Source organism: Anabrus simplex, chromosome 9 (assembly GCF_040414725.1).
Source record: "Anabrus simplex isolate iqAnaSimp1 chromosome 9, ASM4041472v1, whole genome shotgun sequence".
Taxonomy (NCBI): Eukaryota; Metazoa; Arthropoda; class Insecta; order Orthoptera; family Tettigoniidae; genus Anabrus; species Anabrus simplex.
Window position 1 is genome coordinate 145,368,648 of NC_090273.1, and position 144,179 is coordinate 145,512,826.

General features: G+C 40.3%; 1 protein-coding gene across 1 annotated transcript; it reads right to left on the reverse strand.

The window, feature by feature from the left end:
- Positions 1-6,393: 6,393 nt before the first annotated feature.
- LOC136881106 (bone morphogenetic protein 2) lies at positions 6,394-110,183 on the reverse strand. Its single transcript, XM_067153743.2, has 5 exons — positions 109,809-110,183; positions 55,236-55,389; positions 50,016-50,161; positions 47,085-47,424; positions 6,394-9,340 (listed from the first exon to the last, which is right to left on the reverse strand). The coding sequence occupies exons 1-5, from the start codon at positions 109,956-109,958 to the stop codon at positions 8,847-8,849; spliced, it is 1,284 nt and encodes a 427-aa protein (XP_067009844.2). The 5' UTR covers positions 109,959-110,183; the 3' UTR covers positions 6,394-8,846.
- Between the last annotated feature and the right edge of the window lie 33,996 nt (positions 110,184-144,179).

Sequence of the window (144,179 nt, forward strand, 5' to 3'; positions counted from 1 at the left end):
ATAGTAGAAAGTGGAAAGAAAAGACTTACTGGGATTTAAAACTATTATTATTATTATTATTATTATTATTATTATTATTATTAAAGAAGAACATTTTGCAAAGTCAATACCGACTCTTACTTTGAGCATATGCAGGCACTGTCAATGAAGAATCTAATCAGGATTGCCATTGGCAGTTGCTCTTTCACCTTTCCTGTCTAATCTTCCTCCGTCGATTCTTGTTCTTGCTCAGCATTGATGATATACTTTCAAAGGATAGAACAAAGTTGGTTTTTTTTTGGCTATAGTGCCTGTACACCTTTCATTAGGACACGAGTCCTCTCTCTATTTTAACGATTACAATGGTCTAAGTGTTAGGCTTCTAATTCTTATCAACATTAATTCAGTGGACTAATGTAATGAAAACAGCTTCTTAACCTTGTAGTGAAAACTTATCCTTTGGGCATTTCGACCTGTCTGTCGAAGAATAGGGAAAAACACTTACGATACGGGGATTACTCATTTCGAGGTACGATAGGATTCATGATGTCCTATTAGTACAGTATTTTTTTCTATTTCTCACGAATTGTAATTCTGGGAAGGACAAGGAAGTTTCAGATCATAGTAGTACATTTATTTGGTATGGGACAGAAATAAAGAAGGAAGAACGTAAATATCACCACTTTTTAATGATACATAGAATATCTATTTCTTTGACAGCATTTGATTTGAATCCAAAGTACAGTACATTGCAAGAATGATTTCGAGTTCGTGCTCTGAAGAGCAAATCAATAAAGAAATTAGTCTTGTAGATGTTTTATTTGTTATATAATACGGTGGAGCTGTTCGAAGTAACATAACTACTCCGAGCATGTTGCAAATGATATATTCCCCCTGTCATTGCTACTAGCTACTGGTCTACAATACATAGGAGAGAGATTACTATCGCCACGGAGTTGGCGCGCGTTCTGTATGCACGATTTATTACTTCCAGCATAGTAACAAGTGGTTGTAAAATTTGCACACACACACACACACACACACACACACACATGCTTTAAAAAAAAAGACTGCCTCAAAGGAATGTTAAATGATTTCTAAAATAAGATAAAATGGACTTGTTTCGCCTTCACGTTACCAAATAAACCTAAGGATAGAGATGGAAACTCGTAAATAACACAGATTATACAGTCACATCACGTCCACTACCGGTCGTTTTCTGGTACATTTATAGACATCGTGGACTTCACTATAATTATTATTACCCTATCTATCATTATTTTTGCAATAACATCATTTGTGCTTATGTATATATGTATAGCATTATATGTCAATGACCACTAATAGAGAGATCATAAGATACACATATTTATGTACCTCAAACAAGGAAGAAATAAAAGTATGTATATATTCATACAAGATGAATATGTATAAGTAGTTAGATATTTTAGGATATCTTCCCACGATATATCACTGCTTAATGCAGGTTATTGATCCCTGTCAGCACTATTATAGAAGGCTGATGACAGAATCAGTCATTGGTGATAAATTAACATCTCAACGAATAGAAATGCTGGCTTTTTTCATATTTCTTATAACTAAGCTCTTACACAGAGACGAATACATTTCCTTGTGAAGTGGCATAGTCCTTTAATATATTTCCTCTGTTCTACTTTCCTTGCTTTAAATTTCAGATTCTGAATTGTCCGTTAATTTGAAAATTAAGGAATTATTATTATTATTATTATTATTATTATTATTATTATTATTATTATTATCATCATCATCATCATCATCATTTGTGCGTGCTCTACACATGCAGACTTAAGGAAAGCATTGCAGAATTCCTGGCGTCCTTAGGCTCTGGACATAGGTATTTAGAATATACAGTATGCGTTGACATTCCTGAATCAGTCCGGAGAAATTCCAGTCTTGGATCCAAGTGGGTGTGAAGAATACTTGAGAAGTCAGACCTGGCCTTAACATTTCTGAAATACGAAATGTGCAATGTATTGTTGTAAATTTTTATGTTTCATGGCTATTCTTGGACTGCACATGATCATTATTCAATAGAATAATAATAATAATAATAATAATAATAATAATAATAATAATAATAATAATAATAATAATAATAATAATAATAATAATAATAATAATAATAATAATAACGTCTAACCTAACTGCTTACGGCCCTAATAAATAAGAGAATGTCAGAATTTAAGTCCGCAGGACTTTATTACTGTGTCAGAAGCCAACAGTAGGATATTGCTACCTTTAAAATTATCCTCAAATGCCAATGACCTCAGCCGTGATACAGCACGCTATCTTGTGAACAGGAGGCCAAGGATTAATCGACTGCGCCACTCTTCTTAGCTCAGTAGAAGACAGAAGGTGCAAGGGATTCCGTGAACTGGTCTATCTTGAACTTCCCGCTGGCTCCATTTAACCACAGAAATATGAGTTTCGATGTAGCAAATTCTTCAAAATCTCTGAATAGCAGTAGTTCCACACTTCACATAAATTTTTTTTTTCTCATTTCATACTTATTATTAGAAATAGCATTTACATGTCTTACTCGAAGAACGTTCGAGACCTAAATAAACGAAATGGTTCTTAGTATTTGATGCTATTAAATCGTATTTCCAGTTGATGTGTTATTAAATAATAATTGAACAAGTAACCTGTCAGTTCTAAGCCTTTGCAGCTATCCGAAATCATGCATTTAGTAAGGAAAATGTCATATTTTCAAACTACGCTTGTCAGAATAATATGACCAACAGCGATAGGATTTAAACCACTACATTCTTACTGCTTGATTTATGTAGTCGACTGGAGTTCTCACTGTCTACCGCAGAGGACATTTCACCTTCAAAGGATGTTTATAAGCCCCTACTCTACTCTACTGATTTGCCACGACTTACCTCAAGCCCAGCTTCGCGCTGGCATTATCAGTCTTCTGCATTATTTGCTTATGGTTACCATCACATTCCTTATAGCGAATGTCGTATTTGCTCCTAAGCAACCTAGGCAACTGGCTAGGTAGGAAAACGTGTGGGGCGATAGTTAATTTGTTGTTTTTTATAATTTATTTATGTAGGCTTATGTCATTTGCTTTAGGGAGAAATTAATTTGACCCTGGTACATTTATTGTTAACAATACTGGAACACATCGTTGAAGAAATAAGATCGCAGTCGGATAGTGTTTATTTTTCTTTTCTTTTGCTACATTATATGACTGTTCTTAAAAGTAATTTTAAACGAGAACTATAAGGATTTTGCTACTGATATGAGCAATGACGTTTGAAAGTGTATTATTATTATTATTATTATTATTATTATTATTATTATTATTATTATTATTATTATTATTATTATTATAGCCCACCACGTGGCTATGATCGTTAAGGCCTGCCACGGTGGTTAGACGATTCGAGTTCGGTTGGTGGAAAGAAGTTCACCATGAGGTTATTGGCCGGCAGTGTCACGGCAGAGAGGTGGTGTATATAATTTATAATCATTACCTTGTGTGTCAAAAGCCTGGGTTCAGTTCTAAACATTTCATATGGAGTGAGGACATATGACATATGACGTTGTTCATGGTGATTCATCCGTCGGATGGCCTTGCGCAGATTCCTTGGTGTTATTCTATAGGAGTAGACTGCGTGCAACACCGGGTTTCACCCTCTCCCTACCTTATTCTAATCATCATCTCACATCCAGACTCCCCCCTCTGGGGTGGGGGTAGAATAACACGGTATCCCCTGCCTGTCGTAAGAGACGACTAAAAGGGCCCCCAAGAGCTCTTAACTTGGGAGCCTGGGTTGGTGACCACGGGGTCCTTAGCTAAGTCCTGGCATTGCTTCCACTTACTTATGCCAAGCTTCTGACTTTCATCTATCCTATCCGATCTCACTGATGATTTCCGACCCCGACGGTATTACGTTGGAGGCTAGGGAGACTTTCATTTTCACGCCCTTCATGCCCCTTATCTTTCTTTGGTAAATGCCTTCATTTTTAGAAGTGTTGGATTCCTTCCATTGTTTCCCTTCGGTTAGTATTGGAATAGTGTTAGAATAATGGACTCTGTTTTGGAGGGTAAGAGAAGGGTAGGGAGACCAAGACGGCGATGGTTAGACTCAGTTTCTAACGATTTAAAGATAAGAGGCGTGGAACTAAACGACAATGTCCTACGGACAGGTTAATATTTGTGTATTAATTTGAGTTAGTGTGTATTTTTTTGCTTCATTTTTCATCATCATCGTCATGTGGCAATTAACCTTTATTTTAGCAGATAATTTATTATCATTCGTTGTAGTTAGCTGCAGCCCTTCTTCTGCCCTTGTAGGCCAATAAGGTTATAATACTATGGACCCGATACCACCCTCAGCAAATGCCAGCGCACTTCAGGGGGCAGTTTGTTGTGTGCGCAATACCAGCCAAGAGAAATGAGCGCCCGTCTTACCATCTGTCGAAACGTCAGAAGCTGTAACAATAGGGGGGGGGGGGGATGAATTGGCGTATGGCTTTTAGTGCCGGGAGTGTCCAAGGTCATGGTCTGCTCGCCAGATGCAGGTCTTTTGATTTGACACCTATAGGCGACCTGCGCGTCGTGATGAAGATGAAATGATGATGAAGACGACACATCCACCCAGCCTCCGTATCAGCGAAATTACCAGTGATGGTTAAAATTCCCGATCCTGCTGGGAATTGAACCCGGCACCCCTGTGACCAAAGGCCAGCACGCTAATCATTTAGCCATGAAGCCGGAAACAATAGGGGACATCACAGTGAACTGGCGAGAAGACATATACAAATGGTTTTTTTTAACCTATTTGTTTCACGTCGCACTACACAGATAGGTCTTATGGCCACGATGGGATAGGAATGGGCCACGACCACTTCCTTCCCACTCCTAGGCCTTTCCTATCCCATCGTCGCCATAAGACCTATCTGTGTCGGTGTGACGTAAAGCAAATTGTAAAATAGATGTATCGGTACGTAAAAGAACCTCTGAACGACAAAATTTCGGTAAAGCGGCGTCTGTGAAAACTGTGAAAGTAGTTGGTGTAGAAATCTTTTATAAATATATCTTAATTGCAGGAGAGCACTGCTACCTAAATTTCGTGTTGTTTTCAAGATATGTATGATAATGTACGTTTAAATAAACTAGCAGCCAGACATCTGTTCAAACCGAAGGAGTTGGCTATGCGGTTCGGGCCGTGTAGCTGCGAGTTTACATTCGAAACCAACGTAAAGACAGTAGTTCCGACCGAGAACGCAGTTGACCGCACACTTAGTATACTACCATCCTGAGTGAATACACGTACTATATACTTGAAATGTTCCACCTGACATGCAATTTTCTCAAGTTTCTTTAGTCTTGCAAATTAATATTTACATTCTAGGCGTACTGAAACATTATCATAATTATACAAAAGAACGAGGAATGCTAGTTTCAGGTTGCTTTCTGCAATTAATTTAGAAAGAATGCGTAGGATATTATTGATGAATAAAACTGGACTTGCATTTTATTATAATAATCATTTATATTAGTGTGGGTGCTGACCGCTTCTGCCACTACTATTACTACTACTTGTAATCGTTACTTTACACAAAATGTAATTTATTTCTTGAAATAAAATTGTAATTGTTACATTTTGGTAATCATTACATTGTAGTAATCTATAATTATACTGTACGTCGCATCGAGAGTCTCGGAATCCATCACTCACAAGGCGTCGCGCCAAGGGTATAATACCGAGGATACGACGTCCACTCGTTCATTTACTAGCAGTTTGTTGTGGTTACTGGTTGAGATTTAGATAATCGTGTATACGTGGTCGAGAATGGAACTGGAATGAACATGTGACGGTGGAGGGGAGGGATTTCTATTCCCCTATTTAAATAAATATTTTAAGTTTATTATCTTCAAAATAATGGAAACACGAATGTGATATGCAAACATTGCTTGGGAGCAATTATTTTAAAATTTTGTTTAGTCTCACTTAGTGATGATAACCACTTAATGTCTCTATGCTTTAAATAAGCACAAAATGGAGTGATGTTTTTTCCTACTTGCCAACTTTGGTATTATTCCATCCCCATGTGAAAATAAATGTCAGTGATTTCCTGAAGGCTCACATTCTGTGAAGTAATTGTAATTTTACTCGTTACTTGTTGAAAAATTAATGAGTAATTGTAATTAAGTAAAATGTTTCTCATGTAACTGTAATTCAGCCCTATTACTTTTATTTTGTACTATTCCCTTCATTGTTTATTTTAAGACATAATAAATGTTACTCTTAAGTTTATGACGTCTTGATTGATAATCCTACAAAACTGCAATCCTACAATTTGGTCCAATCCAAACAATTCCCTTGTGAGTATAAGTGGTAAATAACTGAGAGTGCCTGCAGGTAGAAGTTTCTACATTTTATTTGTTTAGCGTATGCTAACGCATTTGAGGACATGTTCGGCTCGCATGGTGCCTGCCTGGGTGTGAGAAGGGGATGGATGGTATTACTCACCTGGCCACACTATCTATCATAACATCATCATGCGTGATACCAGTTGGCCTCACGAGACTAGACCATGTCAAGACTTTTAATGTTTTACAGAACGAAGTGTCGAATCCAGATCTCCTCTGATCGGTAGTTCTTCGTCTTGAATTCTGTTTTCTCGCATATATGGATGATATAGGATTTGAGGCTGGCTTGTTTCTACTTTTTCATTTCGGTCTGTTCACTTTTATCTTTCCTGCTCAACCACTCTTACCGATTTTTGTCCTCCCAGATCAACGCGGCTAGGTTTCGAGCTTTTCAGTGGCACTCAATAGACTTGCACAGGCTATATTTTTCCTTCAGTACTTCGAGTTTTCATGAATCCAGAGTTTACATCTTTTCGTCTCGAGGAAATGGAGGCCTCGAACTACGCTTCGATTACTTATCATTCTCTCCTATTCGATTACTTATCATTCTCTCCTATTACAGTTAGCTTCTTTCTACCAGAGTTCTGGCCTAAGCGAGAATGTTTGTTGATCATTTAGTGAAGTGAATATTCAGTCCATATTTTATTATCGCCATTACACCTCTTCTTAACATCACCCACGCTTTAAACTAAGGTAGCTTAATACGCCAGTCTAAAAATGGAATTTCTTAGCTTAATAAACCAGTCTATAAACGGAATCTCTTACCATTTGGCCATGACTAACAAAGTACACCTGAAAAATTACGATCCGTTTAATAATAATAATGGCGTGTGGCCTGGTGCAGGTCTTTCGACTTGACGTCTTGTAGGTGACCTGCGCTTCTCTGAGGATAGGTGGATAGATAATGCCTTTATTGGTGGCGAACTTAGGGTTCAAGGCCCTCTTTTACACTATCTGTGATGAATTCTAATGCTGAAGATGACACACACACGCACACGCACGCACACCTCTGAACCATCGGAAGTAACCAGTGAAGGTTAAAATCCCCGATCCAGCCTGAAATCGAACCAGGGACGCCTGGGACCTAAGACCAGCACGCTAAACATTTAGCTATGGAGATCCTTGTCAATAATAACGAAGTAAAAGAACGTTTATATCGTATCAGTTTTAATATAATCATCCTCGTATTTCTTTGAGGTACACATTGGAAGTAATCTTATAATTTCAAACGACGATTGCAGGAACTTTATAATCTTCTATCAAGCTTCTATCAATACCATTCATTTATTTGTTGCACCATTTCCCACTATTCAGTGAGGGTCTTGAAATCAGTTTCAAATGACTAAGAAGTTAAACATTTACATTTCAAAAATGTGAACAATCACAAGAAACAAGTGCTTACCAACACCTATTCAGTGCGCAAAAATACTGATGCAAAACGTTATCGATATTACGTAAACAATATGATAGCTAGTGTCTGCAGCATCTCATTATTATCCGTGTTCAAAAACATCTTACTTTGGCAAGTATGGCCCTTAAAATGTCTGCGACATATCTGTGTCGGTGCGACGTAAAGCAATAGCAAAAAAAAAAAAAATGTCTGCCCCTGCGACAGTTTTCTATGGATTTTTCATTTGAGACCAATGAGCAGTAACACACTGGGTGCCAATAGAATTTTATAAATCGTCTTCATAATTTTAACAATTCTAACGCGAGTTTAAAACTGTGATCTCAATATTGATCACATTTTGAAACTTTTATTAAAACAATTGGTTGAGTTTTTAAAAAGGACTTGCTGATGCCGATTGAAATCGTAACTCTTCAATTCAAATATGGAGTAGTATCCCTGATACTGCAGCTGATAATATCGATATATTGCCCCTTAAAAGACCAATCATCTTCACTTCCTGAGATGCTGAGGGATGTGATTATATCACTGAATTCCGCAGCTGTTTTGAAGGACACAGGTCATTATGCAGGTTCTTTCGGACGTCTCACCTTCTAGCCACTCTATCGAAGTGGAGATGGATGACGGTTTTACATCGTCTGACGTAAACGTTTCATCGAACACTATGATTTCAGCCTAATTTCAAGCAGTTAGAAACCTTAAGATAGAATTTTACTCTAACCAAATATAGGACATAATCGTTCTAAGATTCTAATAATATATTCATACAACTAAGGAAGTGAATGTTATTCTAGTTGAATCAGCAGTATCAGCAGATGCACAGAGATCACGTCTTGTTCGGTGAATCTGTGGTGACAGAACTAATACCCCACTGGAATTGAAAGGTTAAAGACTTCGAAATGCAGACATTTTTGAAGATTTGTCTTTAACCTCTTTCAGTTGTTTCAGCATGTGGAAATCTCTCCAATGCTTTGCAATGTATTTTTGACAGCACTTTTTAAGATCACAGTTATTCACAACGGAGCACTGCTAGTGGCAACCACAACTGTCAGCTACCATATCCTCGAATACCTTCATGATAACGTTCGAGTTCTCATCCAGATAGAGAAGTGTCAAGTTCTTGAGACTGCTGGGGACGCAGCATGGTTTGCTGACATCGGCCACTAGTCCCAGATGGTGAACAATGCTCTGAACGGTAGCATGATTTGTAGGATATCTGCTGAGCTCCAGAGGATAGTCGCAGCGTCCTTTGCAGTAATAGGCCGAATACCCTGCAGGGGCCACGATCCAGTCGGACCAACCGATGTGCTCGAAGTCTACGTACATCTCCCGTCGTGTGCACATTTCTCTTTCAGATTCTTCTTGTGTGGAACTAGCGCTTTCATTTTGAGTGGCGTTAATTTTTGAAGTGCCGTGTAAAGAACGCTTCCTCCGTCGTGAGTTATCTTCTTCGGATTCGTAAGAATCTTCAACCTCGTTCCTATGGGCGGCGTTGTCTCCGTACCTGAAGTATCCTTCGTAACCTAGGAACGAACAAAGAAAGTGCATGTGCAGTTATTTAAACAAGACAGAACATATGACATCAACCAAGCAACCAAGGGCACTATAGAGATTGAAGGTAGAAGAATTATAAAAGTAAGTTAGTATAAGGATTTGAGCTCAAGCAGATTAGTAACCTAGAGAATAGCAATATGAATGATAAATCCAGTACTATGGTCCAGAGCAAAAACAAAGACAATCATATGAATACATAACTGAAATTATACTATTATGTAGGCTGACCATACACTAATTTTCCAAAACCAGGACCTAACTGAAAATACTCATCTTCCAGGCGATATTCAATGTATACGGGTCCAGATTGCAAAGCTTAACAATTCTATACAGAACAACTGGTATTAAAAATTATATGAATGTTAATTAAATTTTGTGTTAAAATAATTTTACATTTAACCAGAGTCTTCTAGGAAAAGCAAACAAAAAAAACAACCCTGTTTATTGTTAAAACATAGTATTTTTATTAATGATGTATTTCAAATATTTCTTTTGTTTTTAGAATAGAGCTGCTCAACTTTTAACAAGTTCTTAAGTCTCCATTAATATTACTGAGGTTTTAAACATTATTCGGAATGTTACTGCACTGTCTTTATTCCTTCGTTGCTTTAATATACCACTCGTATTTATCAAGTGATTAACACGTCCATGTAGATTTTGCGTGCGCATTGTGTCATTGTTAACTAAAATCTCAGTGGCCGTGTTGCTGATCGATTACAATTATTTTGAGTTTAACGCAGCATCGTTGTTATAAAGGATATTTTTCTCTTTTTTAATTTCTTCCAACCCACGTACAACGGCAACAGTAGTAGTAATTACTAATCTCTTCTTGATGCGCATGATTAATTCCTTTATTATGTTTTCCCGGGCTAATTCACAAACTGACTGGGACAGGACCTTCAGACCTTCATTGTACTATTATGTGATTCAGAAATATAAACAGTACACAGGATGCAGAAAGAAAAACTACGAGAAACGACAATGAACTGAAGATCACCGAGAAAATAAACTTCGTGAGTGTCAGAAGGTATGTTGTAAACTACGATGGTGTATGAGAAGAATGAGTAATATATAATTGCCCAAAGTTGTGATAATTGGCTCCCTTATGGAAAAGTATGAAGTGGTGGAGTATGAGAAAGCATCCCTGAGAAGGATAAAGGGGTACAATTAATTAAACTGTAATGTAATGTTTCTTTCAAACTGTTTATCGCGGTTGAGCCCTGCCATTGCGGAAGACCATATAAAACTGATCAGCGACAGCCTGTAATAACTATTCTAATATCTCATTCTAATTAATATGGGACTAAGCAAAAGTTACAGGTTTAAAGTATTAGAACAGGGTTACTTAATATTTATGGTTATACCTTCGTGCCTGCAGTTTTGAATCATAGAAACTATCAGAAATGTACCCAATGACAACTATACTTGTTCATTATATAAATTAACTAGCAAGATACCCGTGCTTCGCTACGGCTTTAAATTGAAAGTTATTATTCAAAGTTTTACATTTGGAGAGTCCACTGTCCGCTGAGCCTGTAAAATACGTCCTCAGTTCGTACGTCAAACAATTTTGGGGGAATGATTGTTTATTTTCTGATCTAACACTCATTTGAGCCCCATACGGAAGAATTTGAATGTTTAACTCTTTATAGGTCTTTGGGATATTATCTTCCCACCTCGTATATACATAACGGGTTTAGGGAGATTATCTTCCCAGTTGTTTCAGAGCATGCAGTTCCACTTGCTTGTGTAAGAGGGCGGCACAGTTTCATTTCAAACTTAATAACCTGATCGCTACTGCGACCTAAATCACTAGGTGGGAAGTATATATCCCAGTGGTTCCTAGCGCGCGTACAGTGGCAGTCACTTTGTGTTCAGCTGCAATGAAACTGTGTTTGTAAGAAGAAGGTGCGGAATACTCAAGACGGACGATTTCTAAAGGTTAGTATATACTTCTGAGATGCAGTTTATCATGTTTTATTCAAGGAGCAAATCTATTTGTGGCATGAATGTCATAATGATCCATCCGTTGTATCATTCGGAATACTACTAACAGAATCAATGATATTTTCATAGTTTCACTGCAACTTAGTAAGATGCTATTTCAAAATTATTTACATATTTTTCAAAATTACTATAATTCCTTATTCTGAAACTGTTTCAAGTTTCCCCTTATGACGACAGACAAAGATGTTGTTGTCATTTGCACTTAGTCAGTACTTGGATTTTATGTAAGATCTAGGCCTAATTTTGCTTGGACTGTATTTGTGTTATTTAGTTCTTCTAATAAGTGGTTTCAAACCATAAACATAGGTAAAGCATGTTTCCTCTAATAGTAGCTTGGTAATAATAATAATAATAATAATAATAATAATAATAATAATAATAATAATTTTAATACAGTATTATATTGGAACTATTTGTAGGCTGATTACTACTGCTGTGAATATGGAAGCAAAGATTGAAGTCTGTCTGGATAAAATATCGGAAAAACAAGCTGTGGACTCGGAGGAAGGTGGAAACTCTGATGCTGAAGATCGTGTCCAGTACTCTGGTAAGAAAAAACAATGTTCAACCCACGCAACCTATTATGATTGGAATTCCTATACATAGTGTCTCATAGGTTTATGTTATCTTTTATTGGCAGGTCAAGAAGTCAAGAAGATGGTGGCTCAAGGTTTTTATTACTTCCTGGATATTATGATTGTCAATTCATACATAGTGTACAAAGCAGAAATGAAAGGGAAGACAAAAGGTACGTCACACCTGAAGTTAAGGTCACAACTAGTAAATGAACTGATACAGTCATTTTCGAGCAAGAAACGCTATGGCTCCCCAGCGAACGGGCATGGAAGGAAGAGAAACAGGTCTGATGGACAAGCAACGATCGAAAATACGGTGAGATTATCAGATATCGGCAGCCATCTACCTGAGCTAATAAAAACATATCGTCGCTTTGCAGTGTAGTATCGAGTAAAAGGAGTAACATGAAATGTAATGTTGCATTATGTAAATCATGCTTTGAACCATTTCACATATCATAGACAGTATTTTCAAATTTTTCTACAACCGAAGTAAATTAGGTTTGAGAGATTTCATATAAATTTTTAATCCATAGGCCATGTAGTATGTAATGTTATTGTATTATATTGATGTCAATAAAGTAATTAATACGTAATGAGCGCATTATCATAAATATTTTTAAGTGGGAAATTATTATCCCACTGCCCACACACAGACATTACCTATCTGGAACGGTCAGTGGGATAATAATTTCCCACCCCATATTTTATGAAATAAGATGTAAATCCATAAACTAGTTGTACATCCATAGTCTTACATACATTTCATGTACAAATTAACCATAAAATATATTTTTTTAATACCCCCAGTCTTTTGCCCTATAAAGGGTTAAAACCCTATCTTCTTGGATGTAAAATGAACAACCTGTGAAATTTAGATTTTGTACGTCGAACAGTAAACGAGGAATGAATACTTTATTAAGGATTGAATGTTTTAAAATATTTATTAACATCTAGGGTATAGAAGACCACCCTCCGTACCTGAAACGGTTTCGGAAGAACGGATATTGTGTTTTTGAATGCCACCTACCACCTAAACCACTTAGGGGGTACATATTTTTAAGTATACGATAATTTACACCTAGGACATAAAAGAAGACCCTTCTCGTATAATTACAACTTTGTATGTCAAACGGCTTTGGAGGGGATGGATAATTTTGTTTACGGAGCTAACCTCATTTAACACTTTTTGGGAGGTGGAACGTTAAAAATGTTTCCTATTTCACACCTAGGATTTAAAATATATACCGCTATTTGGAATGCATATATTTGTCATCATTCCTCACCTCCCCCCCCCCCCTAGCCAGACACCCCTTAGGGGTCTATTGTATTAAGTCCACTTCTTATTTGTATCCTCATAAAAATAATTCAACTCCTTTTACACCCCCTTAAGTTGATTCCCCCTCCCTTCCATGCCACAAAATACGTGTGCCTTTATTTTTAAAGGAGATTCCAAATACCAATTTTCTCGTCCGTTAACATCCTTCGCTTTCGAGATATAAGTATCCTCAAAAAATTCAACTCACTTTTCAATTCAGTTATTTCCCTCCCCTTAATTGGATTTTCCGGAAATATAAGAATACGTGTTTATTTTTAAAGGAGATTCCAAATACAAATTTTCATGTCTGTAACATCTTCAGTTTTTGAGATATAAGTCTCATCATAAAAAGAATTCAACCCCTTTTCCAGTCCTTTTTACAACTCCCACCTCCTTGAGTGCTTTCTGAAACAAAAAATACGTGTTGCTTTATGTAAGATATTATAAACACCAATTGTCACGTCTGTAATGTGTTAAGATATTCTGTATATACGCTTATTTTAAACATTCGCCCCTTTTAACACGTCCCCTAAGTGGATTCTCAGGAAACAAATTATGCGTGTTCCTTTGCTTTTACAGGAGATTCCAAATACCAATTTTCACGTCTGTAACATCTTCAGTATTTGATATACAGTATAAGTATCCTAAAAAAAATTCGATACTTTCTTCACTTCTTTTCACCCACCCAACCCCATTAAGTGGATTTTCCGAAAACAAAACAAAAATTCGTGTTTATTTATTTTTAAAGAAGATTCCAAATACAAATTTTCATGTCTGTAACATCTTCAGTATCCTCATAAAAATAATTCAACCCCTTTTTCAGTCCTGTTTACAACCCCCTTAAGTGAATTTTTCGAAAACAAAAAACACGTAGTTTTTATTTTTAAAGACGATTCCAATTACAAATTTTCATGTCTGTAACATCTTCAATTCTTGAGATATAAGTATCCTCATAAAAAATAATTCAACCCATTATTCAATCCTTTTTACAGCCTCCTTCAGTGAATTTTCCGAAAACAAAAAATGCGTGTTTCTTTATTTTTAAAGGAGATTGCACATACCGGCTTTCACGTCTGTAATGTCTTCAGTTTTGGAGATACCAGTATCCTAATAAAAATGATTCCATCCCTCTTCTCAGTCATTTTACACTCCCCCGCCACCCTTAATTGTTTTTCCTAAAACAAAGAATGCATGTTAATTTATTTTTAAAAGAGATTAAAATACCAATTTTCACATCTGTAATATGTTAAGTTTTTGAGATATACTCTAGATATGCTCATTTAAAAATTCACCCCCTTTAACACTTCCTCTTAAATGAATGTTCAGAAAAGAAATTGTGCGATTCCAAATACCAGTTTTTACGTCTGTAACATGTTATATTTTTAAGATATATTGTAGATATACTCACTTTAAAATTCACCCCCTTTGTCACTCCTGTTTACCCCCTCTTAAGTAGATATTCCAAAAAAAGTCTTTCTTTATTGTAAAAGGAGATTCCAAATGCCAATTTTTATGACTGTAACATCTTAAGTTTTTGAGATTTAAGTAATCTCATAAAAGGTACTCAACCCCTTTTTCACCTTTTGTTCACCCCCCCCCCCCCCCCTTAAGAGAATTTTTCGAAAACAAAAAATACATATTTCCTTATTTTTAAACAAGATTCCAAATACCAATTTTCACGCCTTTAAATTTTTAAGCTTTTTGTGATATAGATACATACATTTTAAAATTCACCCCTCTTTTCACCCCCTTAGCGACGGAATATCCAAATATCCTCTCTTAGTCAGGAACTACATTGCAATATAAATGTATCTTCAAAATTTCATTTCTTTATGTCCAGTAGTTTTGGCTCGGCAATAATGAATCAGTCAGTCAGTCAGTCAGTCAGTCAGGACATGTTATTTTATATATATATCCTGTCCGACTCGTTGGCTGAATGGTCAGCGTACTGGCCTTCGGTTCAGAGGGTCCCGGGTTCGATTCCCGGCCGTGCCGGGGATTTTAACCTTCATTGGTTAATTCTAGTGGTTCGGGGGCTGGGTGTTTGTGCTGTCCCCAACATCCCTGCAACTCACACATCACACACAACATTATCCTCCACCACAATAACACGCAGTTACCTACACATGGCAGATGCCGCCCACCCTCATCGTTGGGTCTGCCTTACAAGGGCTGCACTCGGCTAGAAATAGCCACACGAAATTATTATTATTATTATTATTATTATTATTATTATTATTATTATTATTATTATTATTATAATATATCCTGCATTGAACATAACAATTTTTCACAAAATGATTCTGTAATTAAATAATTTAATGATAGGTGGCATTCACATCTGGAATGATGACTTTTATAGTTGAAAAAATTCACGGTTTCGGAGACGCCGAAGTGCCAAAATGTTATCCCGCAGGAACTCTCCAAAGTGCTAGTAAATCTACCGACACGAGGGTGAAGTATTTGAGCACTTCAAATACCGCCGGACTGAGCCAGGATTGAACCCGCCGACTTGAGCTCAGGAGGCTACCGTTCTTCCACCGTAGCCACGCGCTCAAAATGCATGTGTGAGACATGCGTGGAATTGAAGAAAATATATTACCATGTGTCGTCATATTTTTTCTAGAATTAGAGTGGTCCTTACTTCATGTTCGTTGGAACTATCATACTTTGTCTCTCCTCCACCGAATTATTATTACATCTTCCCCGTCATCTTACCTTTTATCGTGTTTCCGTTACTTCTCGAATGTTCATAACAGAGATACAAGGGCGCATACATCATACCTGCTCGTCATTCCACGCCATTGATCTGCCACATGTAACAACTCATTTTCTGTGTCTCTCGCACGAGAATGGAAGTGTTTACCAGACGACGTCAGAGGAATACCAACAGCAGTGTCATTAAAAGGACCGTTAAGAGGTACAGTAGGATGCGATTGAATTGTGTAGTTCTAGTCTCTCATTGATCGAGTTATTACAATATTATTATTACTATTATTATTATTATTATTATTATTATTATTATTATTATTATTATTATTATGTTATTATTAGTTATTTGACAGTCGTATAGCTATGTATGTCTCACTGGAGTAGAATTTTATTTCAGTTATAACATATTTTTAGTCCGGAGCTTGCATCCGGGAGATAGTAGGTTCGAATCCCACTATCGGCAGCCCTGAAGATGGTTTTCCGTGGTTTCCCATTTTCACACCAGGCAAATGCTGGGGCTGTACCTTAATTAAGGCCACGGCCGCTTCCTTCCAACTCCTAGGCCTTTCCTATCCCATCGTCGCCATAAGACCTATCTGTGTCGGTGCGACGTAAAGCCCTTAGCAAATTTTTAGTCCGCCTCTGTAGTGTAGTGGTTAGCGTGGTTAGCGTGATTAGCTGCCACCCCCCGGAGACCCGGGCTCGATTTCTGGCTCTGCCGCGAAATTCAAAAAGTGGTATGAGGGCTGGAACGGGGTCCATGCAGCCTCGGGAGGTCATCTGAGAAGAGATGGGTTCCTTAGCCATCCTCAAAGTTGTTTTCCGTGGTTTTCCACTTTTCCTCCAGGCAAATGCCGGGATGGTACCAAGTTTAAGGCCACAGTTGCTTCCTTCCCTCTTCCTTGTCTATCCCTTCCAAATCTCCCCATCCTCACAAGGCCCCTGTTCAGCATAGCAGATGAGGCCGCCTGGGTAAGGTACTAGTTCTCCTTCCCCGTTGTATACCCAGACCCATTGTCCCACGCTCCAGAACACTGCCCTAGGCGGTGGAGGAGGGATCCCTGGTCGAGTGCGAGGGGAAAACCAACCCTGATGGTTAAAAGCCTTAAGAAAGAAAGAAAGAAAGAAAGAAAGAAAGAAAGAAAGAAAGAAAACATATTTTTATTATGTTAGAGTAGCTTTACTCATTTAGTTTTAATTAAGATAGCGTTGATCAGGATTCTAATGTACAATAATTGGTTTAGTGTAAGAGAAGGCCTAATGGCCTTAACTACGAAAATAAAGAAATTTATCTGTCTATTATCGACTCAGCCTGGCATTTCATTGGCGAGGATGATAAACAAGTATTTTTGTGGATTTATGAAAGGATATTCAGAGCGAGATGCCATTATTTATTTATTTATTTATTTATTTAATTATTTATCGTATGGTTTACAATCACATCACAATAAAAGTATTTTAAATTATTTTCACGTCTGAACTCATTAAGTCATAATGTGCTCACAGCCAAATTTAATCAAGATACACTAGAACGGCACTTTGGTATTCTACGCTCATTAAGCTGTGGCGACCATCCTTTAACAATAGATTTTCTGAATTTACATATGTCGCAGTCTATTTATATCCCAACCATACTTGCCCTGTCATCGGGTAGTAATTGTGAGCCCAAATTTGAAATTTGAACTGACATTGACATCATTCGTCAATGAAATGAGAACACTGGCTAAGAAGACCGGAGACACAAATAAGGCTGTAGTAGAAAATGCACAAAATAAAATAAGGCAAGCACTAGACTTCACTGAGAACATGGACGACCTCTTACCGGACTGGGAGAACAATTTAGGTCTAATTAACAGTCATAGCTGCAGTCTTGCAAAGGAGTGTTTGATTTAATATCTAGGAGGATATATAGTACGCAATGTATCCAAGGTCACAGAATGTCATAAATGTGTCGGCCTGCTTCACGGAAAGCCTACAGAAGAAATACTTGCCGCAGCCCTCACATTTATTTGGGACTATAGCAATAAATACAACAATGAGAGCACTTTCCTCACCCATCCTTCAAGAGCAGTTTATAATGTGTTCGTGCAAGTTGAAAGTGTAGTGGAACAAAAGCTCTCCTGTGAACATAGTCTATGGGGCAATATATTTTACGAGTATTGGAACAGTTTGCACAGTATCACTATTAATTCGAAAGAATTAGGATGCTGTGATGACCATGTTGCGGCCATTATCCCTAAACTTGTGTTACATTATATGAAATGCGATTTTATTTTGTAACAAGACAGATGAGAAAGGAACCGAAATCTTCTAAGACCACAAAGTCTACCCGGAAGCTATCTAAACTATCTGACAACTGATTTTTGGAATGGTAAGCAAAAGCATAATATTTTGCATGCAATAATTGTCTTTTATTCGTATGCTGACTTGTAAGCTCAAGCTCAAATACTGCTGGGAGAGCGGCCTAGCGGAGGAACCGATAAACTAGGGGAGGTTTTTTTTTTTTTTTTTGCTTTACGTCGCATCGACACAGATAGGTCTTATGGCGACGATGGGACAGGGAAGGGCTAGGAGTGGGAAGGAAGCGTCCGTGGCCGTAATTTAGGTACAGTCCCAGCATTTGCCTGGTGTGAAAATGGAAAATCACGGAAAACCATCTTCAGGGCTGCCGACAGTGGGGTTCGAACCCACTATCTCCCGAATACTGGATACTGGCCGCACTTAAGTGACTGCAGCTATCGAGCTCGGTAAACTAGGGGAGTGATCACACTTCTTCCTTCTACTCGCTATGCTACTACTACTAAAATGTTTTCACTCCTCCTCGGAAGGGGGAGAGGCGGGCCGTCTCTCAGGCCGGGAGATTTGTTACGGTGAAGGAGTTGCTCGGAGAAGGTGAGCGGCTTGACGGCCGTGGCCAATACTAGGAACTGTCCCGGCATTCGTCTTAGTGCAGGAGAATGGAAAACCATTCTCAGCACAGTCGGCGGTTGGGGCCATCCCCTACAAACATGCCTTATATACTCATACCCAGAGTAGATCTCTCTATTCCAGAAAAGGAAATATATCAGGAGCTACACGCAGCAGACTCCCAGGTGGTGAATGTATTCCGAGCATAGATGGCCGCACCAAGACACCGTCATCACATGTCCTGGTGCAAGTCACAGGAGACTCTTCGCCTCCGGAGCAACGATACGAAGCAAGACCTACGGTGTGGTGCCACCTCCGTCGCCCATCCTAGACCAGCTACAAGCAGACCCAGAATACATACCCATCCTCCACGAGCCCCATCCTGGACAACACCCCTGACATCAACACCTACCTTCCCTACTACTTCCACCATTACAACCATCACAACTTCCGCCAGCACTCCTTCTCTAACCTTAATCACCACCAGCACAACCTGGCATCCCTCCCCGGTCATGTCAGCAAGCCTCCCGATATCCTCGCCACCCCCACCCCAGCAAACCCCTACCACCCCGCAGGAAACGACCAATATGGCTCCGCCAGACAACGCCGCCGACCTTCCAACGCTGACCCAGCAACCATCATCTCCCCAGTCTACCTACAGCTGTGTACTACGAGGAATCACACCCAACATCGAAGAAAGGGAAATAATGCAGGAACTTCGAGCTGCAGGTGTCCCCGTCAGGCGTGCCATACGGATACGAAGCAACTATGATCCCACGTACAGACGTGCACATTAATGGTGTCCCGACATAAAGAATCAACACTGCCCCACTCCAGTACTGAAAAGAACGGGAGAGAGTGAAGGGGTAGTGTTGAAGGCCAATCCAGTACAAAACACGGGGGAAGGGAGTGAAAGGGGTAGTGTCGAAGGCACAATGACTCACCTTCTCGCTTAACCCATTGCTGCATGGACTGCATGCAGACAGCCCGCTACAAGACTTCGTTGTGATCGAAATGGGCACAGTGGCGGATGTTTTGAAGTACAGCATTAGGTTACCTACTCGTCCGCCTCCGCGGTGTACGGGGCAACGCGTCCGGCCGCTCCGGGTTCGATTCCCGGCTGGGTCAGAGGGTTTTAATTGTGAATGATTATATCTGCGTGTTTGTGTCGTCCTTAACGTTTCCCACATTCAACACTCAACACTTCCGCAATTCCGATTACATGCAGGTTCATATATTGTGCCAGTAGGGGCAAAAAACTCTATAGGTCGACGCCCCGAACAAATAGCATTTTAACATAAAAAAATTAAAACGTAACCTACTCTGATAATTACAGTATTGAGAGGTAAAGGAGGTTTTTAACCGAAAAGTATTTTATACCTGTTAGAATATTTTGTAGCTGCGTTATATCGGGTCTACCAATCCTTCTTCACCTCGTTCTTGCCATATTTCTATTCATCTCCAAACTGTCTTAAGATTGCATGGTATTGCTTGGGCTATTGCTTGGGGGACCATGTGAGCCTCCCACATCCCAATAATACGTCCTCTATTCACATGTGATAGGATAGGAGCCATCTTATTACAATGTTACAGTATAACGCCGGAATACACACACTGTGTATTCAGCACTACCTGTTCACTCCCTTCGCCTCCTTTTCAGTACTGGAGTGGCCTTCAGCACTATCCCTTCACTCTCTCCCCTCCTTTTCAGTACTGGAGTGGGGCAGTGTTGATAGTTTATGTCGGGACACCATTAATGTGCGTGCGTGTACATGGTGCGGCTACAGCTACCCTCAGCCCAGCACGTCCAAACAGCTCATCAGCTCCGGCGCCCAAGTATTCGACCAACAACACAGAGTGGAACCCTCACATACCCACCCCCACCCAGCCACCATCCTCCAGACACTGCACATCGCCGGCCACCCCCGACTCCAATCCCCCCCTATCCATAAGTCTATCCATCCCTTCCTCCCACAGGTTCCAATCCCCCACCCCCACCCACATTGGATCTCCTTCGCCTCCTTATAACCTCTCTTCATAACTGCACAACCACCCTCCTTATACCTACTCCCAGGCATTCCCATCCAAATCTACCCAACCAACATCTTCTCTTCTCAGCCTGGTTATATCTGACAAAATGTATGTACCAATATATGTACATAAATCTGTAAACATAATTGTATCTGTAACACTTCGCAAATAAAAGCACGGAACAGACTACACTCCTTAGCCAAGAGGCCAAATCTTCACATCTTCTAAATACACATTATCCCTTACCCATCTCCTAACTCCATCAATTCTTCACAACCCCGTCACCTCTCCTGGCCAGAGAGAGGGCTTCACCCTCTCGGTGGCCCGCCCCTTCCCGAAGGGGAATGAAAACATCCCCCTAGGTCCTAGGTTGGAGCCAGCCGTGAGGTCCAGCCCTGTCCCGTCTCCTGAATCCAGAGGCATAGAGTCACGGTTGAGCCGTGGCCAACCCACCTCTGCTCGGTTGGCTGGTCAGAGTGCAGAGCTGTTGAACTAGCCGTGGCCACTTATGGACCGAGACCCACTCTGCATCTACCGACCGTACCATTATTATAAATAGATGTCGAAGGGAAAAAGCACGTTATATTAGCTTTACGACCACAACTAAATATTTTGATAATAATAATAATTCACATAGCCGGGTTGAGTGGCTCAGACGGTTGAGGCGCTGGCCTTCTGGCTCCAACTTGACAGGTTCGATCATGGCTCAGTCTGGTGGTATTTGAAGGTGCTCAAATACGTCAGCTTCGTTTCGGTAGATTTACCGGCACGTTAAAGAACTCCTGCGGGACTAAATTCCGTCACCTCGGCGTCTCCGAAAACCGTAAAGCCAATAACATTATTATTATTAATCATTCACATCTGTCTCTTTCATTCACCAACCATTATTTTCCCCTGCGGGTCGGGGTGGCGGAATAACATCCGCAGTATCCTCTGCCTGTGGTAAGAGGTGACTAGAAGGGGCTCCAAGGGCTCTTAAATTATTTAAGAAAGGGCTAGATAAACAACTGATAAACAATCTGCCACCATGGTGACTGCCATAATTGCACATCAGTAGTGATTGATTGACTCTTCGATCGACTGATTGATTGAGCTAGGGTTGGCGACCGTGCGGCCATTAGCTGAGTCCAAGCATTGTTTCCACTCACTTCTGGCAGGCTCCTTGCTTTTATCTACCCTAACCGACTTTCCTTAGTCAACTCTTAGGTTTCCAAGGCCTAGGGAGTCTTTCATTTTCACGCCTTCCGTGGCCCTTGTCTTTCTTTGCCCAATACCTTCATTTTTCAAAGTGCGGGACACCTTCCATCTTTTCCCTCTGATTAGTTTTAATAGAGGATGGCTAGCCAGTTGCACTTCCTCTTAAAACAGTAATCACCATCATCACCTTCACCTTCATTGTGTTCAACCCTTATTGATTTGTATTGACCATTTCCACATTTTCTTGGCTGGGGAAAGAACCACTATCACAAATCACCATCATCATCATCGCTCTGGAGTTTTTTTGAAGTCATTTAGCAGCAGAATTTCAAATATAGCGAATAGCGACTTAGCCATATTTTAGATGAAATCCTGACGAATTTTAATTTATTAGTTGATAAATTTGGTGAGCCAAATAGTCAATATTATACAGCATTGCGCTTCGTGTAACCGCGTGGGCGCGTGATGCAATGTATTAATCTATGCATTTTAAGTAACGGCATCTGGGGGGTTGAAAGTTATTCACGTCCGTAGGTAAAACCTCAAATTATCCCACACGTGACCCCCGGGTGGTGCTAAACGAGTAACAGCGTTAAAGGTGATATACAATATGCCCAGAAACATAATAAATAACGGTTCTTTTCAGAACCATCAAACTAGAGGTGAGAAACACCCAGTCCGCATTATGCAACTTAATATTGAAGGCATAAGTTCTACCAAATGCGAGTATCTGCAAAAACAACTGCATGACCTTAACAATGATGTTTCCAACATTCAAGAAACCCATACCGAAGATGAACAGGATCTCCAGCGCAGGGGACGAATATCCGGTTATACACTGGTCGAAGCTATCCACCATTGACAATATGGAATAGCCACTTATGTGAAGTCAAGTTTAGATGGAGTGCAAGTAATTGGTTGCACTGAAGATGGCTACATTTACAATGTAGCAATTCAGATAAATTATTTAAAAATTGTCAATCTATAGAAGCCTCCGTGCGTGAATTGGGCTCCTACAGTACTGCCGGCTTTTGATCACCCTTGTATATGCACTGGAGACTTCAACAGCCATCACACAAACTGGCGGTATGACACCGTGGATGCGGATGGGGATTATCTACGTCTATGGACAGAAACTAACAATATGCATTTGGTTTTTGATGTAAAAGACAAGGGAAACTTCCACTCCGTACGCTGGAACAAGGATTACAACCCAGACTTGACATTCGTGTCTAAAGATCAACTAGACCAACCACTCAACACCACTCGCACTGTTCTGTCTAACTTCCCAAACAGTCAACACCGACCTGTTATGGTGGAAATCGGTTTGAAAATTCCCCTTGTAAACTCAACTAAACTGGAACTTTCAACGAGCCAACTGGGATGAATTCACAAAAGACCTTTACTGAATTCTAGCCGCGGAGACGAATTTGTTGAACTAGGTATCAAAACTGCTAAGTCCAACATTCTTAGGGGTTACAGAAAGGAATATGTACCTGGATGGAATGAAGATAGTGAGGTTTTATACAAGAATACCAAAGTTCTGGAAATTAAACAGTGGGCTGACAGCTACTCCACTCTTTAAATAAGAATAGACGAGAGAAATGGGAAGCTACACTCAAAGAAATGAACTTCGCAAAGTCAAGCAGCAAAGCTTGGAGAATCTTGAATGGGCTAACTGGCAAGCAACACCCCCAAAAGCCGCATCCTAAACTAAGTCCTGACATTATTGCCAACAGAATCGTATAGACCTCATAAGGACAAAGAGGGACAAGAATCATACCAGAATAGTAAAATGTAACCTTTCTAAACTCAAGCGCAGTGCCCAGAGAAACGAGCCGCTTTCCAGACCCTTTTCCACAGTGGAAGTAGAAAATGCAATTAAACAACTGAAAATCGGCAAGGCTGCTGGTCCCGACAATATCTATAATGAATTTATTAAGAACATGGGCCCGCATTGAATATACTGGCTCACTTCTCTCTTCACTTACATACTCCAAGAGAACAGATTACCCAGACAATTCAAAGTGTCAAAAGTTATAGCCATTCTCAAACCTGGCAACCCTGAGGACAGCCCCGAAAGTTATCGACCCATAGCACTGCTTCGTTGCATATTCAAGCTTGCTGAACGAATCCTCCTAACCAGAATAGCTCCGTTCATTGAAGCTGTTACCCCCTCCTGAACAAGCTTGATTCAGACATGGACGCTGCTGCACCGATCAAATTCTTGCCCTAACTACACATATCGAAGCTGGTTTTCAAGGACAACTAAAATCAACAGCTGTTTTCATCGACTTGACAGGTGCATATGGCACCGTTTGGCGACAGGGACTGATCTACAAACTACTGCAATTTGCACCAAGTCGAGAGATCGTGAATCTAATATCTAGCATGCTTAGTGAGAAACAATTCGAATTATTTCTAGGCAATACTAAAAGCCACAAAGAAAACTAAATAACGGTCTACCACAGGGATCTGTTTTAGCACCAATGATATTCAATTTGTACATTCATGATTTACCAACCAAAACATCGACTAAGTTCATATATGCTGATGACATCGCACTGGTAGCACAGAACAATAACTTTGAAGACAAATTCTTACGGAGGACCTCAAGAAGATGTCAACTTTCTTTAAGACCTGGAGATTGATCTCCAGCACAACAAAAACTGAAGTCTCTTGTTTCCATCTAGTGAATCGTGCTTCACACTACAAACCAAGAGTTCTGTTCAATGGACGAAAGCTGAAGTACAATCCTTTCCCAAAATATATTGGAATCACTTTAGATAGAACCCTGAACTTCAAAGAGAACATCACTAAGCTTTCTCATAAAATCGCCGCAAGAAATAACTTACTGCATAAGCTCTGTGGTACCTCCTGGTGAGCCTCTGCTGTCTACGCTTAACTGGCATCAGCCTTGTCTACTCGGCTGCTAAGTACTGTGCTTCTGTCTGGTTGGAAAGTGTACATGTGAAGAAGATGGACACAAAATCGAACGATACAATGCGTTGCATTACTGGAACCATCACATCAACTCCAAGTCACTGGTTACCTGTGCTGAGTCACATCCCTCCACCTCACTTAAGGCAGAAGCAAGCTCTACTAAGGGAAGCCAAGAAAATCTTTGCATCGCCCTCTTTGCCACTGCATCAAGAATTCTGTCATCCGTCACTGCGGCGACTGCAATCAAGAATACCAGCAAGTGTCACTGCAGGGCAACTCATTGCTGATGGATTTGACCTAAATGAAAGCTGGAAGCATGAGTGGGCCACAAAAACATTGGGAACAAGTGTTCACCATCTCGATCCCACAAAGAAGCCAAACGGTTTTGACCTACCGAGGAATCTCTGGTGCCGTACCAACAGGTTAAGGACTGGACATGGTTGTTGCAATTACTTCAGGTACAAGTGGGGTTGGATCAGTTCACCAATGTGTGATTGTAACCTGGAAGAACAAACGATTGAGCACCTGGTCCAACACTGTCCTCTTCATTCGTACCCTGGCACTCCTGACGATTTGTTCGCTTTTACACCCGGTTTAAGTGAATTGCCTTTTGTATATATATATATATTGTATAAAATCATCATACGATTACCTAAAATAAATAACGGCTTCTGAGAGTGCATGGCTCAGTCATACGTGTGGAGCGTTAGTTAATACAGTATTATTTTCGGAAAGATTATCAGATACCGTCCGTCGTACCCGCTCACTTCCTGTAAGGGAATGGAGATAGGTAATTTTAATTTCCCTGTGATGAGATTGATGAGCTGATGACAACATTAGAATTAGTTTTCACTCGATTATTTCGAATGCATTCACTATTCAATTACCCCAGTCTTTCTAATGGACTTTCAAATTAGTAATCGAAAATTAATCGAATGGAAAATATAATCGAACAGCCGAAAAAATAATCGAATGGAAAAAATAATCGAATAATTGAACAAATGAAATAATCGAAGAAACGATTGTTTTGTATTTGATTATCCCATCAAATGAATCTCTAAATATTGAAACTCAATGAGTGAATTAACAGTCGTAATCTTTAATATCTGTAAAATAAACTTCCTTATTTAAGTACGTACCGTCTCCTGGCCGCATAATGGAACTAAGCCACAGTTTTACCAACTGACAAGCTGCCTCTGTGGATCAGCGGTCGAGTGTCGGCCTCCGGATACCAAGATATCAGGTCGAAGCCCGGCAGAGGTAGTCGGATTTTTGAAGGGCGGGAAAGAGTCCATTCGTCACTCCATGTCGTACGATGTCGGCATGTAAAAGATCTTTGGTGACACATTCGGTGTTTACCCGACAAAATTCATTAAAATCTCAGCCATAGACGCGCAAGAGAGATCCGGTTTACTCTGTCTGCCATCTGGTAGGCCTGGAGTAAAAGAAAGCCGGATGGCGTCAGATTGAAATGTCTGCACACGGTAGCTGAGGCCATACGATTATTATTATTTATTACCAATTAACAACTTCCTTTAACTAGCAACAGGCAATATAACTATAATTTTATGTCATCCGGCTCCATGGGTACATGGTTAACATGCTGGCCTTTGGTCGAAGGGGTCCAGGGGGTCCCGGGTTCGATTCCCAGCCGGGATTTTAACTTTCATTTGTTAATTCCTATGGCTCGGGGACTTAGTGCTTGTGCCGTCTTCACATTAGACTTCATGGATTGGAAAAAAGGCGTATTTTTATTTTTCGTAAGAGTTCATCTATTCGCTTATTTCAAAGGATTATCTATCCGCCACACTTAAGTCGAAAAATGTATTCCTTACGCTTCCGATTGTTCTGTGCGATATAACTTAATGATATTTGAAACCCATTCGATTATTTGATTATTCATTCGATTATTTCAATAACCGGATAGAAGTTATTCGATTATTAAAATTATTCTATTATCCCGTCACTAGTAGGTTGGGCATTTATTCATTCGTGAGTTTTGAGACTGACCGAGGTAGAGAAACCTACTCTTACTAATCCTCTTTTTGGAATTCGTGAATTTTGACACTCGTGAGTTTTGAGACTCGTGAGTTCAGAGACGACATGGGAATAGCTGATGATGACATAGAATGACTTTTATGTGCACTGTAGAAATATACCGATAGTTCTATTTTGCGATAAGGTAAAATGATTTGTACCAAAAAAATAAGAATTTGGCATCCCGCAAATAATTTCTACAAACCTATTTCACAACACGTTTAGTATATTAATATATATCAAGTATTAGGGTTTTAATGCTCTTGTACCGTAAATAATTGAAGCTGAAAAATGCCATAGCTCATACGGTAAAAATGTATGGGGGTAAAATTTAGGAAATAGCATTTTCTACAACCACTTAAAATGGGAAACCAATATATAGAAGCTGTCGATGAGTACATCTATCTTGGACACAAGATAAAACTTGGAAAAGACAACCAACGTGCAGAAATTCCTCGCAGAATAGCTATGAGTTGGACTGCATTCCGAAAACTCCTCACCAACAAGGATGTTCCAATTAACCTGAAGACCAAGGTTTAAAATACGTGCGTGCTGCCAGTTACAACTTACGGTCTGGAAACGATGACTCTGACGAAGGAAAGTGCTCGCAAGCTTCAGCGAACACAACGAGCCATGGAGCGACAGATGCTAGGGATCAGCCTTAGGGATAAGATCCGTTCAGAGGACATCAGGAGAAGAACTAATGTAACAGACATCCTAGAGATAGTAGCAAGACTAAAATGGCAATGGGTACGACACGTAGCCCGACAAGACTACAACAGGTGGACCTCTAGGATTGTTCACTGGAGACCATGGGGACACAAGGGAGGCATTGGAAGACCCCTGAAGAGATGGCTCGACGACATAAAGCTGTTGGCTGGAACACGCTGGTTCCAAGTGGCTCAAGACCGAAGACGATGGAAGCACATGGAAGAGGCCTATATCCAGCAGTGGATTGAAATAGGCTAGAAAAGAAGAAGAAGAAGAAGAAGACAACCACGTTTTATAGAGGTCCCGAAATTAGTAACAGACAAACAAAGAAAAAAGCAAACTGACGGACAGACAAACAAACATTGAACTGAGCGTAATTTTCACTTCTGTATAGGCCTGCCTATTCTGAGATAATGATAAAATATGACGCGAATATTTTAATTATGTTTATATAAAGTGGATCATTTAGAGAATTTAAGATAGGCAATATTGTGTGTGCTTCGATAATTAGATCAAGATAAACTGCCCTATTTAATATGCTATGTGCCATGAAGCCTGTATGATTGATGACCGATAACTATTATTAATTCAATTTGCAACCTCACGTATAGAATGTTCCCACCTACATATATTGAGGAAGTGTGACCTGGCTGTCCGTCCCGGATACGGGAATTCCCTAGCAGGCGCAGATGAGTACACTGATAGGCTTTCTCACGTTTTTTTAAAAGGCTATTATCTACAGGTTGTTTCTTTCTAGCAGGTTTATGTTGTAGCAGTAATTTAAAATTTGTTGACCTTATGCATGCGAGCTTTTAAAGTACAGGGTCGACAGTTCGACCTATGGCTTATTGACGTAAATGATAGTGTATACAATTGAATTTAATGGTGTTTATGTCTTGTACTTGTTAGTTATTTCCGTAATCTTATACCGAAATAGCGGGAAGAGTGAATAACCTTGCCAAATCCGGGAGATAATATGAACGTTCATGCATAGAATGATACTTTATTCAAATTGCATTTCTACCGCAGTGAGACCTCAGATATTCCCACACCTTTATCTAGTAAACTGTTGGTCATTGCTCTTCACACGTTCTCTTCCATAAGAAGGGACAAAATTAATAGCGTAACATTAACTCAGTTCCTGCATGTTAGGTCATGTGCCGAGAATCTACGAGTATCTGGCTACACATTTTCTTGCGCCCCAAACAAATGGTTCAGTAATCATAGCGAGGTGAATGTGGGAAATACTCTGAAATAAAGAATACAGTATGACAACATTACTTCCTTCTCTCATAGGTTCAGTAGTGCGAACATTGGAGAGCTGTTCAACAAGTTCTTCCACGATTTTTTCGACTTTCAATTTGGTTAAGTTCATTATTTAGCCATGGTATTAGTTGTTTGCGAAGGCACAGAGTAAATTGCAGAATGTAAGGAAGTCATACCAACTTTAGCTAGTTATATCATTATGCATATACGAATAGATAAATAGCCGACTGCGTAGCTCAGGTGGTAGAACGCTGGCCTCCTGAGTTCAAGTTGATGGGTTCGATCCCGGCTAAATAAAGTCGTATTTAAAGGTAGTTAAATATTCTGTGTCAATAGATATATCGGAACATTAAAAAGTCACATGGAACAAAATTTCGGCACCTCGGCGTCTCCGGCAACTGTAGAGTGGGACGTCAAATTATTCTTTTTCTTTCTTCGTTTCGGCCTGCTGTGGACCACGTTATTTGAACCGTTTGCATCCTTGAGCTTTAATTCTTCCCCAGTACTCACGCATTCTCGTTCTGTGAGCCTCCTTTCTTTCATCAGTCCACTTCTTGCCTGTTTTCAACTTTGGCCTTTCTTGGAACCTCTTGTATTCCTGGAGCTTTTTGTGGAGAGGAGCACGTTTCTGGATCTCTTCGAGTGTGATTCCTATTTCTTGAAGGTCTTTTTCAACTTATTATTATTATTATTATTATTATTATTATTATTATTATTATTATTATTATTATTATTATTATTATTACAGTATAGACGTACATAGATACAGACACCCACTTAGGACAAAGCAAGTTCTCTGTCTTAAAATGTTCATATCGGCAATACACGAAAATAATAAATTCCATTCGTTTTATTTTTAAGAGAATATTACAGTCCTCCACCTACGTTCTAAAGATCGATCGAGTTAGATGAGCAGTTTGGGCCGTGTAGCTACTGACTTGCATTCGGTAGATGGTGGGTTCGAAGCTCACTTCCGGCAGCCCAGAATATGGTTTTCCATGGTTTCCCATTTTCACATCTGGCAATTACCCGAGTGTACTTTAATTAAAGGTACGGTCGCTTTCTTTCCAATTCCATAGTCGACATAAAGCCTGAGTTGGTGCAACGTTAAACCACTAGGGGGCGGGGAATTACGGGGTTGCCTAGCGGAAGCAGCAAATGCAACCTGGAAGGTTGTGCGTTTGATTTCCTGGCAGAAAATAGAGACATTTAGAAAGAAGATTTCCGGTTGTGGTTCATTCGGCTAGCACCAGGTTGATATCCCAAGGCATCAAGTTAACCACTCCATTCCACTTTGTGCCGGATTCCAGTGCCAATGTCTTATCATAAAATACGGTTAAAAGGGGAGTGGGGATGGCGTCCACAGATCCTCTAGTTTAGTCTGTTATTGCTTCTACTTACTCGTGTCAGGTTCCTCGCCTTCGTATTTCCTATCTGACTTCCCTTGGTCAACTGTTGTTCTCTTAAGGCCATCACGGCATTAGGCTTGCAAAGCCTAAGGAATCTTTTAGTTTCCTCGCCCTTCATGGCCCTTCACTTTCTTCTGCCGCTACTGTACCTTTACCGTTCGAAGTGTTGGATCTCGTCCTTTTTTCTTCTGGTTAGTATTGATTAAGGATAGTTGCCATTTTTAGGGTGTTTATAGTCGCTTTTTCACCAAGGTCTTATCGCGACACTTACATGTGATTACAGAGAAATAGTAATTATAAGGAAAATATAACTAAGTATAATGTAATTAGATTTTGGAGTGAAAGCCAGTGTCCTTGAGAAAGTTGATGACATGATGACTCAGTGCTGGAGAAGCCAGTCAGTGTCGCTTCCATTTCCTTAGGTATGTTGTGGTGTTGGTGCCAGTGGTGATACAGTTGATATTCTGAGATGATATGCTTGATAGTAAGAGGTGGGAGGTTGTTTCTTTTTCTAGGAGATAGTCGATATCTGGTGAGGTTTTGGAGAGAATATATTGTCGCAGATATTTTAATTTTTTGGAGGTTGCTAGTGGAAGTTCTAAGCCAGTTCATTTTCAATTGCTCGTATAGTTTGATTTTGATATAAACGATGATATCAGAATGTGGAGTGGCAATTTGAGGGTCGTTGATTGAAAGACTAGTAGCCTCTTTTGCTGCTTGATCAACTGATTCGTTGCCTGTGAGATGGTATCCACATAAAAATAGCACTTTTTCCTACATAATTGATCTTGCGGTACAGCATTTGAATTTCTTTTAACAAGGAGGTGTGTTGTTGATGGATTTTGTATTGAAGTTTGTATTGCACTTCTGTAATCAGAGAATAATATGAATGAGCTGTTATAGCTCGCTTTTGAAATAAGGGCCTCTTTAAGAGCATACAGGTCACTTGTAAACGCTGTGAAAAGATCTGGTACTCTGTATAGCATACTGTAGTCTTTATAGTTCATCGCACATTTCTCTCATAGAATTTTGACCCGCCAGTATAAATTGCACTATATGATGAGTATCTATTGCAAATTTCATGAAATAACTGTTGGGATTTCGCTGTATCAGTTTGAGCTTTAAGATTGTTGTTCAATTCCCAGTTGATTGGAGGAAAATGAGCCTTCCATGGAGGGGTATCTTTTTTCTTTTTCTTTTTTCGCTATTGGCTTTACGTCGCACCGACACAGATATGTCTTATGGCGACAATGGGACAGGAAAGGGCTAGGACTGGGAAGGAAGCGGTAACTGTAAAATTCTTTTTTTAGTAGTAAATGTTCCTCGTCGAATTTGTGGGAAGGTATCCTCAAGTGCCACATTTGGAGCGGTACGCTGGTACGTTCTACTATTTGATTTCAAATTCAAATTTAAGAATGACTGATAATCCTGACGTTGCATTCTTTCTTTCCTATTCCCTGCTAACCGCTCGAGTAGCCTACTGAAAAACTTAGTGAGTCACTCATTCATTCTGGAGTAAATTAGCAAGTCTCTGAAGTATGAACACTAGTCGAGATCAACTTGATAAGGCATCAAGGTTGTAACGCGAAAAATTTGAGGAATACATATAGGGAATGGACGAATTATCAGTTACCGTTGAAGAAAACACTGTATTTTCTTAATTACGATGCATATAATACAGCCAGTCTCTCACACACACCGAGATTATTCATGGGTAACCGCGGGTAATCCGCATATTAATTTGCCGTTCATTATGAATACATTTATATTCAGCCCTACTTTGTAACGTGTTTAACTTTGAAGTTTTTTGTTCGATACGATTAGATTTGCGATCGTGAGTGATCTTCCCGGATGTGTTTGTGCTCCTTATTAATTACTACTGATATCTTGTAAAACATATAATTATAGTCCAGTTCGCTCTTTATTGCGTTCACGTGGAAGTCCCAAGCCTGTGGAAAACTGCAATTGACCTAAGTCAGTGCCTTCCTTCCCCGTTTATTAAATACTTGATATTGCAGGGCATGTTACATAATTGCCTCTGTCACATTTTTGCCTGTTCTGGAGATGAATGTGTCTGATACGGGAGGGGTCTGGGTCCTGTCGAAAGATCCGGGACGATATCTCAAACCATGATCGCCTTCCCCTCCCTCACTTCATGTCAACGATCTCCCCCTTTTCCGCCCTGGGCTGGCCACAGGTTTAACGCGTCTTAACACGGGTAGCCAGTTTAGACAATATAATTACTATCATTTTCTTAGTGCCTATGACTTTCTAGGGATTTGTATTAATATTAAAGCTTATAAATGTTTTTTTCCTGTCAAGAGACTACTCACGATCGCTTAGTTTATTACCCATTAAGGTACCTATTTAAACATAGTCTTTAAAATTATTCAACGTCAGTTTAAAATACGTGGTTTTACTCCAATTTTTCATAATCAGAAATGATTTATAGGATGCAAAGCAGGTAATCATTAACCTAAAACAAACTCGTTAGCTGAGCCTTGTTAGGTATCATCGTAAAACAGGGAGAAAGTAAAAATGCTGCCGAGGACGAGAACCTTTCTTATTACGAACATAAAGTTATGTCATTTAGGGCATTATAGGTATAAAATATATACACGTACCACTACCATCTGTCCATAGTGTCTCCTGTGTCAATTCTCCAGGTAAATTCCGTCCACCAAACATTCTTTTTGAAGATTTCCAGGTCAGATTGAGTTATTTTTAACTCTTTGTAACTACAGTATTATCTTACGGCTCTCTACCTGTGAGGTCTTTTCTAGATAACCAGACCGACTGCAATGTAACTTCGGAAGACAATCCATTAATACATCATAAACTTAATGGTCATATTAATTCTGTCGTAAAAATAATATTTACATACTTATGAAATAGTAATAAAATTGCTGCATTTTTTTTTTTTACAATTTGCTTTTACGTCGCACCGACACAGATAGGTCTTATGGCGACGATGGGATAGGGAAGGGCTAGGAGTGTGAAGGAAGCGGCCGTGGCCTTAATTAAGGAACAGCCCCAGCATTTGTCTGGTGTGAAAATGGAAAACCACAGAAAACCATCTTCAGGGCTGTCGACAGTGAGGTTCTAACCTACTATCTCCCGGATGCAAGCCTCCTAACCGCACGGCCAGCTTGCCCGGTGATGCATTTTTAAATGGAAAGTGGTGCATGGATGGAATTGATTGCAATGCAACTTGATAGTTGATCAGTTGAAAATGAAAACCTGCAGCCTGTTTTCCAGTCATGACCGAGTCAGGGATGGGATGAATGAAGCAGATATAGGCTATTAGTACGATGGGGTCGCCACTCCCAAAGTGATTTATTAATGACTGATAGATGCTATGAAATGAGAATGGAGAGTGTTGCTGGAATGAAAGATGACAGAAAAACCGGTGTACCCAGAGAAAAACCTGTCCCGCTTCCGCTTTGTCTAGCACAAATCTCACATGGAGTGACCGGGATTTGAACCACGGTATCCAGCGACGAGAGGCCGACGCGCTGCCGTCTGAGCCACGGAGGCTCCGCAGTTTATCAGTTAGGACATCAAAATATTGCTGTCATTGTTACATAGACTGGTGATTATGAACAGAAATCCGACAGTTTCCTTGTTTGTTCTAGTCAAATTTTATTTTAATAGCATGTACGTTTATACACAGGGTGAACAATACTTATGAAATATCACTTATAACTCAAAATTGTAGTTTTATTGAACATTTTGAATATAGAAGTTATTAATGATATATTTCTTGGAGAGCCCGCCTGGTGGCCATGATCGTTAAGTCGCTGAAGTCTAAACGGTCTGACACCGAGGTTAGCCTGTTCGAGTCCCGTTGGTCGAAAAAATGTTCACCATCAGAATGTTGGCAATCTCTAGATAGCGTGCCAAAAGCCTGGATTAAATTCCAAACCTTTCCGCAGTGCTCATATGGAGTGAGGACATATGACGCTGTTGATGGTGATTCGTCCCTCGGATTGGGGACTGTTATGTTCTGAACACTCTACTAAATATACTTATCCAGTACTTAACATTATTTTATTAGGAAATGCATTTGTCACAGCATTGCGTAACTATTCACTACAAAGAATGTTCCAATGAGAAGAACAGCTGTTCTCTCCAGAGAGTATACATCTCTGTGTTGTTACGCTGTTGTTACTAGCGCACTCACTGTATTATTATTTTTAAATGCACTATAGTCTCCCCCACTTAGAAATGTGTTATACACTGAATTTTAAATAAACACTTTGAAGCTGTGAACTTATCAGATAAGGAATATAGACGAATTAAAAAAAGGGAAAACCAGATAATCTATTGAATTTTGAAAAAGGTACTTCACTTCTCACAGAACAGTTGAGCTGAGTTGGTTCACAAAACAAAATCATGGAACCGCACAGGCAGTCGAGTATGTCTTGATGATCTACGGACACGTACATTTGTTGGAACATCGGGATTCTGTCGTGGTGTCACTGCCGTATCTGGGGTTGATGGATTTTCTACTGGAACAGCTGGATCTTGGCGTGGTGCTGTTAAATCAGAATTAACCGAGACATGGCATTCTGGAGCTCTAGGTACGTCGTATGACTGGGCTGGTTCAAATGTAACTGATTTAGGTTGAATCAGTGTCCCACGCATATGGTCAATATGGCGTTTCAGTGTCCTTCCTGATTCGTCCAAAATAACTAGGTAGTGTCGCTGACCATACTTCTTTACAACCTTTCCAAATTTCCAAGTGTACTTGTTATTGCAAAAGAAGCGCACATGGACTCTCTCCCCCACATGAAACGATCGTCCTGGTTTGGCTACCGATAATGAAGGTTGAGGTCGGGTAGGGAAGAAAGCATCAAGGCGAATCCTCATTTTTCGGTTCAGGTATAGCTCTGCTGGTGACTTTCCACATGCAAGGGGTGTAGCATGGTATCGAAACAGAATCTTTTGTATTTTCTCGTGTATTGGGAAATTATCATCAGAGGCAGTACGGAGACGATTCTTCAATATTTTGATCATGTCGTTCTGCTAAGCCATTAGTGGCTGGGTGACCAGGTGCAATGAATTTTTGAAAAATTCCATTTGTTGAACAATAGGTTCGAAATTCATTGCTTTGAAAAATGGTTGCATTATCTGAGACAATGCTTGCTGGAAATCCATGAGAAGCAAATATACGGTTTAGCAACAAGATTGTGGAGGTACTTGTTGGCGAATCTCGTAAAATTTGCACTTCTGCCCATTTCGATTTGGCGTCCACACAAATCAGAAAGTTGCAGTTCTCAAAGGGTCCTGCATAATCAATATGCACTCTTTCCCAGTTCTCTTTTGGTTCGTCCCATGGATGCACTGGTGATTTTGGTGGATTTGCTCTTGTCAATGCACATGTTTGACATCCTTTTACTAGGCGTTCAATGTCTGGATCAATTCCAGGCCAATAGACGTAGCGACGGGCCAGCTGTTTCATCTTCATGATGCCCAAATGAGTTTCGTGAAGTTCATTTAAAACCTGATCTCTTAGTCTGGAAGGGATAACAACTCTATCTTGTCTAAACAGCACACCATCATTCAGAGTATATTCTGAAACCATCCGTTCATTCTGTAAATCAAAAACAAGTTTACTCAGTTCATGATCTTTACGTGTTTCATCCTGGATGGTGCGAAATGTGATTCGTTCGCTTGAAATTTGAAAAATTAGGTGCGTAAATAACTGGTTAACTTCATCCCCAATGGAGATATCTGTTGAAGAATGGACTTGCTGTAGGGAAGCCCGCGATAAACAGTCAATTTGGTTATCTGCACCCTTCTTAAATTGAACTGTGTAATCGAATCCCGACAAGAACGAAGCATATCGTAGTAGACGAGCAGATGTCATCTATGGTAGAGCTTTGTTTTGCTGAAAAATACGAGTTAGCGGTTCATTGTCAGTCACTAGTGTGAAGTGCCTGCCAAAAACATAGGCGTAAAAGTGGTTGACAGCAAACATTATTGCCAAAGCCTCCCTGTCTAGTTGGCTATAGTTCTGTTCTGATACAGTCAGTGATCGTGATGCATACGCAATCGGCCTTTCTTCTCCATCAATTAGATGGCTAAGGACAGCGGCAACACCTGTTGGACTTGCATCTGATGTCAGAACTATTGGTAATTTTGGATCATAGGGCGTTAAGACCCTATCGCTACACAACTCTGCTTTTAACTTGAGGAATGCGGTTTCACATTCCGAAGTCCATATGTAACGTTGGCCTTTGCGGAGCAGGAGCCGTAATGGATATGACATGGTGGAGAAATCTGGTATAAACCTGGAGTAGTATGTGATTAGTCCCAAAAATCTGCGTAGTTCATCAACGCTTGTAGGATGAGGCATGTCATTAACAGCTCTAACTTTTTCTGGGGACTTACTATTGGTATTATGCTGGATAACATGGCCCAAATATTCAATTCTCTCTTCAAAGAAAGAACACTTAGCTCGGTTGATATGCAGATCAAAATCAGATAATCTCTTCAGACATAACCGCAAATTGTGTGTGCACTCCTCCAGAGTTGATCCATGTACGATTAAGTCGTCAAAATAGGCTTCTGTTTTTGGAAGTCCCCTGAGGATTTGTGAAATGATTCGGTTAAATTCGGATGGCGCTGTTTTAATTCCGAAACTTAGAAGATTCATTCTATATGTTCCACGATGTGTAGATATAGTCTGGATTGTAGCACTTTCATCAACTACCAAGTGTAGAAATGCTTTGAACAAGTCCAGTTTACAAAAATATTTGGAATCACGTAGGCTGTTCAACACATTATCAATTCGCCTTATGGGGTAATTTGCAGCAACAAGTTTCTCATTTACACCACATTTGTAATCAACACATAATCTAACTCCTCCATCTGGCTTGGGAATGACGACCAACGGTGACCCCCAATCACTTGATGATACAGGAGATATGACCCCAGCTGCTTCTAGTGAGTCCAGCTCCCTTTCAACTCGTTCACGAAGTGCATAGGGAACATCCAGTTCTCGTGTAAATACTGGTTTAGCTCCCTCACGTAACTGTAACTTTACTTCAAATTTTGGAACACGTCCAATTCTCTCTTCAAATACATCAGGAAATTCATTAATTATGTCATCAACTGAAAAGATAGCGTTAACTGGATATGACATGAGTGGAGTTTCCTTGGTAGCATCTATTTCCTTTAATTCAATACCAAGTCTCCTAATCTACAACCTTCCAAGTAATGCCGAGTAGCCCTTAGGGACAATATATATATCATCTTGGATTTCCTTGTCTTTATATACAGCTGAGATTGTAACCTTTCCCATAGGTGTGATAATATTGCCTGAATATGAACGAAAGGCAATTCCAGATGGTTGTAAGGGTAAACCTAGATCCAATTCATTAAATGCATCTTCAGGAAGCAAAGTAAAACATGCACCAGAGTCAACTTCAAAACACTGTGTCTTATTGTTTAGTGATACAGTAACCATATATTTATCAGAGTCGGGAGTAACTTCAAATAATTCTACATGTGACGGAGAGAAGGTAGGTTCTGCTTTACTCACACCGTATGAATGATCCTGGGCATCACATGGGATAACTGAAATTGATTTAGTTGAGCTGGAACTATCTGCTTTTGATTTGGAATTTCGCATTAGGCTGGTGATACACCCCTTGGCGAGATGACCTTCTCTTCCACAAGAATCATATCTAATATCATACCTATTAACTCGGCATTCTGACACACGATGATTCGGCTTAGCACATCGGAAACAGAGGTTATCAATTCCTAATCTTCTGAAATCAGGTCTGATTCTTCCACTAGAGAGAGAACGTTGACCATATCGGATACTTTGATTCGGTGAACGTGTGTTGCATGAATGGTCAGGGCTCAACGAATGGTTACTCTTGCTATAACTGGGGCTCTGAGAACGATAACGCAAACTGTGATCCCGTCGAGATCGGTGATCTGAGCCAGCAGTAACCTTATATGTATCGCTGTTGTCTAATTCAGATGCCGATGAAAAGGCTTGTCTGGTAAATTCCCTACTTTCTATTCTAGACGTTTCCAATAATGTTGCCTTAGCTAGGATTTCATCAAAAGTGGTGATATTATATTGCAGTAGCTGTTCGCGTAACCAATTGTCTCGTAAACCTCTTATGAACTGGGCTCTTAGAAATACATCACAAATTGAAACTGTACGTTGACATTGGCATTTGACTGTGAATTCGCACTCAGCTAAATTACGTTGAAGAGTTGCGACAAAATCGGCGATAGACTGTCCCTCTTTCTGATAGACATTTAAAAAATAATGCTGAGAAATAATGGCACTTTTCTTGGGAACAAGCATTTGGCTGAACAGTTTAACCAGATCTGTATATGTCTGAGTTCTGATCGATTTTTCTGGGCCTAGAAATGCAGATAGACTGTTGTAATCCACAGAACCTATAGAGACGCATAGTAGCTGCGCTTTCTTTTCATCATCTGTGATATTTTTCATTGCTACGTAATTCTCAAACCTCTCCATATAGCATGCAAATTTTTCCTTCCTAGAATCAAGATTTTCAAATGGTTGTATGCTTGAACAGTTACCTGAATGCGACATTTCTCTTCCTGATTCTCTTTGGAATGTTGTTATAAACTGAGTAAGCAGGGTTTGTTGTTGTCGGTTGAAAGCATCTAATAGTTTAGCAAATTGTTCTGAATCCATTCTTCTGAGTGTAACGTAATTGTGTCAAAACAGCGGTAAATATTTTCGGTGGTCGATTGATAGTACTGTGCAGGATATTAGCAATACTTATTTATACTTTCACCTCGTCGCCAACTGTTATGTTCTGAACACTCTACTAAATATACTTATCCAGTACTTAACATTATTTTATTAGGAAATGCATTTGTCACAGCATTGCGAAACTATTCACTACAAAGAATGTTCCAATGAGAAGAACAGCTGTTCTCTCCAGAGAGTATACATCTCTGTGTTGTTACGCTGTTGTTACTAGCGCACTCACTGTATTATTATTTTTAAATACACTATAGGGACGTTAAGCCTTGAGCAGACCCCTTGGTGCTATTCGACAGGAGTAGGCTATGTGCCAGCACCGGGTTTCACCCTCTCCGTACTATCATATATATCACGTCATTCATTTCATCTCATTAACTCCTCTGATGAGGTTGACGTCAGGAAGGTCATCCGGTCATAAAAACCCGGCACGACAGATTCATCTCACCTCATACCCGACCCCGTAGGGAAACGGGACAAGGGTTGGACAAAGAACAACAGAGGTAATGAATTATGTTGCCTAGCAACAATGAGTTTATTTTATTTACAAACAAATCTTTCTTCATTGACATTTTACTCATCATGGTGAATCTCACTGAAAGAGAAAGAATACAAATCTTAATGATGGTTGTTTACTGGCGATAGGAGGACACAAGAAGAAGTGTGCGTGATGTATTTAATGAGGTGAATCCAAGTAAACATGTAACTCAAACCACGGTGTCAAAAATTTTAAAGAAGTACAATGACACGGGAAGTGTGAAGAATACGACTAGATCCGGAAGGCCAACATCTGCTACGAGTGAAGAAAATGCCCTTGACAATTTATTTGTCCACGAAAATCACACACATCAACAAGGCAAGTGGCAAAGGATTACAACGCAAGTCAAGCATCTGTTTGTAATTTATTGAAATCAGTGAGATGGTACCCATATAAGGTACAATTATTATAGGAGTTAACTGAAGATGCTTTCTACCGAAGTAGTGCTTTTTGTGAAAATATAATGGAGCTGTCAAACCAAAATACAAATTTTGTAGAACACATAATATTTTCAGACAAGGCCACTTTCTGTCTTAATGGTACAGTGAATCGTCATAACTGCCGTAATTAGGTCCCGCAAAACCAAAATTGGATGTTGCAACAGTACACACAGCATCCACAGAAGGTTAATGTGCGGGCAGGTTTGCTTTGTAATAACATGATAAGACGATTTTTCACAGAAGGAAATTTAACTTCAGACATTTATCTCCGCCTGTTACAAACTAGTTTCATTCCAGCTTGTCAAGATTTATGTCCACGCTCGAGAAAGAAATCTGGTATCAAGATGGTGCCCCGGCTTTTTGGAAGATGTGTGACCGAATTTTAAAATGCAACGTTCCTGGTAAATGAGTGGCCACCTAGATCTCCATACTTCAGTTCCTTAGATTATTATTTGTGGGACTACTTGAAATCCAGAGTGTATCGTAACCAACAAAACCGTTATTAGATCTAAAACAAAGGATCAGAGACGAGGTACGTCAGATAAGTCCAAATACTGAGCGAAGGGCAACAGCCTCGTGAAGATTCACCCTGCTCGTCTCTTGACTCCCAGGTTTCATAAAAGTTCGGTTTGAACAGATCTGCGGGAAAATGAAGCAAAACTCACTGATCACTGTGATTAATATCGTGGAGGTTGAGGACCGATGGGCTGAAGTGCTACTAACGAATGGCACATATTTAAAAGTTACACATTAATACTTTTCTTTGAAAGTTATTCGAGACTTGACTTGTCTGAATACTTGGACGAACTCACCCAACATTTCTGCTACATTTTCCTAAATATAACACCCAGAATATTTCAACAGCCATCATTCTATATAAGGAAGAGGTAATTGGTGACAAAATTTCCTGGCCGCTATCCCCTGTGGTTGGGGGCGGTTCAATATATCCACGGAATTCTCTGTCAGTGGTAAGAGACGAAAAAGGGGATCCAGTGGTGAAAAAGTATTAGTTCCGAGTAGTAATGGTGGTAGGAAGACTTACTGTATGTGTAGCCTCGTGCGAATCCCTTGAATGACCTCACTCGACATTTTTACTTCATTTTCCTGCATAGAATGCCAGGAATGATATTTTAGCGACTATCATTCTCCGCAAAGAGAAGTTAATTGTTGCCAACATTTTTAGCTAATTAATTCAAAAATATTTCGTCAGCGCTGAATAAATACAAAATTGCTGTGTTGGCTTCGATGGTAAAGTGTTCTAGGTAACGCTTGTCGTGATGCACGCTAAACCATGCATCTCGTTAAACCTATGACGGTGAAATTGAGAGTGCTTCAGAATGTCCATTTAATACTTCGTTTATATGGATAGGGTTTGGTGGATGGCAAGAGCTTTAATAACAGACTGTAATTAGTAAAGAACGGACGTTAGGCCCCAAAATCTGAAAATTAGGTAGGATAATGCAGGCATTATCATAGCTAATAAAGGTAAATACTATAGCTAAATGTAATAAATGTAAATTGTGATTAAGATCTTTTCAAAATTAGTACGGTACTTCTCTATTACACGTCTTTACATTTTTATTTTAACACAAATATAATGTTAATTGGTAACGCGACTTTCACTTTCTTTCAGTCCTCTTCGTTAGTTCCTGGAAGGAATGAGTGAGCGAGTCAGACTGGGAAGGTACAAGCCGACCTGTGGGCGTTGTTTATTTCGTCTGGTGTCTCAGGACATTATCTGGTGGGCAAAACTTAAACACTCGTATTCTAGCCGTATCCAGAAGATTCTAGAACTTCATCACCAAGTATATAAAAGCAGGCTCGCTTCGAAGAGAGTGTTGGGTGTTAAGTAGTCAGTTACGAATCGTCGGTGAGAGTTCAGTGTGTGTGTGGAGTGGTCACGTGAGTTAATTTTTCATGTTATTGGTCTTATCTGCAGTCGAACCAAGTGGGTGTAGTGATAACTAGGGAGCGGATTTTTATGTAATTACATATTTTTTGGCGTAAGTTTTAACGCAAGTTACGAAGTTAATTATTCCTACTGTGCATCCCCGAGTGTAAAAACTGAATCTTATTTCACATAAAAACACATATTTTCACATTTTTAAAATGTAAATACATATTTTAAGAAAATCTATAATAAGCACATAAATCGGCAATATTTGTTGATCAATAAAATTTAAAATGCTTCTGTGTTATAAAACAATGCTCATATTTTCATTTTACGATTACGGTATTGTTTCTAACAGTGTATTTAACATAATGTATCTGAATGTTTCGGCTATTTATGGACTTCCCTCCATAAGTTCTAAAACTTGCTGGTCACTGGCAACGTCGTTACATTTAGACAGCGATTTGATTTGCTGCACAAGATGTTTCCTTGCAAGATGTCATTCCAACTCTTTATGAGTCAGGCAATCACGGTGAGATGAGGTGACGTAATTCCATTACGACATGGGAGACTCGGAAGAATATTGTCCCACCATTAGGTAGTGGAATTTCATCACTCCTAAGAGTAAGGTTAGCTGTTCGGGTCCATATATCATTCCCGTAGTCGTGTGATTTTGTATGGATTTACTGTATAAGAAATATTTCCTTCAGTGTCCGCTGCTATTCTTTTTATTGAAACAGTGATTCACCGTAAATGCGTGTGTCGTAACCTGCAAAATAATGCCAAAAGAGAAGTCGAGTACAAGGTCGCGTCTTCAACAATATGTAGTGGAATTTAAAAGCATTTTTACTACCGATGGAAAAGTATTATTTTGCCAACCATGTGGTAAAACAGTACGTGAAGATCAACGTTCTCAAGTAATCCAGCATTTGTCTGGAAATAAGCATACTGCGGCTGCTTCGCGTGTTCGTTCGCGACAATTACTCATAGCTGAACCAGCTACTTCAAATGCAGGCCCATCTAAATATTCCCAGTATTATTTAGATGTGTGCAGAGCATTTGTTTGCGCCGACATTCCTCTGGGTAAAATAAATAATCCGGGACTGAGAAATTTCCTAACAAAGTACATTAATTTTTAGCCTCCAGACGAATCCACATTAAGGAAAAACTATCTCCCAAAATGTTACGAAGAAACTTTACAGAGAATTCGGGCAGTATGTGATAGCGAAAAACTGTGGGTGAGCATTGACGAAACCACTGATTCAAGTGGCAGAAAAGTAGGAAATGATGTAGTTGGTGTGTTGAAGAATGACAAAACTGCTTCTTATTTGCTAGCGTGTAAAGAAATGCTTGCTGCAAACCATGTCACTGTAGCTAGGTTATTCAATGAAGCCATGCACTTACTTTGGCCAAAAGGTATAAAATACGACCATGTATTGCTTTTCCTTACTGACAGTGCAGCTTACATGAAAAAGGCAGCCGAAGGCCTTTCTGTGAGCTTTCCGAAAATGATACACGTAACTTGCGTTGTTCATGCTCTACACAGGTTATGTGAAACTCTGCGGGCTCAGTATCCTCAAGTGGATAAATTAGTGTCTAATGGCAAAAGAGTCTTCGTAAAAGCACCCTCATGAATCGATCTCTTTAAAGAGAAAAACCCGGATCTTGCGCTTCCTCCTCTGCCTATTGTTACGCGGTGGGGTTCCTGGCTTAGCGCTGTGGTATACTACGCAGACAATTTCGAAAGTTTTGCATCCGTTGTGAACGTGCTAGATAAAAACGACACGTCGTCAATTGAGATTCTTCAAGAGATACTAAAAGACAGCTCTTTGAAAAATGATTTGGCGTTTATATCTGCCAATCTAAGCTTCTTGTGTAAAACTATAGACATACTTTAAAAATCCACTAACCTGTTGTCCGAAACAGTGAAGGAAGTGCGCGCTGTTGAAAATAAATTAGATTCACTCCCGGCTTCGCAGGTACAGGGACTGTTAAAGGTCAAATATTAAAATTTGTTGTCCGACTCGTTGGCTGAACGGTCAGCGTACTGGCCTTCGGTTCAGAGGGTCTCGGGTTCGATTCCCCGCCGGGTCGGGGATTTGAACCTTAATTGGTTAATTCCAATGGCAGGGGGCTGGGTGTATGTGTTGTCTTCATCATCATTTCATCCTCATCAAGACGCGCAGGTCGCCTACGGGAGTCAAATAGAAAGACCTGCACCTGGCGAGCCGAACCCGTCCTGGGATATCCCGGCACTAAAAGCCATACGTCATTTCATTTCATCAAACTTTGTTCAGGAAAAACAGAGGATTTCAAACAATGTGCCAAATTTCTACTGTATTAGAGGGTGCTCATATTGGCGAAATTGATGGTGTTATTGTTGGTGACATTCCTCTCTTTAACTATGCTCGTGTGACTTCCTGTGATGTGGAGCGATCGTTTTCGCAGTATAAGGCGTTCTTTAGAGATAATTGGCATGTATTTGTGATGAACAATTTGGAGATGACCTTTGTTGTTCACTGCATTTCTGAGACTACTTCCAGCAACTAATATTCCAGCGTGTGATGGGTGAGTACGAACTGGTACTTTTTCAAAGATGATAGGTTGCTTTTGCCATATTAAAACAAAACATTACGTTTAAAAAATAACCATTCATAATATCTACTCTGGCATATCAAAAATTAATATACCATACAGCACGTTTCCATACACAGACACCATTTTGCCTTAAGGAGCACGTTTGGTAGCACCATATTCGAATACAAAACATTATACTTATTTACTTCTTGAGCGCGAGTAGTTATGTGATATTTAAAGGAAAATAATTTCAATTTTTTATCATATATTTTAAAGTTTTTCAGCACATAAATAATAAATATTTTTCACATTTTTAGCACATAAAAATCCGCTCCCTAGTGATAAACAACGGGCGTGCGTTAGAACCTGGTTGCATAGATCTGCTGTGCGAAATAGGAATGTCCCCTTTGCTCGCTTGCTCCAGTAGGCTCGAATGCTAACGTCACAAACCGGCATGTTGAGCTGATAAGGAGACCTTGCCAGCGTGTCTCCGCCGATTTTATCCAGTTTCAATATAAGTGCAGGACATGGCGAGAACATTCACGGTTCAAACTGCAAGACGCAACACCTACCCAGTTTCGAGAAATTAGATTTTGAATACTGTATTTCGAGATTGCTTCATAACACTAGCAGCACGCGGTACGTTCCCACAGTGAACAGACAGCGCAACGAGCAGGGCGAGCTTGCCGCTTCACAAGTTCGAGATCCACGGATTGAATCTCACCTCCATAAAGCTTTTGTTGGTGTGTTTTAATGTTTAAATTCCTGCGTTAATTTCATTACAAATATATTAAAGATCTGCCCAATAATATGTGCTTAACAATACTGGTTGACTAACATGCGTATCGCCATCTGTTTCTCCTTGGGAAATTGGATTTTATGTACTGAATATATGATCACCTTATTGTTAAACGTTAAATGTTTTCAGAACTACGTGTGTACAGTTATAACTAATCATTACGGGTTTGGTATTGGTGCCTTTGAAATGTGGTGCTGGCAAAGAATGTCAAGAATACCATAGACACAAAGAAGGACGAATGTGTCAATCAAGAATTAATACTGTATTTCGAGATTACTTCATAATGCTAGCAGCACCAGTACGTTCCCACAGTGAACAGACAGCGCAACGAGCAGGAGAAGCTTCCCGCTTCACAAGTTCTAGATCCGTGGATTGAATCTCACCTCCGTAAAGCTTTTGTAGGTGTGTTTTAATGTTAAGTTCCTGCGTTGATTGAGCAACCAACGCGAAATCGGGAGATGTGGGTTCGAATCCTACTGGTGTCCGGTTGGCCATTTTTGTTCTGTACTTAACATCACTTCAACACGTATCAAATGTACGTAATACGATCTAATAGGTTGAAAGTCGGTTTCGATTCGAATAGCTCTTTCTTTGCCGTGCTTCTAGGGGATATTGCAGTTCTTCGGTCACATCACAAGACAACAGGGGGCAACTCGGAAAAAGCTGTAGTTTAGGGAACAGTCAATGGTTAAATACCAAGAGGAACAGCACCAAGAAGATGGGTTGACCATGTGACGGAGGTCATCCACATGTCTGTAAGGAAGATCATACGAGAGACAGAAAATCGACAACAGTGGAAGCAACAACATGTATGAAGTCACGATGATCAGTCATGAACAAAACTATTAGAGAGGGGGGGAGATAACAATATAATTCCCAGTGAATATTGAATTTTCACGACCGCATTGTAATTGAAACCGACTTTCAACTTATTAGGTCGTGTTACGTACATTCAGTACGTGTTGAAGAGCTGTTAAGTACAAAACAAAAATGGCCAACCTGACACCAGTGGGATCCGAACCCACAACCTCCCGATTTCGCGTCGGTTGCTCAATCAACGCAGGAACGCCCGGTTAGGGGCGCGCAGCTGTGAGCTTGCGTTCGGAAGATAATGGGTTCGGACTCCACTGTCGGTAACCCTTAGGAGGGTTTCCCGTGGTTTCCCATTTTTACGCCAGGCTGTACCTCAATTAAGGCTACAGGCGTTTCCTTCCCACTCGTAGCCCTTTTCTATCCCATCCTCACCATAAGACCTGCCTGTGTGTCGGCGCGGAGTAAAGCAGATTGTAAAAGAATAAAAAAGATAGTTTCCGGCGGTTTTTCCATTCTGAAACCAGACAAATGCTCCGGCTGTACCTTTAAGCCATGATCACTACCTACCTAGCCAAACCCAGTGTTGAACCACTAGAAAAGGAAACGAATATTGCGAAGTGCATGGTACAATTCACGTATTACTGCGAAGGGTGGGAAAGACTACGAGCCTTAGCCAAAACGAATGTTACCTCAGTCATCTTTCACCAGAAGGTCTCGCAAGATGTCTTAGCAGTACATTTTCCATCCAGAGTTTTGTGCATAGTACTACACCTACCAGTTTGGTATTGATGCTCAGTACTTGTTGTAGAATCTTCTTTGGAATGGGTCAATGGTTTCTTCGGTTCGTCGTCAAATAAAACGAGAATGGGCTGTTTGCTGTTATGATGTTCATTGCGACGGGCAAAGCGCACATTCACTTCTTCACCAAAGAGCGTGCTGGCTGTGACGATCAGACCGAGGTTAGGTGCTGCTCCTGACGTCCAAGATAAGACCGCCTGCTTGACATTGAATACCTGCCAGCCTGAGGCGTGTGCCCCCACATAATGGACGTTAAGTAGGCGGTGCTCGTCGGGGGCATCTAGACGACTCGAATCCAGTACTTGGTATACGCGGATCTGCGAACCAATAAGAGAGCAAATTTAGACAATAATAATAATAATAATAATAATAATAATAATAATAATAATAATAATAATAATAATAATAGTCTGAAACCCATCCAAACATGACGGTCAATGGGGTAAATATTTATTGAAGTATTTTAATATATAAGTTTTTGTAGAATTACTTTCTGGCAGTATTGTAACTTTCAGGACGTCAAACGTTCGCACTCTGGACATTGCAACATACGCCATGGCTGAAAACTGGCCGAGGTAAATTGAACTCTGTATGATCCAGTGTTTCCCCTTGAGTTTTATTGACCGTGATACAAAATGCCACGCGAATTGTCATTCGCTTCAGCCGTTCTCTCAAATTCGCGGTAACAAATAGCCTAGTGTTTTGAGTATATAGAAGACTAGCTGATGTACCCGTGGTTCGCTGCTGAATTCTACATTGTATACAGAATTCTAGGTTAGCTAGTGTACACGTAGTGAGTAAGATTGTATTAAATTGCAAAGCTCTTAACATTACCCTAGAAACGCGACGGGGAAGTCACCAAACTTTTTTTTTAATGTGAAGACTGGGTCACCTTTCTGTCTGTACTTATAAAATACTAATATGAGACTTGATTTTTATACCAGTCAGGACAAATTATAGCCCATATCGTGTTCAGCTAAAGTTTTGTCTGTCTGCTACAGCTTTGTTTGTTTGTTTGTCCAACCCTTGTCCCGTTTCCCTACGAGGTCGGGTATGAGGTGAGATGAATCTGTCGTGGCGGGTTTTTATGACCGGATGCCCTTCCTGACGTCAACCTCATCAGAGGAGTTAATGAGATGAAATGACTGACGTGATATGTGATAGTAGGGAGAGGGTGAACCCCGGTGCCGGCAGATAGCCTACTCTTGTTGAATAGCACCAAGGGGTCTGCTCAAGACTTAACGTCCCCATCCGACGGACGAATCACAATCAACAGCGTCATATGCCCTCACTCCATATGAGCACTGCGGAGAGGTTTGGAACTTAATCCAGGCTTTTGGCACGCAATCTAGTGATTAGGAATTGTATACCACCACCTCCCCTACCCTGCCGGCCAACATTCCGATGGTGAAAATGTTTTCGACCAACGGGACTCGAACCGGCTAACCTCGGTGTCAGACCGTTTAGACTTCAGCGCCTTAACGATGATGCCCACCAGGCGGGCTTGTCTGTCTGTTACAGCACTGCTGGAAAATGATTGGCGGATTTTCACGAAATTTGGTATTTAAGTTTAGGATAAGGACGAGTACAAACTTAGCTACAGTTTGCTCAGCCAGAGTGGGGGTTTCAGATCAGGCTTTAAACATGAATATTAATGTATCTCTTTTACGGTTGGTTTTATAGGAAAATTGTCATCATCATCATCATCATCATCATCATCATCATCTGTTTACCCTCCAGGTTCGGTTTTTTCCTCGGACTCAGCGAGGGATCCCACCTCTACCGCCTCAAGGGCAGTGTTCTGGAGCTTCAGACTCTTGGTCGGGGGATACAACTGGGGAGAATGACCTGGCGGCCTCACCTGCTATGCTGAACAGGGGCCTTGCGGGGGATGGGGACGATTGGAAGGGATAGACAAGGAAGAGGGAAGGAAGCGGCCGTGACCTTAAGTTAGGTACCATCCCCTCATTTGCCTGGAGGAGAAGTGGGAAACCACGGAAAACCACTTCCAGGATGGCTGAGGTGGGAATCGAACCCACCTCTACTCAGTTGACCTCCCGAGGCTGAGTGGACCCCGTTCCAGCCCTCGTACCACTTTTCAAATTTCGTGGCAGAGCCGGGAATCGAACCCAGACCTCCGGGGGTGGCAGCTAATCACGCGAACCACTACACCACAGAGGCGGACTAGGAAAATTGTTCAAGACAAAATTGGTTAAGAATATTATTTAAACACTTTTTTGCTCCCTTTTATCGTTAAAGCCCTGGTTTGTGGAAGTTTCATTCGAACAGTCAAAAGCTAACACTGTGGAGAATTGCCATGCTATGGATATCATCCTGGCAACGTTTAAAGGTTTTGTACATATGTCTGTAGTCTATTTTGTTAATATTAACATGATACTTGGCTTTTACATTGGAAGGAAGAGACGAAATCGAGAGCAGCAATAATGCACCAAAGATGAAACTGCTAAGGGCCACTGAGCGCCAGGAAGCGAGTACTTCACGACTCAGTCGAATGCCCATCCGGAGCAACTTGTGGGGTGGACAAAAACGTAATCCTGCACGTGCCAAGTGATGCCTATGGACGACGGGTACAACAACTAGTTAATGTATATTTTTCACATATTTCCGTTTTAAAGGCCTCAATATAAATAAATGAATACGAGTTCACTGACTATCCTACATGTTTTAGATAGGAAATTACGTCATCCCTTTTCCAATCCTTGCCTTCTACTTCGAATTTCGAAGTATTTTTGGTAGATTTTTCAAAATTTTGCATAATTTTTAATGGTTTCTCCGTACATTTATTAAATATTGCATTTATATTATAAATCCAAGTATTTATGGGTCCATAACTACGTTAATTAATGAAACAATGTACATAATAATTGGTCGTTCCATGTTTACTCACTAAATAGTTTGGTGATGAGAAGACAGAGGAGGGACGCGTACGTGCCGATGATCGCATTCTGTAAAGGTGAAGTTCTGCTTCCAGAATCTTTTCATTCTCACTCAGACCTGAGATGTTAAAAAAGAAGAACTGCGTTTTCGAGTTATCTGTAAAAGAAAAAAGGAACATAATAGCAAGAGAAAACAGTAACATCTAATACCTACTTCTGTTAATTATTAATCCCTCTACTAGTATCAGTAGTTGGTACTTGTTTCTATGTGTATGTGCTTTATGAATCAAATGCTATATACACAGCCAATCAGTGGCGGCACTTGAATTTTGGTGTTGGGGGTTCACACATGTAATTTCAAGGATGTAGAATATTGGTAAAGCGTTTCCCTACTCGAGATAAAATGAACATAAAAACAGGCTTTAAGGATAACATAAACTCCCACCTAAGCCAAAAATGGAATTCGATGACTTTGCTGCTGAATATTTGTAGCGAAACTGAAGTTCAGGCTTGAATACTCTACATCTCCAAGATCGGTTCTGAGAAACAATCTGAGAAACATTCTGAGAAACAAGCGGAATTCCAAAAGCATTGATTTGTAGTTTTTCTAATGGAAGACTTAAACATTTTGTTTCTAGAGAACACTATCGCTGTTTTCCACCATTAAAGAGCACGTTTCAGGCTTTTGCCGTTACAGACGTATTCATATTAACGCCGGTTTTAACGAATGAACCACAGGAAAGCAATCTTAAAGCTACTACTGAGAACAATTTTCTTAGCAATACTTCGACTAAACCCACCCACCCTTTTAAGTGTTAATAAAGCAGAGACGAACTTTCGTTTTGTTCCGCTGGTTTGGAAGAAAAGGATAGTGGGAGTATGAGAAAGAAAGAAAGAAAGAAATAAAGAAAGAGTGTGTGACAGAGAAGGAAATTCTACATTTACCTTGTACCACGCCTGCTGCTGTTCTAGCAGCTTTTGCTGGTTCACTCGTCAGAATGAACCACCCGGCTGGACTGGCCAGAGCTCTCTTATGTTCTAAGTGAAGAAAGCCGAATAACCACCAATACCCTAACTGATTTTACCCTTAGGATAAGAATGATTAAGAAAATAAGCGGCTTCTTTGTGGCAGAGGTTCAGTGAACCATTGAGCCTAATGAAAAGCCGTGCCTGCAGACAAGTCACATTCAGTGATCACCTGCTTCAATTGTAATGGCCAACGCGTAACCCATGAAGCCTTCTGCATACATATCACTGTCGCGGGTAAAAGGAGAGAGTTATCTTAGTTAGGAAATTGATGGTTGTCAGCTTTTGGGCCAAGTGACAGTACTTCTGAAACAGTGCAGTTTATGAATTATTCGCGTCTTGTTATGGCGAAGGTGCATCGCGGGTGGACAAATGGAATCATTGTTCGAAATCGGCGTGCGAAATGCGGAGCACCACGTCCCATTGATCTGCGTAGTGAACGACGGCTATGAAGTACGTTAAGGCCGACCGACGCGCTGCAGTGGAGCAGCTCATCCTCAGAATGAACACGGGGCCAAAAGGACAGTTCAGCGAACCCTTCTTAATACAGATTTATTAAAAAAGGATGACGGAAATTATCACCTGCTTCCGAGCCTGTGTAACTGCCCTTCGTGATACGCACGGCGATTTATGTCAATATTAGCTGATAAAATAATGTGACTCGATTTACAGTATATTAACAACGGAGTTCCCATAGACAATTCAAGCCACAAGAATCTGTTACAATAAACTGTTTCTGTCTTGTGGTGGAGATTGCTGTTTCAAGGGGAAATGTAACTAGATATTTATCCCATCCTAATTCGAATTGAATGTAAAGGAAGAAGATGATGAAGATGAAGAAGAAGAAGTGGTCATTGAAAAACTTTGTAGTTTGCGTAGTCGCCGCCGGTAGGCTTGTGATATTTTATAGTTTGTTACAAAATAGTGACCTCGCAGCAAGAGAAAGCGTTTTGTGTGATGTAATTTGCACGAATAGGAGCTGCTGTAAAAGCGCAGATACCCTTTCAAACGCAATTTAACACGCGCCCACCGCATAGAACTGCTCATCACATTGGGTGCAACATTTCGAATCCACTGGATGTTTGTGCCTACGGAATGTCAGCCTACCAGGATCGTCCGTCCTGGAAAGCATGATTCCCCGATGTTGTTCTGGTCTCCGCGATCACCTGATTTTATGATTTATTTTTGTAGAAATAAGCCAAGAATGTTGTATGTACTTCCCCATTATCGCAACAACTGGACGATCCGAAAAACCGCATCTCTGGTACAGTGGAAGAGAACCGAGGATATGCTCGGCCGTGTCAAGGAAGAAAGGGATTATCGGTGTGCTCATATTCATCGCTTGTACTGTCCATATGAAACATAATAACAGCAACAATTTTCATGTCAGTTGATTCACTGGCACGTAAATGAACTCGTATGGGACAAAATTCTGGCACATCGGAGTCTCTGAAAACCGTAAAAGTAGCAAATCCAGTAACATTTTAATAACAGTAACGGTGCCTATGGCGGTGAGAACGTAATGCACACGGACGGACATGAAACTTATGAACAATAAACTTATGCAGATCTCTATCATTGAGTACCATTGCGGATCGTGTACGTCTGTCCAATAAAGAATAAATCAGCTTTACTTTTGCACCATCCTTTCTGAATAACCCTGTATATGGGGCTACGAAGCAAACGAATGGTCACTGCGCTTGTAATGGCGAGTGTGCATTGGCGGAAAAGTCTTGAATTTACACGACAAGATCGGAAACAGACCTCTGCTGAATGGCGATGGGTTGGGTTCCCTTCTCCGATGAGTCCCATTTTCTGCTTCATCGAACGTGTGGACGTTGGCGAGAAATAGCATAGAACTATTACCCAGCAACCGTTACTGGAAGAACACAAGCTGGCAGCGACAGCATTATGGTCTTAGAAGGAACATTTCGTGGCTTTGTCTGGCACCACTCATCCATGTCGAAACCACTCCCGATCTATTTTGATATGAATCCATCTTTGCACATTTCATAAACTCTTGCTTGGGGTGGATGAGTTCTTCCAACAAGGCAGTGAGACGTCACACGGTTAGGAATGTCCGACAGCGGTTGAAAGAGCACGACGAAGACTCCCAGTACTTCCATTTCCCCCATTTCCCCCATTTCCCCAGACTTCATCCCTATAGAGAATTTGTGGGACCACTTAGATCGCTGTGTTCGCTCTCTGGAATCTCCAGCATCTGTGGCATGCACTACATGCAGCGTGGCTCTAGATACTATAAACCCACCAGCATCTTCTCCGAGTCATTCCCAACCCGTGTAACTGCCCTTCGTGCTACGCACGGCGATTTATGTAAATATTAGCTGATACAATAATGTGATTCGATTTATATTAACAACGGAATTCCCATGAACAATTCAAGCCACGCGAATTTGTTACAATAAAATGTTTCTGTCTTGTGGTGGAGTTTGCTGTTTTAAGGGGAAACGTTACTTGATCCTAATTCGAATCGGATGCAAAGGAAGAAGAAGTGGTCATTGGAAAATGAGGGTATCAGTAGAAGAAAGAAAATGGCCACAAAGGGAGTTAAATTGAGAAACTACTTTCACCCCCTGTGTAATAAAGTCCAACGACCGCTTGAATAAAGATTAACAGTGATGTGTTCGATACTAGTGAGCTACAATGGAGCAAACGCACATATGTACTTCCTCCACGAATACACTGAGTGGCGGAGCGTGATTATCGCGAGAGTTGCCGAATGTTTCCGATGAATAGCGAAGTAACGTAAATAACGAACGACCAGGCGAGTTGGTCGTACGATTAGGGGGGCGCGGCTGTGAGCTTGCATCCGGGAGATAGTGGGTTCGAACCCCACTGTCGGCAGCACTGAAGATGGTTTTCCGTGGTTTTCCATTTTCACACCAGGCAAATGCTGGGGCTGTACCTTAATTAAGGCCAAGGCTGCTTCCTTCCCAATCCTAGGACTTTCCTATCCCTTCGTCGCCATAAGACCTATCTGTGTCGGTGCGACGTAAAGGCAATTGCAAAAGAAAAGTAATAATAACGAACGCTCGGGTCATAGGAGAACGAGCGGTATTGATTGAATGCTCCTCTAGTAGTAGTAGTAGTAGTAGGTAAAGTACTAATTAAGCGTCCAGATGAATGTTGATGATGGTAGACAGCTTATGCTAAGATAATGCAGGATTTATTTGTATGTCTACCCGTCAGTCCCATTTCTTGGTACGAGGTAGGGGATGAGAGAAGGAAATTCTACGTTCTACATGCCATATTATTTACGGCCGGATCAACGTCGTCGATATGCAAGGGCAACACTGGATGAGGTGACTGGAGGTGTGTAGTTATTCTGTACATGCAGAGGGTTAATTTTATTCTGATCTTATCAATATTATCAAAACTTTGTCCGGCTCCATGACTAAATGGTTAGCGTGCTGGCCTTTGGTCACAGGGGTCCCGAGTTCGATTACAGGCAGGGTCGGGAATTTTAATCATCATTGGTTAATTTCCCTGACATGGGGCTGGATGTATGTGTTGTCTTCTTCATCATTTCATCGTCATCACGACTCGTAGGTCGCCTACGGGCGTCAAATCGAAAGACCTGCACCTGGCGAGCCAAACATGTCCTCGGACACTCCCGGCACTAAAAGCCACTATGCCATTTTTTGGGTCAAAACTTGAACATCCTTAACAATTTTCATTAACTTTGATATTTAGCATTTTCTTGTGCCCAATATAATCCACGGTAAAGCACGTAAATTATAAACCGACAGAAGAAAAAGCATTAATAGGAGCAGGGTCAAGAGGTTTAAAATATGCGATAAATAAATTAATATTCTAATAATACAAGACAAGCTGGTTATGATTCGGGTAGGGAAGTTCAAAATATCCGATAATAAAGAAATAGTCTAAAAAGAACAAGACAAGCTGAATATGAGCAGGATCAAGAAGTTCAAAATATCCGATAAATAAATAAATACATAAATAAATAAAAAATATATAAATAAATAAATAAATAAATAAATAAATAAATACATGCATACATATTCTAAAACAACAGGGCATGGACAAAAAAGTAGGCGCCTAACATTTGTTACGCTCTGCTGAAAAAACATTTTCAACAAAACGTTGGAATTCAGTGATTGCGTCTTATGACGTGTTAATTTTCAGTTTTTATAATGAGACATTAATTGAATACATTGACTGACCTCTTTCTATGAAACTCCGAACAACCTTGGCGTTGTATGGTGTTCTGCCGTGCGTGACGCCACCTGGGTCCGCGATGGTGTTGTACAGCTCTATCATGAATTGTGGTGCTACCTCTGCATGGTGGTCACCCTCCGGTGCGGCAAAACCAAACACCTAAACACATCACAATACAGCTGAAAACTTCATTTCCTCACTATATCTACAAAATAATGTCACTATCATAATTATGTGGACCGATTTCTATTAGTTGCATGAACTGCGAATCTCCTATTTACGAAGTAATACGCGGTATATGAATTCGTTTCGGTGCGTAATTGTTTAATATGGACTAAGGATGAGCTATTTACTCTAATTAATACTATCTGATGATGCAGGTCATTAAACGTTTTTAATGTCCAATGTAGTGACAGTACAACACAACGATATTGATGATTGGAAATATCAAAGGAAATATGAAAGACGTTTTTAAGGCTATATTGCTTTAATTTCATGAATGTATTGATGTTTCGATCTATCGAGCGGAGTAGCCGCGCATGTTAACGCACCACGACTATGGAGCCAAGCTCCGAATTCGGAAGATGAGTGGATTCGACCTCCACCGTCGACTGTCCTAAGAATGGTTTTCTGTGGTTTCCCATTTTCACATTCAGACGAATGCCGGGACAGTTCCTATGCATAGGCCACATCCGATTCCTTCCACCTCCTAAACCAGTGGTTTCCAACCTGGGGACGTTCGCCCCCAAGTGGGCGATTTGGGTTATCAGGGGGGCAATAAATAACTGGGGGGGGGCGATTTGGGGGGATGAGTATTCAAAGGGGGAAAATTAAAATAGTACTGTGCAGTAGAAGTTCCCGGGTAGCACGAGTCACAGGTTATTTTCAGCCGACCAATTCACTGCACTCACCCCTCTCCACAGTCCCCACCTGTTGTTGCTCAGCGCGGCCGACTGGAGAATCAACCCGTTCCCCCTCCGGCCATCACAACACACTTGCCATTGACCTACATTCGTCTTCAGTTTCAACTAGCCTTTTTGTGCCTCACCATGAGTTTTTGTGCGTGTATTTTCTGTTTCCATGCGTTTGTTTTGAAGTGTAGAAGTTCATGCTCAATGGATTAAAAAAGAAGTGTCGTCAATACTCAGCTGAGTATTTAAAATGAGGTTTTATCGCGTTCCCGCAAAATGTGCAGTTTCCACATTGTCTTTTGAGCGATAACACATTTACTAGTAAAGGAGCCATGAAGCCTTCCTGAATGAAAGATAATTTATCAAGTGATAAAGTGAGTAAAGAACTTAGTTATTTTCAACACCTCAAAGCTAAAGCTGATAAACGGCCTGATGTGAGTGAATTATTTAAAAAAAAAAAAAACGAGCAACCGATCTCGACAACGGCATACTTGCTTCTTACGAGGTGTCTTTATTGATCGCTGAATGTGGTAAACCTCACATAGTTGGCGAAACTCTTGTTTCACCGGCTACCAAAAAAATGTTGAAATCATGCTAGGCGAGGGCCCTAATAATAAGTCAATCGGTTCCTTTGAGCAACAATACTCGTTCTAGGCGAATTGACGAAATGGCCACTGACGTTGAATCCAAACTCACCCATAGGTTGAAAAACTAAATTTACATTGCAGATTGATGAATCAACTGTGATTGATTACAAAACACTTTTATTAGCATATGTGAGGTTTATCATTGAACAAAAGGAAATTTCCGAGGAAATGTTGTTTGCTAGAACTTTGATCACTGATACGAAGGGATCATAGATTTTTGAAGTGGTGCAAGATTATTTTGAGGAAAAAGAGATTTCCCTAACAAACGTGAGCGCTTGCGCAACAGACGGTGCTCCTGCCATGTCAGGTCGTCATGCTGGGTTTCTGGCTCACCTTAAGAAAGAAGTGCCAGAGGTCATTACTATTCACTGTGTCATTCATCATCAACACTTAGCTGCGAAAAAATTGAGTGATGTCCTGCATGAAACCCTACAACTGGTTATTACTGGTGTCAACAATATCAAAGCTAATTCCCTCAATGACCGTCTGTTCGGACAATTTTGCCATGAAAATGGTGACGAATTCGAACGCTTGCTTCTACATACGACCGTGAGGTGGGTTTCCAAAGGAAACTGTTTGCGCCGTTTCTTCGAATTATTTGATACGGTTACTGAGTTTCTCGACACGTCTGATACTGTTTTAAGTGAGAATTTGAAGCAACGCACTTTGGAACTTGCGTGCTTTACAGATATTTTGCAAAAAAATAACGAAGTCAGTATAAGGCTGCAAGGAAGCAAGATGAACCTTATTAAGGCCAAAGGAATTATTTCATCATTCATCGCCAAGTTTGATATTCACAACGTAAATATTGGCCGTAAAGAGTTGATTCAGTTTCCGACCCTTAAAAGGTATTCATTGTCAGATAACGAGAGCTCCCAGAACACAAAGTCCTAATTTTTACTGATCAACTTGACCAGTTAAAAACTGACATGGAATCAAGATTTGAAGGTTTGACCAAGTTACAAATTCCAGATTGGATTCTAGATCTCGTTTGAAGCTGTGGATAAGCTTGATAACTCTTTGCCGACGGAGTTTCTGGATCTGAAGTATGACTGTGAAGCGAACATTATTTCCAAAGAGAGCGGTTGAGTTAGCCTGAGTGAAGCTTATGGACACTTATCCACAACTGTGGGGAAAACCTGAACCACTTCTCATCTCGTTCCCGTCAACATACTTAGTTGAAAAAGGATTTAGTTCTGTTGTCCAGCTCCTCACAAAACAAAGTTGGACATATGCCTCAAAGAAGACTTGCACCTGAACTTGGCGAACATAAAGCCGGATATTCAAGCTTTAACTGAAATCCACCAAGCATAAAGCAGCCATGGAGAAGGTAAAATAAAACAATAACGAGGTTTTCAAACTTTCATTTATTTTTTTCAAATTGTAACTGTCACCTTTTTCAATTTCTCCAGATTCCAATTTAAGAATGAAAACATGTAATCCTGTTTTTTAAATATACGTCAATGATCTTAGTTTATTATTTCACTTCTTTGTTCTTGAAAATCTTTGTAAAAATGCACATTTTACTTTTTCTATTTTTTAAGAGTGACCGGATAAAACTCGTTTGGTTGTTTTTATAAACGGTAATAAATTGTTTAAAAAAATAAAACTGCTTTTTTATTTACACTTTACTTCAAATTAAAATTAGGCATACAATGAAAATGAAAAGGGGGCGATAGTGTTAGTGAACCTCCAGAAAGGGGAGATGGGCCACAAAAGGTTGGGAACCATTGCCCTAAACCAATTTCATTCACCATCATTTAATGTTCATTAGCTTCTCAACTGAGGTTGGTGTTAGGAAGGCCACCCGGCCGTAAAATTATGCCAGATACTTCCTTCTCATCTCATACATTAATATTTCGATCTGTTGTTTTAAATACGGTGTAGATCTGTGTAGGCTGGAATGAGCCTGTACAAGGAATATTGAGATAAATGCACCATAAAAGCAAGCGTGAAAATTTCAATAATATTAATTTGTCAATATCATGCTCGGGCTATGTGGTAAAGCATGACTTTACATCCCCCCAGCAACATTTGTGAACTCGTGCCAGAATGCATTTCTATCAAGTTGACAGGATCAGTACGAAGCACAGAGTTCATCCATGAAAAAGAACATAAGACTCTACAATTTATTGTGAGTAGTTTCTCTTTTTATCTCTCTGTCTTTCTTTTTAATTCCACTGGCCTCTCGAGCAAGGAAAGCATCTCTACAATAGTATGGAGTTCCTTGTCTGGCAGGAACTGCAGTTCACTTGCCGGTTATTTTAATACAAGTGGATTATAGTAGTTACCACGTAGTGGTGGAACTAGTAATTGTGTTAAGCAATTCACTGTGTAGGGGATCTAGTGGACATAAACTAATAAACGTACCAACCCTGTCTGTAGTTTAATTAGAGAGTGTTGGCCTGCGGATTTCAAAACCACTGGGTAAAACCTGTCAGAGAACGTCGGATTATATCAACAACAGTAGAGTTTTGTTCTCTTTGCCGTCTCTTTGAGAAACGGAACGTCGAAACTGACATCCAGGCAACCTAAATAATATTGAATAAAATAAGTTGCACATAGTAGCTGAAGTCATGCCATTATTATTATTATTATTATTATTATTATTATTATTATTATTATTATTATTATTATTATTAGTAATAGTAGTAGTAGTAGTAGTAGTAGTAGTAGTAGTAATAATTAGTCGGTGTCTGCTTGCTATATTATTTACATCATCTTAGAACATATACTTCGTCGCCATAAGTCCTATCTGTGTCGGTGCGACGTAAAACAAATAGCAAAAATATATATAATTTTCATTGTTGCTGTAGATTCACTTAAAATTGTAAGAAATACGTTCGGTTACCCTGTGCCTGTGTATGATACAGTAAAGGGAGTTAATTTTGGCCTTCGTCCGCAGCTGAGTGCAGTCTGCGCCGGGTCAATTCTATGCCGGCTGCCTGTAAAAAGATAAGACAGTTCCTCCACTCATGGCCGCACACGGACAGTCGTTTGCAGCTACGGGATTCTCAGAAAGACTGACTTGGTGGTTTTCCTAACTAAATTCAACATAGGTCATTACCAAGACGTCAGTAGGAATGTAGCGATTGAAAGCAATGTTTTCATATAAAATACTCGATCAAATGAAAAACCGCACACTTTCTCACTTTCAACGAACAGTACTACGGTGCCGATCTAACAGTCCAAAGTTCCAGAGCTGGAACAACCAGGTCGCAGACTGCCATGAACACTCCTCTGTCATTATTCCGTTAAATATGCACATTACTCATTCCAATCAGTGCCTCAGAGTAGGGGTTGAATAGCTCGAATGCTATGATGCTATTTTTTTTCTATTTGCTTAACGTCGCACCGACACAGATATGTCTTATGGCAACGATGGGTTAGGAAAGGCCTAGGAAGTGGAAGGAAGCGGCCGTGGCCTTAATTAAGGCACAGTCCCGGCACTTGCCTGGTGTGAAAATGGGAAACCACGGAAAACCATTTTCAGGGCTGCCGACAGTGGGGCTCGAACCCACTATCTCCCGATTACTGGATACTGGTGAATGCTATGATGAACCAGTGTGTTACGTTCCTGCAGTATCAGAAAATGTATGAACCAGAGGAATGGCATGCTAAAGAAGAAAGTTTCCCAACTCCCCAGCTATTTCCCGCCAATGTTCAGTCAGGCTGTTATATTAAAGTATTTGGTTATACTCGGTACGCAGTAGTAATCCCATCTATCGGAGTTGAGCGGCACCATAAGAAACGAAGAACATCACAACAAACAGTGGTCAATGTAAAGTATTATTGTTGATCAGTGTTAAGCGCTTTGGATATTGTAGGCCTTCTGAAATACCACTCTTATCATAATCGGTACAGTAAAACTGAATGAAACATAAATGATCGGAAATTGTATTGTCTAAAACTTTTGTTATGTAGTACCGTACTTTTCTATAGCACCAATAACATAGGTACCGGTATTTAAAATTAAATTTTTTGCGCCTTCCCCTAAACTACCATTTCATCTCGGGGAAGCTAAAAATTATTTACAGCCTAGACAGTAGTTTCTTATCCCCGATTCTGTATAGCGGTTTTCATTAAATTCTGTTAACACATTTTCTCGTGGCTCGGCGTTGATATGGACTTAGCAACAAAAATACAAATTCATTAATATCTGTGTTATCAGAGCCGGTACGGTAAAAATGTATAAGACATAAATGACTGGATAGGACCGCTAATAATATAAATATTGGATAATTAAATTTAAAGCCTTCCCCTAAACTACCATTTCACTCAGTGTGAATAAAATACTTTATAGCCTAGATTGTAGCGGCTTATCCCCCGACTTTACATACCGATTTTCATTAAATTCTCTTCAGCCGTTTTCTCTTGATGCATGTACATAGGCCCTACATACATACATACATACATACATACATACATACATACATACATACAGACAGACAGACAGACAGACAGACAGACAGACAGACAGACAGACAGACAGACAGACAGACAGACAGAAATTACGGAAAAGTAAAAAGTACATTTTTTTGTTACTATGGACATGACCGATACAGAAATACCATTCTTTTCAAATTCTGAGCAATGCACAGACAAAACTCTTATTTCATATATATAGATTACATTTCAGGCCTTCCCCTAAACCACCATTTCACTCAGTGCGAATAACATTTTTGATAGCCTAGATTATAGCGACCTATTCCCCGACTTTGCATACCAATTTTCGTAAAGATACGACCACTAATAAAATACATATTTGACCATTAAATTTTAGCCTTTCCCCTAAACTACCATTTTTCTCCGCGTGAATAGCCCATATTGTAGTGAATTATTTCACATCTTTGTCTAGCTATTTTCATTAAGACACGACCACTAATAACATAAATATTTGAGAATTAAATTTCAGGCCTTCCCCTAAACTACCATTTCACTCAGCGTGATTAAAATAATTTATAGCCTAGATTGTAGCGGTTCATCACCCGACTTTACATTTCGATTTTCATTAAATTCTCTTCAGCCGTTTTCTCGTGATGCGTGTACATACATACATACATACATACATACATACATACATACATACAGACAGACAGACAGACAGACAGACAGAAATTACGGAAAAGTAAAAAATGCATTTTCTTGTTACTGTGGACATGACCGATACATAAATACCATTCTTTTCAAATTCTGAGCAATGTATAGACAAAACTCTTATTTTATATATATATAGATGTATACGATAACAAGGTTAGGCCTATATTTGTAGAACAGGAGATTTTTAGAAAAATTCTTTGCGAATCATTCCTACATAGGAATACGTTACGAAAATCTATTTTTAACTTAAAGAATAGGAAATCAAAAACAATGGAATTCTTAAGCGACTGAGCAAGTTGACCATGCGGTTAGGATCGCGCAGTTGTGAGCTTGCATTCGGGGGAGATAGTGGTTCGAATCTCACTGTCGGCAGTCATGAAAATGGTTTTCCGTGGTTTCCCATTTTCACACCAGGCAAAGGCCGGGACTGTACCTTAATTAAGGCCAAAGCCGCCATCTTCCCAATCCTATCTCTTTCCCATCTTTCCGTCGCTGAAAACCTTCGATGTGTTAGTGCGACGTCACACAAGTAGAAAAAAGCGAATATGTAATATTCTGACGAAGGAAGAATTTTTTAGGAATATTAGATACCGCAATAATAACTATATTGGATTTGCCCGACTCCTTGGCTGAATGCTCAGCGTCGAGGCTTTTGGTTGAGAATCCCTGTTTTGATCCCCGGCTGGGTTGGGGGTATTAATTGAGCCTGGTTAATTCCTTGATTAGGTGTTAGTGTTTGCCCCTTTACAGTCGTATACACACAACACACCACACTCCCAACCAGCACGGAAACACACCATTATGAATACATCCCAGCACATAGGGTTGGCGTCAGGAGAGGTATCGCCGTAAAACAGGAAAACAGCATCGAATCCATATGTGTGACACACTTTGCACCCAGAACACCACCAGGATGTGGCAAAACGAGTAGAAAAAGAATGATACTGGTTTTGCGTTCTACAAAATACATTTACTGTTTTCTGAGACGACGAGTTGCCAGCATTTTGGCCAGCAAGAGTTCTTTATGTTTAACATTAAATCTACCAACACGAGGCTAGTATGTTTGAGCTCCTTCAAATTTCACCGAATCGAGCTAGGATCGAACCTATTAACATTAGCACCGGGCGAGTTGGCCGTGCGCGTAGAGGCGCGTGGCTGTGAGCTTGCATGCGGGAGATAGTAGGTTCGAATCCCACTATCGGCAGCCCTGAAGATGGTTTTTCGTGGTTTCCCATTTTCACACCAGGCAAATGCTGGGGCTGTACCTTAATTAAGGCTACGGCCGCTTCCTTCCAACTCCTAGGCCTTTCCTATCCCATCGTCGCCATAAGACCTATCTGTGTCGGTGCGACGTAAAGCCCCGAGCAAAAAATTAACATTAGCTAAGAAGGCCAGCGCTCTACCACCTTACTCAGCACGACGGAAATTTTAGAACATAGCCTATTCATAAAATAATCTCTGCATCACTTCTACAGGGAACAGATGTTTAAAAAACACTCTATAAAACATATGAAGGGTGAAACTGAAACCCTACAGAATGTATATGATTCAAGAATATACACTTATGTCCATAAAAAACCAGAACATTTTGAAAGACTAGAGATAGGAAGTTCATATCCACAGGACATGTGCATGAGTATGTTATGAAGAAATGATTAACAATTGAACCATGTCGGCCCTCAGGTTCAAGGTCTACATCGATATCTCGGCACACCACCACCGACTGGTAAAATGTGCCTGCGAGATAGTAGGTTCGAACCCCACTGTCGGCAGCCCTGAAAATGGTTTTCCGTGGTTTCCCATTTTCACACCAAGCAAATGCTGGGGCTGTACCTTAATTAAGGCACGGCCGCTTCCTTCCCACTCCTAGCCCTTTCCTGTCCCATCGTCGCCGTAAGACCTATCTGTGTCGGTGCGACGTAAAACAACTAGAAAAAAAATGTGCCTGCGGCTGTCGTTGTTGCTATGAACCGAAGGTAGTGGATCAGTGTGACATGAGCAGACGTGCAGGATGCCTCGGAGACGTATGCGAGAACCATACCGTCAAATGAGTGCGTTTGGCATGAGAGAACATGATGCATCCATCCGGGAAATTGCTGCTCGTGTGGGACGAAGTGTGTCGGCAGTGCAACGGGTGTGTACAGAACGGTTCACAGAAGGCCGTAGAACACGACGAGATGGATCTGGCCGCACCACCTAGACCACCCCCCGAGAAGATTGACGCCTCCTCCGAATGGAATTGTAGAACAGATCTGCGTGTTCCTCGGGTTTGGCGCAAGAGTGTAACACATCGTACACTATCAGGAGTTACAGTCCGTCGCCGTTTATTACGGTCTGGGTTACCGGCGCGTCGTCCACTTCTCCGTCTACCTTTGAGTAATATACATAAACGTGCTAGACTGCAGTAGTATATAGAACGACATCGCTGGTGAAAGGAATGGCAGTAGATAGTGTTTTCGGACGAATCCAGGTTCTGTTTGTTTGAAAATGATGGCCGCATTTTGTTTCGCGGCAAACAAGTGGAGAGGCATCACATTGACTGTATTCGCACAAGACATACAGCGCCAACTCAAGGCCTGATGGTGTGGGGTGCTACTGGGTACAACCACAAATCACAGTTGGTGCGTGTTCAGGGCACTGTCATCAGTTTGACAGTTTGGCGACCCGTAGCCATACACTTTCTGCACGAAACCCCAGACGCCACATTTCAGCAGGACAATGCGCGGCCATATGTTGCTGCACGAACACGTGTCAGGATGTCAGACTGTTGCCCTGGCCCGCCCGATCACGGGACGTTTCGCCAATAGAATATGTGTGGAATGGGTGCGGCACTGTGACCCAGTGACAACCACCAAAGATGAACTGTGGAACCAGGTGAATGCAGCATGGATGGTTATACCCCGGACGCCATTCGCGCTTTATATGCGTCGATGCCATCACGCATGGAACAAGTCATCAGTGTCCATGGAGGACCCAGTGCCTACTAGGCAACGAGACACGTGTTGAACGTAGGAGACTGAAATGCTAATCGTTTCTGCAGAACATACTAAGGAACATGTTCTGTGAATATGAACTTCCTATCTCTAGTCTTTCAATGCGTTCTGTTTTTTATAAACATAAGTGTATGAAAATATTCAAAAATACTTGGTCGCCAATAGCAACTTGGTGACCGAAAATAATGTGTCCTGCACTAGGGGAAAAATTGCTTAGATAATAGTATTTCACCCTCGGATTGGCTTTTCGGCCTTCGCCCGCAGCTGAGTCCAGCCCACGCTCGAGCAGGACCAGGGCAGTCACCGGCTTCGTAAATGATACATTTTTCCTCCCTTCTCTACTGACACAACTTTGTTCAATAATATCCTGCACACGATACTATTTTTATTTCGTATTATGCAATAACCTGTGTTATATGGACTGTTCGAAGTGGTTCGTCTATAGCAGCGTTCTAAACTGGAGCGTGGTAGGTGAGGTGGGGGGACCGCGGGCCGGCGAGACAACTTACTCTGAAGAACACGTGATCTCATAAATAGAGAATTTAATATATATACGTCATTTAATAATTATAAAATATTGGCTCTTCACGAAAGATGGCAGTGGATGGACCGAGCGAGTTGGCCGTGCGATTAGGGTCGCGTAGCTGTGAGCTTGCATTCTGGAGACGGTGGGTTCCAATCCCACTGTCGGCAGTCCTGAAAATGGTTTTCCGTGGTTTTTCATTTTCAGACCAGATACCTGCTGGAGTTGTACCTTAATCAAGGCCATGGCCGCTTCTTTCCCAACCTTCCATCGTCAAAAAAACTTCACCGTGTTAGTGTGACGTTAACAACTAGCACTAGCAACAAAAAAAATGCTCATTATTCGACTCCGAGAGTTGTTATGAAAAATAGTTGATATTTAAAGGGCAAAATATTCAAGATCCCAAATTGACTTCGACGTCGGGCGTTACGAAAATTGCACCAAAACAGTTATTTTTCTAAGGTTATCAACCCTGAGGTTGGTTGGCAGCAGTTCTCCAAGTGTAACGGTCTTGTGCCAAACGTTTAAGCTCCACAGAAGATTGGCAGCCCTGCTCTTCCATTAGTGTCACGGCCGATGTCAACTGACAAATTATGACCATCTGAGATATTGTCTTTTCGTCTGAAAAGCACTGCCGCATAGTATTCGATACGTAGTCATATCTATGTCAATTCAACCCAGTAGGCTATCCCGGAAAATCATAACTTGTCATCTTACGAGGGCTGTAAATAAAGTCGTGGCAATATTAATAGAACGCAGTATTTAATGAAATAATAAGTAAAATTTAATGCATTACATTCCTTCACCCGCAAAGTCTATCACCCTTTGCCAATTGTCGACAGGCCGTTGGAGACCGCTGGCAAGGCGTTCTCTCTTGATGATAGTGACGGAGCGCCCTAGTGCGCGGGGTACAGATGCCATGTCAGGAAATCGGCGGCTTCGGAGGGTTTCCTTCAACTTCGGAAACAGGTCGAAGTCTGGTGAGTTCGGAGGGTGTTCTAAAACCTCCCAGTTCCACCGTTGCATTAAGAACTTGACATTGTTTGCGACATGATAACGTAACACGATAGTCCGGCTCCATGGCTAAATAGTTAGCAAGCTGGCCTTTGGTCCAGGGGGTTCCGGGTTCAGTTCACGCCAGGATCGGAGATTTTAACCTTAGTTGGTTAATTCCGATGGCTCGGGGCTGGGGGTGTGTGTATTGTCTTAAGCATTAGAAATCATCCTAGGTAGGGCCCCATACTCACAGACGTGCAGGTCGCCTGTACGGGGTCACTAGGCCTCTCCGGAGCCACACGCCAAAAAACGTAACATGATAGGGCGATCGCCTCGCAATACACGTGGACGTTTGCGCTGCATAGCCGAGCGCAGATGTGTCTCAGAAATCGGCAATAGCAGTCACTGTTGACAGTTTGTCACCCAGGCACAGCATCCGTAAGAATAACACCGTCGTAGCCGTATGTCACGATCAGCATAAGCTTCACCCGACTGGTTTCATGTCGAAATTACTGCGGACGTAGCCAACCTAGGTGACGCCATTATTTCGATTGACGCGTTAATTCAGGCTCGTAGGTTCGTGCCCACGTCACATCAATGACGACAATACGCAGCACAAATGCTTCTCCTTCGTTGCGGTATCTGTCCTGGTGGATGCCAGCCAGTGCATACTGGTGCCATTTCTGTACGTCGGTGGGCTTATGTGAATCGAACGGGACGCAATTTTCCTCATATTAAGACATTTCGTCAGTATTGCCACACCGTTTGATGACTGAGACCAGCCTCTACGGATAATTCCCGGACAGTCCATCGATGGTCTACGGAAACGAGACCACTCACGATGTCAATCCGATCTTGAGCACCTGTGCAGTGCTAATTCGCAGTCTCATTCCGACCTGCACGAAATTCCTTGACCCATCGTGCAACCGTCATATATGGTAATGCATTCTCACCACAGGCTTTTCGTAATCCCTGATAACATTCTGATGCATTTTTGCCACGGACAAACTCTACTTTAATCCACAAACGTTGATCATCTTTTGAAAACATGCTTTAGAGCGGTGAAATCGACACTTTTCACCTCAACGCCACACAGCAACAACACTCCCAACGGGATGCCCGTCACACATCGACAACAGCGCCACCTGACCGCTCCCAAGCCCGATCTCCTGCGAGTGTCTGGACTACGTTGCCACTGCTTTATTTACAGCCCTCGTATTTACTATCCGGTTCCATGGCTGAATGGTTAGCGTGCTGGATTTTGGTACACAGGGTCCCGGTTTCGATTCCGGGCCGGGACGGGGATTTTAAATTTCATTGGTTAATTCCAATGATTCAGAAGCTGGGTGTGTGTGCAGTCTTCATCATTAGATTTATTATCACAGGTAGGCCCCATCTTGTCCGGCCCCGCGGTGTAGGGGGCAACGCGTCCGTCACCCGGCGGCCCCGGGTTCGATTCCCGGCCGGGTCAGGGGTTTTTAATTGTAAATGATTAATATCCCTGGCCTGAAGACTGGGTGTTTGTGTCGTCCTTAACGTTCCTTTCCTGACATTCAACACTCTACACTTCCGCAATTCCAATTACACGCAGTTCATATCATACGGTGCAAGTAGGGGCAAACGATAGGTCGACGCGCCGAACAAATAGCATTAAAAAAAAAGAAAGGCTCCAATTCGAAGACCTGCAGCAGGCCTCTTCGGAGGCCACACGCCATTATCTTATTTACTTACGCCAGAGGATTCTAATATTAGCTTCTTTGGCCAGAAATTATCTGGGACTTCTCTTTTTTCAGTTTAAAGAAAGTGTAATGGAAAGAACATTGATTTGTTAAGCAAAGAAAGAGGGAAGGGGATTTTTTTAAAAATGGTGTCGTCTTGGTCAGAAAGGAAAAGATGTCCGTAAATGAATATTCGCCAGCAAACTTTTCGATTAAGGAGCACATCAGTACAGCTCGAATGAGAAAGAAGGTCTGATAATTGCAACCAGCGTATCCTCTCTGCGATGCATTCGCGGAATAAGCCAAGATATCGAAATTTTCCCACGTCTTTGGCTTCTACTAGTTTCTTAACCCATATCATCCTACTGTCGACGTTTGTCAATATAAACATTTACGACCCCTATATTCAAAAGTAGAAATAATTTATGAGATACTAAATTGATTAGTGCAAAGTTGGTATCTACTGCACATGGGAGGGAAGTATTGTCTAACTCCACGCCTATTTGATCAGCTGTTCTTTGAAGTACTGTTGTGTGTGACTGAACTACAATTTTGCACCCATCTCGGTAAATTATATTTCGTTATTAATAAACTGTACGTTATATTTCTTTATAAATAAAGTGATTTTTTTATCATTTTTGTACGTTGCATAGCTTAATGTATTATTTAACATGTTTTTCATTTATCCTTGTTTTATTAGAAGTATGAGGTTGTAAGAAAAGCGAAGTGCCGCGTCGACATTACGTCGGCAATGAGCACGGAAGGGACAACTATATTAGTGGCACCTGCCTTTATTTTGTTTCCTAAGATTGACTGTGGGACGGAGTATTAACCTCCTTGAAGACACGGATGACTTTATTGAAGGTACTACATTCACAGAATCACCCGAGAATGCTCCCAACAATGATAGCGATAATAATGACGATGAACTGTGTGGCGATCTGAACAGACTCTAAGCACATCAGCTTCGGGCGGTAGCAGAGTTAGTCTGTTCGAAGCTCTCAAGAAGGTGGTGGTGTGAAAATTAGGCAAGGTACTGTCGACGCCAATGAGGTAGAGATCTCAGTAAATGTCAGTGATAAATGTCTCCCACACATTATACATCTACTGATGGTAGAGGAATAAACGACTTAAACATGTATGGGAAGAAGGTGATATTGTTAACAATTCAACAAAAGAATTCATTCTGCCGAGCTATCTCAATAATGACTACTCTCCTATTCAGTTGACCGAGCTCGATAGCTGCAGTCGCTTAAGTGCGGCCAGTATCCAGTATTCGGGAGATAGTAGGTTCGAACCCCACTGTCGGCAGCCCTGAAGATGGTTTTCCGTGGTTTCCCATTTTCACACCAGGCAAATGCTGGGGCTGTACGTTAATTAAGGCCACGGCCGCTTCCTTCCCATTCCTAGGCCTTTCCTGTCCCATCGTCGCCGTAAGACCTATCTGTGTCGGCGCGACGTAAAGCAACTAGCAAAAAAAAAAAAACCTATTCAGTTGTTTGGATGTCAAACGTCTTGACTTTATTTTCCAATGCACAATCATGTATTCTGTTGAGAAAGGTAATAATTCATCATTTACATTGGAAAAATGAACTCAGGATATTCTTTACTGTATTATTTCTGTCGGGTTATATTATATTGCCTTGGACAAAAATGTACTGGAAAACTGCTGAAGATGCACATCATGAGACTGTAAGTAGGGCAGTGTCTCGTTATCAATTCCAGGAGATTCTGAGGTATGTACATTTTTGTGGTAATTCCAAAGTAGATTGAAATGACCGTTGCGGCAAAATTCGCCCCGTCTGAAACATAATAAATGAGCAGTGGCTGCGCTATTGCCCTGGTGACACATATCTATCAGTGATGCCATAGTTTGGTAGGCACTGTACAAAGCAACTTATACATGAAAAAACAGTTCGTTTTGGCTTCAAAGTGTGGGCATTGTCTACTCGTTTAGGATATCTACACCAAGGAGAACCTTCCCAGAGACTGACTACTGGCAATACCATACCATACCAGAGAGGGTGGATCCGTCATAATGGGCCTAATTTGTGAACTACCTGAAGGCGTTCATTCCAGCCTGGTTAATGACAGCTATTTTACCATCTCCTCACGTGTTAGACTACTTGGCCATGATTACTGTATATCATTACATATAGGAGGAACTCTATTTTAGTACTATTATAATTTGTTTTTTTCTGAATTGATATACACTAGTGTCCAAAAGTTAAGCATAATCACTAAACGAGGCCATACCGCCTGATAGGAATGTCAGACGGATTGCTAAACAAACGGAAGCTGACTCACACACCATATGTCACACAACTTCTCAAAAAAAAAAAAAAGTGTCCGAAAGGTTCTGATAGCTAAGGTACACCTTTGACAACAACTAACAAAACTTGGCAATGTCTTCCACAACAAAATATGCTGTTAATAGGGTGTATGGTTACCCCTAACGGCATGCTCTCTTATCAGATGGTCCAAGAGCTCTTGTGGCAGTCGATCTCATTCCTCCGAAAGGGCAATGCGAAGGTCTTGGAAGGTCCTTGGTGGAGGCTGACGGGATGAAATTCATCTCCCCAGTGCATCCCAGGCATGTTCTATAGGATTCAGATCCGCAGACCTCGCTGGCCAGTCCATGCTTTCGTCGAGCGGTTAAGGTCAGATATTGGTCCTGCTGTGGGGTGGTTACTTTGGTCGATGACTAACTGGCCTACGACTAACATCTGTGTCTCGAAATCGTCTCCAAGGCCAGAAAATAACACTTTGTGGCACATTCAAGGATACGGTGACTTCTGTCTTATCATCAGAAGACCGACGGCTTCCAGGCGACCGAGTATTCTACCCTGCAAAACGGGGTCCAAATGGCGTCGGTGTGCCATTATGTTGTCACGTTCACACTCCGCACACTATAACAGTGCATACACGACTGAGGGAATATGGGGCGCAGGCACTGGCTGTGTTTACCTTGCGGTTACACCGCTAGTCAAAGCAGGGAACACTCCTTTCCCATACAGAACGAACGCGGAAGGTTGGTAGGTGCATTGTCGTGCGATTTGCAGTTTATTTCCTGTTGCCCTGCTTACTCGTGACTTATGCTTAACTTTTGGACACTAGTGTAGATTTGATGCTGTTGTTATGAAACTTAAAATTCATCTTTGAAATATACACTTACTGGTGTCCTGAATGTTATAGTAGTTTATTGGAAAGTATGAAAATTATGGTGCTCTCTAAAGAACCAGAGAAACAAGGAAATGCCATTTGGTCCTTGTTTCAATGACGGTGAAATCCTGACATTCACCTCCCTGCGGTAGAGAGGGGGCAACGACTGCATATAAAAATAATATTTTATATGCAAACGGCTAACGAATGAAGGGACCGATTATCTCCTGGTACAAGGAGATAAGGGTGAAATTGACAACTGTTCCAGGCACAGCACGCAGGACGTGTTCATACCATTGTATTTCCCGTGTCTTCTCAGTGATGGGTGCAATGCTTATTTGTCCATGAGTAAGTAAATGGCGACATGAAGACTCTGAACTTAAGACCACACGATGCCCAAGACCGTTCAAAATGGCGAGCCAAGATTAGAATAAATTGTTCCCACAGGTGGAGGAGCCAGTTTGGTCAACAGCATTAGGATGCAGAAGGCAACTGGAAACTACTGCATTAAAGATCCTGAGAGATATTCCAATAAATTCACATGGCATGGCTGCAACGTCATGATCAGAGCTGGCCGTGTGGATCATCTACCTCCGTTTGGAGACGACGTCTTAAGAAGAAGAAGAAGAAGAAGAAGAAGAAGAAGGAGGAGAAGAAGAAGCATTAGTGACAGTTGCTATGGTTATAATAAACAAGTCATTTATATTTTTTGAAGATTATAGTTTCCTTATACAGTGAATATTTTAAAATTATGACATTTTATACTTTTTATGTATTTTATCTATACCATGAAGAACTTGGCATATTAACCTTTTTGTTTTCGTTCTGTATAACATACAACATTAACTTTATGTGGAATACATAACGTCTCCTGGCAAAGAAAAGGACAATGAAATTGACAAAGATTCGAAGAAGAAAAATACTCGTATTTTTAGATGTGCTACCTGGAATGTACAAGTTATCTTACACAAAGATGACCAGCTGGACAACATTCCCGCAAAAAAAGTATTTTAATTGCAGCAATTTCAGAAACAAAAAGAAAGCTTCAGTTATCAAAATAGACAGTAAATTATTTACAGTTTTACAGTGGGGTTGACAGATACTAGAGCGCAGGCGGGTGTACTGCTCATAGCATACAAAATATTAAGATCAACAATTGATAGCTACACTTTTTGGAACGAAAGGATTATCCAATTAAGACTAAAACTATCTAGGGGTTATCTTACAGTTATAGGGATATACGCTTCAGTGGAGGGCAATTCAACAGAAAGTGATGGGTTCTATAACGATCTGCAAAAGATAGTAAAATTAACAAACAAGATATGCTACTATTACTGGGAGATTTCAGTGCTAGAGTTGGTTATGAGAAAATTCAGCGTCACATCGGAATCCATGGAGAAACAATCCGTAATAACAATGGAACAAAATTAATACTGTCTTCAATCAGTTAGAGATCATGAACACAATGTTCCCACACAAGGACAGCCACAAGTACACGTGGTCTACACGATATCAGAAATCGATTATAGATTATATAATTTGTAATGGCAAATTGGCTGATTTCATCTTGGATACAAAAGTCTATCGAGGCCCTGAATTGGAAACTGATCACTATTTATTAGTAGCACCTATTCGTCTGAGGCCTAGATGATATAAAAGAAAGAAACAAACAACACAAGAAATTAAAACTTCTCACAAGGTTAACCTATTAAGAGACTTCAGTATAAAATGGCTGTACCAGAACAGACTTAATAATCTTACACAGATGAGACCAGTTAGTGACAAAATGGAAATGGAGTGGTCTAATTTGTGTTCAGTTGTAAAGCAGTCTGCTTTTGAGGGTTTGGAAGTTAAGAAAAAATAGCAGAGAAGAAAGGGTTTAAGAATCTGGGATGAAGAAATTGAAAAAGTTATTTCAGACAAAAGAAATGCTTATAAATTTTCTCTGTCAACTGGTACATTAGAAGATAAAATAGAATATCACCACAAGAGAGCAATAGCAAAAAAGGGAAGTGCGGAAAAAGCACAAAAAGTGTTGGTAAAACTTTGTTTCACACCTGGAGACTAATATAACAAGACCACGATCACAGACCTATAAAATATTCAAGAAACTGAATAATGATGTAAAAGAAGACATACACACTAATGCAATACCTCTAACGGAGTGGCTCATTTATTTTCGGAACCTGTGGAGGGGTTCAAATATTGAGCCATATCTTCTGACAACTTCTCTTAACAAGTCTTCGAAGAACTGGCGCTAGTAATTAGAAAACTTAGAAATGGAAAAGCATCTGTAGAAGACTTAGTAAATCCAAATCTATGTACCACGAGTCACTGCTGCGCCATCAAATGGCTACTAACTTTTCACCACACTGAAATTCTTAGAAAATTCCAAAGAGATGCTTAGAGAGAGAAACAGCAGAACGGTCACCGCTTACATCACTGAATCTCAAAAAGCTCTTGAATTTCGCCTTCGAGACTAACATGTCTAAATACAGTCGAAAAATGTGCTCTGTCAGAAACGTCTGTACTTTCATACAAAATAACGGAAATAAAGTTTGCTTTCTTAACCTCGTCTTTAATTTCGCTGGTCGCAAAAGTAGCCATGGCGTCTATAATATCATTTTGAATGTCAAATGAAAGTCCTGAGACCACTGTAGATGTTTCAAGTTGTGCTGAAATGTCATCTTTTTTAACAATTAATGCTAGTAACTCCCTGTAATTACCTCTGTTATCAGATTCTTCAGTTTCTCGATGACCTCTGAAAGGTAATCCTTTCTTTGAAAGAAAACACACAGTAGCTATTAAAGTGCCGACAATATATGTTATTTTCTACCAGCTCATTATGCTCGTTAACATTCTTTCTGTAAGCTGTACTCTATTCTGGACCTTCGGAACTGAATCATGTCGTTAACAGCGTTGATGTGTGCTTGAGACACTTCATGGCGTCTCTTTAAAACTCTGAAACTATATAAATTGTCCAAACCGTCTTTATTTCAAGCATTCTTTCCTGAGGAAAATAGGATACATGGCCAACAGTACAGTTTATTCATTTTTGCACAACCATGTAACCAGTCCAGATCTATGTACCACGAGTTATGAAAATATCGTACTGTTCTTTTCAATTCCTTGAATACATTTTTAAGAGAAGGCATGGGTCTAGCTGTTTCAATTTTTTTCTTCAAAAGTTCTTAACGAATATGGCGTGTTTATTAAGCTTTCTATTATACATGAATATTCTGGGCCCCCAACTCACTTATTTTCGAGGTTGAAGTAACAGCACTCATTTTAATGTTTAATACATTGTGCAGTACTATAGGCTATCCTTTCCTAAGAAGTAAATATAAATGCACACTTTTACAAGAAAAGTCACATCGTATTATAATAGAAAACAATAACATAAAAATGCACTGTTGAGCGCGGCGGAGCGAAAGGACGGAGCAGCTCAGCACCGACGTTATGAGCTTTTGTTTCCACTTTCCACAGTGGTAACACGACCGGAGAACGTAGCAGAATACATCTCAGTGTCGGAGGGAGAGGGGTCTTGCTTGGCGCAGGCGCAGTAATACTCGCCTAGCTGTTAGAAGAGATTCAAAGCGTAACCACTGCATGGAGTGGTAACAGCCTCTCGCTCAACCTTGATGGTGGCAAACTACCCCAGTAGAATTCTCGCGACACGTCCAGGTGAAGAAACAAAAATATTAAATATTAATTTTAAAGAATATTCGATTTTTTATTTTCAAACTGTTACCATTGGTAACAGTGGCTACTAGCACGTTTCGCCACTGCCAAGTGTACGCAGGGGTTTCCAATTTGTAAGACCTCGAGGGCCACATTGGAAACCTTAGGCATGATCGCGGGCCGCACTTTAATAATAGGCCAATTTTCTTAAAATTCCGCCAGTAGAACAAAGGCACCGTTATGAAATAATATGCATAGTTCATTTTAAATTAAGGTTTAATTGTTTTAATTGCTTAAAACACTATTATACCCAGGACAATTGAATTTGGAAGAAGAGCACCCGACAGTGTCAGTTCATTTGAATTAATATTTGACAAATGACAAAAAGTAAAAAAAGAAAAAATACGGAAGGACAAACAGAAATTAATAATGTAGTCAAATCAAAACTTACAATTTAGTGGAATTAGTGTGAAGGGAACAATGATATACAGTTGTAAATCCCAGCACTGTACATCCAGGAGCACTTCCCTGAACATTTCTTCGAGCGAGAAGAATTGAGAAGAATTGAAACCGCTTCTTACACCAATGGCAATAAAAAGCATTTCTTGGTCTTCATTGCATGCTACGTTGCATGAAAATGTCCGCAGTGAGGTTGGCATGGTGTTCGAGAATTCGAATGGATCCCATGGCCATTTTGATAATGGCATTTGTGAGGGCTTATTTTCCGCCGAAGTTTGGATTTAAACCTTTTAAATAAAAATGATCTATTTAACTCATGTGAATGCTTAAAAACAGGAAATAATATCAAAGAATGAATTAGTTCTGACTTGGGTCTATGAAGGGTACACAAATTAATACATTGTTGAAATAGTTATGAAATATTTTTTTGGTAATTTTTTTCACATTAATTCCTCAAGTGTGTTTTTAAAGTCCTCGTGAGCCGCAAAATATGGCTTCGCGGGCCGCCATTTGGAAACCGCTGGTCTAGCGAGCTAGCTCTTGTGTCACTACCTAGACTGATGGCAAAATAAAAACGACAAATTTCATCATTCATCGCGTAGTTCATCCACATGGTAGCTGGGCTGAGTGCGCTCAGACGGTTGAGGCGCTGGCCTTCTGACCCCAACTTGGCAGGTTCGATCCTGACTCAGTCTAGTGGTATTTGAAGGTGCTCAAGTACGTCAACCTCGTGTCGGTGGATTTACTGGCACGTAAAAGAACTCCTGCGGGCCAACATTCAGGCACCTCGGCGTCTCCGAAAAACGTAAAAGTAGTGAGTGGGACGTAAAACCAGTACTAATATTATAAACTCGACGTGGTAAAGGACTTCGGTGCATTCAGTGACCATCCAGCGTTCTAACACGTCTATGCAGGATGATTCATTCATCTGCAGTATTCAACAGGAAAACTTAGGGCGACACTAGCAAGAGAAAATGTAAAGAAAGGCATTCTTCCTTTCAACTCATTTGTGGCACTGCACCATGCAGGTAAGCACGTTATCGCACATTCAGTCACCTGATGTTAACAGTGACTAGCAATCTTACCAAGCCAGTTGGCCGTGCGGTTAGGGTCACGAAGCTGTGAGCTTGAACCCCGCTGTCGGCAGCCCTGAAGATGGTTTCCCGTGGTTTCCCATTTTCATACCATGAAAATAATTGGGCTGTACCTTAATTACGGCCACGGTCGTTTCCTTCCAACTCCTAGCCCTTTCCTATCCCATCGTTACGATAAGTTCTATCTGCGTCGGTGCAATGTAAAGCAAATTTTTAAAAATCCCAGAAAACTAACAATCTTCAATAACATTTATAACATTCGGAAGTGAAACATACATGTGAATTTATTGATGCTGCAAGGCTTTATCGTACTTTATGTAGGCCCTAACGGTTCACAATGAAGATCCGCATTAACAAGCTTAAACTGAACTGTATGAAAAGTAACCTTCCTCGCAGCTCAAATCCATCATTGCAAATCAAACGACCTGCATTCGAATGCCAAGCTTTCATACTAATTAATTAATGCATTTATTTATTTATTTACATGTTAGGACCCAGACTTTGAAACTATATATTCAAGTACAGTATACTCAAAACATGCTTGGGAAACTTATCTCCTTATTAAATATGCTGCTAGGTACTTAAAGTAATTTCATAATCAATTCGTAATGGATTGTAACGTAGAATACGATTTTCTGGAGGACAGACTTGGTCCAAAGCAACAGCTGTATAACGCATGCAGTGACCATGTTACCACAAACCATTAAGATAAAAATAAACGTAATTGGAATTGTAGGTGACCACAAGTATTAAGAATGCCATATTATTATGTGCTACTAGGCTGATATAATATTAAATGATCGCTTTTTCAAATAAGATAGTGCTGAAATTCACAAACTGAGTGAGAACTAGAAGTTGACTGATGAAGTGTACTGTATATTCTGAGAATATCTTCTTTTACAGTAGGTTTGTCGCAATTCAGAGTGTGAAAAATAAAATTATTTGTAAGGAACAATCAAATGAAAACGGGTCACCTCCCAAGAACGATTGTAGAATATTTCGTTCCTCAAAAGAAAGCGCCGGAGCTGTTAAGACATTTATCTAATTGGAGTCAATCCCATTCTTGAAAAAGCTATTGCCGGGCTCAGTGGCTCAGACGGTTGAGGCGCTGGCCTTCTGAACCCCACTTGGCAGGTTCGATTCTGACTCAGCCCGGTGGTGTTTGAAGGTGCTCAAGTACGTCAGCCTCGTGTCGGTGGATCTACTGGCACATAAAAGAACTCCTGCGGGACAACATTCCGGCACCTCGGCGTCTCCGAAAACAGAAAACGTAGGTTTTTTTTTGCTAGGGGCTTTACGTCGCACCGACACAGATAGGTCTTATGGCGACGATGGGATAGGAAAGGCCTAGGAGTTGGAAGGAAGCGGCCGTGGCCTTAATTAAGGTACAGCCCCAGCATTTGCCTGGTGTGAAAATGGGAAACCGCGGAAAACCATTTTCAGGGCTGCCGATAGTGGGATTCGAACCTACTATCTCCCGGATGCCAGCTCACAGCCGCGCGCCTCTACGCGCACGGCCAACTCGCCCGGTGAAAACGTAGTTAGTGGGACGTAAAGTCAATAGCATTATTATTTATAAAAAGCTGTCGGGCAGTCAGCGGAACCACATCTGTATCCAGTCACATAGTCTTTATTGTCTGATGTAAACCGATGTTCCGTTGTGCCGAAAAAAAAATCATGTGAATGATGATGATGATGATGATGATGATGATGATTATTATTATTATTATTATTATTATTATTATTATTGTTACCGTGTTTTAGCGGTAGGTAGAGGTGAAAGAAGGTGCGGGTGTGAACGGGTCTCAAGCTACGAAATTATAGTGCATGTAAAATTAACAAGGTTATATTTTCTTTTCAAAATAAAGAAATAACAATCATGGTAGGTACAGAGTAGCAAGGCAATAAAATGTAGTTACAATATTTACCGGATTTGGGCTTCGCGCCCTTACTTCACAATTCTTGGGCAATCAGCCCAACCTTACTTCAAAATAAGTTTTAACAGAGGGGCAGAAAACCTCATTCATGCTCAGGAGCACTTGCTCCAAATTACACCAAAAAAGCCTCCTCGAGGCATACAACACTCAATTTTCAAGAAAGAGCCGCTCGCTCTGAAACTTTAAGCCTCTCAAAGGCCACACCAAACTCCACCTTCAAGTTGTCCTCTAAAGACATATACACAGGGGTAAAATACCCAACCTACTGAGGTCTATTAAATGAGAAGAATGTTAATTACATGACCTCTAAAATAGCAATTTGAGAGGAGGCGATCTGCACTCCTAATGCATTTGTTTTAAAACCCAATCTGGCTCTAGGCCACTAATGCAAGGGCTAATCCCATACTACAGAGGTGACTTTAGAAAAGAACAATTTGCTTTACGTTAACGAAGAATATGTAGAGAAAAATAAGTTCACCTCAAAACAATATGATTGGGAGCTCGAGAGGGTTAAGCACTCTCTATCCCGATATGCAGTTTAAAGATAGAATAGATACATTTTAAGGAAGGTTACATTATGGAAAAACTTCGGACCCGCCCCGAGAGTTAAACTGCTGAGCTAGCAAAGAAAGAAGTTATTAAGTGGCCATTACCTTATTGTTGACTGCCGCCGAAGAAAGAGGCGCTTCCCGCCCCCTGCTATGTACTTTACACACTGAAAGATGGTACAGAAGTGGCGCAGAGACCCAAAAATCAGCAGTTTATATACTCTCGCGGAAAGTTCGAGGCGTTTTAGGGAAGAGAACACCCGCCCACAATCACTTTATTGGCTAGGGTACAGCAACATATTCAAGTTGGGGGAAGATACAACAGATTGGTCAGAAATTAATTAAAGAAATTCGGGATTGGCTAAATACAAAACAAGGGGAAAGAGAGGGGTATACAGCCAACTTAAACAATAACAGAAAGAAATTTAACAAGAAACAAACTTTTGCAATAAAAATTTCTCCAAAAAACAGTTCTTTCACTTTGCACTAGGGTGCACCATTGTAGTTTTTCAGTAGTGTCCTCTAGAAGAGAAAGTTCACACTTCTTACTTCAGGCAAAACAAAAATACGTCGAAAATGACACAGTTCAAAAACTCCAAAATTTCCACGTAGTGACATCTTCTGAGAAACTTGAAAATTAATACCGTAGATAAAGTTCAGACTTCCTCCAGCAGAGGAGTTTCAATCTGGCGCAAATTTTAAATTAGCGGCGTGGAGGTGTACCGCCCGGTACAATTATTATTATTATTATTATTATTATTATTATTATTATTATTATTATTATTATTATTATTATTATGCCTTTGCTGGCGAGACCTGGTGTTTACTGTGCACTAAGTCTTCTGCTATGGGCTAGAGCAATTTTGTTACCTTAATTTATCTAAGTCTTATCCTTGGCTTTGACAATGTGAAAGTGACTGAGGTATGAACGATGCTAGTAATGCCATTCCTTCTCAGCCAGTCCCTGCTATGAATGGTGTGAAAATGTAACTGATAGGACCGGTTGATGCATACATTTCAATGCACTTGGCAGACTGATATGTAACAGCAACTTCCGGCTCAGTGAGAAAAGCGACGGGAAACTACCTCACTTCCCCAGTACGCCTCTTCAGTGATGCCTAGGCCATCTATAACAGCTAATGGTATAGCTGTTGAGGATCTAACCAGCCTTCGGGCTGAGGACCGTACTTACATATATTATTATTATTATTATTATTATTATTATTAATTTCTCCTTTCCCTACATTCCAGTGGGGTCGCGGTTGCCATCTATGTCGCACATGTTGACTTGGCCCTGTTTTACGGACTTTGCTTTTGCTAATTGTTTTGCGTCGCACCGACACAGATAGGTCTTATGGCGACGATGGGATAGGAAAGACCTAGGAATGGGAAGAAAGCGACCGTGGCCTTAATTAAGGAACAGCCTCAGCATTTGCCTGGTGTGAAAATGGGAAACCACGGAAAACCATCTTCAGGGCTGCCGAAAGTGAGGTTCGAACTCACTGTCTCCCGGATGCAAGCTCACAGCTGCGCGCTCCTGACCGCACGGACAACTTGCCCGGTTTTACGGACTTCGACCTTACGTAGTGAAGTATTCACTATTGAGTGATTCTGTGGTGCGTGGTGTTGTGTATTCTGAGACAAACACGAACATCCAGTCCCCGAATCAGAGGAATTAACCAGACACGGCTAAAATCCTCGACCCGGCCGGCAATTGAACGTGGGGCCATTGAACAAAAACAGTGTTTTGTAACTCATAGCTCCGCAGTTAAGGAAGTGTGGTATAAAGATTACGATGATTGACGCTTACCATTCAACCAGTGAAACAGTTATTTACAAAGAAAATGAACGTTAAGCCCCGCTCACACCTAGCGGGAGGGAGACGCAGCGCGAAAGTGGGAAAATATTTTTTTACTGTGTAGTAGATGCGGTGACTCACTTACACCTACTGGAGGGGAAACGCGCCGCTGAGGAGAGGAAGTTTCTTTGCGAGAATATTTCTTCCGCTCTTCCCACCGGAATTTAACTTCGGTACCGTTCGTAAAATATTAGGGTGTTTTCGCAATCACGTGGAGTCCATGCGATACATGGGATTTGGTTCCTCTGCGGATATTCACATTCCTGAGGGACTTTTGAACTGGACTGTGTTAAAAATGGATTGCGAAAAGCGTATTCAGTTAGTTCTGAAGTACACTTTTCTATATGGCAAATGTCATAAGTTATATAGCAATGCCATCAGAAAATCACTGGAACAGCAGTTTGAATTTATTTTCATGGCTCAACAACAATTGAAACAATATAGAAAATTCACCATTTACATTTCAGAAGAATTAGTATCGTGAACCCAAAATCTCAGATTTTTCCCTTGTTCTTCCCTGTCAGCATCTTCATACGACAGAACAAGAACAAACGATCCATTAGTTGCGTTTGGCTGGGCCAACGCTTCAACACAAAACTGACTTGACAGCTTTAGACAAACAGCCGTCCAAAGGGCGAGGCGCGCTTCCGGTAGGTATGAGCGCATACCGGAGAAATTCTTCTCAGAACTTCCTCTCTCCGCGCCTCCCTACCTGTAGTGTGAGGCGGGTCTTTAAGAAGGTACATACATACACACAACATACTGTAAATTCATGGCTGATTAATTCATCATTTTCGAAAGGCAGTCGATTACTCACGAACTACTATCAATAAGATTAGTCTTTTCCTGCTGCTCTTTTAAATGCGCCGTCTCAAGTTATAGGAAATGTCAATTCTTGATTTACTTGTAGATCTACAGTTACTTCCCAGGGGGAAGAAATTCAATCTTCGTATATATTAAGGACATTATCTTCTTCTTCCTCGTCTTCTTCTTATTATTCTTCGCGTTTTCCGCTATTCTAATCTTGGCTCGCCATTTTGAACGGTCTTGGGCATCGTGTGGTCTTAAGTTCAGAGTCTTCACATAGCCATTTACTTACTCATGGACGTCCACGTGGTCGTTGCTCATTAATTTCAAAGGTGTGGGTGAAATTGACAACTGTTCCAGGCACAGCACGCAGGACGTGTCCATACCATTGTATTTCCCGTGTCTTCTCAGTGATGGGTGCAATGCTTATTTGCTGGCGGATGGTGTCGTTTTTGACATGATGCAGGAGTGTGATGCACATCGACCAACGGAGCATACGCATTTCCATGGTGTGTAATTGGCGCTCTGTATCTTTGTCAGTTGTTCGACATTCAGCACCGTATAAAGCAACAGGACATACTATCATGCGGTATATTTTGGACTATAGATGTAGTGTTATCGTTATGTCGCAGAGTACTCCGGTGACTTCCCTCCATTTCATCCATGCTGCCTTTATCCTACTTCACACTTCATAACGGTCTTCGTTAAGGTTTCCCAATCCACTTGAACTGAGCCGTTGCTTGGGATGGTTTCCAGGTATTCGGTCGTCTTTCTCTTCAGACTAAGACCGTGTTGGGAGAGACGGCTGTTCCAGTCTTCAACTTGAAGCTGCAATCCACTTGTCTGGAAATAATGCTGCATCAATACTACCGCTACATACTAGTCATACTTAGGTTGGTTAAGTTATGTCCCAATTTTGCTAACTATCGGTGTTCATTAGACTGTGTGCACGCTGTATTTTAACGTTTCTTATTGATTGAGTAGCTGTGCTTCATAGAATTATACACACTTCGAAGGAATCGTTAGTTTTATGGTTTTTGAAGTACTGAAAGCACAGTAACGTTGAGCGATGAGGTCGCAGAGTGTCTTAACCTGCCAGCTTGTTAATATTTTACTCGAACCACTCGCAATGTCCACGTCTGCTCCTGGGCAGGTCGACCAAACTATCTGGAACTGTAGGCCGTGATCAAGATTCACGGTTGAGAAGAAGATCAGATTTTACTGCAATCAATATAGTGACATGAGACATTCAGAATTAATGTGAAGAACATGAAGGGCACTAGGTTATGAGCAAAACGCTTGTTGGAGCAATGCGAGTGGGGAGTTATTCAGAGATTCACACGCTGTGATATTTATAATAGAAGTAGGGAGGTGAGAGATCGTTTCGGCAGCATTTAATAATTCACATGAGAAATTTGACGTCGGCTCATCATTTATCACTGAGTACTCGTTCATGAAGTAATCGGTATATGTATATATAGGGTGTTAGAGGTATACGTGCAGATATTAAGCTAGTCCGCAAAGAAAAAGTACATCTCACAATATATGCTATGTACTTTTTACCTTGTCCTATTAGTTTTCCCATAACTGAGCTAAATACTTCAGGACCTAATGTGTTTTGAACGGCCGTAGCAGGATACGCCGATTATGTCCTTCTGTCCACGCGTAGTGGAAGTACAGTAGCAGAGTATAGAGCTTGTTGAACCTGTTTCTTATCGCAGGCCAGCACATGTTGTTGTGCATTTCGCCTAAAGACTTGGCAAGTAGGGGAGGTTGACTCACGAGCCAGGCCACTTGCTGTACTCGAAAACCGGTCTAGCGTATTCTGTGTGAAAAGTACACGGAATCCTTACAGTGACGTCGAAGAACCGTATCAGCGCATGCATGCAAATCAAGTCTTGTGTAGTTGTGTGTGATTTATAAGACGCCAATGCCATTATACAGTGATCCAAGCTGACAAAATGAAAGGAAATAGTTAATAAGAATGAAAAATGGGAACAACATTTCTGTGCTGTTACTGAGGCAGTCTACGATGAAGTTCTGCCAATAGACAATGCGAGTTGTCTATGCTTATTCATAAATTTATCAGGTAAATGAAAGGACGGTGGACACTGAAAGAAAAGGCTGTAAGTATTCTGTGACATTGTTATTAATGAGACAGATTTCAAAAACCATAGTTGCATCCATGCGTGAACATTACTCGGAGGAAAAAGAGCTACTGTGGAATTGCCGCCGGGCATTTGTAATAGAAGGCTTGTTCTTCCTTTTCTTAATTTGTTTACCCTCCAGGGTTGGTTTTCCCTGCGACTCAGCAAGAGATCCCACCTCTACCGCCTCAAGGGCAGTGTCCTGAAGCGTGAGACATTGGGTCGGGGGATACAACTGGAGAGAATGACCAGTAACTCGCCCAGGCGGCCTCATATGCTATGCTGAACAGGGGCCTTGCGGGGGGATGGGAAGATTGGAAGGGATAGACAAGGAAGAGGGAAGGAAGCGGCCGTGGCCTTAAGTTAGGTACCATCCCAGCATTTGCCTGGAGAAGTGGGGAAACTACGGGAAACCACTTTCAGGATGGCTGAGGTGGGAATCGAACCACCTATACTCATTTGACCTCCCGAGTCTCAGTGGACCCCGTTCCAGCCCTCGTACCAATTTCAAATTTCGTGGCAGAGCTGGAAATCGAACCCGGGCCTTCGGGGGGTGGCATCTAATCACACTAACCACTACACCACAGAGCCGGACAGAAGGCTTATTACTGGACAGTAAGTGCCGATAGGTAAAATGATGAATGTAATTGACCCGTCTAATTAGAACTTCCGTAATAATAATGAAACTACTACTACTACTACTACTACTACTACTACTACTACTACTACTAATAATAATAATAATAATAATAATAATAATAATAATAATGTCTTTACGTTCCACTAACCAATTTTCATGGTTTTCGGAGACGCTGAAGTGCCAGCATTTTTTACTGCAGTATTTCTTAATGCAAGTAAATCTACAGACACGACACTGGCGTATTTGAGCACGTTCAATTACCACGGAACTGAGCCGCCATCGAACCTGCCAAGGTGGGATCAGAATACCAGCGCTATATCGTCCGAACTACTCAGACCGGCATTAGAGCTTAGAGTAAGTTGGTCGTGCGGTTAGAGGCGTGCAGCTGTGAACTTGCATTCTGGTGATAGTGGGTTAGAATTCCACTGTCGCCAGTCGGGAAGATAATTTTCCGTAGTTACCCATTTTCACATCAGTGAAATGCTGGGACTGTACCTTTATTAAGGCCTCGCGCGCTTCCTTCCCATTTATATCCATTTTCTCTCCTATCGTCGCCGTAAGACCTATTTGTGTCGGTGCGACGTAAAACAATTTGTAATTACATGTTTCAGTAATTTCGGAGACATATTTGCAATTATAAGTTTAATAATAATTCAGACTTGTTAAAAGTTCACTATTTTCTTCAGTGTTTTCTGACAGATTACGAGCTACGAAGTTTGAGTGGGGCGATTAACTTTTGCTTTTTGCTATTTGCTTTACGTCGCACTGACACAGATAGGTCTTATGGCGACGATTGGATAGGAAAGGCCTCGGAATGGGAAGGAAGCGGTCGTGGCCTTAATTAAGGTACAGCCCAAGCATTTGCCTGGTGTGAAAATGGGAAACCACGGAAACCATCTTCAGGGCTGCTGACAGTGGGGCTCGAACCCACTATATCACAATTACTGGATACTGGCCGCACTTAAGTGACTGCAGCTAACGATTAACTTTTATTGTCATAATAGTTAGTAATAATGGCTAAAACAGTTATTATTATAATATTGCTAGTGGCTTTACGACGGATGCAAGCAGACAGCCGCGCGATCCTAATCGCACGGCCAACTCGCCCAGTAATAATAATAATAATAGTAATAATAATAATAAATGTTTACGTGCCAATGGAGACGCGCGGTGTCGGAATTTTGCCCACAGGTATTCTTTAACGTGCCTGTAGATCTACTGATCAGAAGCGGACGTATTTGAACACCTTCAAATACCAGCGGACTGAGCCAGGATGGAGCCTGCTAAGTTCATGAAACCAGTGCTTGAACCGTCTGAGCAACTCAGCCAGGTAACGTTTATTTTGATACGTTTAAGAGGCACTGCAAAAACAGCAGTAAGCTGGAATGCTTTAATTTACCATTAAACATGTTCTATTCATTTGGAAGCACGAAAGGAAGGTTCGCTACGTTTAATTAATTTATTTTTATAACATGTCCCTTATTGGTATGAAGCAAAATGTTCGATGTGCTTTGACAATTCAATTCCGATCCTACTCATTTGGAAATCCTATCCCATGCATTCTTTCCGCATTGACGTAAGAAACTTTATTTACGTACACGTCAACACGGGGTGTTTCTGCATACGGCGAGTTGGTTTCCCAAAAATCCATGATATTGAAATCACATTGTGGGGGAATATTCCACGTAAGCAGTTCGACAAAAGCACTAGACCTGTCACGTGCCGGTTCGGTTGTCTGCTGTTCCTAGCGACGGGGATGTTGTTGGACGGGTTCCCGCCCCCTACATGAAACCGGACTAGAGGTATTGTCTGTCTGACCTTGACCTGAATAACAGCTGTCAGAGAGGCGAATTATGATCCGTACTAGTACGCGAGTTACTTCGTACTAGTAGTAGCATCAGTAGTAGTAGTAGTAGTATTTGAATAGTGCCAGTGTATGAATACCACGAATACCATGATATGCTGCTAGTGTATCGTGTGGCAGAACAGAACACGGTTCGCCCTCGTCCAGGCGGCCTCACCTGCTATGCTATGCCTCGCGGGGGGATGGGAAGATTGGAACGGATAGACAAGGAAGAGAGAAGGAAGCGGCCGTGGTCTTAAGTTAGGAGAAGTGGGGAACCACGGAAAACCACTTCTAGGATATGTGAGGTGGGAATCGAAGCCACCTCTACTCAATTGACCTCCTGAGGCTGAGTGGACCCGTTCCAGCCCTCGTACGACTTTTCATATTTCGTGGCAGAGCCGGGAATCGAACCAGGGCCTCCGGGGGTGGCAGCTATTCACACTAAGCACCAAACCACAGGGGCGGACAGAAGGCTTATTACTGGACAGTAAGTGCCGATTGGTAACATTATGACTGTAATTGACCCGTCTAATGAGAACTTCCGTAATAATAATGTTTCTACTACTACTACTACTACTACTACTAATAATAATAATAATAATAATAATGTCTTTACATTCCACCAACTAATTTTCACGGTTTTCGGAGACGCTGAAGTGCCAGAATATGGTACCGCAGTATGTTTAATGCAAATAACTCTACAGACACGAGACCGGCGTATTTAAGCACCTTCAAAAACCACCGATCAGAGCCGCCGTCGAACCTGCCAAGGTGGGATCAGAAGACCTGCGATCTATCGTCCAAGCTACTCAGACCGGCATTAGAGCTTAGAGTAAGTTCGTTGTGCGTTCGGGGGCGCGTAGCTGTGAGCTTGCATTCTGGAGATAGTGGGTTCAAACTCCACTGTCGGCAGCCGGGAAGATGTTTTTCAGTGGTTTCCCATTTTCACACCAGTGAAATGCTGGAACTGTACCTTTATTAAGTCCTCGAACGCTTCCTTCCCACTTATATCCCTTTTCTCTCCCATCGTCACTGTAAGACCCATTTGTGTCGGTGCGACGTAAAACAATTTGTAAGTACATGTTTTGGTAATTTCGGAGCGCAATTATAAGATTAAAAATAATTCCGACTTGTTGACAGTTCACTATTTTCTTTTGTGTTTTCTGACAGATTACAAGCTACGAAGTTTGATTGGGGCGATTAACTTTATTTTTTTTAATAGATAGTAATAATAGACTAACACAGTTATAATAATAATTGTACCGGTTGGTACACCTCCACGCCGCACATTTGAATTTTCTGCCTTAAAGTACTCCTTTACAGGAGAAACTCTGAACTTTAACAACTGTATCAACTCATAAATTTTCTCAGAAGATGTCACCACTGTAATTTTGTCATTACGAAGTTGTCAGTACTGTGTGGAGTTCAACTTGTTTTGTTTTCTGTTGATCAAGAAGTGTGGACATTCTCTGATAGATATATCTACAAAAAACTTTGACCATGCACCGTGGTGCGAAGTGGAAGAACTTATTTGAAGAAATTTTGTATTCATAAGTTTGTTCTTTACTAAATTTCGTTCTTTCATTTGTGGGTTGGCAATATAAATCTTTTCTTTCCACCAGTTTTGAAGTTAGCCAAGCAATTATTTCTGTAATTAATTTTTGACCAATCGTGTCTTTCTTCTCCAATTTTGATGTGTAACTTTTAGCCAGCCAATAAACGACTGTGGGTGTGTCTTAATTATTCATGAAAGGTCTCGAATCTTCACCGTGAGTATAAAAACTGCTGATTTTTCTGTCTCTCCGCCACTCGAACAACATCTAGCGTACTGTATGGAAGTATAGCAGGAGGAGGGAAGCGCCTCTTTCATCCGGCAGCAGCTCTTCAACAAGGTAATGGCCACTTAACCATCTTTATTTCTTGCTAGCTCAGCAGTTTAACCCGCGGGGAATGTCCGAAACATTTATTATGTAACCTACCTTGAAAACATGTAAATTGCCATCACTTTTGTAAAACTTCATATATCTTTAACTGTAAATCGGTGATAGAGAGTGCTTTACCCTCTCTAGCTCCCCTTCAGTTTTGTCTTCAGGTGACTACGTTTTGGTAACCTTTTCTTCCTTAATGTATTAAATTTTCTTATACGAGTCACCTCCATAGTTTGGGAATAGCCCCTGGTTCATCGGCCTAGAGCCTCTTTGGTTTTAAAAGATTTCATTAGGAGTGCAAGTACTCGCCTCCATTCTACTTGGTTTTGCGGGCCATTAACTTAACCTATTATTTCTCTACTAAGGCCCATTAGGTTGGGTACAAGGTACCCCTGTTTCTCTGTAAGTGTGCCTTGAGGGCAGTTAATAGTAAAGTCACTTGTGGCCTTTGATAGGCTTGAAATATTGAGAGCGTGTCAGCTCTTTCTTGTATTTGGATATGTGCCTCTAGGAGGCCTGACAGTGCTAGGTGGGAGCAAGTGCTCCACGTAATGAGGGGATTTCTGCCCTTTGGTAATATGTGGTTGTGAGCTGAGTGCTCAGAAATTGTAAAAATTAGGGCTTGTGGCTCAGATTGTTAAAATATCTCTAAATCTTGGCTTTCCTGGTATTGTACCTGATTTGACTTGTTGTTACTTGTTAAAATCTGAACTGTTATGTGATAAGTGTTTTTCTATTTATGAAAATATAACCTTTAATGCAATTTTAATCCATATCTCAGCTTTGTAGTTAGACCCATTCCAGCCCGCACCTTCTTTCACCTCTGCATTCCACGGGTAACTCCATAACAACAATAATGAAATTAATAATAGTAATAATAATAATATTAATATTGCTAGTGGCTTTACGTCGCACCGTCAAAATTAGGTCTTGTGGCGACGATGGGATAGGAAAAGACGGAGTTGGAAGGAAGCGTCCGTGGCCTAATCAAGGTACAGCTAGTGTGCCTAGTGTGAAAATGGTAAACCACGGAGAAGCATCTTCAGGGCTGCTGACAGCGGGATTCGAACCCACTATCTCCTGGATGCAAGATCAGAGCAGCACACTCGTAACCGCACTGTCAACTTACCCGTTGGTAATAATAATAATAATAATAATAATAATAATAATAATAATAATAATAATAATAATAATGTGTTTACGTCCCAGTGGAGATGCGCGGTGTCGGAATGTTGCTCACAGGTATTCTTTAACGTGCCTGTAAATCTACCGATCAGAAGCGGACGTATTTGGACACCTTCAAATACCACCGGACTGAGCCAGGATCGAGCCTGCTAAGTTCATGGAACCAGTGCTTGAACCGTCTGAGCCACTCAGCCTGGCAACGTTTATTTTGATACGTTTAATACGCACTGTAAAACCAGCAGTAAGCTAGAATGCTTTAATTTACTATTACACATGTTCTTTTCGTTTGGAAGCACGAAAGGAAGGCACGTTGAATTGATTTATTTTTATAACATGTCCCTTATTGGCATGGAGCTAAACGTTCGATGTGTTTTGACAATTCAATTCCGATCCTACTCACTTGGACATCCTATCCCATGCATTCTTTCGTTGACGTAAGAAACTTTATTTGCGTACACGTCAACACGCTTTTGCCTAGCAGACTAACCGTTCATACTTAAGATTTTGCGTTTGGGCTGTATTTTGCATTATAACAACATGAAGAAATGAAGTCCGAGTGTTTCTGCATACGGCGAGTTGGTCTCCCAAAAATCCATGAAAATGAAATCACATTGTGGGAGAATATTCAACGTGAGCAGTTCGACGAAAGCATTAGACGTGTCACGTGCCGGTTCGGTTTTCTGCTGTTTCTAGCGACGGGGATATGGTTGGACGTGTTCCCGCCCCCTACAGGAAACCGGACTAGAGGTATGAGCTGCTTGCATGACCTTCACCTAAATAACAGCTGTCAGAGAGGCGAATTATCGTCCGTACTAGTACGCGAGTAATTTGTAGTAGTAGTAGTAGTAGTAGTAGTAGTATTTGAACAATGCCAGTGTTTGAATACCACGAATACCATGATATTTTGCTAGTTATCCTGCGGGAGAACAGAATACGAGTCGCGCTCCATGAATCCATTGGGAAAGGCTTCCCAACAGACGGTTGCCGAATCCAGCAACGATACTTGCTGTACTGCAGCATATTCGCTATACAGGTTGTGTTACATCACGCTTTGAAAAGCGAGGGCCTGAACAGCCACATGTAATCCTAGACGCGGAAGGAGACATCCTGACAATAGTAAACGATGATCCCGGGCGCCGAACGCGTAGTATAACAGGTGCCGTTGGTGTACCAACTTGGACCATACGTAGGACACTGAGTAAGGAGCGTGTGCAACCTGACCATATTCAACGGGTGTAGTGTCTTTCACCAGCTGATTACCATTTTTTTACAAGTTGATGTACGTCGCCACGTCGCAGATAGGTCTTACGGTGACAACGGGACAGGAAAGGGCTAGGATCGGGAAGAAACAACCGTGGCCTTAATTAAGGTACAGCTCCAGCATTTGCCTGGTGTGAACATGGAAAACCATCTTTAGGGCTGCCGACAGAGCGGTTCGAACCCAATACATCCCACTCATGGGTTGTGGAACATCCCCATTCATTGGGACAAGGCAATTTCTAACACCAGTTCTGAATTAACACCGGGATGGATGTAGTAGGAGGTCGGTTACGTGGACTAATAATATTTTTATTAATGTTTCCTTGCTCCTGTAGATATAGTACGTTACTGGAGCTTTCAGAGGACGTGTCGCTTCGTTTACGCAGAACCAGGTAGATTTTACACGATGGTGTAGACATTTAATCAACGATGGACAGGACGATGTGGAACTATCGATTGGCCAGGCAGATCTCCAGACCTTATTCCAATGGATTTTTATGCCTGGGGGACATGATACACAAAGTATATCGAACTGAAGTAAAAACTTCGAATGACCTCAGTGAACGTGTTGTTGAAGCAGCAGAGGATATTTTGAACAAGCCTCGTTTCTTGGCTCGAATGCGGCGCAACTGGATTCGGAGAAGTGAAGTCTGCAGTGAAGCAGAATTGGAACAATTGCTACGAGTTTTACTTTTGTATGTCAGATGTTACGACATTTCTACAGCGTAATGACTTGGGAGTACAGTACAGAATCGATCTAGTATTTTGATTCTCGATAGTTCGATATTCTCATATATCTGAGCAGAGAAATTGGTGTACCGGTAACAAAAGTTATAAATCGAGAGTTACAGTGCGTGAGTGCCTTGTACGTGGCGAAAGCTGAACACAACACGAGGAAGACGTGCTTGTTAAAACGCTGGAGACTGACCTCGATCACAGTTCGGCAGTTCCTCAATTCTACCCTGCACGTGGTTTGGGTTCATTACGTGTGTTCGAGTAGTTTATATTTTGTTTCTTTTTCATTACGGGTTAAAACAGAAAACACTTAGCGTTTTCAAGAGCCGATTATCTTAAAACAGCAATCGTCATCATTATCACGTTTAAAAAATTCAATATGCTTGTTTTATATTCATCACTACTGAAATACTAAATACAAGTTAACATTTAACTTAAGAAGGTTGCGTAGAGTGTTTTGTTAATTTGCAAAAGAGAGTTTAAAATTTATTTTAGTTTAAGGCAGTCTGTATGTTTTTGTTTTCTAGACTGTTGTACTGTAATGTTTATACAGGCGTTTTCGTGTACATTCGTAAATCCGTGCTTTTCCATTCGAGATAGTCTTGTTACCGTCCACCTGGAATTACGGTGCCCCTACTCTATATTAGTTCATTCATTTCTACAACAGAGTGTTACTATTACGATTGTAGTTCCTACGACCACGCCACTCTTATGTCTGTGTCACTAATGTGCACCTTGTTCGGCTCTGTCCTGCTTGATGATGTGGCTCTCGTTACCTTCTTCCTCTTCTTCTAGTGGAGCCTTATGTCTTAACAGGTATACTGTAATCTACCGACATCAGCTTAACACGCAGTAGCGTAATCTGCTGCGATTTGTTATTAGCGCCATCATAGTAAAATGTACGATGTGGTTGTGACGGAATCTTCTTAGATACGTTCGACATCTGTGAATTGTGTGTAATTTGATAACTTATCTTGTACTCATGAAAGCGACCATCAGTCTGGCGTTCAGGTTAATAGCTACATGTCTCTAACGTGTAACCTTGTTTATGTTTCTCAGATTTGTTGATGTATACGTTTGATATTTGTACACAATACGAGGTTACAGCTGACTCATCCCCACGAGCTTTACCTGGTTCTCGTCTTTCGCATAGTAATCTGTAATGAATTATTACGACCGATGTTGACTCACGTGACGTACATTTCATCTTGCTTCTTCCTAAACCACGCATATTTTACTATTTTCTTCCACGTATTTCAGCTCTTAATGACCTGATAATAATAATAATAATAATAATAATAATAATAATAATAATAATGTTAAGTGCTTAACGTCCCACTGACTACTTTTACGGTTTTCTGACACGCTGAAGTGCCCGAATTTAGTCCCGCAGGAGTACTTTTTGTGTACCAATAAATCTACCAACACGAGACTGACGTACATTATTTGAGCACCTTCAAATACAACCGGACTGGGCCAGGTTCCTTCCTGGGAAGTTGGAGTCAAAAGGCCGTCACCTCAACCGTCTGAGCCACTCTGCCCGGCAGGAGGTATGAAATGTAGGTACGTTTAATTTATTTAGTTGTATAACAAGTCCATTATTCGCTGGGCCGATGACCTTCGATGTTAGGCCTCTCCAAACAACAAGCATCATCATCATCATCATCATCATCATTCGTTTGAAACAAAACGTTCGATGTGCTTCGATAATTCAATTCCGATGCTACTCATTTGGACATTCTATCCCATGCATGTTTTCTTTGGCGTGAGGAACTGTCTTCTTTCTCCTACCTTTACACAATTCACAACGGGAACTGTACCGTATTTCACGTTCTTGCGCGCCTATCCCAACCAATAATTATATCACACGCTCGTACAACTCCTGCACCGACACAGGTTTTCAGGTCGTTTCCATACTCACTAGACCACGGGCTGATTACCACATATATCCCAATCCCCTAAAGAACGTGACAGCAAATGAACCAGTATTAACGCTGACAAATCGATACATCTTCGGCGCCCGAAACTGATGGCCAGGGTTGTCTGAAACCCCTAAGACGGAAACTAAATACTAACAAAAAACAAAACCAGTCTGGCGAGAATGTAACGTAACATGGCATAGACTAGTAGCAGCCTACAGGTGTTATCGGAGTTCAGTTGCTCTTAAACATAAAACTAGTTTGACAACTTTGTTACGTAACATCTCGTGCATTGCATAGGTAGCGTTCAGCTGTTACAGTAGTACATTTGTTCGTAAACATTAACAGAAACCAGTTTGGCACAGATGGCGCGTGGTTTGCCTGTTATCAAGGAAAGGTATTCATTCACAAGAACAAGGCATACTACCTATTCTAACAACATCGTATCCCTTTGCTCTCGAAAATGAACTTCCGACGATTACTAAAATTTTGATATATAGTGGTTCGTTGCATCGTTCTCTATTGCTACAAGAAATATCTGCACGTATACCCCTAATACCCCGTATATCATAAAAGTAAAATATTACAGGCGGAAAAATTGGTATTTTTTGTCTTTTAAAAATAAAGAAACGAGTGTTTTATTTCGGGAAATCCATTTAGGGAGGGGTTAAAAGGACTGAAAATTGGGTTGAATTCTATTTATTAGAATATTGTTATCTCAAACACTGAAGATGTTACAGATGTGAAAATTGATATTGGAGTTTCCTTTAAAGATTAAAAATGCATATATTTTATTTTTGGAAAATCTACTTAAAAGCGGGGTGGAAAATTGAAAAATTAATTGAATAATTTGTATGAGGGTACTTATATCTCAAAAACTAAATATGTTGCAAACGTGAAAATTGGTTGTTTGAATCTCCTTTAAAGAAAAGAAACATGTATGATTTTGTGTTCGGAAAATCCCCTTACTGTAAGGGGGGTGAAAAAATGGATAAAATTGGTGGAGTTATTTGTAAGAGGATGCTTATATCTAAAGAAAACTAAAGCTGTTACAGACGTGAAAATTGGTATTATAATCTCCTTTTTAAAAAGGAAACACGCATTTTTTGGGGAGAATCAACTTTGAGGACGGTGAAAGTGGCGTTGATTTTTTTTTAGGATACATATACAGTATCTCAAGAACTAACGTTGTTACAGTCGTAATAATTGGTATTTGGAAGCTGTCCTATAGATAAAGAAACATGTATTTTTTTGTTTTCGGAAGTTTCACTTAAGGGGAACAGCGAAAAGAAGTGAAAAATTTAATTTAATTTTTTATGGGATTACTTATCTTAAAAACAGAAGGTTACAGGTGTGATAATTGGTATTTGGAATCTCCTTTAAAAATGAAGATATGCGCATTTTAGGGGGCGGCAAATCAACTTAACGGGGGGGGGGCGGTGAAATAGGAGTTGAATTCTTTTTATGAGGATACTTATATCTCAAAAACTGAAGATGTTACAGACATAAAAATAGGTATTTGCCATCTTAGTTAAAAAAAAATTTAACTTGAGGGACGACTTTCGCACATGTACAGCTCTATGTCACATGGTCATCTTAGCCCCAAAAGGTAATGCCACAAACGTGGTTTACAAAGAGTTTTCTGGGGTAAATGAAACTAATTTTTCCGGTGAGTTTTTGTACTTTAGGGATTTTCAGATAATGTCTTACTACAGTATCGAGGAATGATTACTTTTATCAAATTACGAAATCCTCGCGAACGAAGCCACGGGTAAATGCTAGTAATAATTGTACCGGGAGGTACACCCGCCCCGTTCGTTCAAATGAAGCGCCTTGAAGAATACCATCTACAACTAAATCGTGCAACGACTAGTACTAGAAGTTTGGACATTTCCCTACAGATGTCTGTACTATAAATTTTTTGTTATGCCCTCTGGTGAGAAGATAGGCTACTAAAATTATTAAGTATTTTTTTATTTTAAGGCTTACTACAGTGAGTGGATTATTCTTTGTTTTTGGTATGTTAAAGTTGACAACACTTCGATCTCTTCCCGCCAACTTAAGATGTTGGCCAATAGAAAATTTTGTATATTTATTTTTGACCCAATCAGACTATGTCTGCTATTTAATTACCCCATAAGATTTGGGGGGTGTCAGGCCTTAGCCAAGAGCTCTCTAGAACCTTCCTTTCGGGTATTTTCGACCAGGTCGCCTTATTGATCGTTCCAACCGACAGAGTGGCTCAAGGTAATGGCAGTCCTGGTTTTACTAAGTGATAGTCTTTGGAAGCTAGCTCGAGGGGAAGGTTTTCGATCTTTATGTAACTTTAATTTTCTGACAGGTAAATTCCAGGAGTAACTATCAAACAAGTCAAAAGAACTTCGCCGAAATCAGGGAATAGAGAGTGTGATACCCTCTCGGGTTCCATATTAACTTGATTTTGACGTGACTATGATTTTGTAACCTTTTTAGTTTGTAATCCTTGTAATTTAAATATTCTCTCCATCTAGTCACCTCAGTAGTATAGGCTTAGCGTCTGTAACTTCGGGCCATAAGTCCAAATAGGGTTTTAAACTTTCATTTCGATTTTCATGGAGCGCAGATGTCCGTCTCCATTTTGATTTTTGGGCCAGTAACTTAACCTGTTCTTTCTCACAAAGGCCTGGTAGAATGCCTACTCGATACCCCTGTGTCATTTCTTTTATGTAAAGATGTAGACTGTTGAGCACGTAAGACAGTGCATACTGCTTGAGTTGTAAAATGTAGGTTGTGCATTTGATAGGCCTGGAAATTTCTGGAAATAGATTCTTAAGTTTCATAGAGCAAAGACGTTCTTTCTAGTAATGTAACTGTTGAATGGTGCCTTTGAAAGGCTGTAATGTCATAAGGTTCGGGGAGTAGTCTCCTAGATTAACTTGTAGAGCAAAGAGGCTCTGATTTTGATGTAATAGAACTTGGGAGACCCGTCTCCTTCACTGTTTGTTAATGGGAGCAGTTGTGCTCATGTAACATTGAGCTGCTAGCTCAAGTTTGCTAATTTGTCATTTGTTGATTGTTCTGATTTTCTAAACGTTGTCACCGAAATTGTAAGCAAAATTTTGGTACCTGAAATTGTAAAGTCTAACTTTGAAAAGAAATATAAAAAAGGAGAAGGAAATATAACCTTAATTTTAAAGTTTTAAATTAATCTTCTGCTTACCTTCTATCGACCCATTAATGCCCGTACCTTCTCTTCACCTGTGTCCACCACGATATCTCCGTAACAATATAATAATAATAATAATAATAATAATAATAATAATAATAATAGACGGGATTATTACTTGCCGGACCCATGGTGTAGGGGTAGCGTGCCTGCCTCTTACCTGGAGGTCCCGGGTTCGATTCCCGGCCAGGTCAGGGATTTTTACCTGGATCTGAGGGATAGTTCGAGGTCCACTCAGCCTACGTGATTAGAATTGAGGAGCTATTGACGGTGAGATAGCGGCCTCGGTCTAGAAAGCCAAGAATAACGACTGAGAGGAATCGTCGCGCTGACCACACGACACCTTGTAATCTGCAGGCCTTCGGTTTGAGTAGCGGTCGCTTGGTAGGCCAAGGTCCTTCAAGGGCTGTTGTGCCATGGGGTTAGGTTAGGTTAGGTTAGTTAGGATTATTACTTAAACGTTGATACACTAGTAAGTACTGAACTAGAACTATGCTTAAAACTATTAGCTAGCTACTAATAATGAAGTAAGTACCTAGTTAAGTGAGAATTAGCAAAGTTAAGAAAAATAACTTTAAGAAATAACTATCGCCATTATTAGAGTTAAGTGTGTAAATGCAGTATATAGTGAAATTAGAACCTTTGAAAGTTATTAAAAATACAAAAAGAAAAATAAGGAGAAACTTTCGTAAGTGTAATTTGTAGGTTATACTGAATGCTGAAAGCTCTAGAATTTGTGAACATCTCCAGGAGTGTATTTCTTCTTAACCAGAAAGCTTGTCCTAGAAATTGCTGAGAATTATGTTACTTAAGGCTGAGTATATGCCGTTCCAATCCCTTAAATTCGTGGCTGAGCTGGGTCTCTAACCTAAGTTATCCGGGCGGGAACCTACCACATATTGTCCAAATCGTGATAGAGGACTCTTAATAGACGCCATGGTGGACTAAATTCCCCTAAATGAATGTTCTTTAACATTCTAGTAAATCTACAAACTTGGATTTCGCACATCTAAATTCTCTTCTATGGTAACCGATTGAATCTGTATTTGATCCCACAAAATTGACTAAAATACAAAGCAGATAGCTACGCTACCGAGTCGGTCAGTCGTACCTAGAGTCCTTGAACGAAATGGTAGATCACACATTCACTACCCACGTGCTGATTCATAACTGGTAGCTCCCAGTCTTCACGTGTCTGAAGGAGTATTCAACACCAGAGAGCCAATATGTCTCCGAAATGAAAGTGATCCAAGCTGCACGAATAGTTTATTGTGATATTTGATCAGTAGTAATGTCTGTACCGAGCAAGTGGCTGTGCGATTTGGGTCACGTAGCCTTCAGATTTAATTCGGGAGATAGTGAGTTCGAGCCCCACTGTCGGCAGCCCGGAAGATGGTTTTCCGTGGTTTGCCATTTTCACACCAGGAACATGTTGGGGATATACCTTAATTAATGCTACGTTCACTTCCTCCCTTCTCCGAGCCCTTTCCTATCGCCTCGTCGCCATGAGACCTATCTGTGTGTCGGTGCGACGTAAAGCAGATTGTAAAAAAAAAAAAAAAAAAGTTGTATGTGTACATTGCTCAGATTGGAGAAAGAATGGTATTTTTGTATCAGCTGTGTCCACAGTAAGAAGGAAATGCAATTTTTAATTTTCCGTCATCTCTGTCTGTCTATCTATATGCATGTTTATCACGATAAAAATGGCTGAACAGAATTTAATGAAAATTGGTATGTAAAGTCAGGAAATAAGGCATTACAATCTAGCATTGTGGTCTTCGGTTCCGTGGATCCGGGTTCGTTCGATTCAAGGCCGGGCATAGGATTTTAACAGCATATGGTTAATTCGTCTGGCTCGGGGACTGGGTGCTTGTGCTCGTTTACACACAACACACCATATCACACTGCTAACCACTAGACGAACATGCAATAATTAATAGGCCTACGTCCATTTACATAGCGTAATGGTTAGCACTATTAGCTGCCGTCCTCGGTGCCCCTGTTTCGATTCGCAGTACTGTCAGAAATTTAAGACTGGCAGGAGGGCTGGTATGTCGTTAAAAAGGTACAAGCAACTCACCTCCATTAGGAGTGTGCCTGAATAGAGCTGCACCATCTCTGGACTAGGACACGAATTTACATTTACATAGGGTTGGTGTCAAAAAAGGGCGTCCGGACATAAAACTAGGTCAAATACACACGAAGAATCGACAGCAAGAAAATGGGCAAAAGACCAGGAAGGTTATTTCATCTTTCTGCCGCCTTTTTTTATACGTAGAAATCTGTGGACTCCGGAATTCAGCACATGAAACTAGTGTGAAAAAAACTATTGCAACTCTTTTCTCAATAGACATTGGTTTGTTTACTAAAAACTTGCGTGATTTGAGGTGTGGTTCAAAACGCAGACATATGAATTTAAATGTAGAAGAACTCATACTGAAGTTGTCTAACCAATCATCTTCTGTGCAGTAACATGGTACCTATTCGTCATGATGGTACTATACTCTCCCACCAGTCCTTCCTCCTTTATTTTACTCCGTACCACCCTCTCTTCATACTCTTCTGTTTGCTTAACTTAGACTGAATAAAATCCATATGCTGTGCTTGCAACTGCTTTTGGAAGAACACCGTTTCCCTCTGTCGCTCCAGTCGTTCATTCTCCCATCTCATAAATGAATGTAAAACTTACAAAAAAGGATACGCTGTTAGGCACAATACCACAGCTTTTGAAATTTTCCATTGCTTTTGTTGATTGTACGGACTATAGGCTGTACATAAAACAAGTTTGTATCATGGACTTTAAATTCCTTTGGTAATAATGCACGAGGACTTATTTATTTACTCTATTTTGGTTACGGCATTGCCTACGAGATATCTCGTAGGCAACGGTTAGGGATGGCTGTTGTTGTCAAGCGCTATATGTCGGATTATTCTCGTATGCCCGACGAGTGTCAAGACTGCCGTATTCTAATCGATCTGATTACGGATGGAAACTTCCATGGAAACAGTAACGTATTGAGTTCGGAAAGCGTATCCAAATCGATTTCAATCCCCATAGAAAGTGGTGTATGTTGCTCTGAATGTTCGTCACTCAGAGTGTGTGTGTACACTAGCCAAAAGTTTTTCTTCCGCTTATTTGGTACTTTGCAGGAAAACTCCAAGTTCCTAACTCCTCCTAGATCTAACAACCACTTGACCTTTCCCGAGTTTAGTATGGCTTACCTGTACAAGGGTCCTGTATTGATATCTGTACCATCTGACGTCTGCTGGTCAACTTTCGTCCTATTACAGAAGGATGGCACCCAAGTAACATTGTCACTAGCTTTCTTCCAAAGCGTGCGCGGTTCGAATCCCAGCCAATGCATGTGCTCAAATAATCAATCGAAAGACGAAATCATATCTCTCTCTGAGATCACTTCGGTAAATACATAACAAGCGCTAGGTAGCCCATGACCTCAATGTGGGAAAAGCATTTGGCAGCATTAATGGTCATATATCACGGGCCCATTCTGATTTCTACAGGGAAAATACAGTTCAGAAAGAGGTGAGAATAATGATGTGACCGAAACCGTTCAACACCACTCCGCTGAGATTCCTGTGAGTGATGAATTAGAGATCTAAGAAAACAAATTACAATCATTAACGGGTCAAGATAACGATATGCACAGTTTTGACAGACTAATACATGAATTTGTCTTATTTTCGAACTAAGCCACATCCACACTGCAAGGATCCTACCCATACGGCCGTTAAGTTTTACAGGGCTAGGAAAGCTTAGCTTCCGAATAATAAACAGTCAGGTGATCTGAATACAAATCCACAACGTCGTGACAAAAGATGAGGAGAGAACAGGAAGAGCAAATATCGATATGGCATCATGCAACACTTTTGCAACATAGGAAATGGATATATTTTTGAACTATTTTCGAAATCGGTGGGCGTAGGAAATCCCCACTGCTTAGATGATCACCATTGTTTTGATTACCACGAGGTCGATGGGGGAGAATATCTTGTTAATGAGGCAGAAGTTTACTCGGAATGAAAATTGACAGCGCTCCTGAGCCCGACCGAGTTTTATTGAAAGTGGTTAAGGAACTAAAATGTGCCAAAGTCATTAGTTTTATTGCGAATATAATGTTAGTTTGGGGATATGTACCACAAATATTCAGGAAAGGACGAACAATTTCGATTTTTAAAACAGGAGACCCCTATGTATGAGGGAAATGGCACCCCATTACAATATTTTCAGTACTGAGGAGGATCATAGATAGGCTTCGGCCATACATAGATGTATCAGAACAGAAAGAGGTTTTGTTTCAATGCCCGGTACGTTCATTAAGTCTTCACTAGGAAACAGTTGCCTGCAAGATGCTAAGACAAAGAAAAACGACTGCTGTGTTACGTTCTTTGATGTATCGAAAGCATTTGATACAATTGGTCACAAACATCTAGAGTTAACTTTGAACACTAAAACAATTCTTTCACGTCTACGATCCTTAGTACTACAACTTAGACTATGATCAACAACACAGTCAATGTAGAAATTGATGCAGTGACACGGACCAAGGTCATTCAAATTCGTAGAGGAGTAGCCCAAGTGTTCACCCTTATCACCTCCGTTATTTAATGCTGGTATTTATTTGGATATACACTTGTGGATGATCTAAAAAATTTGGCAGCGCTGAACCTCACCGATGATACCACCACAGTCACTAGACTGTGATCACCCTGGTATCTAAAGATGAAGACTCCGCTGTATTTAAGATAGATATGATCAACCAGTATCTTATGTACATTGGCTTCAACTTGAATCCATAAAAATCTAACGCAATAGTAATTAAGAATGGTAAACTGAAAAAGACAACACTTACTAGAATGCGCGATATATCAATATCTTCAATTGATGAGAATGAAAAAATTAAATGTCACGGTGTAACGTTTAATGATGAAATTTTGTTAGGTGGAGGCACTGTGATAAGTAAATTAAATTCCAGTATATATGAGCTCGTTAAAACTCATCCCTCTTGAAACATGATCAAAAGGAAATTAAACCAATATATTTGGCCCAGTTTGATTTGTCCCTTACTGTGCGCCCCATTACCAAAAATAAGACGTGACCTTCTGGAAGACACTGATGTCAGCCAAAAGTGCTGTGAAATAAATTATTGGAATAACAAATGCTAGTTGCTTTAGCCTACGTCGTACCGACACAGATAGGTCTTATGGCGACGGTGGGATGGGAAAGGCCTGGGAGTGGGAAGGAAGCGGCCGTGGCCTTAATTAAAGTACATCCCCAGCATTTGCCTGGTGTGAAAATGGGAAACCACGGAATACCATCTTCAGGGCTGCTGACAGTGGGATTCGAACACACTATCTCCCGGATGCAAGCTGACAGCCGCGCGCTCCTGACCGCACGGAAATAACAAATGACAGCCCAGATTCTATGCTGTATTGATCTAGAACAGTCCGTGGTTTATTAAGGCTTCATGGAAAGCATTTCTTCTTTGTTGGATTTCTTATCAACCCAGGTGACAAAGAATCATGGAATAGTTAAGATAAGGTGGGCCACTATAGAAGGTGTATGTGGATTGTATACCTAGTACTAGGGAAACCACAAAGGTTCAGCCTACTGATTAATCATAAGGATAGTAAGAAAATAAAATGAATTAATTTTCATTGGATTTTTTTAAATGTTGCAGTATTTATTATTTTCGGGCAACTGCCTCCTAACGTATTCTATTTATTCAAATTACTTTAAGTTATACAGATGGAGTGAATATCTCAAAATCACAAAATCCTAACGTATTCTATTTATTCAAATTACTTTAAGTTATACAGATGGAGTGAATATCTCAAAATCACAGTTGAAATATCTTGGAGAACAGTAGCAGGGCGTCGAAACCTTTTGAAGATATTATCAGAGCAATTTGTGATTGTTCCGAGCGCACCAAACAACATACCGGAACCAATACCTTCCCAGTAATTAATTTTACACTTATGTCCCAAGTCACGAAAGCAAGGCTCATATTGCCTTTTCTTTTCTGTATCAGTCTCTTTGGCCTGCTTTTTATCTCGATCAAATCTCAAATTTGGACCGATAACGACGCCTTCGTTGGATTTACTCTCGATGACCACAATTTCCGCTCGTTTAATGGAACCTTCATTTGACGTAGAGGTAACTTCTTTATACTCTTCGAACTAGTTTGCTTATTTGTACTGGAATTTAATTTACTTATCACAGATCGTTCACCTAATAAAATTTTATCATTACAAGTTACACTAAGACATTTATTTTTTTCCTTATCATCAGTTGAAGATATTGATATACCGCTCATTATAGTAACGTAAGGTAAGGTAAGGGAGTATTCTGCCCGAAGAAAGGTCCGAACCTCCGCAGAGGTGTGCCCGAGCCGGAGTTTACGTACGGTAGGGTGGCCAGTTCCTTTCCGCTCCTCCATTCCCTTACCCACCACCAACAGCGCGTTGCAACCCATCCAAATCTTGACTACGCTGAATATTGCTTAACTTCGGAGATCTCACGGGATCCGGTGTTTCAACACGGCTACGACCGTTGACTGCTCATTGTAGTAAGTGTTGTCTTTTCAGTTTAATTACTTTTGCTTTCAAATTTTGTAGATTCAACCGCCTAAATCGTAGTCCAAAGAAGAAATTCACAACAATTTAAGACGTCTTAACTTAGAAATTGATGAAGAACTCAACGTAAAGAAAATAAGAAAGAGACTCCGCGATCAAAAATTTGAAAAGTGGAAAGGCTTACCCCATCGTGGCAAAGTGTATCTCTTTCTCGGAGTGGAAGCAATATACTAGTTGGATATTAACGAAGAGGGACACATCTTCTGCTGAATGGAGGGACGCCTTAGAAATGAACTGCAATGTTGTTCCAGTTCGTAGCGTTCCCGGCAGAAGCGTGAGTGCAACGAGATTGAAACCCTTCCAAATTTTCTTGGTTTCTGCCGCAAGGGCGAGCTCTTAAGAAACAATAAGCACCACAGACTAAGAATAAAGACGGTTGATTGCATTAGAAATGAAAAGAATGCAAACTAGTTCGAAGTATGTGAAGAAGTTACCTACACGTCAGCTGAAGGTTCCATTAAACGAGCGGAAATTGTGGTCATCGAGAGTAAATCCAACCAAGGCGTCGTTATCGGTGCAAATTTGAGATTTGATCGAGATAAAAAGCAGGCCAAAGAGACTGATACAGAAAAGAAAAGGCAATATGAGCCTTGCTTTCGTGACTTGGGACATAAGTGTAAAATTAATTACTGGGAAGGTATTGGTTCCGGTATGTTGTTTGGTGCGCTCGGAACAATCACAAATTGCTCTGATAATATCTTCAAAAGTTTCGACGCCCTGCTACTGTTCTCCAAGATATTTCAACTGTGATTTTAAGACATTCACTTCATTCGTATAACTTAAAAGTAATTTGAATAAATAGAATACGTTAGGAGGCAGTTGCCCGAAAATAATAAATACGGCAACATTTAAAAAAATCCTATGAAAATTAATTCATTTTATTTTCTTACTATCCTTATGATTAATCAGTAGGCTGAACCTTTGTGGTTTCCCTGGTACTGGGTATACAATCCACATACACCTTCTATGGTGACCCACCTTATCTTAACGATTCCATGATTCTTTGTCACCTGGATTGTCTTAAAATATTATTTATTACACGCTTCCATTCTGCTCTATTAGTATACTTTGCTATCGCACGACATGACGTGTATCGAGTGTTTCTATTTAACTATAAGTTACACTAAGATAACATTCTAAAGTAATTTAATTGTACAAAGTCCAGCTGTTCAATACAAGTTTGCCATTTGATAAAAGGTCTGTCTGATAAGCCACATAGGACAGGTTTCGACCTAGCCTAGAGGTCATCATCGTTGGCTGAATGGTCAGCGTACTGGTCTTTGGTTCAGAGGGTCGTGGATTTTAACCTTCATTGGTTAATTCCACTGGCCCGGGGGCTGGGTGTTTGTGCTGTCCCCAACATCCCTGCAACTCACACACCACACATAACACTATCCTCCACCACAATAACACGCAGTTACCTACACATCGCAGATGCCGCCCACCCTCATCGGAGGGTCTGCCTTATAAGGGCAGCACTCGGCTGGAAATACCCACATGAAATTAATTAAATCATCTAAAATAATACAAAGATGAAAGAAATACAAAAACAGTGATACATAAAAACGTGAGATAAAATACAATCAACAAATGCAATGAAAATAAGCATGGCATATAGAACAACACGTGACAGTCTTCACGATTTTAAATTTTAAAGTATTCCTTCAGCCAACCAATAGTTGTGATAAATGCGGTTGGACCCACACCTGTTACAACTAGTTTCGACCAGGATTGCAGCTATGGACATTTTAAACATAGATTTTCATTGCATTTGTTGATTGTATTTATCTCAAGTTTTTTATGTATCTCTGTGTGTATGTATTTCATCTTTGTGGTATTTTAGCTGATGATGACCTCTAGGCTTCGCCGAAACATGCCCTATGTAGCTTTTTAGGTAGACTATTTATCAAATGGCAAACGTGTATTGAATAGGTGGACTTGATACAATTGAATTCGTTTAGAATTTTATCTTAGATATTTAAAGTCAATACGGAACCGGAATGAAGTTCATTACTTGTAATATAAGTTACACTGCAAACTCTACAAATATTTCATACGTATTCCCTAGGGCAGCTGAAAGTCAGTTACTATCTGAGATGTTGGGTTGCGCCAGGTTTGCTTCGTGTGGGTCCTATTACAATGCTTTGGAAACCGTAAAAGAAAGAACAATTCACACTCTTACGCGGCGTCCTAGTGAAGAAACCGCAGGTCCCGAGGAGGACACGGGGCACAGTTTTGGAACTACTGTTCTGGTTGATCGGTTCCAAATCATAAAGAAAAAGCGTTACCGTTTGCTTAAGGAGCTGTGCATCATAATTTTCAAGTTAAGACCTTAAGAAAACCATTTCAGTCAGAACATTTATCTTCATAAAAGGCATACTAAAACATATTCCATGATAGGACTGATGGAAAACCTTATGAAAGAGAAATGCACCCAGGTATACAGATGTGCCGACAGCACAGTCTGACAGATTCTGCAAAAAGTTCATGAGACTGGTAAATAAAAGATATTCCGAACCCCTAAGATAAATAATAATAATAATAATAATAATAATAATAATAATAATAATAATAATAATAATAATACATCAGTTTACAAACCGTGAATGATCATATGGATCATGAATTTTTACAATTTAGGCGATAAACACCGAAAATATTAAAATTATTGTACTAAAAGGAAACACTAAATGATTTATCATTTAGGAGTGGTATAGGCCTATGTGATGATTGGAAATTGTGATCGAATTTTTAAAAATGTCTACTATAATGTTTGTCGAAGTCGTGTGCTGGATTCCAAGCTTTCTCAAGATTTCCCATGTATGCTTAGGTACACTGCCTCTGCTTCCAAATAGCAGACACATCACGGACCAGTTTCCTGGGCGAATAATAATACATAGGTCATTCAGTTTATCCCTGTTTATTCTGGACTCATTGGAACCACTTTGGTTCACTTTAGAATTAGACCATGGGTTAAAGCTTGGATGCCCATTTCTGACTACATGTTTTCCAAGTAAAATTTTACGCCTCAATAAAAGGGAATTGAACCGAGGTCATCAGAGTGGAAAGTCAGCGATTAATCCACTTAGATAAGAGGGATTGTTTTAAGAGGCGAGCCCCTGTTAACATTAATTATAGGAGATAGTGACACCACTTGGGGTTCCAGTGCTATTACTGTGGACTGTTCAGCGATTGGTTTTCTTTACTCAGTTGCTGAATACTGTGCTCCTGTTTGGATAAACGGTCCTTAAGTAAAGAGATTAGGTGTTCAGCTTAACACCACTATACGCATGATTTCGGGGCAATTACCCTAATTCATGCAGATATCAATCGCACATCCTTCTATAAAACAAGCGTCCCTCTGCTTGACTAAATGGTCATCGTACCGGCCTTCGGTTCAGAGGGCATGGGTTGAGCTTCCGGCCGACTCGGGGATTTTGACTACGCATAGTTAATTCCTATGATTCGGGGACTGGGCGTTTAATTTCGTCTTAATACACATCTCCTCATCTGCATAAAACTTATCCCACTATCAACCACCACATAAATATACATCCCTTCCCATAGGGCTGGGGTCAGGAAGGGCACCTGGTCATAAAACTGGGCTAAGTTCAGATAATGTGCCGGCCCCAATAAATTGGGACTGCTTAGCCAACTACAGCACTCTGTCATTCAGCAAAATATAAGTCAGAGGGATAAGCAAGGTGTGATTGACTCTCATGAAACATCTGCTTTTATGTTTGAAGAATGAAATGAAACAAAATAGTCATAGTATAATCTAAATATGCCACCGGCCAACCCTTTCTTGCGTTGAACCGCAGGGGCGAAACGTTAAGGCTTGCAGGGCCTGCACTGCGGCGGGCCCCGGGTCTTTAAGGGGCCACGCAAACTTCTCGCAAAAAATACTGGAAGTCTTTGCACGGAAATAATCCAGGTTTTTCTTCTTTCTTTACGTAGAGGAATTCCCACTTGGTTGCACCTAGCAGCAGTTTATCGTACTGAGTGTAACATAGCACAGCTGTAAACAATTCATGTTTGCCCTTGCCATTTCTTGGAACACCGCGACACATCCCTCACAAAAGATCTGCATCAATTTTTTGAAAAATAATTACAACAATGAAAACTGATACTAAAATATCATATTTTAGTTAGAAACTTACACTTTGTTTATGTATAGTGCACCTGATATCGTATTATGCACAAATTTTGCTGGACATTTAACTTTTGATAAAAATGTATTAGATAACAGCCAATAAGAAGTTAGTGCAGTCAGTCAACTCAGTTTCGAGCGAGTTCTCTCTACGAAGTTAATAATAGACTAGGCTTATCAGTTGTGCGGTATGATATCTTTCAAACTTAATTTGGCAGGTTTTTTTTTTTTTGTAATCGAATAGATTATTGTACCGATAATTACAGAGTATTGTTCTGTAGTTACTGAAAAATGAAACCAGTTAAAGTTCAGTATGAAAATTTAAATGGTTCATGGTTGGCAGCTCAACAGCTTAACCGTTAAACCACGGAGGCAGTCAAATAAAACTTATTAAACATTATTTTTAATAATGTTATGATAATTATGATAACGAAAAATCCCTTTATTCATATATAGTAACTTGCCGGTATATTCTGCCTGCTGTAATGCCCGTATCGCATTCATTACGCCCCTGCTGGAACGAAAACTTTATTTCAGCTCAATATTTCTTCTTCGTCTTCTTGGCCATATTTCCAGTTACCTGGGATCGGTAATTTGAACGAATTTAGCCCATTTTTACGGCCGGATGTCTTTCCTGTTTCTGTGGTGGTTGTTAGTGTGATGTGTTGTGTATTAAGACGGACACAAACACCTAGCCTCCGACCTAAAGGAATTAACCAGACAGAAAGTTAAAATTCCCGAGCCGGCCGGGAATCGAACTCAGGGTCCTCTGAACTGAAGGCTAGTTCGCTGAGAATTCAGCTAAGTAACCGGACCAGCTGATCATTCTTACCGAGAAAGATGATCATAGGGACCTCTAGGGCTCACAACTGACGAATTCCAGCTGAGATTGGGATTGTTTTCTCTTACTAGTGCCAGCAGGTCCTACTCATTTATCTGGAAATTCCGTGTTTTTTCTTCTTACGTGCACCTCATACGACGCTATAAGATGCCTGATGTTAGTGTATCTCCACTTTACTTCTCTCTTTTATAGCTTTTCCCTGTCCCTTGAAAGGCCAGAATGTTCGTCTTTACCATTTGGTCAAATTACATCGATGTTAATTGCTTTCCGTATTATATAATTGACAACAGCGTAGACGTCAAGTCACCGCTTAGAAGGGCGAACAATAGATATTATTTAGCGACTTTAGATCACATGTGGATATAATTGTTATTCTGTCACTAAAACTACGATGCTATAAAATATTTATAGGAAATGGTTGATGAACGAAAAGTAGCATGTGGTTTGCGAAATTGAGTTTTCATGTTAGTGAATTATCCTTAGTTTCAGCAATTTATGTACTTATTTTTCAAGTTACAGGCCAAGCTGAGCGCGGGCCTTCCGAGCCTAAGTTCGCGAGTTCGATCCCGGCGCTCAAAGAAGCCAGTCTCGTGTCGCTAGATTCACTGGCACGTAACATAACTCCTGAAAGACAAAATTCCGGTACCTCAGCATCTCCGAAGAACGTAAAAATAGTTCGTGGGACATAAAACCAATAACATTGATATTATTAAATTACGTATCCAAGATATCTCATAGTAAACAGAGAAGTGCCTTAGATAAAACTGGACAGAAAAGTAAAGCGGTCGGTCGTTATTGGTAATCTAGCGAAGAATGAGTTTCCTTCACTCGTTAGAGATGGTGGTGGTGGTGATTATTGTTTTAAGAGGAAGTACAACTAGGCAACCATCCTCTATATAACACTAATCAGAGGGAAAAATGGAAGGGATCCGACACTTTGAAAAATGAAGATGTCACGAAGGGCGTGAAAATGAAAGACTCCCTAGCCCTCGCAAACCTAATAGCGTCGGGGTCGGAAAAGAACTAGAGTTAACCAAGGGAGGTCGGATAGGATAGATGAAAGTGAGGAGCCTGGCACAAGTAAGTGGAAGCAATGCCAAGACTCAGCTAAGGGCCCCGTGGTTGCCAATCCACGCTCCAAAGTTCAGAGCCCCTGGGGCCCCTTTTAGTCGCCTCTTACGACAGGCAGGGGATACCGTGGGTTTTATTCTACCACCCCCACCCACAGGGGGTACTCGTTAGAGAGACTGCTGGGATAGTTTTCCTGAAAAGTATGTTATCTAGCATTATGCCATGATTAGTAGGAGCTAGCATTTCATAGATCAGAAATGTTATACAAACTAGTTTTTATGAAGGACGTCCTGCGAAATACTTCAGTACAAATGAATCGGCCATTCAAGAATCCCACATGTCCATTTTTGATGGAAACTGAGTCGTTATTGAATACTTATACTACGAGGCAAAGCAGAGAAAAACGTTCATTATAGACTATAGATTTTAGTTTAATTCTCGATCTTATCTTATGGTGTGTAGACAGTTCTGTTCTTAGGACAGATGGGGGTTTCTCGGATGACTGATTCAAGCTATTTCAAACTCTTTATCCCTTGCATTAACCGTGTTGCTCTGAAGCTTACCTCCTGTAGCTTCTTTAAAGCTCGTTGTCTGGCAGTCAGCTTGTCTTCTTTCTCGCTATGATTGTCGTTGAAGCGCGCTTTGCAGACACTCGACGCCACTAGCAGAGAGAGCAGCAAAGCATAGAATAATGATGCCATACTTCCACTCATCACAATCGCACACTCCTCTTTAACGTGGAACGCACCGCCGTAAACCTCGCAGTTTGTACTGAATTATATTGAGGAGTGGGGAAGAATCCCTACCAGCAACCAATCGTATTATGAAGCTTTTCTCCAACGCCCTCACACAACCACATGACAAAAAGAAGCTGAGGAGCTGCTAGTAGTGTTGTGATCACGACTCCTTGGGATGTTCTAAGAGTTTGACGGGACTCCCCCTCACTTTTAGTATGGTATCGTTTTGTCGAGTAGTACTGTGGGAGGGAAACGGGATGGTGCCAAGTAGAATGCAAGCAGGCAGCACTGTCGTCACACAGGAATGCGATGAGCTTGTCAGGAGGCTGTAAGTCTCCTCCTCTGCAGGTTACTGTGTTACGTACCCTGCCTGCCTGCTTGGCCTCGCCAGCATCCACAACTAATTACCCTACCGTAATTCCTACACATCACTCCCATTATTCTGACCTATATACAGAACTCACTTTAAGTCATAACAATTACTGTATAACACTTTCTTCTGACAGTAGCTTTGTTTACTCGTGTTGCTCCAGTTTTACGTCTACCATCCCGGTAACCTAAATTTAGCCCTCAGAGAGAAAGAGAGGAAGCTTGAGTTACGTAAAATATTGTCAAATATTATGTGTAATATGAATGTTTTAATCAACTTTAAAGAGCACTAACTGAGGTTCCAGATTCAATATATATATTTAATGTCATACATTCTTCTTCTTGGCTTTTTCTCCAGTTTCTTGGTTCAGCTCTTGGTGTGGATTTGGTCCAGTTCTACGGCCAGATGTCGTCCTTGACGCCAACCCTATGTGGAGGGATGTATTCACTATTGCATGCTTAGGTAGTGTGAAGTTGTATGTGAAAGACCTACTTCTCAAGCTAAAGAAATTAATCATACGCAGTTAAAATTCCTGGTCAGATCAGGAATCGAACTCAGAGCCCTCTGAGCCGAAGGCCACAGCGATGCCCATATACGTTGCAACGGTAAACTACCTCACTACTCATTTCCCTAGTATGCCTCTTCAGTGACGCCTAGGCTATTTATGACAGCTGTTGGCGGAGCTGCAGAGGATCAAACTAGCCTTCGGGCTGAATACCCAACATACATTTAAATCCGCGGGTTTCGTGTCGTTGGTTAATTCTTGTGTTGAGGGCTTTTGAAGTTGATGCTGTCAGGCGGGCTACAGTTGAAATCCCTGGTTTCACCCATGAGCTCCACACTTTATCCCTTACATAGCAATATTTAGCCTACATTCTTTCGTTCTAATATGCATTTTCTCTGGAAGTATTAGTTTATTTGACATGAACATTTCAGGATAGTCCATATTTGTGCCTTAATCTGAGCTAGAAATATTAATACTACGGTAAAACATTCCCATTAAAACAAACGAAACATCGTGTAAAACTTCTCTAATAATGAATTATTTTAACAAATAATATTTGTTGAAAAAAGATTGTTAGATCAAATTATTCCCCCACACTCTGAGGATATAGGCAGTTTTTCTCCTATTTGTTTTACGTCGCACCGACACGAACAGTTCTTACGGCGACTGGTGTGAAGGTGGAGAAACAACGGAAGATCATCTTCAGGGCTCCCGTCAATGGAGGATGTAACAAGAAAAAAATGAGATCAGTTCCATGGGTAGGTGGCTTCAAAGATAATGCACCTGAAGTAATGTTTGGAACCCGGTAGAAGGAAGGTATTACAGAAAGGAATGATCATTATACAACGTTACAAATTAAGCTACCAATTGCTGCATAAGTGCACTGTACGTGGTAAAAATTTCATAAACACTGATGGTATGGCTCAAGAGATATTAGTTTATTTCTTCAACCATGTGGAAACGTTGCACTGTTGGTTTTCGTCCCTTTAGCAGAACAAAAAAGAAAACTGGACATTAAAGCATATTTAGGCTTGGAAGGCATGTTTGCTATTATGACTATGGCATCTACGGTTCTCTTACACCTACTCTAGAGAAGTAGTATCATTATTTTACGTTTGTTGTGCATCCCCACTGCGCAAACACACACACATGTACCAGTAGAAATTAATCATACGCAGTTAAAATTCCTGGTCAGATCAAAAATCGAACTCAGAGCCCTCTGAACCGAAGGCCACAGCAATGCCCATATACATCGCTCGTCCTTCCAGGGACTCGGAGAAATTTATGGAAGGAATAACCTAAGTAACTGAGAAAAGTGGATAGGCCTAAAGGTATGTAATGTATTTTAACTATTACTTTCCTACATTCTCCCCCTGTGGGTGAGGGGGGGGGGTAGAATAACACCCACGGTGTTCCCTGCCTGCCGTAAGAGGTGTCTAAAAGGGGTCCAGCGGCTCCTAGCTTGGGAGCGTGAATTGGCAACCACGGGGCCCTTAGCTGAGTCCTGGCATTGCTTCCTCCTACTTGTGCCAGGCTGCTCACTTCCATATCTTCTATCCGACCTCCCTTGGTCAACTCTAGTTCTTTTCGACCCCGACGGTATTAGGTTGCGAATCCTAGAAAGTCTTTCATTTTCACGCCCTTCATGGCCCTTGTCTTCCTTTGGCTGATATCTTCATTTTTCGAAGTGTCGGATCCCTTCCATTTTTTCTCTCTGTTAGTGTTATATAGAGGATGGTTGCCTAGTTGTACTTCCTCTCAGAACAATAATCACCACCACCTTTCCTATATTCGTGAACATTTTATCACTTTAACATATTATTATTATTATTAGAATTAAATTTAAAAATTATAATTTGTTATAATGTGGCCATTGAAGTCGAGCTTTGAACTTTGCCTAAATACCCAAATAACTGGACCGGCGTTCGCCTGTACGGCATGAGGTACTATTATACGCAACCAACAAATAGGCATATATCGGAAATGTCGAGGTTCTTTATAACACGCCTATATAAGAGTTTTGTCACGTCATGGGCCTTTGGATGTGCAGTGGATCTGGCATCAGTGCGTCCATTTAGCGCGTACTGTGTTTTGAGGTAAAGACGCACTGTAATTCCGTCTTTCCTATCTGACCTCCCTTAGTCACCTCTTGTTGTTTTCCAACCTCGACGGTATACGATTTGCGAGACCTAGGGAGTTTTTCATATACACGCCCTTCGTAACCCTTCCCTTTCTTTTGCCGATACCTTCATTCTTCGAAATGTCCGACGTCTTCCATGCTCCCTCTGATTAGTGTTAAGCGAGGACGGGTGAACAGTTGTACTTCCTCTTAAAACAATAATCACCACCACCCGGATCTGTCACGAATTAGTTAGAGGGACTTGAACGAGGTGAATTCAGTCTCGTGAAATATACTATAATTGAGAATAGAAGGTTGAAGTTTCACTTTCGACCATCCTGTAAGTAGTTTCCTCACTTCAAATCCAGGCGAATGCCAGGCTGTACATAACATATAGACTACAAGAGTTTCCTTCCGAGTGAATTACAAACAATGTCGAACATCTGCCCATCGTAGACTGATATTATGATAAAAAGCCTGTTCTAACGATGCATTTCGTTTGTTCTGGCATTATTTCTTATCTACACATTTTATTATATAATAAAACTGTAAGTGGCGGTCTTCGTTTCTGCCTGTATTATGTGTGTCTGTTCCGCCTAAGGTGCGTAACTACTTTTAAAGAAAATAAGGGAGATTTCTATGTTCTTGACCAACATTAAGGAAGATTTAGAACACGGCAACATTTCACACACACACACACACACACACACACACACACACACACACACACACACACACACACACACAAGCAATGCAGTGTTTAGGAAAATAAACTTTATACTTCAAAAAAAAAAAAACTTAAATATATATTGCAACAGATTTTGCTTCAGGCAATAGACATGAAGTTCATGGCAATTTGCACCTATACGGCTCACAGGTGATGTAGAGTAAAACCACTGAAACCAAATTACGCCAAAACACCACCAGCTGAGCAACACGAAGAACGAAGGAAAGTACGCGTTCATTGGTTTAACAGACAAGGAGACTTAAACTCACTGGTTGGTAATTTCTAAACGAGATGATCGATAGAAAAAACTCGATATAGAATCAGTTGCGTCTGCTCTCGAGCGTTTAAACGAATTTCGACCGTGTGTGCAAAATGTAAATGATTGAAAATTAACTATTTTACTTGACGAACAAATACGGGAGGAATTCACCCGAAGAGACAGAAAATACGGGAGCCGGGTGATAGTGAAAACATAGGATCAAATACGGATACGTATAAGGTTCCGGTAGCGAACGTCCACCTTGTATCAGGACAATTGTGTCTAATGATAAGCTCATGTAATCTATATAAATAAAATCGTAACGACCGTGTGTCTGTACATTGACTATTTTGGCGAAATTTTCATTCAGTTATCCGTTTCAGGTGTAATAATGACCATGTGCATATTTTTTAGCTTCGGTGTCTGTTTGTCTGTTTGTCGGAGTTCTTCTAACTTGAAAACTACTGGATATATTTCTACCAAACTTCATATTTAGAATCCACCTGTCCTTGGGTATGTTTTAGGGCCAATATTGTTTCTAAATCCCTGAAATGACTGGGGGTTTATAAGGAAACGAAATCGTGATTTTGCACTCCCACAAAATAAACACAACCAAACTTAATGGAAATCTACCTGCCTTAATGGAAATCAATTTCTAAACCTTTTTTCCCACGTGCATCATTTTGATACGATGTTTAATAAGAAGGATATCATTAACGGACCGTTATCCATTTGAAGTCCCACCGAACTTAACTCAAGAGCGGGTGAGTGTAGAGCGTATTGTTTATAACTTGAAAATTACTGGAGATATTTCAACCAAACTTCATATTTAACATCCACCTGTCAAAAGGCAGGTTTTTAGGTCCATACCATGTCAAATTCCCGGAACTGCCTGGGGGTTTACAGGGAACCGAAACAATGATTTTACTCTCCCACAATATATACAAGAGCAACCTGACTGGAAATCCTTATCTAAAACTTTCCTCGTATGCATATTTCCGATAGGAGGATTAATAAGGGAGATATCATAAACGGTCTGTTTTGGAGGCTGTGTCCAGCGGACATAGCCCAAAAGGTGTTGAACGTGGAGCAGATTCTTTATCTATATAAATAAAATCGTAACGACCGTGTGTCTGTACACTGACCTTTTTTTTTTTTTTTTTTTGCGAAATTTTCGTACAGTTATCCGTTTCAGGTGTAATAATGACCATCTGCATATTTGTTAGCTTTAGTTCCCTGAAAGTCCTCATTTTACCACCCCCCCACTCATTTTATCGCCTCTCCCAACGCATTATAAAAGCACAATCTGCCAGGCGAGCTAGAATATTGAAATTTGGCAAAATTATATGTCTTAGCCTGTAACCGACGGAAAGTTTTCAAAATCTGTAAATATTTCACTTTTTACCTACGAAAAATATCGAAATATTGAGGCAGTTTCAATGTTGATGCAGACCTTCGTTTCGAGGTATTTCGTGGCTAAACGGTAAGTCGTATCACAAAACGGATGGCACAATCTCACTTCAATTTGGAGTGATCTACAACTTTGGTCCCATGACATTTTGTCGTATCTCTTTTCCTTATACTGTACGTTAGATTTGTCTCTACTTCTCGATTGTACATACATTTTGCACTTTGTTCACGTATAATTCATAGTGTGAATCACTTATATGAAAGATGGAATCATCTAATTCTGTGCACGAACATTGGTCCACCCATTATCCATATGTGAGCCAAATTCTGTGTTTGCAGCTGTCACATAAGTATCCGAAAGCAATGCACTGTGAGAAAACCTTGCCCAAATTTCACCCTATTCAACGTTTCTAACTCAATCTTACCCATAAATAGATGAGATAGGAGAAAATATCATAAGACCAGCCATTTAGACCGCTTGTCGATATGACGTATCGTTTAGCAGCAGTTAATCTATAATAATAATAATAATAATAATAATAATAATAATAATAATAATAATAATAATAATAATAATAATAATAATAATAATAATAATAATTTCGCGCGACTATTTCTAGCCGGGTGCAGCCATTGTAAGGCAGACCCTCCGATGAGGCTGGGTGGCATCTGTCATGTTTAGGTAACTGCGTGTTATTGTGGTGCAGGATAGTGTTATGTGTGGTGTTGAGTTGCAGGGATGTTGGGGACAGCACAAACACCCAGTCCTCGAGCCAAGGGAATTAACCATTTAAGGTTAAAATCTCCGACCCGACCGGGAATCGAACCCGAGAACCTCTGGACCAAAGGCCAGCACGCTAACCATTTAGCCATGTAGCCAGACAGTTAATCTGTAAATGAAGGTTTGCAATGTTGTAAACATGCATATACGCAGTGGCGGCCGGTCAGTACGTGCTACCGGGCTCCAGCACGTAGCTTGAAACTGTAAGGAATATTATTTATGTACAGTAAAATTATCCTGGTGCCTTTTCGTTTTGAGTACGATATGAATTTGTGTTTTGTGAAAATCAGGACGAGATCTGTCGAACACCTAGCGCCGTTCTCCCGGGGAACAAGGCTCGTGCTCATGTGAAGTGAGCCCTTGCCTGTAGCCTGGAGGAAGCAATACGCAGGCGCAGCCAAGCTTGCAACACTCCCCCTAGCCGGCGGAGTATACCATAAACCGGGATCAACTTTCACTGATCCCGTCTATAGTTACTTCCTCTCCCGCAAGGGGGCAGAAGTACTCGATGTCTCCTGCTATACCTTGATGTTCACGGCCGACTGGATCCCTCGCTGCGCTCCTTAGCTAGCTAGAGCGACGCATCAAGTCGGCCGTGTGATGTTGAACGTGGTAAGCGAGTCTGCCACTAGAGAGTAGCATCGTCTGGGCTCGAAAGTAAAGCGTAAGCGGAGGCAATCTATCTCACACACGCTTATTAAAATATCCATCTTCCTTTTGTGTAAAAAATAAGGAATTCGTAGGTGAGTCAAAGAATCTTTGAGTGACCCTAAATGTGATCCCGCATTACAATGTAATTTACTCTGGTGAAATGAAATAGCGTATGGCTTTTAGTGCCGGAAGTATCCGAGGACATGTTCGACTCGCCAGATGCAGGTCTTTTGAGTTGACGTCCGTAGGCGACCTGCGAGTCGTGATGAGGATGAAATGATGATGAAGACAACACATACACCCAATGATGGTTAAAATTCCAGACCCAGCCGGGAATTGAACCCGGGATCCCTGTGACCAAAGGCCAGCGCGCTAACCATTTAGCCATGGAGCCGGACATTTACTCTGGTAATAGGGGAGGTCTCAATGAATCAGTTGGCAGCTCTTTCAGTTGCTTTGTGCGGTTTTTAATCTCGCGGTTATATTACTGGTGCGTGTTTTTTCTGTCATTGTGTTAGTGCTCAAGTTTATACGGAGATTTATCAAATTATTTATCCACTGCAGTGTATATAAAGTGAAATTAAATTAGTGCTCTTAGTGGGGATCTATATTCCCACGATTCTATTTGCACTGATGTAAGTTGCGCCATTAGGTTAGTAAAAACAATATTTCTCGAATGAATTATTTATCTCGTAGACAGTTGTCGAAGAATTAATCTGCTTCCAAATTAATGTTTTTTTGTTTATTCTGAGTTATAAATTGTGAGAAAAGTTGTATTGTTATTATTATTATTATTATTATTATTATTATTATTATTATTATTATTATTATTATTACCAAGTTTGAATTATGCGTTGTTCATCATGGCAATATGCAGATTTAAAACAGCGTATTTAGCTTGTTTTTTGTAGCACGTAGGACGATTTTTTCACGAGCCGCCACTGCATATACGTATGTCTTTTAAGAACAAAGATCCTGTAAAGTACAAAAGTTTGCAGAAGTGAATACGACAAAAGAGGACAGCTCTCTGAGGAATGCAACGAAATAGAATTCCAAACATGATTTTTTGAACATGTACAAGAAAGTGAAACAAGTAACCGGTGTATACAACAAGAAGGGTAGTGGAGTCCTCCTTAATACGAATCAATGGTGACATCTTAGCGAGCACAGAAGAGTAACTGAAGGAATGGATGAAATATGTACAAAATCTCTTCTTGTACCGCAGAAATGAGGATCACGGTGCTTGGGCAGACGATAATGTGGAAGGCTCCAGGCCCTGATGAGATGTATGCTGAGATACTGAAACTGCTTGAGAAAGAAGAAATCCCTTTCAATATTAGCAGTATTCGCCGCAGTTAAACCATTCCTTGCGACTGGCTCAAATCAACTTTCGTAATATTGCTTAAGAAAGCTAATGAAAAATTCTGCAGTGAATATAGAACAATTAGTTTGATGAGCCACGTTCTGAAATTATTCCTAAAAGTATTCGAGAATTTATCATAAATGTGAGGAGAATATCGGAATATCACAGTTTGGCTTCAGACATGGTTTCGGTACTAGAGAAGCATTATTCAGTTTGCAGGTATTAGTCCAACGGTGCTGAGATATCAATGTCGACGTTTTTGCTTGTTTCATCGACTACGAAAAAGCCTTCGATACAGTCCGCCATGACGAACTTATGAACATTCTTCGAGAATTAGGACTTGATGGGTGGAACATCCGTATTATTGGTAATCTCTACTGGAACCAGAGTGCTGGCATAAGAGTTGATGGTCGTGTCTCGCAAGAAATCTCAATTATGAAAGGAATTCGCCAAGGCTGTATTCTTTCACCCATGGTTTTCAATGTCTATTTAGAAAAGATTTTTCGAGATGTTCTTTACGGAAAGATTCAAAGAGTTGTGGTTAATGGTTTTATCATAAATAACATCAGGTATGACGATGACACTGTGATACTTACAACCAAACTCCAGGATCTATAGGAACTATTTAATGCTGTCACTAAAGCCAGCAACGCCATGGGCTTGAGGTTTAATGTAAAGAAAACCAAGTGGATGGCTATAAGCAGGAAGGAAGATGGCATTCGAGGTAATCTCGCAGCAGCAAAGGACTAGATCGCAAGAGTGGCAATATTTAAATACCTGGGATGTCACATCAATGATGAGCGGAACGTTGCTCATGAGATCCGATGCAGAATTGAGCCGGCCAGAACTTCTTTTCAGAGACTTAGAAACGGTGCCGTGACCTTTCCATTACACTACGGACACGACTACTCCGGTGCTACGTTTTCAGCATTCTGTTACACGGCGTTGAGGCATGGACACTAACTAAGACCATGTGCAAGAAGTTACAAGCATTTGAAATTTGGGGTAAGGAGGGATGCTGAATGACCAATATAGAAGTTTTGTACCGTATGAACAAAGAACCAGAAATTCTCACTATCATTAAGAAGAGGAAGCTAGAATACTTTGGCTATATAATGCTGAACGGTAAATACCACCTTCTGCAAGTAATACTCCAAGGGAAAATTAATGGAAAACATGGTCCGGGAAGAAGTAGGCCGTCGTGGCTCGGCAAACTGAGCCATTGGTTTGGGTTGACAAAGCTTACTCTGTTCAGAACAGCAATGAACAAACAACAGATCATGCTACTGATCGCCAACGTTCTGCGCGGACATGGCATATGAAGAAGAAGAAGATATATTTCGTATGTCGATTTATACACTGACTGACAGAGCAAATGCAACACCAAGAAGGAGTGGTCAGAACTTTATGCCAATTGCAGGGTAGACTGACGTCACTGAGGTATGCTCATGATGTGAAATGCGCCGCTGTGCTGCGCACGTAGCGAACGATAAATGGGACACGGCGTTGGCGAATGGCCCACTTCGTACCGTGATTTCTCAGCCGACAGTCATTGTAGAACGTGTTGTCGTGTGCCACAGGACACGTGCATAGCTAAGAATGCCAGGCCGCCGTCAACGGAGGCATTTCCAGCAGACAGACGACTTTACGAGGGGTATGGTGATCGGGCTGAGAAGGGCAGGTTGGTCGCTTCGTCAAATCGCAGCCGATACCCACAGGGATGTATCCACGGTGCAGCGCCTGTGGCGAAGATGGTTGGCGCAGGGACATGTGGCACGTGCGAGGGGTCCAGGCGCAGCCCGAGTGACGTCAGCACGCGAGGATCGGCGCATCCGCTGCCAAGCGGTGGCATCCCCGCACGCCACGTCAACCGCCATTCTTCAGCATGTGCAAGACACCCTGGCTGTTCCAATATCGACCAGAACAATTTCCCGTCGATTGGTTGAAGGAGGCCTGCACTCCCGGCGTCCGCTCAGAAGACTACCATTGACTCCACAGCATAGACGTGCACGCCTGGCATGGTGCCGGGCTAGAGCGACTTGGTTGAGAGAATGGCGGAACGTCGTGTTCTCCGATGAGTCACGCGTCTGTTCTGTCAGTGATAGTTACCGTAGACGAGTGTGGCGTCGGCGTGGAGAAAGGTCAAATCCGGCAGTAACTGTGGAGCGCCCTACCGCTAGACAACGCGGCATCATGGTTTGAGGCGGTATTGCGTATGATTCCACTTCACCTCTAGTTGCGTATTCAAGGCACGTTAAATGCCCACCGCTACGTGCAGCATGTGCTGCGGCCGGTGGCACTCCCGTACCTTCAGGGGCTGCCCAATGCTCTGTTTCAGCAGGATAATGCCCGCCCACACACTGCTCGCATCTCCCAACAGGCTCTTCGAGGTGTACAGATGCTTCCGTGGCCAGCGTACTCTCCGGATCTCTCACCAATCGAACACGTGTGAGATCACATTGGACGCCGTTTGCAAACTCTGCCCCAGCCTCGTACGGACGACCAACTGTGGCAAATGGTTGACAGAGAACGGAGAACCATCCCTCAGGACACCATCCGCACTCTTATTGACTCTGTACCTCGACGTGTTTCTGCGTGCATCGCCGCTCGCGGTGGTCCTACATCCTACTGAGTCGATGCCGTGCGCATTGTGTAACCTGCATATAGGTTTGAAATAAACATCAATTATTCGTCCGTGCCGTCTCTGTTTTTTCCCCAACTTTCATCCCTTTCGAACCACTCCTTCTTGGTGTTGCATTTGCTCTGTCAGTCAGTGTATAAGTATTCATTGAAGTCGATTTCTAGCGATCTAGAAAGGGTGTGTCTGCCATTATAACTAATTGTCAACAAATCGATAGTGACTCTCAGCAGGAGGGTGTCTGTTATTGTAATCATTACTATCCACATCGACTTTGACTGGCAGTAGGAATGGGATCCTCCTCCAGCTCCTGTGTAACTGGCATGAGTAAGGAAGGACTACCATTGTAATGAATAATTCCCGTTTCGATTTGACTAGCAGAAGACAAGGGAGCATGCAATTTTGTTCAAAACTCTCCTAACCGATTGTGTTTGGGAGTAGGCAAGTGTGCCCGCCATTATAAACAAATTTACCCATCTAAGATGCTACTGGCATTAGTCATAGTGGCTTGCTATTAATATGGAAACTCACCAACTCGGTATGACCGACATTAAGAAAAGGAGCCTGGCATTATAATGATAACAGCACAACTCAATTTTGACTGGCAGTATGGAAGGTGCCTGCCATTATAATAAAAACTCCTCAACTGTAATCTATTTGGAAGTAGGAAGAGGGACTGCCATTGTAACGAAAACTCCCCAAATCGATTGTGACCGCGCAGTAGGTAATGGGACCTGCCATTATAATGAATGCCAGTAGGCAAGTGAGCTTGCCGTTATTATCCCAACTCCTCAACTCGTACTTTACATTGGAAACAACGTATGGGAACCCCCCACTCCCATGCTGTTTCTGGATAACGCTAAGAGACATGCAATTTAAAAAAATCTTATTCACTGCATGTACAGTAATTTACTTCGATATCCGTATACAATGTAGAATGCCGTAGCGAAGCACGGGTATATTTGCTAGTATAATATTTTAACAGTGCAACGGTAACCAGTATTTTAGAGGTCATGTGTTTCAATTATTTTGGGAAATAGCATGCTAAGGGTATTTTGTAAGAAAGCTAATGAAGGGATTAGATTAGAATAGAATCCGGAAACATGTACTGAACTAAATAAAATCTAGAAAACAATTTATTGTCATAAAGTATTAACTAGGCGGACCGATATAACATAGATTATTGTATTTTGTTAATGCGGTCCAATTGACCTATAAAAATGGTCAAGATTATACATTCAGTACCACAATATTCATGGTCTAATCATTATTACTAATATTAAAAGTATTATTAGGCTTATTAATATTGTTATTAATAATATCATTAGTATAGTTGTTAAAATTATAATTATTATTAGTATTTAAAATTATGAATACCAGCAATTGCATCATTGCATGTCAATACTATTATTGACAATGTAAATACTCGACATCTATTATTGGTACAATAAACAAAAAACAACTACCACTGTGAAAAAGTAACCATGAAATTCTTCAAGAGACAACATATGGACGTAGTACATACTAATATTAATTACGATAACACCATCACAATCATAATTACTGTGTCATTACTAATTGTTGAATATTACCATATTAAATGGCAGTAACGGACATTCAGTATGGCAAACAAGAGGCAGAATAATTCCCATTATACTATTTAATAATAATAGATCATATACTGTGTAAATGAGTCTTAATAATAAACGGGGGATAGCGGGGGAGAACTATGTGGCGGTGGTATCTCCTGGGGCCGCCCCCGGGTTGTCGGATTGATCTCTGCGTCAGGCAACATTTAACACGTATCTTTCCACGTATGTACTAACATACTCATCAAAAACTAAAATAATTCGATAAAATACAAACGTATGGCCTTCTCTACTTCAGGGTAGGAGTAGAAATAACTTTTTCGCTTCGCTTCGCCGCGCTCCCTGCAGCACACCAATAGCCGTACAGCGCGGATGTCCTTATAGAAACATTGTGAGATTCGCGAGCGATAACTTGAGATTGCGGGGTGCAGATGACAGCTTATTCTTTACTTTCCTGATTCTTCCATTTGTTTTCCCTCATACATGACTGAAATCACAAGTTTTTTAAAACTACATTAACCGAGCTCGATAGCTGCAGTCGCTTAAGTGCTGGCAGTATCCAGTATTCGGGAGATAGTAGGTTCGAACTCCACTTTCGGCAGCCCTGAAAATGGTTTTTCGTGGTTTCCCATTTTCACACCACACAAATGCTGGGGCTGTACCTTAATTAAGGCCACGGCCGCTTCCTTCCTACTCCTAGCCCTTTCCTGTCCCATCGTCGCCATAAGACCTATCTGTGTCGGTGCGACGTAAAGCAACTAGCAAAAAAAAAAAAAAACCTACATTAGTGTATCAAAAATGGCTTTCACGGCCGCAGATCTTACAATCACAGGAATAGAACCAGCTTTTGGGTGGTTAGGCCGTGTGCATTTGCAGAGTTTCGCCCAGACGTGCCATTTGGGCTCGTCAGCAAATCCAGCTGGTTGTATTCCTGTGACTACATTAGTGTGTTTCTATGTAAGGTACAAAGCAAAGTAATCTCCGTACAGGAGTTTCATAAAGAATCAACAAAGATCTTTGGCATCTCTAGTGCGAAATAAAGAAAATGAAGTTTGGAGCAGAAAATTCACAAACTGTGAACAGCTTTTGCACTATGGGGTTTGGTTTGTTTACTATGATCAGTGGTTCGCGTTTTTGGTCTTAATTGCTTGCCCAAGTTAATATATTACCATTTCTGATGAAATACACTATTATTTATTTATTTATTTATTTATTTATTTATTTATTTATTTATTTATTTATTTATTTATTTATTTATTTAATTTTGTTGTTATTCGATAAATTCGATAAATAGTCAAAATATATACAAGTCCAGTTCCAGATTGTCCCTAAATAATTTCTGGATGTCTCGTTATGTTAGTGCAGATTAGACCTCTACAGCGAGATAAATTAATCTAGGATGTCAGTATCTATAGGCCTACACATCATATTTAATTTGAAATATGAATAAATCATTGTTTGTAAACATCGGCGTATACATGGTTTCTCAATATTAAATGTCACGTTTATTTTGTATTTAATGAGGCTTCGTGCCCACCAGTCGTGACTTGTTCTTCTTGTAACATTTGCATATTTCCTCATGACATATGCATGGTAAATATGTTCACCATTTACCCGGAAGTGTGCAAGAAATAAAACCTTAACGTTAAAACGGACTCATCCGACATAGCACCCAAACTACATACTGTTTTAGTAATGTCGGACGGAGTTCTAGATCAGAGTTAGTGATCAGATTACCAATCCTCAGCATTTTTCCAGGTGTGGGTGATGTAAGACCACAATCGAAATTTGATTTGCGAATTATCGAGCATCTCCTGAATAATTAACTTCTACTGTGATTAAATTCATTCTTGGCACCTAACAATTATGTCCTATTTTGTAAATTCACACAAAATATACTGTCCTTGTTGTTGCCGAAATGAAGTGCAAAGAGTATGAATTTTCAACACATTGCATGTGTTGGAGCCAATATTCTGTTTAATAGGGAGCTTTAACTCCGTTGGTTGCAGAAGAACTCATAATCGTATTTCATACATTTGAAATATAAATAAATCATTATTTGTAAACATCAGCGATATATATGATTTCTCAGTATTGAATCTCATGTGAATTTTGTTTTTAACGAGGCTTCATAACCACGAATCGTGACTTTTTCTTCCTATAACACTTGCATATTTCTTAATGACATAGGCCTATAGCTGTAAAACATCTGCAAATAGAACGGTTCCGCGATGATTTACGCGAAGAAAGCGTTCTTATACTTGTTCATGAATTTTTACAGTATAATGCAGTTGGCTGAATGGTCATCGGACTGTCCTTCGATCCAGAGGGTCATGGGTTCGATTCCCGGCCGGATCAGGGATTTTAATCACTTCTGATTAATTCTTCTGGCTCGGGGACTGGATGTTTGTGTATGTTCCAACACTCTTCTCTTCATATTCAGACAACACACCACACTACCAACCACCACAGAAACACGCAATAGTGATTACATCCCTCCATATCGGGTTGGCATCAGGAAGGGCATCCGGCCGCGAAACAGGACCAAATCCACATGTGCGACGCAGTTCGTACCCGCGAACCTACATGTGTGGCAAATTGGTAGAATAAGAAGAAAAAGAAGAAGAATAGCAGTATAATTTTAAAAATTAAAATCCTTCGTTAGTTTGTAGAATGTTTTCGTCACATCATAACTTAAATGGATGCACTAGTATTTATGTAACATATTAAAACATTAATAATATATCAGAGTACCGGAATGTTATCATGAACAGAGGGTAACGTATCATAAGGTCAACTGACACGCGTGATTGCCAACTGACCGTGAAGGAATTCGATCCCACAGCCTTGACTAGAGAATGCAGAAACCTAATCAGATTCTTTAGTCTGGCAGGCCGAATTAAGTGAAATATTGAGCAGTAATTTTGTGTTATACTACGTTTTACATCGTCACCTGGAGAGTGGTACTGCATAGGAAGCCAGTATGGGTTTTTTGATGTTTCATAAACGAAACAGTGGATAATAACATTGATATGAAATATTATTATCCTGAAAACTGGTTGGATATTACTGAGTTACAACGTAAAATATGTCAAATGGTATTAAGAAATGGAAGCATCGCTACAGACAAACAACCGGATATTTAAATAACAATATACATTTTGACAAATACCAGTCTGGTTTTAGAAGCAATCATAGCACAACTACTGCACTACTTAAAGTTACTTAAAGTTACAAACGACAATGGATAAGGGAGAAGTTACTGTTTTAACTCTTCTAGATCTTAGTGAGGCCTTCGACTGCGTTGACACAGACATACTAATGGCAAAATTACGTGCTCTTAATTTCTCACAAAGCACACTCTCCTGGATGTATTCCTGTCTCTCTGATCGCCGGCAGTGTGTATCAGCAGGTGAAAATTTCTCTTCATGACAATCTGTAGAGACTGGAATACAACAGGGGTCAGTGCTAGCGCCACGCCTATTTTCGATCTTATTTCAGGACTAACACAAGTAATTAAATGTTGCCATGTGTACGCAGACGACTTACAAATATATACACATGCACATCCTTGTGACTTACCGACTGCAATGAATATTATGAATGACTACCTAGAAAGAATATGTAAGTGGACCGATGACCATGCACTAAAAATCAATGCCCCAAAATCGCAGTATATTCTTTTAGCTACCCAAACAAAACCACGCACGCCTCACAGACGTGCATACCCACTCGATAACATTAAGAGGCACTCAGTTACAATTCAAAGACATATTTAAAAACTTAGAGATGATAATGGACAAAAACCTTAGTTGGAACGATCATGTATAGGTATATGTCAGCGAATGTTTAATTCCTTACATTTTCCTTAAGAAACTCAGAGATTTACTCCCCCAAAATGTAAGAAAACTGCTTATCCAAAGTATGGTAATGCCAATATTTGACTACTGTGACGTAGTATACAGTAACCTGAACGCGTCACTTTCCATCATGCTCCAAAAGGCACATAACGCATGTGTTCGATTTATTTCAGATATACCAAGGTTTAACCATATTTCTCCCGCATTTGATAGACTTTGATGACTACGCTTAAGAGAGCGATAAAATTTACACACTGTTTCCCTGTTACATCGTACACTGAACCCTAACACTCCTGAACACCTTGCCTCACAATTCCATTACCTAGCATCACCTTCTAGTATTCCTACCAGATCATCATCCACCTCAGTAGTAAGCGTTCCCATTCACCGCTCAACTGGCTACAGTAGATCATTTTTAGTCGCCGCCAGCCGAATTTGGAATTCCCTACCTGCCGAAATTAGGAGCGTGTCAAACCACCTCCACTTTAAGAAACTCTGTCAAACCTGGTTAATAAATAATAATTATTTATAACATAGGATTAGATCATAGCTAAGTTATTAGGTTAATTAAAACATTTAATTGATACATTAAGATATTAAATTGTAGATTATTTATTTAGTGTATATTTAACTCTTCATGTAGGTGTATGTATGGTCGGACAGAATAGCAGGCTTCATAGCCTGAGTCCCGCCATATAAAACAAGACAATAAATAAAATATAAAATAAATACCAACATTTGACGGAAGTTACAGAAAAATGTTTGTAAAGGTAATCGTAAAAAAGTTAGTTTGTTGTTGAGAACTTATAAAGAAAACGCTGATAACATTAGTGCAGTAGAGAAAGATTCGGGCTGAAGAAACCAACCAATTAACGAATCAGAATCCTCAGATGTTTGATATTTTAAAAACCATTCCACAAATTAGGATTTCTTTTCTTTTAAGAGCATGGAAATTAACTAGCATTCGGCGAGCATGTGGCATAGGCAAAGTAAGTAGGTAGCATAGGTTTGGAAGTGTTAGAAATGTGGAATATCTGATGCTGAGAGCTACTGTGGAAGAATTACTGTATATGTATGTGGTCGTGATCGTTAAGGTGTGGCAATGTGGTTAGCCGGTTCGAGTCCTGCTGGTCGAAAAAGTTTCCATCCTCAGAATGTTGGCCGTCAGGGTAGGAGAGGTGGTGATACTAATCACTAGACTGCGTGCTAGGAAAGGCATAGGAGTACGATTTCTTATCGCCCGCAACATAGTCTCTGTTAGGTACGTTTGACGAGTAAATTGGGTTGATTGAGGAATTGCTACTTAAATTAAAGGAAATTCATGAAAAATGAAAAACCTTTATGTATATAAAAATGTAAATAAAAACAAATATACATTGCACATATCTATATAATAAAATAGGAGTTTTGTCTGTACATTGCTCAAAATGTGAAAAGAATGGTATTTCTTTATCGGTTATGTCCACAGTAACAAGGAAATGCACTTTTTACTTTTCCGTAATGTCTGTCTGTCTGTCTGTCTGTCTGTCTGTCTGTCTGTCTGTCTGTCTGTCTGTCTGTCTGTCTGTCTGTCTGTCTGTCTGTCTGTCTGTCTGTCTGTCTGTCTGTCTGTCTGTCTGTCTGTCTGTACACGCATCACGAGAAAACGGCTGAAGAGAATTTAATGAAAATCGGAATGTAACGTCGGGTAATGGACCACTACAATCTAGACTATAAATTATTTTATTCACGCTGAGTGAAATTGTAGTTTAGGGGAAGGCCTGAAAATTAATTCTCAAATTTTTATGTTATTAGTGGTCGTGTCGTAATGAAAATCGGTATGCAAAGTCGGGGTAATAAGTCGATATAATCTAGGCCATAAATAGTAGTATTCACGCTGAGTGAAATGGCAGTTTAGGGGAATTCCTAAAATTTAATTTTCAAATATTTATATTATTAGTGGTCGTATCTTAATGGAAATCGGTATACAAAGATGGGAAATAAGTCGCTACAATATAGGCTGTACATAAGTGTATTCACGCTGAGAAAAATGGTAGTTTAGGGGAAGGCCTAACATTTATGTCTCAAATATTTGTGTTATTTGTGGTCCTATCGACAAATGGTAAATAAAGTTATATAGCAACGTATACACTTTTACCGTACCGGCTATGTTAACAGAGATATTCATGAATTTGGATTTTTGTTGCTAAGTCCATACCAGCGCCGAGTCACGAGAAAATGGGTAAACAGAATTTAATAAAAATCTGTATACAATACAATACAGAACAACTTTCGGAAGATTGATACAAAATTTCAATGGTTTCCAGGAGAAGGAAAAGAAAAAAGGTAATAATAACATCTGGACACAAAAGAGGAGGAAACGGCAAAGTGAAAAGATGAAGAACTATTGGAAGTCAAGAAAAGAAGGATTAAGATGAATGCACATGGTTACTTTCCGTGGTCCTTAGATGGCCAGCATCGAAGAAAGAAGAAGAAAATTGATCGAGTATTTTAGGCCTATATTATAACATTGCTTTTAATCGCTACATTCCTGCTGACGATTTTGTAACGGCCTAAGTTGACTTCAGTTAGGAATACCACTAAGACAGTCTTTCTGAGAATCCCGTAGCGAAGTACGGGTACATCAGCTAGTAGATTCATATAACAAACTTTTATGTTGTGGACATGGTGACTTACAAATTACTAGCATCATTTGTTCAATATTCCTATTGAAAGGACCCTATCGATTGTCACCTAGCTGATGTTTCGATCGTACATCATCAAGGCTACCATGCATACGTATGAACGAAACATTGACCTTACAAAAGTGCCAACATAATCAAAGAATATTATAGCTTTCCTCCAACAAGTATAGGTAATTCATCATAAACCAACAGACAGCTAAATTTTGATGAGCTCATCGATGATGTAATTATGGGCGTACGAAATAATGATATACAATCCTTCAAATTGATTACCTATCTGGGAGATATGGATCATACTGTACGTTAGTAATGTGTATGTGTACCTGACACAAAGTTATTCTCCTTTCACATGTGCCTTTATTTATCTCTGCATCACTTCCTGTTTTCAACCCATGAACATTTCAATGAGAAGGGGTCGTTTATTACTTCATGAATCAAAATATAACTCCAATATGCGTTAACATTCACCAGTGAGAAAAGTTTGTACTGTATACAATCTTACTTAACCATCACGTATAGACATATTTTGCATATTAACTAAATAATTTCTTCGGCTTATGACAGGCTTCAAAATATAATTCACTAATTATATACATTATTTACGGTGTGCACAGTTTTTAAACTCAGAATAACTGTTCACCAAAATTAAATAATTCGTTTTAAGAGTTTATCGGATTATCAAAGGTCATAGTGGCTTTCTTTGGCATTCTACAAAAGTTCATGTCTACGCTTTAGTCCCGTTTCTTGATACGTTGTGGGAGATGAGGTGAGATGAAATTATATGGCCTGTTTTAACGCCAACGTTAGTTGAAGAGCTAATGGAGATGAAATAAATGTTGGTGAATGAATGAATGAATGAATGAATGAATGAATGAATGAATGAATGAATGGATGGATGAAATATGGTGGAAGAGATTGGCTGTCGCCTATGACTCGGAACTGTCCCGGCATTTGTCTGGAACTGAAAATGAGAAACCACACAAAACTGTTCGCAGGACAGCCGACGGTGGAGTTTGAAGCCACTCGTCTCCAGAATGCAGAAATTGGCTCGATAGACGTAGTGTGTTAACACCTGCGAAAACTCCGCTCGTTTCCTTTGGTATTCTATAATTCTATAAAATTTATTTATACTGATATCTTTGCAGTTTTCCTTCTCCGTCATAGGTATTAGTCATTTGCCAGAATATAACACGTACTGAAACTTTCGTGGCCATTATTAATTTCCGAAATATTCACGGCAGTCTGCCACGTGATATTTTGTTTGCCCTTTTCAAGGAAAGACATTAGCTATTATTAGGCAGAAAAGGCCACTGATTGTGACTCGATAGAAGGTATATCTGAGTGAAATGACGTTATAACGTGCTGAACGACATGGCACAGGTCTTACGATACATGCGGTTGAATACAGTCCTGATGACTTACGATACTGCAGCTCTCTGTAAAAAGAAAAAGGTGATAGCACTGAAACAGATTTCACACTATTATGTAACATAAATCTATTTATAATTTGTTTAAATACTCGACTCTTTCAATATATTATAAAGAAGGTTAAAGGAGATCTCTGGCAAAATGGGCATTCACGCTGGTTCAGTATTGCAATGTTGCGCGACAAAATTTTATTATGCAACAAATTAATTTTGTTGGTTAAACACCGAAAGTGTTACCAGGGATCTTTTACATGCGGACATCGTAAGACATGGAGAGCCGAATGGACTTTTCTCCGACCTTCAAAAATCCGACTACCTCATGACGGAACTACTTCCAATTCTACGAAGCATTTGAATGTTCTATCGTTCCAATTACGAATGTGACGTCAGCCTTTAATCTTTACCAAGAAAAGTTACGTAATCAATGACATTACCACTCGTGAAAATGCAGTTTGTTCTTTTTGTTGCTCAAAGATGATAACGTATATTAAATTCCTGGAACAGCGTATCCTAGTCGTAAAGTGTACTCATAAAGGCATAATCAGCTGAATACCAAATAGTCCTATCACATTTCTGAAACTTCTCATTATGATATAAAGTGTTACGTCAGCGCTTATCCGAATAATGTCATTATTTCCAGGTGGAAGAAGTGTTCTAGGATAACAATGGCCTCTTACATATCGAAAACTATGTCAGATGTTTGTAGAAATTCAGAAAAGGTACATTAGCACTACCGTCTTTAATACATCATAATCATCATCATCATCATCATCATCATCATCATCATCATCATCATCATCATCATCATCATCAGACTAACTGTAGAAGGAATAAGACATCTCGCACTGAGTTTAACCCATCCATGCTCCGAAATGCACCGTAAGTGTAAACAGCTCCCTACTCGGAAATGTGGCATCTAGCCTCGGTGCGTTTCCTCCCAATTCGTACCGTATTCCACTACACGATATCGTCCTCAACCGCCAGGGCTCTATTCTGGAAACATGATGCAACGGTTCACCTCAATCCACGTGAAAGGAAAATATGTTTTAAGTCGTTTTTGTATTCTTGATTCGGTTAGCTATCAAACAAGAGAAGAAAATAATTTCCTTGCGTCATAAAATTATAGCTGCCAAACAGAAGCCAGACGGCCTGCTGATGTTAGCGTAATGACATCCAGAGCTCTCATGACCAGCTATAGCTAGCCTGGCGCAGCCTTTGTTAGGCAGACTCTCCGATGAGGATGAGCGGAGCCTGCTGTGTATAGGAAACGGCGTGTTACTTTGGTGGAGGAAGTGTTGTGTACGGTATGCGAGTCACACAAACACCCAGGCCCTTAGCCAAGTGAATAGATGGTTAAGTATTAAAATCCTATAACCCGGCCGGGAATCGAGAGCAGCGCCTCGAGACCCGGAGGCCAAGTCGCTGACTAGTCAGGTACGAACCTAGATGTAATAATAATAATAATAATAATAATAATAATAATAATAATAATAATTTCTATTTTGTTTATTTGTTATCTGATAAATTGCGTACTAGATATAGAAAAAGATTTACCAGCCAACCTAGTAACTTAATATGAAACATTGACGAATCTATTATCAGCAGATTTATTTCATGTTGGGTGGATATTTAGTAGCTAATGAAAGCTGTCCAGATTTTAGTCTCTACTTCTATTTATGACCTTAAGGTTAATCGCACCAGTACTCTAAAATAGAGCCTCACACAGGTGTCTATGCATCTTCGCTTGCTGAAGCACTCTTCAAGAAAGTATATTGTACTTGGAAACTAGAAACCAGCAAGGGTCAGAACATGAGACATTTGATTTTTAGGTGGAAGTCGTAATTAGCTGTATTATTAAGCTGATGCAAGAATATTGAGGTAATATATTTTTACTGTGATAAGTGTTAGATGTAGTTTTTACTACAAATTACTCCAATTCAAGAACTTCGAAGTCATCGTCGGTCTTTAATTACAACCGAAAAGCTTGCAAATTTTTTGTTGCGTGGCTATTGTGGCCCTGTGGCAACTAACGCATAGTTTAAGCTTCCCAAACGCAGACTTTGCACATGGACGTCACCACTTGAACAGAATGGAGGTGAACTAATAAGGAACCAAATCGATTATATTCTAATCACCTAACAATTTAGAAATCAGGTGTTGAAATAGGTTCTGACCACAATCCCCTAGTTGCAGATCTAACACTAAATTTGAAATATCTTCGGAATCTCTACGTAGGTATAGCAAAATTAAGCGATCCGAACATAACATATCATAACTGAACACTGAACTTTGCAAAGGACTCGAGAAAATAAACGCCTCTGAACCTTCCATTTGGAACTCTTTAAAGCCGGAAAAAGACGCAGTTTGTAGTCCCTCAATCACAGATGAAATTTTAGATCTGATGAAACAATAAATAAATGAATAAATAAATAGATAAATACCACAAACTCCGAAAAACAACACTGGTAGCTGGACAGGTGCAAGGTACTGGGATTTAAACAGAAGTCACAATATATTTGTTATGCATAAAAAACGTAAAAGAGATATCAGGATTGTTCAAGACAACCACCAATGACTATAACCGACAGCTCAGGCAAAATGTTGTAATAAGAGAAGAACAGGGAATAATGACAGGATAGAAAACATACGTTAACGAACTTGACAATGATAGCAGGGAGGAGACGCTATCGAATGAAAACTATACCATTGATCTTGCCCGACTCAATGAATAAATGAATAGCGTGCTGGCCTTTGGCCAAAGGGGCCCCGGGTTCGATTCCCGATCGGATCAACATTAGAATTAGAGTTGATGCCTTAGAGGCGACCTGCGCGTTTTTGAACTTGGGGTCCTATCTGCGATGAATTCTAATATATCTTTGAAAGTACATAGGAAGTAGACCCTATCTGCGATGAATTCTAATATATCTTTGAAAGTACATAGGAAGTAGACCCATTACAGTACCTCCTTAACATACCAATACCTATATATGTAAGTAAAAATGAAACAAAGAAAATAAATACAAAGAATAATAATGCAATTGACATACAGAGAAAATAACGATCTAAAGTGCATCAGAGACTTTTTCGTACTGTGAAAATACAGGAATTAAAACAAAATATAACTGAAGTAATAAGTGATTAAAAGACTACAATGATAAATACCTTAAGGAGGAATGACCATAACAACTACAATAAAAAAGAGAATAACATCTGAATGTATAAATTAGAAACACATTTAAGTGTTTATTAATGACTGTGTGTAAGTCTGAAAATAAATCTAGTTCTGCAGCAAAGGTGTTGTAACATCGTACCATTCTAATAAATGATTAATTCAAGTGATGCCATTTTCTGGATCTTGGAACGTGAAGCACTGTGTTGTTGACTTGTACAACATGAAAGGGCAGTTTGGCTTAGGTAGCCGTAGCAAGCGCACGCATCGTCTAGTGCTAGCCGAGCGACTCGGTGAACGTGTGTGAACAAAAGTGTGTGTGCTCATTTTAATTCATTATCAAGTGTCAGTATAACCAGTGTACTATTACAGAATTATAATTCATTCACTCATCTCCAGCAATGGAGAAACCTCCTGATACCGGTCAAGTTTTAAACATGGCATTACAGACTTGTTATGGGGACCCTCAACAACATCCCGTCAACTTTCAACCAACTGCTACCCCATTGTGTGAACAACAGCAACAGCCCCAGCAGCAGGAATTCCCACAGCAGCACCTCCAAGGCAACTTGACATACGGACCAGGTGTGAATATGTCAACTACTCTACCACTACAGTCTCCTAACAACACAGGTATTGAGAACAATCGATCTTATTTTAATACTGAATTAGACCCTCAAACTAAGCGTTTCTGCTCAAATGACCGTCATGAGATCGAAAGTAACTTAATGTTACTTGATTCGAATTCTAGCTCTGAAACTACAGAAACCTCGGAGAGTATAGTCATCTCAAATTCCGATGTCCGACCCAATAATATTCCACCTCAGTTGTCTAGTCAGTCTCCTCCACATCCAAACAACAACAATAGCAGCAACAACAACAACAACAAAAACCTAAGAAATAATACTAACCGTTACAGCCGCCTAGATAATGGCCCTTACTACGTAATATTAGAAAGTTTAGAACAGTCCATTGGAAATTTGCATCCCATGTCCGTGGGAAGAATGATATTTAGTGAACGTCTTGCCTGCAAGCAGGACATAGTTAATATCACTCCTATAGGGAAGAACAGGTTACGTATTGAAACTACCACTAGCGTTGCAGCGAATGGCCTTGTGGAATCAAAACTCCTACAGCAGAGGAATTTAGATCTTTACATACCGCATCACACCGTGCACAGACAGGGTATAATCAAGGACGTTGACGTCACACTTAGCGAGGAGGAAATAATACAGGAAATACAGAGTGCCTTCCCTGTAGTAAAAGTTAAACGTTTTACAAAGCAAAATGTTACAAATGGGCAGACATTGTCAAGACCAATACCTGTCTGCTTACTTACTTTCCGCACTCAGTGTCTGCCAGAATATGTTTATATACACGGAACAAAATGTGCAGTATTACCATATGTTTTACCTGTCATTCAATGTCAAAAATGTCTCAGATATAACCACGTTGCTTCAGCTTGCCGTTCTGCAGTACGCTGCAGTCGGTGCACAGGGCCCCATTCAATTCGAGAGTGCTCGGACAGCATACCTCCTTATTGTGTACACTGTCACGCTGCACACCTGTCGACAGATAAAGATTGCCCGGAATACAAGAAGTGGACTTACGTTAAACACGTCATGGCTCACAATAACATCACACAGGAGGCCGCTCTTCACGTGTTCCACAACAGGACCAATCTGTCCCTCGTTGGCGAAGTCAAGAAGAATTCCCTTCTTTACCTACATCTAACTCAAATGTATTACAACAGACTGGAATTTTTCATGATGTTTCCCCTACCCAAGAACAGCATTTACATAGCACGGGTCATACAGCATCAGCGCCAACTGTTCATATAGGGGAAAGTCGGGAGGTATCGGACAGTTTAACTTTTCTGCTATAATTTGTTTATGTAATAGGAAAAAATTCATGTAACGCATTTTAGAAGCATCTATATTCTTGTATCAACGTACTCACTAGAATATATTTAATCACAATTAAAATTACGGACAATATTAACAAATTAAGGAGGTCATTACACTTTCGTAGGTTTGAAAAATGGAGGGTGGTATCGGACGGTCAATCTTTTTGACAAAAATTTGTTTTTTTCACGTTCAAAATAAAACAAATTAACGTTTAGTCTTCTGCAAATATCACACTCATTAGCGTTGACGATTCTTGATGGAATAAACAAATATTTAGTCACAAGATCATTTAATTTATCAAAAATATGTCCACTTGCTCCTTGTTGAAGTCTACTGCTCGCTGCAAGCTGATAGACTCAGCCGTCCTCAAACGGAGGTCTTAATGCCTCTTCAAAAAATCATAAAAAGGGTCTTTCCGGCCATCATTTTAGTTTTATTAAACCTATGTTCAGCTCTCAATTCCTCAGCAAATTGATACACAAGTTTTAAAAATTCTGTTTTGATGAGTGGCATGAGCTGGCTGTCGGGGCCTTGATATGCATGTACAGGTCATTCTCTTCTTCATCTGAGAATGTTCTCTGAAAAGTCTCACTGTTCGCCGTACACGCTTTTATTGGAATCTCTTTACCAGCTTCAAGAGCTTTAATTCTATCATCTAACGTGCTTTTGTGGAACAGAGGAACATTGACTTGCCTCTCTAATACTCATTATATTGTCCCTGACACTATTCACGGCTAATATTATATTGCTTTCTTCCCATTATCCTCGTATCTTCCCCATACTTACCTAAAACAAAGGATAGTACTATCAGTAACCTGGACGGAACTGCAACCTATGTGTCCGATACCGCACGCCAGTTTCGTGTCCGATACCGCCCGAATGACTCCCTTAAGAAACAACTGGAAATGAACGAGAACGTTCGAAAAGAAACTGATTCTAAACCCACGATATTACAGAGTAAGGAATACTGCTTCTGCTAATGTACTTAAAAGTTCAATGCAACTTATTCTTGTTGCTGCTACGTCATGGTAAAAATAAATCCGTGCGGGCCGAAAATCACACAAAGGACAAAAATACACCACCACTCATAAACGACCCTGCCATTCGACTGAATACGATGTACCCACCCTTCAAACATGCAGGCGGACCTGTGAGTAGCTAAACAGGTTCTGCCACATGCTGCTAACAAAGACATCTGTGAATTGTCCGATACCACCCGCCGTCCGATACCTCCTGACCTTCCCCTACCAGCCCAAGTGACCTCCACAGCACAGGCTACAACTCGTCAACTTACCCTGCATAACCCCATCGAACAACCACGGCGACCTGTTCGTGCCCCGCCTACTCCCGTGCGCCATCCAATATTTCCTTCAATATCCGAACGCACTTTTATACCCCAACACCTACCAGTAACGCCTATCTCTCACAATCCCTACCCTCCAGCACCGCACCTCAAGCATATTACGCCCAACCAAAAGCACTACAACTAACTGAACAAATATTTACCATAATCATAACGATACTATCCAACATACAGTCCTCACCATCAAATACTTTACATCCAGATGCAATACGTCAAATGATCACTAACGTTTTCAAGTGTGAAGATGGCCTTTAAATTTTTACAATGGAATGCGAGATCTGCTAATGCAAATCGAGAGTCCTTACAACGAGAGTTATATACCCGAAACATCCAGATTGCTCTCATCAGTGAGCTCTCATCATAGCCCCACCTACAACATCATTTGATGACCCGGAATTCCCACCTACAAGCTCTTCACAAATGCCACACCGTATTCTCCTGCAACCTTTCACCTTTCGAGAACTTACAGCAGCCCTTAAAAATACATCCAATACTGCTCCAGGAATTGACCAAATCCAATACGCCATGATAGCCCACCTACCATTAAATGCTAAGATTATTCTATTGCAACTTTTTATGGAGTCCTGGTCGCAAAGTATTTTCCCTAATGACTGGACCACACAGATCATTGTACCGATCTTGAAACCAGAGAAGGATCCAGAGGAAGCTGCTTCCTATCGAGCGATAGCTTTGTCATCTTGCGTCTGTAAGACCTTTGAAAGGCTATTAAAATTTAGATTAGAGTGGTGGTTAGAACACAACATCTTATCTACCTCTCAATATGGATTTCGTAAATCAAGAAGCACACTAGATAATTTAAGTCTCCTCACAACAGATATCGAGATGACCTTTCTTAAACAAGGATTCCTTACAGCTTTATTCTTAGACATATCAGGAGCCTACGATAGCGTCATTATACCAATTCTTGTTCGCAAAATGCACAGACTGGGTCTGCCCGAAGTTTATCTTCGTGGGATTCATGCCTTATTTCAACGACGTACGATATATATCCGTCGACGTGACAACTCACTCTACGGACCACGAATAGTAACGAAAGGCTTACCACAAGGTGCCATCCTTAGTCCGTTACTATACGCTCTGTATACGGCCGACCTAGACACCATATTCCAACCAAACATTAAGATCCTCCAGTATGCAGACGATATCTGCCTCTACGCGTCCTCATCCTGCTTCTGGGTCACACGATTATGGCTTGACGATGCAGCAAAGGCTCTCTCCACATGGACATTTCAAAATGGATTCAGTCTCTCGGAAGCTAAATCTTCAGTGGTAATATTTACCAGGAAACAACAGTCAATTGCATCACCTTTCATTCGACTCGGTCCATATTCATTTCCTCTTCAGACAACAGCAAAATTATTGGGTCTGTATCTAGACAGGCGTCTGACTTGGAGTCGACATATCAACCACGTAACAACAAAATTCGGACGTGTGCTCAATGTTCTTCGAGCTGTTACTAGCACGTGGTGGGGAGCAGACCCGTCCACTATGTTAACACTCTATCGTGCCCTTCTTCGACCGGCCCTGGATTACGGAAGCATTTTCTTCGGCAACGCACCAAAATACGTTCTTCGCAAACTTGATGTCCTTCAGTATCGGGCGATCAGGCTCTGTTTAGGAGCTATGAACTCTTCACCCACGAACGCTCTCTTAGTCGAAGCCATCGAAATGCCACTTTCAATCAGACGACAGATGCTATCAGATATATTCTTCCTACGCCGAGCTACCCAGATCGACCATCCACTTTCTACTAAAGTACTTACCCTCAGTAGATTAATAAATTCATATCAGCACTTACGAAATTGTCGCACTCCACTGCTGGTGACGAGCTACCATGAACTATGGTATATTTCCCCCCTTGTACTCAAGGACGCCTCAGTACCTGCCTTTTGCTACGACTATGAGCTCATATCCTCACCACCGAACACTTTCTCTATATCTGATACAGTGATTGCAGGGACGAATATGAACACTTCAGTCAAAGTACTCTTACAAACAGCTTGGTCAGAGTTCACATGCATCTACACAGACGGCTCCAAAACTTCAGAAGGAGTAGGATATGCTTACTATTGCCCATTAACAGCAGTTACTGAACAACGGTCCCTACCAGAGCCAACTTCCATCTACACAGCGGAAATGCTAGCAATTCAAGCAGCTATAATTTATGGTACCTCCCAACAATTCCAGAAAATTCTCATCCTAACAGACTGCTTCAGCGTATTACAACTTTTAAAACAACCTGACTGGACCAGAAAGACTAATAAGTACATCCTTGACATTCTGCAATTAGTGAAAAACGCAGAACTCCGAGGAATAACAGTTCACTTTCTATGGATCAAGGGTCATGCTGGTATCGAACACAATGAAACAGTAGACCTCCTCGCTAAACAAAGTACAACTGCAACCAACTTACGAGCCATCCAACTCCCTTATACAGACTTTCTCCCCATTATCCGTATGAAAGCTCAAAGAAAATGGTCAACGGAATGGAATACACAGGATCTGCACAAAGGACGATATTATGCCGCACTTCAAGCTAATATCCCTAACAAACCATGGTTCGACAGCATCAAACTGGCCAGACGTCACATCACATCTCTCATACGCATGCGACTCGGACACGGATGTTACGCCGACCATCTCTACCGTATAAAAGTGTTGGACTCTCCCACGTGTGAGTATGACCCTCCGTGTGTCGCAGATTTGAATCACGTTGTATTTGTTTGTTCAAAGTACAGTACTGCACGATCAGTAATGCTCTCAAAATTGATTAAAATTGGAACTCCATTTCCAACCAGTGTGCCAGCTCTTCTTGCTTCTGCCAACCAGAGAGTATATGCGATTTTAGCCGAATTTCTCAAAAATAGTGATCTAAATATCTAATTAGTGTCCTTAAAAAAGTATTTTTACCTCTCTTAATCAAAAATTTGTAATGGTTTTCGTCATGTTCAGAAAAAAAGTGCAAATCATGAATTGTGAGTGTCAGAATATCCAAGGCATATGTGTGTGAAGGAGACTGTCTCTAACCAGCGTGCCAGTTTTTCTTTCTCCTTTCAAACAGAGAATGTGACTTCAGCACAATTTCTCAAATATAGCGTTTTAAATATATAATTTGTATCTTTTTGACCGCTCTTATTTTACCAGACATTTATATTGATTTTAGTCATGTTAAAAAAAAATGTAAATTTCAGAACATCCAGGAGTTTGTGAAGTGAAAGAGACTTTCAGGCGATTTTTCTGTCTGCCATTTATGTCATTTCATTCCTGTGTCTGTCATATGTATATATATTACTGTGTGACTTGTGAATTTGTAATGTTTTTTGCTGGCTGTATGGTCGATGGACCAAAAGCCAAATAAATTTTAAAAAAAACATGAAAGGAGAAAAAATGCAACAGTCCTATGGAATCACACTTATTGTTTGCAATTTAGTTTAAGGCTTTTAACGAAATAATTATTCTGTTGCCCAGCGATGTGAGGTTAAAATTAGTTCTTAAATACCTTGTTGATGTATAAACAAGATAAAATATGTTATATGTTTTATAATGCAGATATCCTAGAAACGTATTTTGAACAACTTCAAAAGCAAGTATTTGTTCCTCTGAAAGTGGGTCCCAAATTACAGACGCATATTCTAATTAAATACTAACGAGGCTAGTGAATAACTGAACAACTGTTGATGATTGAGTAAATAATTTAGAGCTCATCATTATAAACCTGACCATACGGTTGGCATTAAAAGTTAACTTTTCATCATATACTACTGCTAAGTCTCTATTGTCGAAACTCCTTTTATTTCAGTACATTCCTCTGTACCCTTCATACGCCATACGAAATAATAATAATAATAATAATAATAATAATAATAATAATAATAATAATAATAATAATAAGTATATTTTATGTATTAAACGCAATCGTGCATTTTTTCTGGTAAATAGGCTACTCTGTACAGATGTACATTTATTTACATTAAGAGTCATATGGTTCACATAACACCATCGTACAACACGATCAGTTTCCTGCAGTAGCTCATCCACATCCACGTCCTTATTATTATTTATAGTTTTATAAATGTTTACGTCATCGGCAAACAGAAAACAACTGATATGACAAAGATTATTCGTAAGTCGTTAATCGATTTTAAAAATAAAAGGGGACACAAAGTGGATCTTTGTGGAACACCGGAAGTACTTATGAAGCGGTCAGAGTTTTCGCTTTTGAATGACACAAATTAACGTCGTTCTTTCAAGTATGAACATAATAATCGAAGTACTGATTTCGAGAACCCAAACTCATGCATTTCTGGACAAGAACTTTATGATCTACTTTGTCAAATGCTTTTTCGAAGTTGGTATAGACAACATTAGATCTTCCGTAGTTATCCAATACTTCATACATTGTCTGAGTAAATCCCATCATATTTGTAGTAACAGATCTATAAGGTAATAAAAATCCATGCTGAAAGTTAGAAATGCCTGCATTAATACTATTATAATTCTTAAAATATAGTATATGCTCGTATATCTTTTGTAATGGCGTAAATAATGGAAATGGAACGATAGTTAGATATATTTTCATAACTATTTGGCTTTGGAACTCGGGCGATATTTTATATTTTCTACCTTTCGGGAAGGCACGGCGTCTTTAATGAAAGGATGAAAATGAAGGCTAACTGAAGAGCTAGTATTTCTGCGCAGCCATTACTTATGAAAGGTGGGATGTTATCCGGACCGTTTGCCTTTTTAGGTTTCAGTTTTCCATTAATGAATGTTTTCACCTCATTATCCGATATGGTAGTAATAGGCTATTGAGCATATCCATAGGTGGTAATAGAGTAATCTCATCCAAATCCATGTGATCGATGTTATAATTAAAGTCTGCGCTGGTATACACCGGCGAGAAATGTTGCACATATTCTGCAAATCCTTGTGCAATATTTCCAGAGTCATAGCTACTGTCATTATAAATAAGCATTATCACCTAGTCGAGATACTCGTATAATTGTGGTATGTCTCCAGAAATGATTGATACTGCGTTTTATCCCGTTTTCTAACTCGTTAATGTATATTTTATATGCAATCTTTATTTTAAACATTAATTCACTTCTAAGATGCCTGAATAGATCGTCATAATATTTCGACAGTTTTCTCCTTCTGGCACATTTAATCTTTTGCTTGAGAGTTTGGATAACATTGCATTGAACCATACTAGATATTTGTTGTATTTTTGAATGAAATTCCTCTTGGGAATGCATACATCAAATCATATGTAAAGAATGTGGTTTAAAAAGAAATCCACTGCAAGGTCTACGTTCTTAAAAGAATACAACGAGGTCCAGCCGTACTTGACTGTAAGGATGCATACAATCTGCATTTTAAAAATCATAATATTCACGGCGTATGTCCTTGAGAAAGGGAAGTTTCCTGATTGGTAGCGATGATAAAGAAAGTGATGAATGATGCAAATCTTCTAGTACCAGTGCGAATTCTTCATGTTTCATATTGTTTGCTATGTTGGCCGAAACTAAGCCTAGTGATCTAGAGTTAAAACTGAGAATATTATTATATAATTTCAATCCTAAATACCACATGAACATGCTAATCTACAACTGACCGTTGATCCTTTCGTAAAATTATAATTTACGTAGTTAATTTCAGCTAAGTTAAAAAAACTCAGAATTATGCACTCAGACATTACGAGATCTTCGACATTTTCAACATACTCAAAGTAATCCTAGTATATAGAGAGACAGGAAGAAGGAGAACATTTAAAATAAATTTCGGCTGTTATAGCGAACATGAAGAATAAGAGATTCACAATGTTGACTATTTGAAACAGATGTGAGCTTTACACTGTATCTCTTTTTAACAGCTATTAATACTCCATCACCTCTTGACTTCCCTGTTAGCACTGCCTTCGTGATGTTCAGGCCGTACCGTACCTCCGATGACGTCACAAAAAGAGGCGAACTGTTTCCTCAGTCCGACCCGTGTAATGCAAGGACACGATGCGTCTGTACCTTGCAATTATGAAATATTTCCAAATATTGTATTAATTTTTCAGGTGAGATCACTGAAACCTGTAATCGCATCATAACTTGTAAGTCAGGTCTATGTAATTTTAGGAGAAGTACTGTAGGTTTGAAGTGCGATCTACGCGGTCAAAGTTTCAGTGTTTTACTCGTCTATGTACCCAACAAATAATTATTATGCACTAATACAAATATGGAGACAACAAACTTGCAATAATAAGTTAAACTTTACTTCCATACCTCTAGATGACATAAATACAGTAGATTTGTTGGCTTTTTGTTGTTGTTGAGACTTCTGGCACTATCCTTCGAAGACTTTCTTGAGACCCTTTCTTCTATACAAACATTTGTATCATTTTTTGTTTAAGAATAGCCATGTTTTCCCAAATGCACTGATCAGCCAGATCTAGTAGTTACTTCCCACATTCACGAAAACTGCCGAGGAATGGTTTTTACTCGCATTCATTTTGGGGAGAAAAGACAGCGCGTACTCAACATTAGGAACCCAAGAAATAACCATATGTACGTTCAATTGGTTACTGTCCACTTTTATACTTGTTCTGTATCAACAATAAAACGCTCTGCTGTAAATGTGTGTAACAAGAAAGTCAAAAGCAGAACTCACCATCAGCTCTGGAAAATGAGTGAAACATACACCTTTATTCTTCGTAACAGGTATTTTTTCGGTTGGGATTTTCGTTTTTTATAAAGGTAACCTGCACCCACACGAAGAAAATGAACATATTAATGTCTATTTACTTGTATAGTTGTATTTTCGCCGTGGTACGCACGAGTTCTTAGCATTGTGGCAAATGCGTACTTTCGCACACTGTATTTAAATTTGTAGCACATTATATTTCCACAAAAACGTGTTATACGATAACAATTAAGTTAATAATTTACATGAGAAGTATTACGTCTCTTGAATTTACATTACTCACCACGTGAAGATACCATGCCTAACCTCAACTATGAGGGCTCATTATCTTAGTAACAACTGTTTACGTAATTCTTGATGTGATAAATTTAAAGAAAAAACATGCAATATACTGAAATATAAATTTTTGTCTCTCATCGGTCACAATTATCCTATGAATGCCACCAGTCCTTCTGGATTACATTCACAAGTACAATTTGTAACATTCGCTTAGCTCGCCTCAATTGATCAGCTGATTGGCTTGGCGCGCTTTCTACAGTACGGCCTGTATATTACGAAGGCAGTGCTGTTAGTGATGTATCCCTATCATTTCTAAACACTCCGAAACGATCATCAAATAATTCACTGTCAAATACATCACTCGTCAAGAAAGTTTCCGTTAACA

Coding starts and splice junctions, on each gene's coding strand:
- LOC136881106 (XM_067153743.2), bottom strand. CDS start 109,958: ATGAGTGGAAGTATGGCATCATTATTCTATGCTTTGCTGCTCTCTCTG. Junction 50,162..55,235: donor TCGGAGTTTCATAGAAAGAG/GTCAGTCAATGT, acceptor TTTCTTTTACAG/ATAACTCGAAAACGCAGTTC. Junction 9,341..47,084: donor TGAGCATCAATACCAAACTG/GTAGGTGTAGTA, acceptor GTTCGTTCCTAG/GTTACGAAGGATACTTCAGG.